Source organism: Strongylocentrotus purpuratus, unplaced genomic scaffold (assembly GCF_000002235.5).
Source record: "Strongylocentrotus purpuratus isolate Spur 01 unplaced genomic scaffold, Spur_5.0 spur5_scaffold_19, whole genome shotgun sequence".
NCBI lineage: Eukaryota > Metazoa > Echinodermata > Echinoidea > Camarodonta > Strongylocentrotidae > Strongylocentrotus > Strongylocentrotus purpuratus.
In genome coordinates this window covers 16,019,004-16,163,182 of record NW_022145604.1, presented here as the reverse complement: position 1 = coordinate 16,163,182, position 144,179 = coordinate 16,019,004, and the positions used below count along the sequence as shown (strand labels likewise).

Below are 144,179 nucleotides of genomic sequence, written 5' to 3'. Positions count from 1 at the left end.
TCTTTCGGAATGAAAAATGAAATAGATAGATTATATATTATCGGAAAGCATATGAGCCATAGATTACAATAATATATCTTACATGCCATTTTAGTTTCTTTCAGACGAGTAACAGCTCTCTGAAAACTCAAAATTTGTAATTCTATGTTCATTCAGCTTTACATTAATAAAAAAATTGTATTTTCATCGGATAGGGTCTTTAAGGGCAATGTCCACATATTTTGTGGACCCTTGGATAGAACCATATTTATTGTGGAATATGATGAAGAAGTGTTCACTGAAGAGTTATGTTGAATAGGATATGCAAGTGAGATTGGGTGGAGAGGTGACAGAAAGAGGGGGAGAGAGAGAGAGAGAGAGAGAGAGTAGTGGGAGAGAGATAGAGACAGATGGACAAACAGACAGACAGAGTGGAAACAACTCTCTCCTAGGATAGTATCAGATAGGCATAGTTTAATCCTCACCAATCATGGATTGCACATTACCTTTATGTGTCATAAGATGCATTAGAGAAAAAGCTGTCTGACTGAATTGGACGTTATGTTGAAAACTTTTGTTAGCTCAAAGCAAATATACAGTGTATTATTCATGTCCATCTCATCACATTTGTGTTCTGCGTAGCTACCATGGCAGGTAATTTATCTTTTTTATTTTGTTGGTGGAAATTTGCATTGGGTTCATAAAGGTCATTGAGAGGCTCTCTTCAAGGCTCAATAGGAAGTTCCCTCTTGACATCAATAGTGAAGGGCAAAGAAAAAAGGGTAACCAATTTCAACAATTCGCCAACAAGATTCTAAACAATTTCACAACTATGGATTGGATAAAGCAGAAGTTTTTCAAGAATTTAATGGAGATGTGACAAACTAAAATAACTTTGTCTCAATGGTTTTATTTTATTATACAGTGAAACCTGTTTATAAACACCACCCAGGTGAAACATGAAAAGTGGTTGATATGTCCAGGTCCCTATAGAGCAGGTTTCAATGAGAAACCATATTCAAGGGAAACAAAGAACGTGGTCTCTATAGATAGGTGGTCACTCAAGCAGGTTTGATTGTACTTGTATATCTATGGCCATTTTCGATTTCGTTCTAGAAATGCAGAATTTCTCAGTGCAAGAGAGCAGCACCTAAACTGTTTCTATGTGGCTATGGAGATTGCTAGACCTTACCTGGATCAGTTACATCTCGCATAAATGTCACGATCTTATTGTAGCCAAGTGTTCCATGTAATTAATTAAATACAAGAGGCTGCATGGAGAATGATAATGTCACAACAGTTTGATAGAAAAGAAAAAAATTCATGTATAGAGCGCAATTTCAATATTCTATTTATTCCAAACCTTACTCTCCAGGACCCCATTTCACAAAACTTGTCATCAGTGACAAATGACAGATTTTTGTCATTTGTCATTGCAAAAAGGCCCTGTGAAATGGGTCCCTGTTAGATGCCTTTGTAAACAATCTTGTCTATCTGCATTGCCAGTCCATCATTTTTTTTATTTTCTATGTTGACCATGTACATTGTAAATAAGTAATGTAATAAATGAATATGCAATCTCAGCAAACAGTCATATGAACTTCATGTGTTACTTCTTGTGTGGCTAAGCTGTATGAGAGTGAGAGTAATTTTTGCAATATTTTGGACAGATAAATTACAGGGATTATGTGATATATATGAAATGAAATTGTTGAGAGTACATGTATTATGAGAAGCAAGGTAGCCGAGATTGAAAATGAACATAAAGAAAAAATCTATAAAAGTGATGAAAACTTATTTCCAATATACTGTACATCAAGTATTTTCAATTTTCACTCTTAATATCAGGAGAAAAAGGGAGACTGACAATAAAGTTAGTATTGTGCTTTTGGGGCTTTTCTCATTCTGTGCTTGTTTTCTCCCCCTCCCCCCCCCCCCTGTCTTTCTTTCTCTTTTTTTTTGACAGATATATTACTGGTATTATTTCATGTATATGAAATGAAATTGTTGGAAGTACATGTATTATGAGAAGCAAGATAGCCGAGATCGAAAACAAACATCAAGAAAAAATATGTAAAGTGATGAAAACTTGTTTCATGTACATCAAGTGTTTCATTTTTTACTCTCAATAAGAGAAATGGAGACTGAAAATAATATTGGTATTGTGCTTTTGGGGCTTTGCTCATTCTGGGCTTGCTTTCTCCCCCCCCCCCCCCCTGTCCTTCTTTCTCCCCCCCCCCCCCCCTCCATCTCTCTTACGACCCGACCTACTTGTTTTTGAACATGAAAAATAACCCATCACCTCTTTCTCTCTCTCTCTCTCTCTCTCTCTCTCTCTCTCTCTCTCTCTCTCTAGAACACGTAGCCATTTCATACAAGTATATAACAATACATATGGAAAATGTAATACTCGCTACCGAAGAGATGCAGAGGTCAAATAACAATTGACAAAACGGATTATATTAATATGAATTGTATGCCATACAGCAGGCCAGACATACAGGTACATACAGGCGCGTACGCAGGGGGGGGTTTTGGGGGTTAAACCCCCCCTTTGGAAATTTTTTGTGTGTAAACCCCCCTAAAAAAAACCTAAAACCCCCCCCCCCCCCCCTTTTGGATTTTTTTTTTTTTTTTTTTTTTTTTTTTTTTTTTATTATTAAAAAAAAAAAAAAAAAAAAAAATTATTCCCATGGCCGACCTAAAAAAGGTGACCTTACCCCCCCCCCAACGGAGCAAAATGTCAAATTTCCAAATTTCGAGACCAAAAAAAAAAAAAAAAGTGTCCTCTTACCCCCCCCCCCCCCCCCCCCCCCCCCCCCCCCCCCCCCCCCCCCCCCCCCCGCTTATTCAGCGGTCGGCTGAGTCGTTGCGATTTTTTTGGGACCAAAAAAAAAAAAAAATGTGTCCTCTTACCCCCCCCCCGCTTATTCAGCGGCTGGCTGAGTCGTTGCGAAATTTTCGGACCGATTTATAAATGTTAAAACCCCCCCCTTGAAAAAATCCTGCGTACGCGCCTGGGTACATACGTGTACATCCGTAATTTATCCATCTCTATAAGGTATAACTTTTCAAGGATAGGTCGAAAGTAGACAATGTACAGGTGCATGAGGAAAGCAGACTGCGACATTGAAGGAGTCGAATTATATCAATGCCGAAAAGGTTTCTTGGCTTTACAAAAAGGAAGAAGTTTTTTCTCCTTGTAATCTAAACCCGGCATAATATATACGTGATTGATTCACGTCAGCTCCATACATGTGGTTTACGATCACGTTTAACGAGGAACAGAACTTCTGCATCAGTAATGCAAAACCTCCCTCCAATTATTGCAAACGAGAGGTACAATTTAAATCAAATAAAGTATACCAGTTATCAGAGATATCGTAAGTTAACGCCGACATTTATGTGATGTATAGGGTGACGGCAAGATAGCGCACGATCTCACGAACCACCAAGGGTTTGGGTACGAGAATAGATGAATCGTATATTATTAATCGAGTGAATTGTGTACCATGAATTTACTTGAATATATTGTATTAAATCACGATATAAATCTCGTCGGCCTAAAAGAATGCTCTTCTGCAAATCGAATATTAATACAAAGAAAAAACTACTTAAAGATGACATATACAGTGCGTCCCAGAAAAAACGAAACCGAGAATTATCGATGTTTTATCTTAACTTAATCACAATTATAATTGAGAAATGACACATATTTGTAAAGCTTAGATCCTCCTCTTTCATTTGATGTAACCCGTAAAATCTATATTTCACGCATGAGTGATTAAAATGAATTTGAAGAGAGGAAAACAAAAATTCATTTGGCGGACGGTATCTGAATTTCAAAGAGAAAATCATATTTCTAGAAAGTTGAGTTTCTGCCTTTTCTTATGACACCACAGTCAGGAAAAATGAGCTAGAAATGATAAAGTTCTGTTTGTTTAAAGTAGTGCTTACATTTCCATAATTTTATCAAACGAATTCGTTTTCACTGGTTGTCTGCTCTAGGAACAAACGGAATTAACAAAAGACTTAACTCCGTTTCGTTGACAATCAGCCGTAGACGAAAGACTTCATGCATGGCTGATTGTCAACGAAACGGAGTTAAGTCTTTAGTCAATTCAGCTTGTTGCTACGATAGGGAGCCAGTGAAAACTAATTCTTTTGATTAAATGGAAAGGCAAGCACTAGTTTAAACAAACAGAACTTTGTCATTCCTTGCTCATTTTTCATGATTGAGGTGTCATATGAAAGGGCAGAAACGTAGCTTTTTAGAAATGTGATTTTCAGTTGAAATTCAGATACTGCCCGCCAAATCACTTTTTGGTTTCCTCTCTTCATATTAATTTTAACCACTCATGCATGAAATATGCATCACATAAGTTGCATTAAATGAAAGAGGAGGATCTAAGCTTTCCAAATATGTGTCATTTACTAATTATAAATGTGACTAAGTTATGATAACCCATCGATAGTTCTCGGTTTCGTTTTTTCTGTGACGCACTGTATATAAAGGGAGAAAGTTAATACATAAAAAGGAATTACAAACATAAATATATATGATTTAAAGAGTGTCATATGAATGAAAAAGGAAAACAAAATTTAATCAAAAAGCTGACACATCAAATAAAAATAACAAAAATAGACATGTTTTAGTTATAAGTATGCAGTGGCGAAACCAGGATTGTCAAAAAGGAAGGGACCGCTAAAAAGAAATCACTCCTCAAAACACGACTTCGGGAATCCCAACGGTTGTCTCTAGTGGCAGTTCTGAAAGAGGGGTTCCCGGAATATACCGGTTTTTATGCCTCCGTTACGAAGTAGCCGGAGGCATTATGTTTTCGGGTTGTCCGTCCGTCCGTCCGTACGTCCCGTTCTCGTGATCGCGTTATCTGAAGAACCGATTGATGGATTCCTGCCAAACTTTGGTCATGTATGTATCTTGCAGAGCCGATGAACTGATTAGATTTTGGGGTCACGAGGTCAAAGGTCAAAGGTCACAGGGTTCATTATATATGCAAAAACAGCTCGTGATCGCGTTATCTCAAGAACCGATTGATGGATTCCTGCTAAACTTTGATCATGTATGTATCTTGCAGAGCCTATGAACTGATTAGATTTTGGGGTCACGAGGTCAAAGGTCACGGGGCTCATCATGTATGCAAAAACAGCTCGTGATCGCGTTATCTCAAGAGCCGATTTATGGATTCCTGCCAAACTTAGGTCATGTATAATTGCAGAGACGATGAACTGATTAGATTTTGGGGGTCATGAGGTCAAGGTCAAAGGTCATGCGGCTCATTATGTATGCAAAATAGCTTGTGATCGCATTTTCATTAGAACAGATTGATGGATTCCTGCTAAACTAAGATCATATATGTATCTTGCAGAGTCAATGAACTGAGTAGATTCTTGGGTCATGAGGTCAAAGGTCAAATGTCATGGGCTCATTATGTATGCAAAAATAGCTTGTGAACGCATTCTCATTAGAACTGACAGATGGATTACTATTTAACTCAGGACATCTTGCAGAGCCAATGAACTGAGTAGATTTTAGGGTCATGAGATCAAAGGTCAAAGGGTCATATATGTATATGAGAAATTGCTTGTAATCACGATATTCTGAGAACCTGTTAATGGATTACAATGAAACTTAAATTTGAAAAATTCCTTCTGTTTTGGTTTGTAAACTTGCTCTATGACGGAGGCATCATTTTCGACTGCGCGCAGTCGAAGTTCCATCTAGTTATTTTAAATCATGGGCATGGGGGCGTCAGCCGGTTAATTTCACCCTTTTGTGGATAAACCGCTTTTCTCACAATATTTTGACACTATTGTAATGCGACTTTAAAGCTTTTAGGCTGTCTATCGTGCCGCGTCGAGACAAAATCGACACGAACTTTCAACAACTCGTCAGCACTTTCTCTGAAGTTTATTATAAACAAATCACTCATGATGCGAAGGGGCAGGTTATCTTTGTTTAAAGATAGTAGCATTTATTGGGGTGAGTTTTATATTGTTTTGAAAACGTATAAGCTCGTAATGATATAATCTTTTTGATGGAATCCATCAATAAACTATTTTGTGATAATGCATAAATACTAACGTAATAATATACAACCGCAAATTATGTCTCCTGACCACCATGTTTCTGTTTTCAGCCTCTAATTTAATTGTCCTCTCATTGGTTTCAACTCTACTCCCTTTAACACATGTTGAATGCTTGTCTTGCTTTATGGGATAAGTAATGATTTTGATAAGAATGATTTACTAAATTCAAAATAAATAGAAATAGTGAAAAACGTTCACATGCCGACAAAAAGAACATAAATGACACGCAGAAAATATTTCAAATGATCTGAATGTCACTCACAGTGACAAAAACAATAAATATATGAAGTAAATGGGATCAAGAGCTGTCGGCGAAAGCAAAGGTAGAAATAGATATTATGGAGATAATTATGAAATGATGATATAATGCAGGACACTTTAATAGACAGAGATTGAATATAATAAAGTTTTAAATGCTGAAATCATGATAAACTCTGGCACTGTTTGAAAACAGATGCATAACTCATATTGAGAGGAAAAGGGTATAGCGGAGATTGATAATATTTATGGGTGTACATTTGTAAATTTTGGCTTTAATTGGTACCAAAACTTAAGATTGAGTGTTGCCGGAAAATGTTTTTTATACCGAGGGTAACGTTAATACAATGACTTACCTTTGGAGATTAAATTGTCAAATAACTTGAATAAATTTATCAAAAGTTTGAATATAAGAAATCAATCAGTTGCTCTGATCTCTAAAGGGAGTCTGTTTTGCCAATGTAGTTGTGGGAGAGGCGGGCAAATTGGTGGATGCAAGCGAGAACAAGGTCAATATAGACTAGGATTGGAAGGGGGTCCCATCACCCCATCTCCTCCCCTTCGCCCGTCTCCCTCAATTCCATTTTTTTTAAATTCACCATTCGATTTAAGGGCACATGCAACCTACATTGCCCTCAATACATTATACTGGTGCCACTGGAAACCTAGCGCAAGGACAGAGAGAGAAAATGAGAGCGGAGGGGGGGGGGGGGGTCCGTCAGGGGCGGATCCAGCTGGCGGCGAGGGAGGGGGCCCAATTCGTGAGCAAATATTTAGCGGCGATACAGCTATCCGGCCGAATAAGAGTGGGGGGAGGGGGGTAATGAGCACTATTTTTTGTGGGGGGGGGGGGGGGGGGTTACAGCTCTATTTGTTTACCCCCCCCCCCCTTTTTTTTAACATTAAAGAAAATCACCTTTGTTGGGTTTTTTTGGCAGGGGGGGGGGCGTCTTTTCTTCTTTTTGAAGGTAAAATTAACGTTACCATCTTCTTTGTTTACCTATTTTGGGGGCAGGGGAGGAGGCCCGGGGCCCCTCCCCTGGATTCGCCACTGGGGTCCGTATACTCATGTTGATCATGATTATCACATGGTGATGCATGTTTATGACACGAGGTGGGCGTGACAACAATTAAAGTCCCCGGGGTCGCAATTAAAAATCTCCATTACAATTGTTATGCTCCCTACCTAGCCTCACCTCTGACACACCTTTCGAATCGTACGTGAAGTTGTGCGAAGTGAAAAAACGGAGGAGAAACTTGACAAAGGCGCGCCATCAATATTATCCCGTTTAAAATAGCTGTTTGGGAATTTATGATATTTGATAAGGAGTATGTGAGTGTCATATCATGCGTCTTCACACAAATATAGGGGCTGGCCAATACATCGTCCTCTAAAAATCTACCTGGTCCGACATGTTTGAAGACTATTAAAGCGGAAGACGAAGAAAAAAAGAGGCCTACTAACTATGCTGAGCCTGATGGAAAAGATAGTCATAATGTTATGTTTCATTGTTAAAATGTGTCAAACGAAATGGATGATTACGAGGATTTGTGATGCTAAGGGAAAAACAGAAGACTAAATATAAGATGGAGATGAAGATGAAGGCAAATATGAAGAAGAAGAAGAAGAAGAAGAAGAAGGAGAATGCAAAAAAAGAAGAAGAGAAGAAGAAGGAGAAGAAGAAGGAAAAGGAGACGAAAAAGGCGAAACAAACAGGAGAAGAAAATACAGCAGCTACAATAAACTAGCACGAGATCTGACGGACGGTATTTCTACTGACCCTGGACCGCCCCCCCCCCCACCCCCACCCGCAAAAAAAAATCAAAGTTGATACAAATTACGACAATCTTGAACTTGAGGATGGATAAGGTCGAATTGGTATTATTATTCGTTATGATAATGCATTTTTTATTAAATTTTTGCAGGATTTGGTTTCATAGATTCCATTGCAACAAGTGGTTTCGCATTCACTGATAAACAACTAATTTAATTTGCATGAAACGGAACAGATGTACTTTCTAATGGTTCCTATATTTATCTCGAGTTACCAGTAAAAATTCTAAGACTCACGAACAAACCTTGGATGACTGTAGAGGGAAAAAAGGCCCACATTGAAATAAACACTAAGTAAAAAAAACGGAATGCCGTTTTCTCCCATCGTTATTTTTCTTCCATTTTTAAATATTGTATTCGGTTTATTTTTGTTCATTTCTTGCTGTGACATCCTCATTCATTTCCGTTTTGTGTTTCATTGTATTTATGTTATATAGTTTTGGTAGGCTTATACCTTTCCTAATTTCAAATTGGGTAAAATAATGATATCAGTCAGTGGAAACCACCTGAAAAAGGCTCCGTCATTTTCTCGCTCTCTAACTTCCAAGGACCACATTCTACAGGATTTTCAAAATTCTTATTTTTCTTTTCAAGCGCTATTTTTCCATATCCTTTCCTTTCCATGTTCTTACGAACTTCTCTTACTAGCTACCATGACAACCTTTTATGCTCTAACTATTTATCGACCTCTGACCTCATTATGATCAAGTGAGAAAATGTGAAATCGTAAACCAAGTACTTCGTAATAAAAAAAAACATGGAGGGAAATTTGATACCAATACACTTTTTGATAATCATCTTATACGCTCGATTAGCAGAAAACATGTTTACAGTTTTACGTGTCAATCAGGGAGCTATACGAGAGAAAAGAGGGTTAGGGTGAGGCAGATAGAGAGGGGGAGAGAGAGAGAGGGGGAGAGAGAGAGAGAGAGAGGGGGGATAGAGAGAGAGAGAGAGAGAGAGAGAGAGAGAGAGAGGGAGAGAGAGAGGGGGGAGGTGTATGTGTGTTGTGAAATGGCGAAAGCGAAAAAGAAAGGAAGGGGAAATAAAGACAGAAAAAAAGAAAGATACGAAGAAACAAAAAATAAACAGAAAGAAGGAAGGAAAGAAAGAAACAAAGAAAGAACAGGGGCATTTCAACTTAAAAATTCTTCTCGTTAACACGGATTGATAGTTTTTAACATGTTTATTTCTGCATCCCTGAGCGATAACATATCACGTGCTTATAAAAAAAAAAGTGCCGGTGGTTTTGGAAAGTGGGGCGAGGGTAAACTCACAGCCTTGCGATTGTCGACAGCTCAAAATTAAATGTAAAAAAGGAGTTAGAATGCCATTCCAGCGACTTTCGAATTGTAAACAACCGCGAGTCGCAAAACCTATGGTATTGTAATTGTATTGTGTCAGTTGTTATCACATGAATTGCAGACCTCTCTGAAAATTCGCTCACATTATTTCATGAACGGGAAAGTTTCTGATTTACCCCCCCCCCCCCCCCCCCCAAAAAAAAGAAGAAGGTACTCGATTGTGTAACCATGCACGCGAGCTCAGTCGATTATTTCCTTATGGTTAACCATTGTTTTCTATTTATGTTATATACTTAGGCCCAGTGGCGTACTAGGCAAAAACGTTTGGGGGGGGGGCAAAAAAAATCATCTTCACCACCAGGAGGTATAATGGGCAATTATTTTCTTTTTTTTTAAAGGGGGAAGCGGATATTGACGATAACGATAGGAAAAACCCGGAAAAATCATGTCATTTCAGCAACCTATTATCACTGGTATCGAATTGGAAATAAACCACGTTTGAATTGTATGGGGGGGGGGGGGGGCAACTGCCCCAAAGTTCCCCCCCCCCCCATCAGTTAGCCAGTGTATAGGTCTAATTCAATAGTACACTGCATGTACATTGGCAAATTCACTGCAGGTGGAGGGGTAGACGGTTTAGTGCAAGTTCTTTTGTGCCTTTAAACAATGGTGGGGCGGGGGGCTGGGGCGTATATGACTTGCTTCGAAATAATTATTATGCAACTGCTCTGTTCTAGCCGGGGGGCGGAATTAATGACTTTATATGTAGGTTCAAATTAGGTTGAAATCTATCTTACATCAGGAACCGGCAATGTCTGCTTACAGTGCTTTGCAATTTATAATCGAAAACACACACACAAGTTATATATTGTTGAATACAATGGGCGGATGAATTTTTGGAATAAAAATTAGGTATGTCTTTTCATATTTTCTACATTTTCGTACCTTTCTTCAGGAATGTATGCGTGGTATTTGGGTGTAAGAGCTATACATGATATCCAGTAAAGTCTGTACCAACAAAAAGTGTGGACCCACCCTACGATTATGATCCGAACTATTTCACGACCCTACCCCAAACTATAATTATGACCAGTAATTGCGACTCGGATCAATTGCTAGCACAAACATTTTGAGAAGTGAGGGACGAAAATGTCAAAATAATGACTAAGAAAGAAGACGCACCCACCTAAGAATTTTTTATATTTTTTCATATTTTATTTTTTTCATAAAGTACCCTTGGAATTTATCGTCAAGACCCAGACAATAGAGGAAATAGTATCTAGTGGTCGGTCTTTCAACAAATGTGGCGTTATTGTTTGTTAATGTCAATTGTATACTTGACCTTACTTCAAGCAATAAATCTTTCAGAGGAGTTGAGTTGGGTGTCATTGGTAAAGGGCGCCCTTCATTTCGAGTCAAAGAGACCAATTATCATTATTAATATTTTTTTTGTTATTATTTTGTCATCGCGAGATGTAAACGGGTATAGAGCCGCGCTGTTGAGAGATGGAGAGTTCATGTTCAGAGTTGGCAGACTGAAAGAAAAAGAATTGAACCTCATTTTCTTAGATAATAAATAAAATCGATGAGAGTTTCGCAGCTGCGGTCACAATGTCATTAGGAGAGAGAGAGAGAGAGAGAGAGAGAGAGAGAGAGAGAGAGAGAGAGAGAGAGAGGGGGAGGGGGAGGGGGGCGTCACGTTCCTAAATATTAACATTTACAGTTTCGGAGAACTGCGAACGAACGAAGCGAGCGGGGAAATTTTGTGCTGAATTCATGGAAAATGCTTTCTCAGTAACTCTTCAAAAAAATAATGAGATCTTGAAAACTAGGAGCGAGGCGAAATATGCCATCAATTTATTAGAACTGTCCAAACTGAGTTTAATTTGGTGGAAATTGTTTAGGAACTTGTCCTCGTAAAGGCCACTTGTGTGACATGGCCCTGTCTTCGAGCGAGAGGTCATTGAACGGAAAGGAAGGAGGGTATAGGTGTGGATGGGTAGTCTCGTGCCGGAGCATTTGGGAGGGGGGGGGGTACACCCATCAGACCTGCCCCACTGGTTTACGGGCAAAATTCATTTAAAACAAAAATGAAATCTGAGGGCCGATTTTTTATTTTTTTTAAATTTTTTTTTTTTAACCTTGTAAATTTGAAGAAGAAAAAATCAGATCTTTTCTTTTGATTCATTTCGACATATTTTTACTGTCCTACACCATTCATCAATGTTAAATCTGAGATGCATGGCTCTACGTGTTGATTTGATTTGATTTGATTAGATTTGCGTTATTGTCCACATAATGGACATTCTTTTTTCACATGGTGTAATATTGAAGCCCTAAAAAACGCTTCAAAATGATCATGAAGTGTCTCAAAAAAGTAAAAATATTTGAGTGACCGGTTTTACCATACTCATTTTCGCCGATAGACTGGAGTGTGATAAGACCCATTAGGAAAACGGTTTTAGTTCGATTTCCAATCAGGCAATCACAAATATCTAGATAATCAGACAGGCGATCATGGGGTTCCCGACTGACCTAAAGCAAAGGTTTATAATTATGATTGCAGCATGAGCTAAATCCAGGATTTTGTTTAGAATCTGAGGCAAATATACCTTATCCCTTTAATTTGTTTGCAGTTTTCTGACACCCAATCTAAAATGCCCGGGTAACGCCCTCCGTTCTCAAAAGTTCAATTGTACATGCTTATTGACAGAGACCGACCATTTCAGTCTCGTCGGCAACGTAGCAACTTTTCAACGGGTTCACGAGATGTTATTATCGAGGCTATTCACAAGAACGACGACCTATTGAGGCTGACAGTTTACGAGGCCGACATGTTACTAATTAAATGTATTGTGACTCTCATTATTTTTTTTATTCGAAAGAGGAATTACAAGGGGAGAGAGAATGTTCAAAATCCTAAATGTAAACCCGTTAAACCGGCTTTAACAGTTCAATGTCGGTCAGGCATTCCTGAGAGAGTTATAAAAAAACGTCGTAATTCTTAGTTTCTTTGATATTCCTTCTACATTTTTTTTTATTAAGGTCAAGGGGTTGCAAAAATAACATTTGTGGATATCATGATCATGTTCCCAAAACTATTGTTGACACATTGTCCCCCTTCGTCTCTACTGTCGATATACAGGAGTGGAATTTCACAAATTCAATAACATAATATTGAGGAAGTTAAGAAAGTATTAGAAATGTTAAAATGATCATTTTAAGATATTATGTTGATCTTGTATATAATTCATGTTTCATTTTACTTGTTTTGTAAATAATATATATGTATTTTGAAATGGAACAATAAAGTCCCTCTGAAGAGGTAAAGAGAGAAAAAAAATAACATAATATTAACCAAAGATACGACAAATAATTATACAATTATTCAAATAAATCTACAGTGGTGAAACATGTGTAGGAGTCTATCAAAAAAGCCTGGTTGTATTTTATAGACCCCTTGAGAATAAAAAAGTTACAAGCACTCTGTAATATAATTAGAAAATACATTGTATAATTATTATGTATAATTTTTTTATGTAATCCTACACCCCCCCCCCTACGCTACAAAACAAAGGTTATCTTTAACGTTGGTGTATACACAGAAGTTCTTACAGATAAGGCAATAATAATAGTTATATCAACGCAACATTAATGCAACCCAACTCCTTCCTTGGACTTAAATATGGTAAGTTGGCGATATCATCCATGAGATTGTTTTAATGATTATCAGCACATCGCCACATGACTCTGGAATACTCATGTTCAACTAGATTAGACTATTCATGTACTTGCACACAAAAACTATGCTGACTTTGGTTATTGATGTACGAATTCAATAAGTTTATCATGTTCTTTTTTCTGACTCGGTCCGTCTATCAAAAAGCTGCTGTATATTGTTTACCCCCATGCAACATGTGTGTTTATCGTTTCTTTCAGCACACCCAAGGTTAAAACACGGTGTTTATTCCCTCCCCCGTAAAAAAAATGTCTTTTAAAGATCATAATTCCCTTGACATGGTTATGAACATCGTTAGCAAAAAGCTCCAAAATGTTCTCAGCCAAACAGCAAAGTTCAAAATTTGGGCAGATTCGATAGCCCGTTTCAACAAGCCAAGGACAAGGACGGTTCATTTTTCCATTTTGGTTGGTTATACTACTCCAATTGTGCTCCACCTAAACACCTATATAAATATATATTTCGTTTCCTTTCTTTGTTGTTCGCGGAAAAGTTGGTTTCAATCACATCTATAATCTGTTTCATCTTTTTGTCTTTGTGTGCATGAACATAATTTGAAGCACTATGATGATTTGACTTTCGTTGACACTCAGAGAACAATTTTATGTTAGGTTTTCAAGAGAGCTATACCTAATACGTCAAATCAACGTATGGACTGTTTTAAAGTATCAGCTGAACTCAAGAAATAGTCCATTTTCTCCTGCCTGCTATGAAATATTACGGAAGTTCAAAATTATCTTTTTCATTATCTGTCGGAAAATCAACTGTCTCAAACTAAAGGCTTTAGAAATGTGAAACTACGCAACATATTTCTTGTCCCACCCAAATGAAAATATGGGGATGAATTTGATGCATACGTTCGCAAAGAGCAAGCATGCATAGACTTGAAGGGTGGGGTGGGGGTGGGGGCTGGGGGCTGGGGCTACGGAAAATATTCGGAAAACCACCATCTCATAATTATTTAGGTTAAACGCAATTTCATAATCGGGCAGTAAGTTCTTTTTCATGTAGTTTGTAATGTAACCTTGTTATTTTGAAGACAAAGTTATTATATACACGATCGCATAGACTTTCAAGAAATCATCCATTTCAATATCCTTAGTGTATTGCCTATATCAGTGTAAGGAAATCATTCTTCGGATTTCGTACCATAATTATAAATGTCGTGTTCGGAGATTACAATAGGTGACTCCAAAAGTTAAAGGCCCACTGCACTACTTGTAGCTACTTGCGCCCTCTATATAATGTTTTTAAGTGGCCCAAACATTGTCGAGCATGTGTGCAGCGCTTTGTAACTGCAAGGAAAAGGCGCTATATCAAATATCTTTTGGATTGGATTGGATTGGAAACAATGCCTAATCGGTGACCATTGGTCCCCCATGATCCTTTTTTTCTTATGTTGCCTGAGAGCTGAGTTGATGAGATTACCACCTGTCCAGTGACCTTGCAGGGCAGTCTAATCCCTCCTGTAAACTACGGCAGATAAGCTTTAAAGAAATTGCATGGGGTTGATTTATTTTGAAAGTTAATACGATTATGCTTTTAGAAAGTTTCAATTTGTCGCTCGCTCGCAAAAACTAAAAAAGTTGAAATTCGGGAGCCCCTTCCACTCCCTTCTCCTATCGCCAGTGCATCGTTCCTATACGCCTATGCGAGCATGACGAGAAGAGTTTGTTCTATGAAGAATTTCATGTATCAAATCTCACTCCTTACTGCTCCTCTCTCCTTCAGAATGCGAGCACAAAACCATGCGTTACTATGGTAACCAAAGTAAGGATCGTTGACGATTCGGAAGATTTAAAAAGATGATGGATTTCAATCATCACGATTTAAGGATGGACTATAAAATCCAACCTTGAAGGAGGTATTCTACCGCCTTGATGATAGATCGAGGTGCACGGAGGGCACCCCTAAAATGATTTTTGAAGCAAGAATACCTCGAGAAAAAGGGCCTGACTGCGAATGGTATATTAATAATTGAGAGTGTATTAAAGATTCAAAAGTGAAGAATCTATGAAAGAGGTGTAGCGTGAGTTTTGTCAGTGAGGGGTGGTGAGGGGGAGGGGGGGGGGGCTCAGGTATCAGAAGAATCCTTCTTTTTCTCTGAATATGAAATAACAATTTACAAGGTCGCCGATTGGGCGTGCAGGAGCTGTTTTTTCTTCGTCTTTTCTCATCTCTTTCCCCCCCCCCCCTCACTCTATCGCCATTCGATGAGGAGATGGTATACAGAGAGTGCCCCCGTATCTAGACTACTGCATGGCAAATGGCATAACTGATTTGATGCACTGCAAGAAAAGGAAAGAGGAATAGCATGATTAGGCACACAATCAACATTATATCCCATTACTTTCCTCATTCCCTCCTCACTTACCCATCCTCTTCTTCCCTCTCTTTCATTTAAGTCCACCCTCTCCCCTAGGCCAGCTCCCTCCAGCTCTCTCTCTCTCTCTCTCTCTTTATATATCTGTCTCTCTGTCTTTCTCTCACTGTCTTTTCTTTCTTTCTCTCTCCCCTTTCTCTCTCTTTCTCTCTCTCCCTCTCTCTCTCTCCCTCTCTCTCTCTCTTTCTCTCTCTCTCTCTCTCTCTCTCTCTATTCAGCTATCAACGATCGACGAATCTGTCCATTAATTCCATTTTGTTCTACAACAAAAACCGTGTCATTTGCTGAAGAGTGTGTAATTTGTTTTTCTCCGATATGATGAACAAACCTGTCGCGATCGGGGGTTATCGACAATCAATCGATGTGACACAAATTATTAGAAGTTCATTTTGTCACATCAACGAAATATCTCCTTGGTCATTATCACTCTTTGTGCTCCATATATCATTCCAGCCATCAAAACTTGAAAATGGACTTTAAGTCACATAATAGGCAAAGAAGATGAATCGTTTAAATTTATTTCTTGATTCTGCATCGTCTTTCTACAAATTTCAACGCCGTATTGGGAAGTGACTTGTGATGAGCTTGTAAATAAAAATTAAGCAGAAGTTTAACATTTGATTACAATGGAGGGAGCAACCCGAAATTCCGGGTCACTCATGAAACTGTGAAGAAAATGTATGAACAAAATGTAATCGTCATTATAACCGCAACATGGATAGTTGATCCCCCATGACTTGCCAAACAACCGATTTTAGACGCAAAGGCGTAAACTTCAGAAAAACGTGAGGATGTTGTTTTCCTTGTGTGTTTTTTTTTTCTTTTTTCTTTCCATCGTTCGGGTTTCTTTTGTTTGTTTGTTTGTTAGAATGTTCATGGAGTTACTAAAGCTTTAGTAACTCCATGGTATGTTTTTTTCCTTGTAAGAAGATGTTAAGATTCTGCCCTCTACCAAATATTCTGGCGCCACGCCCTAAAAAATACTGAAAACAATTCCAAATATTTTAATTTCAGTTTTTGGCCTTGGGCCCATACACATGAGTGTTCATCATCAATATCATCATAATCATCATCAGTTGTTTCATCGAAGACTAAATAAATATATGAATAAATAAATCACCATCGTCATTATCATCATCATCATCATCATCATCATCATCATCATCCTTGTCTCCGTGATCATCATCATCACGTACTACGTGTATCATTAGCATTACTGATGAGCGTCATCATAATCATCATCACTGGCACTATATAACGAGGATGGCCCATCATGGCTTTCGAGTTGGTCTCGGCAATGACAGATGAATAATGTTTATTGTATTCCAAGTGCAATCAAATTATCATCACGATCGAAAATCGGTACACATGCCATCACTCAACAAACTAAGAGGTAGTCACGCTTCATTTCAAATTTGTTTTGGGTTTTATTTTTGGTTAAAGTTAAAGTTGAGTATACTGGTCATTCGATTACACTGCTTAAAAAAAAGAAAGCAAAACAAAAAACTGCGAAAGATTGATTGCGAAGTACATAGGGATTTTCGTAAAGGCCAATTGTGAGGTTTTGGAATGTACAAAATGAAATAAAATACCCGAACAACTCATGTGACGTCATGTGACTTGAAAGTGTGGTCCAAACTTTTTAGCTATTTCTTGTAATATTTCGGACATGAGAGCATTTTCTATTCGAAGAGCAACCATTTTCTGGCGACATTAATTTTCTACTGGTATTTTTCAAATTGACCCGTAAAGAATGAGGAAGTTTTCATTTTTTGTTTCTTTACCAGAACTCAACCTCTCTCTATAAAGCTTCATTCTCATTTACAAAGATGGAAAATAAAATAATGGAGGACATTAGGCGGTGTCACACAGAGGCCAAAAATCCGGATTTTAGTTATTGCTGTCTGTCATCAATATTATCCCTTCAAAAATCCTCCAACGAAGCAAGGAAATTCTCTCTTGATAGGATTTTTCAAGGGATTTTTAAGGGATTTTTCTGTGTGACACCGCCGATTATTTAAAATGTGGATATCAATCAAAGTTAGAAATACAGATTTGAATTATAAAAAACAAAAGTTTTCCGAGGGTATTCCAAAGGTTCATGCTATCGAGGAAACGAATTTGATACGAGCTCGCTTGGGATTTATTGATCCGGGAATGAACTTTACTGTTTGTATTTTGTATGCACCGCTTGCTTGATTTTATTTTTGCCGAATAAATAAAGATCATAATGATCATAAAGCGTAAACTTCTAAACGGATTATTCGATAGTCCGAAATTTCACTTTATTTTATTTGAAATTCCGAAAATTTAGAAGAAGCCCCTTTTCAAAATCGACAAGAAAACAATAAAGAAACACTCGAAGTTTAACAGCTTTTTCTACATCCTGTTTTCTTCCCCAGTGGAGAGTTTCGAGAGCATGAAACTTGTGAAGAATTCTAACAACCTGTATGGTAAGGGTGGCATACCCGGAAATTGGTAGGGGTAGATTTTTGAAGGAGGGGGGGGGGGGTGGCTTAGCATGCGAACGAACATATTTTCTTGCAATGCCGCAGTATTGTACGAGTCTACTTTTGCAGCCGCTATCCTCCCTCCCCCCTCCACATTTCCTTGGCCCCTGAGTAGGGTCGGATGGAATCACCTCCATATAGGGGGAGGGGGAGGGGGGGGGGGGAGGGCGTGAAATGTACTCTCTGAAAAAAAATCGAGTGATCACGGACGTCACTCCTCTGGAGAGTGAATATGTAGTGAAAATAGAGTGACAATTCACTCTTTTTTTAAAAGAGAGTACATGCGTAGCCCCATGTGATTGAAGTAGATACATAACTCGCCTTATTTTAATGCTGGGCCATAAAAAGCGGGTGGGGTTAACGCTTTCTCACAAAACATCCACATGGGAAATTCATAACAAATATGGCCACGATAGAACTACATTATATTTACATTCGATCGACATGATGATCATGATTCTGCGAAATAATTATAACCCACACTCTAATTGGTACTTTGGTGGTTTCAACGAGTAAAGCACATGTGATAATTTAATATTATATTGACATGTTTACAAAATGTCAAGCGAGTTTGTACAATAAAATGGAGGGAATGTAATGTAATGTTTAGTGTGGAACCGCTATTCAACAACATATAAAATACTGCAAGTGTTAAACTGGTTGGTAATGATCGGATAATAATAAAATGTATCAAAGAAATGTTTATTCTTAGTGCAATGGTTTTTTATTAAAGGTTATACATCTTTTATTTTTCCTGTCTGAAGCAGGCTTGCTCCCAAGGAGAAAGCTTATAGAGGCTAAAATCCCACCCCCCCCCAAAAAAAGATCGATTTTATTAATTCATAATAAAATATTACCCTAAATTTTTTTCTTGCGTCTAACATTTTGTTTACCTCGGACATTTTACCTCTTACATTTATACCTCTGAAAGTTTTGCACCGAACGTTTCAAGACCCCCCCCCCCTAGAAACACAATCAATTTTGGAGTAATCTACCCGACAACCCTTCTAGTGTACAGGGAGGGGGGGGGGGGTCCGTCCCATTTGTGTTTAAATGTCTGGATACGTCATTATATTTCATTTGAAAGTTACTTTTTGATCTACGCCATTTTGCGGTATTATGTCTTTCGCTCTTTAATGTTTTATAAATAATAATATTCATCAAAACGTATGAAAACAAATAAAACAAACTGCATCTGTGATAAAATAGATAAGAGAGAGAGAAAAAAATATAAGCTTTCCGATAGAACCGCTACCGCTACCGGGGATCCACCCATGGACCTTCCTAACTTGATTAGACTTTTTCCCAACCGCCGACTGACTTTTCGCAGAAAGAGGAGAAAAGGGCACCGTGTACGTCAGGCCCATCGACGATGTCCCCAATTCACAATAAAAACTAATCTCCTTTACATCTGGGTAATGAACTTCACATGATGATAGGGGAGTTGACCACCGTTAGACGCAAGATACAACGTCATCCGATTAGTATTGGTAGACTCTCGGGACCACGGCAGCTTATGAAACAGAGTCATGGGAAATGGGTTACTATGGTGAATTAAATTGATATTATCATTTTATAGCCATGTCTCGTAGCTTTACAATATAAAATGCCCGTGTTTTCCATAACCTATATCTTGATACACTAAAGTAAAATATGAATGAATATCATAATCTCTTATTAATAAAGAAATAAGATATACACTATTGATAGTACTCTTAATTGGTTCAATGTGATAAGATTTAATTTGATTTGATTTGATTAAAGATTTCGATCAATCGTCGAGCATGAGACATTTTCAATAAACCCAAATTAGGTGTTAAATAAAAAAGAAAGCCTATTTTATTTTCTCTTATCCTCAAGCGAGGTTTTTATTTTCATAATTTCAATTCATATTTACATTAATAACTCAATGATTGAGTAACATATAACATAGGCTAAAAATTTAAGTATATTCAACAATTCTTCCAGCTTATTATTATTTTCTTTGCTAACACATTCATATCTTAAAAATAATCTTAGCAACGACTTGAATTACAAAAACAAAGTATGTGGGTAGTAAACAGAACCGTTAACAATGTACTTATATAACGTAACATTTATAAATGCATATTGCGCATAATTTAAAAGAAAGCCTATATAATTAAGGCTTATCCAAATTAGGCAGAACTTTTCATTCACATAAAGACTTTGAAAAAATAAATTCATCAGTCAATGATAAAACGTGGAATAATTCATACGACCTGGGAAGAAATAATGCTGTAAATGCAGAAACGGCCTTAAACTAAGAAATGATAGTTTTTAACGTCTCTAACCAACAAACTCCAGTGAAATAAACAAAAAATATAGGTTGAACGAACAATATTATTTAAAAAGGAGTATACTGAGATAACAGAAATGGGAACAGTACGGAACATAAAACCGAGATCCATATTTTCAAATATGTTTATAAAATGCACCTGTTCTGTTGGTTGACAAAGTGATCAGAAACACAAATCTGAAAGATCTAGTCATTCAAATAATTTAGATTTAAAATGCTTTTGTCCAAGATAGTCATATTCTTGTTTAGTTTTGTTCAGTTTTCTCTTACCTTATTCCTATACCGTTTAGTGTCAGGCATATTATGCTCTACTTTCGAGCAGTGGATTAAAAAGAGTTAAAAAATTGTATCACATTTTTATGTCCGCCCCAGTTATGGTATACAAAAAGTTATATTCGTTTCCCATACCGGTATAGTGTCAGGCATATGCTCTACTTTCGACCAGTGGATTAAAAAAAAAATTGTATCACATTTTTATGTCCGCCCCAGTTTTATACAAAAAGTTTGATATTTCATTTCCGAGTCGCCTGACCAGAAAGACTGACCCGCTTCCCTTATAGCGGTCAAGAATATAAATTGTCCGAAGCCAAGACAGGGGCGTCGCTGCAAGGGGGTGGGGGATAACGCCCCCTATATGTGGGAAACTACTTTTGGCATATTCAATTGTTTTGTTTATTGAAACAAAAAATATTTTCCAACTTCCTTTTGCTTATGTTTGTTGCCACAATTTGTATTGAAACTTTCGCCAGTGCTTGTTGGGAAAGGCCTGTAGACTAAGAGCGATTACCTCCCCCTTTCAAAATGCCCTTGCGACGCCCCCGCCCTATATACGAACAAGTGCATTGACATCAGATGCAATATTATAAATCACAATATAAATTATAAGGGTCAATTCAGAATTCGGATCGGATTATTTTACAAAATCAAACATAGCCATGTCATAAAAGTGTGCGATATAGTTTCATTGAGTTATTAATAATTATGATAGTCCTACGTGTACTTAGATGAGTGAATATAGGGCACATTAAGGAGGAGGAATAATACATTTGAGTAAAATACTTATTATACTTTTGAAGGAGATCTCGAGGGGGGGGGGGGGGTCAGTAGAGAAAAAGGGACGAAGAAACAAAGGGGCCGATAAAAGAAGTGGAAAGTTAAAAAAAAAAAAGGAACAGGCGGGAAAGAACGAGGGTGAGAAGGAGAGAAGTTTGAATGATGAAGGGGGAATTATAAATAAAACAAATTAATGAAAGATGAAGATGAAAACAACAGAAATATGAGATGGATGTTGCATTTATTAGGTTTAGACACACCAATTATTTCGTGCGTGAGGGGGAGATTTAAGTCAACACATATGAAGTATACGAAAAACAATGTACCTTGACATGTTATTTCATGAAAGCTGCCATAGCAGATTCATATAGAAAGATCAATAGAATGAAAAAGCTAGATCAAAATCATAGTGAGCATCAATAAGCTATTCATCGACTAACTTAAATCAACACGGCTAAATAAAATTGAAACAATAAGTGACATCAACAAAATGGAATTACATTGACTAAAACACGTTAAATAAAACTATGCACAGTTTTGTCTGGATTCATTAAATATTTTTCAAGAGGACAAGGACGTTTTTTTAGAAGAAACGCTAGAAAGATGTTTAGGAATGAACAGAAATGAGCATGCCACAGTCGTAGGTTACACAAGTTCATTTTAGGCCAAGTACGTACGGCCTCACAAGCTAGCCCAGACATCCATTCACAATTTCTGAAATTTGTGCATGCAATTAGAGCGTGACTTATGATTATTGCCCAATCCCCAGATAGTTCGATTTAATGCATCCACCCTTTCTCTGACCGGCGTTTGAACTCGAACCAGAGAACACCACCATGAGGGATGAATTAAGAGGACGAGAAATGGATTTATGATTAGTTAGTGTGTGGGTCGAGAAAGCTAACGTCTGAAATGATTAAATTGGCAAGGTATATTTCATCCTCTCTGTCTGGCAGACTTGCTCAGAACCTTCTCTCATCTTTCTGCTCAATGCTGTCTACATTTTAAGTTCTTTGAAATTAATGTTAACGAGCATCTGCCCCTCCCTTTTTAAATTATGCACCACCATTCGTATTTTACTTGGCATGCTTGTAGGTTTATACTGTCTTCTTTTCGCTGTCTATGAAGGATTTTTTTTTTTTGGGGGGGGGGGGGTGTTAAGAAATGCACACGAGGCTGTTCACTTTTCCAAGCTAGAGAAGGGCACATAGTTTTTTGACCATTTCTCCCTGAATGACGATTTTCAAAAACCTACAACCCTGCCCCCCCCCCCTGACTCCGATCGTGATGATTTTTTTTTCTCAAAGAGGGGGTCGTAGCTTACTAGCCTATTTCGGAATATGCTAAGGAATCTATTACTTTATTTTCTGACCCTCTCAAGTTCTAAAAACATTTTCTCTTCTCACTATTTGCCCCTTCCTCTCCCTCTCTCTCTCCCATTTTCAATTTGGTCCCTTTTTTCTTCAATTTGGTCCTTTTTAAAACTTGTGTGCAAATTCATTTAAAATGGTGATTTGGCCTTTGTACTTCAAGCCATATTAATCCTCTCTTACTTCTTGTAAATATAATTATACCAGAGCTTATCGATTTAACAGGGTAAGTTCCCGGGTAAGTTATGTTCTACTATAATTTGGAGCGGGGGATGGGCTTTGTAATGAGGAGGATGGGTGGGGCACTTATTGAAAATTCAGAGCAGACGAAATTTAAAAATGTGTAGCGCCATCACACGATTATTTACGGCAGCATGCAACAGCAAATTCAAGACGTGTAAAATTTGTATGCGATCCGCATATCGGGAAGGTATTGAGTTACGCAGTAGATGCGGTTAAAAATTTGTTTCCCATTTTCATTTGGACTTCTTAATTTCAGTGTTCAGTTTTTTTCAAGGTAAGTTTTAATTTTCCTAGAGCTCATTATCTGTTCATTTTTGTATTTTCATCGTCAGTAAAGCCAGTGACTGTGTCTTGTAAACAAACGGATATTTGATCGACGATTCGCGATCGACCCAGCCGAGATGGGCCGCCTTCGATTCTTCATCATTTCAATACAACATCGAATTTTATCGATTTATATGTGATACAATTTAAATTTCAACAAAGGACCGCCTCCGCTTGTACATTTAACAACAAAAGGACACCCTTTTAGTGATATTGTTTATTTCTGTAATACGTTAACCGTCTTCTTATTTGTGTTATCTTTGTCCGTTTTCCTTTAGGAAATCGTCCGGGACAGAAACACCTTCCGTCCGTGTATACAACACCTGTGTGCAGCTGCGCTGGGTTACGAATAGGAATGGCATGTTGCGCTGGATAAACACAGATGCAGCACCCACACATCGAGTAACGGGGAACTAGCGGCTCGATTTCCAGTCAGTCGCTGAATAGAGCGCTGTCGTGGGAGGGTGTGTGCTAAATGAGCTGCAAGGAATGACTCAGTGATGAAACACGCCCGGTGCTCACATCATCTAGACATCTCATCGCCACCTGTGAATTAAACTGCTTACAACAGTGGAAATCCATGAATATTTGACTACATGTGGAGATTTACTCTAGTGACATAGTGTCGTAGTGAGCAATTCTATAAATTCTGCATCGAAACTTGAGTTAGACTGTGCTGACTGAGTTAGAATAACGTCAACTGATTCTTTTCCACTCATTTAAATAATGGAAAGAAACCGGTGTAACTCTTAATCTCTTTTCAAGTTCAAGGATCTTCAGATGCACTGGCAAAACTATGATAAATCATACTGTAATGTGGAGGAAATGATCAGTGAGTGATCAAAGAAACAGATCTTTTGAAATAATTCAGGATTATCTTTTTTGTGACGGAATAATAGCCATCATGAAGGTGACAGTTTGTTTTGGAGCAATCAAAGTTATTGTCCCATGTGGAGAGGGAACATTGAGTGTCGGGGAACTGATTGACAAGTCTGTGCAGAGATACAAGAAGGCTACAGGACGAGTAAGTTTATATTCTTTGAATTTAACAAATGGTAACAACAATCTTTACCATCAAAAAATATTGAGTGCATGTTTATCAGGAAGTCTTCAAAGTCTACTAACCAACCCACATGTTTGCTTAAATTTACTAGCTATTGTAATTCTCATGTTTGGTTTAATTACATGTAAAATAAGAATTTTTGTGAGGTAAACATCATGGTCATGGGGCAGATTTTCCCCCTTATAACTGTGATGTAGATTTTCACTAAAAAAATTACATTGACCTAAAAAAAAATTATTTCTTGTTCATTTTTTGTTTTACTAGAGAAATATCTGATCTGCTCCTGTATGATTTTAACTTGGGTTTCTTCTGTTTTTACAGCATTTTTTTAATTAAAAAAAAACAAAAAAAATGTCAATAGATCTATGATGTGTTATTAAAAAAATATGAAAAAATAAATTGCTGTCATGCATGCGGCTCAAAGATCCATTCTGAGGTTTGTGGAATTTCTTGGGACTCTCCAATTGTTTGGACCAAGAGTCGTTACTCATGAATGCAAGCTTAAAAAGTTGGAATTTAAAGGAAGTTCTTCCTCATGGAAATAGAATACAATTGACAAGGAACAGGAAATATTATTGGAGACAAAGGTAAACCAGAATTGTCACATGTTTCAGACTGCAAAACAATAAAAAATCCCTGAAATTTTCCAAGATTTTCTGCCATGAATTTGGGCTTTTTAAAACAATAATTGGAAGATTCCGCTTTTTCATGTTCTTCAGTACCTGAAATGTACAGTGTATTACCTGTATATAATATTTTTATTGGGAAACAAATATTGATTGTCATTTACTGACATGACTGAAATAATGTTTAATGTAGTCTAACTTGGCTGTATTTAGTACCCAATTCAGCTTTAAAATATTTTTTTTTCCATCGATTTGGGTAGCAAGAATAAAAGAACTCATTACAATTTTTTGGAATTAACAACTTCCGAAATGAAAATTTGAACTATTTTACATACATGTATCTAAGCTGTAGGTAAGCAGATTAAATTTGATGGGATAGGACTGTCTAATTTTGTTAATGAATGTAAACAGTATGGCCTACATGTACAGTACATAATACTGCAGGCCTACATGTATATGCTACATGTAGGCCTGCAGTATTGAACCCATGCAAGAACATGGTTGTTGAAATTCCAAATGTACTTTTTACCTATTTTAAAGACTACCCAAGCCGCTGAGAAAATAGTTTAAAAACATTTAACACATTTTGCAGTAGGCCTTCATATAAAAAGTAAGTTGACATATTTGTAGGCCTAATGTACACATAGCAAAAGACAGTTTGTATAATTTGTATTCAGGGCAGGCAATTTTTGCCAGAACTTCAAAGTCAAACTGAAGCTGAAAGATGGTACCGGTATGTAAATTTAGCATGTAGTGAGTGTGTGGACTGACAGTCTGACATGTTGTGTAAGAGAATTCTCACTCAGTTTATTTTGTTAAAATCTAAACTGTACATTACCAGGCTGGTTGAACAGCTTGTATTGGAATTCTAGCTGATATGTAAATAACTGTGTACAGTGTACATAAAGGATGTTTGTTTTGGGGATGCTGTATATAAACCAGTAACACTATGTACAGTGCACATATGTACTGTATGTACTGAACTGTACACTGTGTGTGTGGGTGGGTGTACATATTTCTGTTATGGAAGTTATGCATTTCTATCGGGTATACTTGTCTAAAAGGTCTGTTCTCATCTATTCTAAACTGGGTCACACTGAGGTCAAATTCAAGTAAATACACCTGTTCTGTCCTTGACCCAAGACTAGACTATTCTTCAGACATCCAACTTTATCCAAGACTTTCTTGAATTATTATGATGGTAATCATGAGTGATAAACCCCTTTTGTTACAATTTATTTCCCCCAAGGTCCCACTGTAATGTTCATTTGTTCTCTTGATACAATTTCAAGATTGCACTGGAATGTTCATGTTCAATACTGCATGCACATAATAATAATAATCGGTTCTTGTATAGCGCTCATGTCAGTCAGATTTGACCCTCCTGGCGCTTATGCCGAGGGGGGAGGGGGGGGGGGTGGGGGAATGGAGAAGGGATGAAAGACTACTTGCCCTTAATACAAATGTACAAGTACATGTATGTACAAGTGTACAGTACATGTTACCAGGGACTTCTAGTTGAACAGATATCTTTGTATTCATTTTTTTGTATCACTTTACATTGAATTTTACTAGTTTTTATGTGAGGTTGTTAGTCTTTAACGGGTTAAACAACAATTCTGTATTTCCCCCAACCTTTCTAGACAGTAAGGAAACCACCTTACAGAATCATAAAAGATAATGCATTGATTTAAGTGTGTCACTTCGTGTTTATTTTTCCTAGCTATCAATTCTGTATGGCAATCCTGGTTTGTATTTTCATTGGATTTGATAATAAATCTACAACGGAGGCTGAGGATGAATCAAAATCTCCTTTTCACTTCGTATTTGTTCGATAAAGCCTACCAGAGAACTGATGGGATTTTACATTGTAAACATGGGAGCTCACCGAGTTGCATCACAAGGCCCATTCCCACTCCCCAAACACCATTTTGAAAAATCATCAATTTTTTTTGATTGCCATTTACACTACTAAAAAAAAACTCATAAAAAAGTGTTTGTTTTTAATCATACTGATTTTAAGTGCTCAAGGAGAGTCACATGACAAAGAACGGGAATTGTACTGAATTTTTAATTTACACTGCAATAATCATTGAAAAAAAAAAACAACTACTCACCAGAGGTTTTATTATTTTTGTTTTCAGCTGTGCATGCGCAGATTGCACACTTCTCACGAAACGATCAAAATATGCTGACCTCAATGTTTTTCTTAAAGGGTTTTTCCAGTTTTTTTGGTTTTTCCAAAACGATGATTTTTTGAAAATAATGTTTGGGCTGTGTAATGTAAATAGGTCTAATGAAAACCCTGCACGTGTAGCCTTCAACTGCAGATCGATCCATGGAAGTAGGTCCATGATTTATCCAAGCAGTCTACATGGAGGGCATGTTTGGAAATTAGAGTTATTTCAACAGGCTTTATACAGTGTGTTCACACAAAAACAAATATATCCCAAAACTCTCTAAAGAAACATCCTATAAAGAATCATCGTGTAGCGAACAGAGCGTCCACACACACAAGAACAAGTAATCCGAAACTAAACAGCGAAACGTTGGAAACATGTACTGTAGGTGCGCAGTTTGCTACTCTGGTCATGAATGAAAGCGGAAATGAGAGGTCAGGTCTCCTTTCGCGCACGGTCACGTTAAGCCCTGCCCAGTTATATCGTTCTAGATCGACCATACAGTACATCCACACACAACACATTCCGTGATTCTTTATACATACATAGTTATACCGTTTTGGGATAGTTACATGTATACAACGAATTTGTTGTGTGTGGACACGGGGTACATGTACATGTAAGTCGCTACTGAAGATAGACTCAGACTTGCCTCTGATGCTCCAGATAGAGTAACTCCTTGAGCATGCTAATGGGGAAAAGAACCTTCAAACTCTTGCTTTATTTCTTGAAAATAATTTCTAGAAACACAATGTACTGTACATGTAAAGCTACACATCAGTACTCTACATCTCAGTAAGTTGATGGTTTTAAGCAAGGCTGCAGGATACATGTGGGAAAGAGATCATGATTTGTGCAGGAATGAACCCTTTAACCTCAATTTCAAAGCTCTTTCTTCTTATAATGGGACCAGTTCTACACATACATGTACATGTACATGTATGTACGTAGGTTCATATGATAATCGACTTCTTCTGAGTAAAATGCTATTCTTTCCGGTCACTGGTTTTCTTGATATTTGGAAGCATTTAATTCCATCCGTCTGGTATACTGATCATGACAGTGCCACCTGGATTCATTGCGTTTGTGCATATAAAGTGACATTTGAGCATTGAGAGCTAACATCTGTTTACATTGTAAAACCCAATATGGTACTGTACATACGACTGAATAACTCTGCCATGTTCAACTTGTATAATTAAATATGAATATTAAGTATTTGATTGGTTTTACAGGTAGGTCTGAACCTGATAAAAAAAAGACCTACATGTACATGTACATGTACAAGGACATGAGGCAGAGGCAGGTTAAAGAAAACAGGAGACTAGTTGTCTTGTGCACCACCAGGTAGGTCATCAGGTGTTCTTCCACCGGTTGTCGGGAGTTTCTGCCCGTTATGAACAATACACCCTGTTGGTGGTGGGCCAGCAGTGCAATGCACCACCTCCCCCTGGTACCAAATGGAACGAAACAAAACGTTGTTCAACTGTAGAAATTCAGATGTCTGGTCCCCAGATAAGATCTATATATGGATGTACATTGTACATGATCACATGTACGTTTCTTAGCATCACGTTCTGGAGTCGCACAGCAAATTGGCCTGGCCATGACACTGAAAGAATAGCCCAGTGAATTAACCAAAATGACAGGTTTCAGACATGTTGGAATTTAGATCCTCCTTGGCTTGGGTCTCTCCTGAGGAATATTTCAAACCATTCAAACTACCGGGTAAATAGTTTGCAGGAACAAACCCTTGTCAGTCATAATGCGTAACTGAGTGTCTGAACCGTGAGACTACTGTACATGCAGACTACGTGGTCGAATGCACCCCTTAGACCCTGTATTTTAGCTGATCCTGATACAGGCAGAGACTGACAGAGCTAGGCTCTGCTCAAGACTTGATGGATTTATGTCCTGGTGTCCAATTAGAGCCTGTGTCTGCAGACTACAAACTTGAACCACCTGGTACTGGGAGCCGGGGCTGTTGACTATGGGACTTACTGCAGTTTCTAGTCAAGTGGATTCTGAAAAAGGCCGTTGAGATCAGCTCTGGGGCTTTCCCATGGATTTGGAGGCAAAATTACATCTCTCATGATCAGCATCATTTTACATGTAACCCAGTTTAACCACCCAACATGAGGGTCTCCATTCACTGTACATGTACATGTACGTATTAGTTGTTGTGCTTAAAGGTGAAATCTACCCTCATATCAAAACCAACTTTAATATCAGGGCGGACTTCCCTTAACTGTGTCTGCGCTCTGAGACTTTGCTGACGATGGCATGCTGCACAGCGATGTACACTGTACATGTACTTTAGCTGCTCTAGACAAAGTGTTTGACACACCAACATGTAGTTGTTGTATCAAAATGAGGCACAAATACTAAATCAAGATTGATTTTACTCCAGCAAGAAATTGATGTTGAAAACTTGGAATTTGAAATATACATTGTATGGGTAATGTTCATGGTACTACATACATGTATTTGTGAACGCAATACGGTACCGGAAGGCTGCATGTACATGTAATACACTGCAGTTTACTTGATCAAATATTTCTGTGGCTGAAATCTATGAAGCAAAGTTTTATTAGCTGAACAAATTGAGATGTATGGGAAGATTACAATGCCAGTCTTTATGTTGATATAAGTTCACCTTTTATTTGATTGGCATGCCAATAACAGTCTATAAATTTAAGATATTAATCTAGAAATCGGACCCCCCCCCCCCCTCTCAAGACAACGCTTGTCTCTTGTTCTTTGTATTCACTATAGCGTGAACACACAGTCATTGGTTGATTGTCAAAGCTTGGAATGTTGACAAAGGCAAAGGAATGTGTGGACTGTCGTTCACTGTCATGCACTCTGCATAATAACAATACACATAAAGAAAAGGTGAACTCTGAGAACGAAACCAACACGTAAACAACATTGGAAGTGCATTAGTCTCAAAGACTTGAACTTGCCCTCTATTTTTGTGCAATTGTAAAGTGTAGTATTGCCCTTGAATGTGAACAGTATATCTCGTTTAGTAAACTACATTAATAAATGAATATTATGTACATGTACAATACATCCGTGGTACCAGTGTACCACAGTGTAAAACATGGGAGAATGTACATGTACAAATGTATGCTGTCTTGAACTACATGTACATGTACATGTACATGTATATTGTAGGCCTCTTCTTGTACAGTGTACATGTACATTTTATACAACACCATTACCAGTACTGTATTAATCATGTCAACAATGCAATGTGTAATAATAATAATAATAATAATAATAATAGCCTAATAGTCCACTCCAAATTTTATGTAACCGAAACGGATTTTTTTTTTTCCCAATTGATCGTGAGCCCGGCAGCCACTGAGCAGCGCCAGGTCGACGTTGCTCTATCCCTTATTGTTGAACGCCAAACAAGGTAGCAACAACTCCCATCTTTTAACGTCTTTTGGTATGACGCGGCCGTAATGTATACATGTATGTGTACATGTACATCATGTAGATGTAAACATGGTGTACATGTACATGTACAATGTACATGTAAATGTAGTGCAACTGATACAGGTACATGTACTATGGACGTACAAATACATTCCCATGCCCATGTACAGTACATTGTGTATGTAAGAACATGAAAGCCAAGTACTTCTATCTCTGTTTTTTTGTATTGTGATTTGAGTCTGACTAATAGCAGTCAGCCCAATGAACATATCCATTATCCATGTACTTTAATATGCGCTATCCTTCTGCTTCTCTTTCCTTCAATTTTTCCTGTCGTTATCCTGTTTTCTGTGCCTTCTCTTCTCGTAATATATGCCCAACAAACTGAAGTTGTCCTTCCGTATGGTGTTATCATATGTACCACATTAGAATAACAATGGGTGGATCCTTCCAAGTACAGTGAGTCATTCTCTCTCTGGAAAGCCCTGTGAAAATAAAGAAACCCATTCATTACTCTTCATTTATACTAGGAGATCGGACAAAAGGGTTGGGAGGAGGGGTGAAAGAGTAATTGAGTGGACAGACCTATTGTTATGAGATGGGTTAGCTTGAGAAAGCAGTATGTGTGCACTACTGACATGTGTGCTAACAGGAGATGTACAGAGCATGTAATTTTTTTGTATGTATTGATGCAAAGCCATGAAGGACAGCTCTACAGTAATTTAGCCACTTCAGTTATTGATGAGCTTTAAATACTAATTAATTAAGCCTTCGTTGTCAAATACACGGCTCACAACACACTGCAGTAGTGTATATGGAGAGATTTTTTTGTATGTGGATGGTTTTACCTACATGTACAATGTAATTAATGACAACACAGGACGCTAAATACATGTATGTGAATTGTAAAATAATTGCTTAAAGGTAAAGACCAGTATTGGAAACGCCCCAATTTCAAAAAATGAAATGGAAGCTCTCATTACCAATCATGGGAAAGAATATGTTTTGACTAATACATGATGATAAAAAATTTGCCGGGAAACCGCCTACTAATTCATATATTTGGTAAATTTGTTTCTCTCATGGTCTGTGAGAGATATAGGGTATTCCCATAAACATCTTTCTGTGTATAGTGCTTGTAACTTTACGAAGAATGGGCCAAATTTCTTATCATTTTGATGATTCCAGAACCTTGCAGATGCTAGATGCTAGGTGATCAACCTTTTCTGATCGATTCCACAACGTTTCTTTCACAATGCAATCGCATGACCATAACTGGTCTTTACCTTTAATACATACATAGTTATACCATAAGCTAATAAATAAGCTTCATTTGTCAGTAATTACTTTATTAAAGGGACCTGATTCAACAGAATAAATGAAAAACAATAATATCCCCCCAAACAAGCTTTTTGATTCAATTTAAGCACAGAATGATAATGATATGTAATTAATAAATAATAATAAAATAATGCTAGCGAGTCGTTATAATTCAATTGCCCTGAATGGGCAAATCGATGTACATCATTTCAAATTTTATACCCACTTGATAATTTAATTCATACAGGCTACAGGTACATGTAGATGTGTTCATAATCTTTGTAGTGCATGGGCAGTGTACATACATGTACCAATGTTATTAACATTTCTTATAAGTTATAAATACACTGTATATTATTAAACTTACTGTATATATCATATTATAGATGATAAACTTGGATGACTTCGTGTACATGTAGGTGGTCTTCATAATCATGCGTGTCTGTAGCTTTAATTGGGAAGGGAATATTGTAATTTTGGGGATCTGGTCGTAAACCTGCAAGCTGCCAATATCATGTCTGACAATCCCTAAATCATACGGTCATACTCAGTCACACAACTTGGCATACATGTAGATGGCAAGGATGATACAATAAACAGATCGTCCACTTCAATATTAACAATGTGTAGAGAATAGATGCATGCATTGTGCATGTACATTGTACATGAACTTGTAAGCTTGCAGAGTTCTGAACCAGTCTGCCTAGTTCAGTGTCTTTTCTTTCTATTCTCTAGGTCTTAATTAAACATGTAACAACATTCCAATAGGAATATGAATTGAATATGAAATGTGATTGTGAATATGAATATGAATGCGATTGTGAATGTGATTGTGATTGTGATTGTGAATATGAATGTAAATATGAATGTGAATATGAATGTGAATGTGAATATGAATATGAATGTAAATATGAATGTGAATATGAATATGAATGTGAATATGAATATGAATGTGAATATGGATATGAATACATGATTAATAATGACGCAATGTTGTCTTGAACATGACACAGTAAATATTAATCTTCATAATATTTGATGTTCTGTAATTTACTGTTCTGTTATACCAATGGGCTACATGTACAATGTACAGTACATTGTACAATGTAGTATGTACATAACATTTCTGAAATTAATGATAATAAATGACATTACTCTATACTAAGGCTGCGACGGGTAGTCGAATGCTCGAGTACCCGCACGGTTGACAACTACTCGGGTACGATTTCCCGTACCCGAATATTCGGCCGCAAAAAAAAAAAAAAAAATGTCCAGGCCAGCGCTTACCCGTGCCAGGGAGAGCGGCAGCCGCTGGCATGGTACCATCAGTAAAAATGTTTCCCAACTCAAGCACTGTCAAACTCACCTTTCAGAAACTGGGACCAAATGTCCAGATTTCTGTTTGGACTTGGAGGAAAATGGATTATTCTGCCATCTTTGGTTTTTAAAACAGCATTGTTTTTAAAACAGCATTGTTTACTGTTATTATTCTTATTAAATCGGCGCCTTCAACTGCAACTCAAAGTAAAATTGCATGTGTTTTATGTGAGGGACCTGGGAAACTGCCGAGTGGTATGGTAGTGGCAAAAAAAGAAAAAAAAGAAAAAAAAAGTCAAAAAATAAAAAAAAATAAAAAAAAATAAAAAAAAATAAAAAAAAGTAAAAAAAAAAGTAAAAAAATTATAAAAAAACATGGCGTCCGAATATTCAAGTATTCGCTTGTGAGCCTGGGAGTGTACTCGGGTACCTCATTACACTGTTGTGCACAGCCTTACTCTATACACTGAAAGCCTACAGATTAAAAATAAAAATACGAAATGTACATACAATGTACATACATACATGTATATATGCCTACACATGGACAGAGATTGTAAACTTTCCCTGTACATGTACATCTTTAACAGGACAATGCCTTTGGATCAGGAGCTATTTTCCTTTTTAGAAAAAGAAACATAAGGAAGACAGTCATGCACCTGGAAATTGAAATTAATCCAAGCGCCATCATATTTCATATTCTTGACATGCAATGATCCAAATGCAGTATCATCTTTGTTATTTGATCTGCGCATATCAAAACAAATGTCAAAGTGTGGACAGAAAAATGGGAATCTAATCCAAATAATATGCATTAAATGTGTCATCAACTCATCGTACAGATGGTAATGACATGCTTCTAAATTGTTACTGATACTGAATCGTCGTCATTTATTAATGACCTTTTAGAAAAGAGGATATAAATTAACCAATGTGATGATAAATAAAGCATTATGAACATATTATGACATACCTGAACGTGTAGTTTTATTTCTATTTTGATCCATGAAAGATTTATGTTTGTTATTACCCATTATTAAGGTACATTTACAAGAGATGATATAAAATTGACATTAGACACATACCCTCCTGTGTTAAAAAAATAATCAAAATCAAATAAAGAAGAAAGGAAGAATAAAAACAAACTTGTAGAAATACAGATCATACAAATACAGTGTTCTTGTTCATGTAAGGCTTAAAGGGCCAGTCAACTCCAAAAATTACTTACTTTCAATAGAAGCAGAAAAATATTAAAGACAAACCAATCAAAAAAGTTTGAGCTAAATCGGATAACTAATAACTAACTACATGTAGTGACATGAAAAACTTTGAAAATCACTAGACAAATTGGCAACTCACTCATGAGTCTGTGACGTCATGTCCTCACTATCCACTTGTTCACAGAGCCAAATAATTCATTCTGGATCCCTCCAACCCAACCCCCCCCCCAACACAAAATATTTTTAATTGTGTTTTTATATATATGAAATAAAACCAAAAAAATAAAACAAAATTAAGTAAATAGAAAAAAAAAATAAAACAAAATTATGTACCGGTACATCAAAACAAGATATGAAAAATAATGTTAAAAAAGAAAGAAAGAAAAAAAAGTGACTGTGGAGTGTGGAGCTTTGCATTGATTATATATATATTTAAAAGTTGGTTGATGATCCAATTTTTTTCCTTCTTCTTAAAAGCGATTTTACTACAAAGAAATGAACACATGTAGGCCTATTATTCACAGGTTAAAGATGAAGTTGAGTTCTGGTCATGCGATTGCATTGTGAAAGAAACGTTGTGGAATCGATCAGAAAAGGTTGATCATTTAGCATATAAGAATTTGTGTGTATTGCAAGGTTCTGGAATCATCAAAATGATAAGAAATTTGGCCAATTCTTGGTAAAGTTACAAACACTGTACACAGAAAGATGTATATGGGACTACACGAACACGTGGCGTAAAAAACCTACCCCCCGAGTTTTACGATGAACACGACATATTTAGAATATGAAGGCATTCAAAGAGCCATGCTTTTCAGGGAACATGTCTTATCTGATGTTCTTCCACACTTGCATAATAGCAATGATAAAGTTCACAAATTATTTTTCACCGCTTCCCAGAACTCAACCTTCTTTTTAAACATGCACTTTTAATGCTAAATGGAATGGATTTTAGGGCCATTGGATTTGTAATTCAATAGTTGTAACAGAACCATCTGTGTAAAGGTGAACTTATTAAAATATTAATAATTTTAGATTATGCAACTTGTAGTTCAGAAGTAAATTTTATTTTATTTCTACCAGTCCCTCCAGGATGGAAGATTGAAGTAAGCCGGTATCAGTGGAATAGGTCAAAGTTCTTGAAAGAATCCTGGACAGTAAAATGCTTCATTTCATAGTCACTGGACATGAAATAGAAGCGCGATATTTGAGCTTTGATTTCAGAGAATGCCGAAAGCCTCATGAGAGGGACCAAATTTTACAGCATACATATGGTTAGAACTGTATTAAGTAAAAGATTTTACCAAGTTCTAGAAATCGCAAGGCTGTTACAAATGAATTAAGTTTTCTTGTTCAGAGTTTATACTTGCAAGTTGACAAAGTATGTTAAATGTTAATGTACAATGTACATGTACATGTAGATAAATATGTGAATTCAAATATATTCATGAATTTTTTTTTTTCATCATGGAGATTATTTCAGAAGTAATATATTAGCATTTTTTCTTGTAAGAAAGTAAGAAATAGTTTCACCAAGTGAAGAAGCTGCTGGATAAGCTACTGTCCAAAACTAGCTGGAAATAGTTGAGAGGGTTAGAGAGATAAAGTTGGGAAATTATGAAAAGAGAGAAATGAAGAAAGAGAAGGGGGGGGGGGATAAATGAGGAGAGAGTTGAGACATTCCAATCCTCAGTTCAAAGTTCGTAGGTCATATTTCATGGGTTGAAGTTGCAGCAGCATTCAATGCATTGGTGAGGTCAGCAGCAAGCAGATAGACCACTGAGAATAAAGCAGAGGCGAGAAGGGAGAGAAAGAGACAGGAAAGAAAGAGAGAGAGAGAGAAAGAGAGAGAGAGAGAGAACAGACCATTTTTATTTGAGTGACTTGTTTTGGAAGCTTGTACAGTGGCGACTGCATAGTTTCACTTTCTGCCCACACTATTGTATTGTATAGCTCAGGTACATACACTGTATGTCGCAGAACTACGAAATCCTCAAAAGAGATGGTGATTGTTCAGTAAACAAGTTGTTAGGAGGTTTCATCTGTGCATATATATTTTGTAGTTTGATGGTTGAGTGGTCTGTTGTTGATTTTAAAAGCCTTGCTTTGAACAGCGTCAGTGGTTGGCAGATGAATACAGGTAGGAATATACTGATTACTGTGCATGTCATACTATTAAAGAGTGGAATTGCTCCTTGATGTACATGTACATGTCTTGTGAGTTACAATGGATGAGCTGTGTCCACCATAACGCATGGAGAAAGTTTTGGAACTACAGTACATTGAAGTCATGTGCAGTTCAAGAAATGGTGAAAGTTTACAGAAACTTTTTGACGACTGTCAGGCCAGGTTTGTACATGTACCATCGCACATTTGGGACATTGTGCAAACATACTGTACTTGTTATTGTAGCCATTTTGTTGTTGAATACTATTCAGTGATAAAGACGAGAAGAGAAAGTGAGAGTGGTACTGAATGATGAATCATCGACTGAATGAATGATCATGTTGTACATGTTACTATTAACTTGTACATGTACAGGTGTACATGTACAATGTACATGTATGTTGTCAACTTGTCAACAAAACCTTGCTGAAAAGTTTCAAACATTTAGGCTGTTGTCCATGTACATGTACAGTTGTTGGCCTACATTATAGTTTGGTATACAATGTAGTTACAGAAAATTTGTTTTCATTTTAACACCACCCAAATTTACCATTTTACATTGTTTTCTATCACATTTACAACGTACATGTACAGTACATTTAATTTGTATTATACAAGTAGCAGGAAATGGAACCATTGGGGCCTTGTAGAGGAGAAAGATAATCTGGCTGAGCGGAGATTAGAGAGTAAAAGGAATGTTTTGTTCCATTTTGTAATGACATCTTGGCTTTTGAGATTAGGGGGTCAACTTTCCCTGGAATGCTTGAAATGGTTGTAAAAATACATCACATAAATGTACGTTGTACATGTACATGTACTCAATTTAGTGATGTTGATGTTGTATGTTGTTGGTGTTTTTTACACTTCAGACTTGGAATTTGTACTTTGTTCTATTAAAAAGCAAAATGTACATTGCGTTGTTTTTTTTCCAAGACAGTCAAACTTTGCAGCTTGCATTTTTTTTGTCCGGGATTTTCTGTGGTGTGTTCGCTATAAATTAAGTGTTACCAAAAAAAAAGAGACAATTATAGCCACACAAGATAGCCTAGTACCCACATGTAGTTAGCACCATGCTTTACACTTTTACACTACACAACAAATCCCTTTAATTCTTTGACAGAAAACAGCTGATTAACCGCGAAAACTACCTTGAATAAACTGGAAATGCAAATTGTATTTTTGAGAATTCTTTTTATCCTACATGTAGCATTTAATTTAGACCGTAAACAGAGTCAGTGAATGATAAAACCAAACCATCCTGATTTCAAACAGCACTTGACAGAGATCTATCCCACCTGTGTCTTTCTATCCCACAAGAGAGGCCTCACAAAAAGGTTGCACGGTTTTCCTTTCTTATTTGTTCGTCTACTTGTTGAGATTATCTGTCAGTATTAAAGACAAGGGTGTCCATGTTGTCAGGGTCCAGACAAGAACGCTTTTTGTTTACAGTGTTTCCAGCCCAGGAAAAAATCCTCTCTGCCGGGACCGATGTCACAGGAATTGTCAGGTACTTCTTTGCTAGGAGAGACACCTGAGGAAAACTGTCCGCATTTTCTGCCCACCAAATAGTGGGGTCGGTTGAGCCAGGTATTATGATCGTGTTGGTTATTTTACCTGACTGCTATAAAGAAAGCATAAAATGCTTGTAAGTACTGTAAGCAACCATACGGCCGACGGTTTGGGTCCTCTCCAAGGGACCTGGTAATGAGGAATAATGCCATACCAAAGGGCACTAGCGCATCGCCTTGGTTTCGAACCCGGGTTACCGGATTACGAGACCACTGCTCTACCAACTGAGCTATTGCGCCTCCTCGAATGGCATTTTTAGGTGGTGCAGCGTGCTGCAGATACATGTAAGCATCAATTTTAACTGGATCCTTTGATGTCTTTGATGTCTTTGACATCGGCTTCATCATCTGGACCTTGTCTTGTTCCGGTTAGGAGGAAATCCATGGCCGACAAGGTAGATGGTCGATCTTCATCTGCATCTTCAGCAAGCCTTCGCTGTTTTGGCGGTCGCGGTGGGAGTTTGTCACGCAGCTCAGCGATAACTGCTTCTCGCGTAGCCCGTGGTACAAATGCCATGCTCTTGTGTCGAGGATCCAAAGCAGAAGCCTTCTAGGTCGAAGTCACTGGTACTGCATCAGATGTATCACGGACTGCTGCTGGACATAGCTGAAATCTATTTTAAGCAAATGAGACAAAATAAAGTACAGTTAATCCAAAGAAAGAGGAGGATCTAAGCTTTTCAAATATGTGTCATTTATTGATTATAAATGTGACTAAGTAATGATAAAACATCGATAATTCTCGGTTTCGTTTTTTCTGAGACGCACTGTATAACCGTAACTTTCTGGAAAGTTATTTTAAAAAGTTAAATATTTGTTACTTTTAGAGTTGGGCTCTGTAGTAGATTTGATTTTACTATAAAATATATATAATATTATTAGTTACTAGTAGTAGTGGTAATTATTGTCCTCTAAATTTTACATTGAATATATAATATCTACTTTCATGCAGTGATATAATTATAGGATTAATTTATTCACCTTGAAAGGCTCAAGGGCAACGATGAGACTGCCAAGCAGACGCCATTGCTCGTCTTTCAGTCAGCTTCAGGGTGCGGGCATCCCCCAAGTTGGTGTGTCTACTGTCGCTAAGAACACAGCAGACTGCCCATCTTTGCTCCTTCAGTCTCTGAAACATGTGGAACGTGGAATTCCACCTAGTCTTCACCGACTGAACAAGCTTGTGCTCCGCGATCCCCATCTGCGTCTGCTCCACCTCCAGTGCCTTCGTAGCAACAACAGAGTACTTGAAGTGGCCTACAAGCCGTGATGCCACTGCCGAAAGGGTTCAAATCGCTGGTGCGCTATCAAGGGATGTGTTTACACACAGCTGCAAGGTGTGTGCAGCGCATCCTACATCTGCCGCATCGATCTCCTATCCGATCCAAAGGACGTTGGCGCCATTGTCGTGGACTACTGCTACGCTCTTCCTCCGAAGGCCCCAGTCTTCGACAACCCTCTCTAGTTGTTTTTGAAGCGCGTCGGTGGTGTGGTGCTGTGGTTCGCCTGCTTCCTCTTAAACTTCCACCATGGGTTTGGTCTCCAGGACGAAGTTGGTCCTTCTCCAATCCTCGTCGATTGTGTGCACCGTCACAGTCATGTAATCTCGAGTACCAAGACTCGTCCAACAGTCTGTAGTGAACGATATGTGCTGGACTCTGTCAAGGAACTCTCTTACCTCCTCCTTTTTCTGATACTGTACTCTGATCCTATCGGAAATGGTCTTCCTTGTCAGAGTCACATAGCCTGGCACAAGACATTTCAGCAATGCCTTGAAGGCGCCTGCTTCTACCAGACTTGCAGGCAAACCTTCACGAGCGATCAGCTCGACGATCTTATCCGTCATCATTTCACTCCTCATGGGCGTCGGCGGTGCTTTGACGAAATCGCTCATGGTCTTCTGTGCTCCGTCCTTTTCATAAGCTGCAGAGTGGTTCTTCGCAAGAGGTGAGCAACACTCCCGTGGACGAGCCGCTGTACGCATAGTTCTTTTCACAGAGTTTACATTGTCCACATTGTAAACTCTCCAGACTTTGCTTGTCTTGCCCATGATGTCGAAGAATCAATGGCGTATGCAAGAGCGAGAGAATAAACGTGCGAGGACGATAAAGACAACCGAGAAAGAGTCTGTGAAGTAATACCAAGACGAAGAATATAAATCTTACAAAGCTGAGGAAGTTGTTCAAGTAAACCCCAAATTCTCATTGGTTTGCTGGAAATTAAACTAATTTTAAACTAGGCCGGAGTCATGTCTGGTTTTTAATAAACCAGGTCCCGACGGCCTTGTGCCGATCGGGAACTGGTGTCCCGATATCAGCTAGCAGGATCTGCCACTTGCCTCTATAAATAACGCATATCATCAGCGTTCATACAGAGTGATACCCGTTAGTCCACATTCAGTCTGTTTCTGTTTGTGTTGAGCTAAACTGCTCGGCCAAACTAGTCACCAACATTGTCAATTTAGTCCTATTATTTTGTCCCTTTTTAACATATTTTTCCTCATGCTTTTGAGCCGAAATGTCTGCCCCCTGCACTAACTGCTGTTCGTTCTTTAGCGTGTACCGAGACCCAGTAGCTAGCTTGCTTGCTACGTTGTAGCTGCACTGGCAACAACACCCCCTTTGCAGTGAACAGAGAACTTCTGTGCATCCCATATTTATAACGGCAGTTGGGATCGATACAGGATGAGCTATAATATGAAATACAAATTAGGAAAAATCAAATACTAAAGAGTTTTAAGGTGGATGAATGTTTGTGGTGTGCAATACACCAATACTGCAAGTTCTTATATATTTCTTTATTTTTATCAGAGCGTAGGTTTCCAAAAAATGGAACCGGGACCCAATGGCGACGGTCGTGATTCTGTGTGACCTACCATTCCGACTCGGGCTTTAATAGCTACCACCCTTCTGCATTTCAGCAGATGATGTTTTCACATCATATCATTTTTTGCAGGTTATCCAGTGACTCACTGTCTACTTCACATCTGTTTTCCAAGAGTGATAAATTAAAGATACATTTCAGCGTACATGTACCTCGTGGTTGAGTTACATGTACAGGACATGATGTTAAAGTGTAGATGTCTTCTTGTAATCTTGACAAAATTCAAAGGGCATTCACTATGAACATGACTGACAATGAAAGCGGACAAAATATACAGTTCCTCAGGTAAACAAAGGAACATCCCTGCGTAGAACAGGTGTCACATGCATATTCACCTGTTCTACACATTTTTACATAATAGCTGTGAAGGGATGTTCCTTTGTCTACCTGAGGAACTGTATATTTTGTCCGCTTTCATTGTCAGTCATGTTCATAGTGATTGCAGTATGCAGCAGTGAAGCACACCACAAAAGGTATTCACTATTAAGTACACCGTTAGCCTACAGTGTACATATAATTTCTGGGGGGGGGGGGGGGAGGGGGGTTGAAAAGAAGGAATTCCACTACCGGTAGGCTTTTTTGGTAATGTAACCAAATTTAATGCATGTCATGTGTACCTCTTTGTGAAGTGCCTCGAAACAAACTATTTCATTCATTTGATAAGAATAATAGTTTTTCAATAGACAGAATCTGAACTGCATACGTTAGTTGTTGCCAAGTTGGACAAACATAATGGCTTGCCATGCCTACATGTAGCAACACTTAATTTATGCAGTTTGCATTCTGACTATTGAAATACAGGTAGATCAAATAATTTGTATTGAGGCACTTCACAAAGACCTATTTCGAGAGGGGGGGGGGGGGGGTTGTAAAGAAGGAATTACTTTTTCATTCCCGAGCAATAAGCCAGTTTCGTAATGTAACCAAATTTAATGCATACGTCTTTGTGAAGTGCCTCAATACAAATTATTTCATTCACCTGATAAGAATAATAGTATTTCAATAGTCAGAATGCAACTGCATATATTAAGTTGTTGCCAGGTTGGACAAACATTATGGCTTGACCTACCTAGCAACACTTAATATATGCAGTTGCATTCTGACTATTGAAATACTATTATTCTTATCAGGTGAATGAAATAATTTGTATTGAGGCACTTCACAAAGACGTATGCATTAAATTTGGTTACATTACGAAACTGGCTTATTAATGTTATTCTGCATTGTACTGTTCTTTTCTCTGTGTACAGTACATGTACATTACAATAATCTCCTCTCTCAGTGTAAATCTTGACTAAGATGTACATGTATTTAGGAATAAGACACTTTCCTGGAGTACCCCCCCCCCCTTGCCTGACTCTTCTCATCATACTGTTCCCGTACCGATATTGGCGATACATTAAATAACATGCAAATCAAACTTTAAAATTACCCCGTACATGGGGACAGTTAGAAAGTGTATTGACCGGGCTTTGAGTCATTCACTGTCCAAATTTTCTAGTAAATTTGCTAGTGAATCTTCCTAGATTGAGCAACGGTCTCCTAAAATGCCATAGCACACATCATAATGTCCTACATGTTGTGTATCACAGGTCCCCTCCCTTTCCGTTCATACCAGATGAGCATGCGTGTACCTTTCACGATAGACCCACATGCGCCAGTTTAATGTGGTACAACAAGAAGCAGAATGTTATGACAGTAAACATACGTTCGTGGCCCGATAGGGCCTGGTGACATTTTCACTGCCACTGAACCCAGACATCTCCTGTCAACGTGTTCCATGATGATTGATTCCCCATTCCCCAACCTCAATGGCATATAGTGTGCCTTGAGAAATAAGGCAGTAGCGCCATTCTCACTGCCACTGGAGTTATTTTTGAGAAAAAACAATTTAAGGAGAAAATACAGTTTGAGGAGAAAATAGTGAAGAGAATATGAGGAGATTATCTGAGCCCAGATATCTCTTTCGTGACCACCTGTCTACGGAGACCCCTTTTTGTGTTTCCCTTGGGCGGTCGCTTTAGCCAGGTTTGACTGTGTATTTCATATTAATTTCCACTCTCCAACTTCAATGGCATAGTGCACCTTCAAAAATAAGGAACAAAAATCAATCACACAGGAGTTATTTTCGAGAAAATTAAGTTCGAGAAGAATATAGTGCAGTCAAACTATGGGTTTATCATTCATAGTGTGTTTGTTACGGTTGAGAACGAAAAGAAAACGACGAGAGGAAATTTCATGTTCTGTGAATATTCCTGTATTCTAGGTGGTTACCCACTTGTATGCCATCATTGCGCACTTGTTAATTTATCTTGATGAAAATAAAATACAAGAGAAATGGTGGTTACAGAAATGTAATGGGAATTTCCCGGTGAATTTGTGTACGAGTATTCTCGAAAGCAGGTGGTTACTAGTATGGACGACTGGACGTACATACATTAGGCAGTGGCAATTGTAGCGTGAACAGAGCAGGAAGATGTTGGTCAAAATGGCACGGCCTTAGTCAGGTCTCCCAGCTGCTGCTATGTACTGTAGGCCCCTACATGTACACATGTATGTATATCCCAGTTACATTATGTGCCATACACTTTGTAGTTTGTACATACATTGTACATGTAGAGTACTCCTATGAGGTTCATAAATGTAGCACACTGAACAAAAGAAACTGAAGGCATCTTGCACATGAGCATCCGTTTCTTTCTTGAAGATTTGCTAATTATGTTATGTAGGAATTCTCTGACATGTGGTCTCTTTTCCTGGACAGAGGTAAATGCGGTCATTTGGGCTTGCCCTCCTAATTCCAAATATTTTGAACTTGGAATTCATTCTGAAAGTTTGTTGACAACAACGTTCATATGTACATGTACATGTTGTATAACCAATGAATATGACAATCTCATGTTTTATGCATCACAGTAAAAATTTGAAACAAAGAGGTTTATAATTTCACCGGTTTGGAGCCAGAAGGGTGTATAGACTCTATATAAAATGAGAGCACTTTACTGAACACCTTTCCTTCTGGCTCCAAGCAGATGATTTCATCCATTGTGTGCAGTGAGAGTAGGCCTGTCTTCACTAGCTCGAGATAGCCAAATATCCCGCTAGTTGAACTATCCCGATCGCAAACTATCCAGCTAATTTGCGTCTTCATCAGCCCGAAGTTGCAATTAGCAGGATATTTGGTCGGGATTGTCATCCCAAGATATCTTGGGATAGTTTGCAAAATACCCCACTATTTGGCAAAATATCCAGCTATTTGTCCGGTGCGTCTCCACCAGACCGAAGACTTGTACTATGCGGCGAATGCTGAGCAAAATATCTCTAGCTAATTTCTCAAGGTCGAGTTTCAAGTTTCGAGGTCCAGTCTCGAGCTGATGAAGTCGCAATTTGTAACTTCGGGATTATTTCCCAAATCAGAAAAAGCGGGCTATTTGGCAATCTCGAGATGATGAAGACGCGCCTAGTGAGACAGAGGTGTGGCAAGATCAAGTTCCCCTTAAAGGTGAAGAAAACAGACCCCACCTCAACCCTAACGGTCGTAAATCTCGAGATTAATAGGCCAATGAAAGTGAACATACATGTACATGCTGAAAGTTTGCTGACTCTGTTTGGCCCCTGCCATGGCCTCATGCTATGGCCTCATGTGATGGCCTCATGTTAGATGATATACGGATTACAACGAGGTAACGAAAAATGAGCACTTCAGTGAAACATTATGTGTCTAAAATTGTTATTTGTTATAGCTTTGACTCTATTTTTATAGCAAAGAGATAAAGCAGACCTATAAATAAAGATGGTAGATTAATCCTCCTCTGATATCTTTGTGTTTTGGTATTAACACAACAATTTGTCATGTACAGTATGTACCTGTACATGTCGACTGTATTACTTAAAGATTTCCCTTGCTATTGACCGGTCGGTCCTTTTTGATCACCTGTATAGAAAGACCACCGGTCCACAAAGACCACATTTTGTGTTTCCCCTGAAAATGCTTTCTTATTTAATGAAACGTGTAATAAATTATTAACTTGTACATTTATATAAAGACTACCTGTCTAAATGTCTATCAAGACCACTTTTCTTGTCTCCCTTGAGTGGTCTTTATAGACAGGCTTATGTGATGTGATTATTCAAAGATTAGCAGCTTACGAAGAGCAAAACTTTAATAAAGAGATGAAAGACAGAAAGGTCTGGAACAGAGCTCTGTAGAGACTAGTCAAGTAGCACAGAAGGGTAATAGAGTTCAAAGCAATTAGCGTGGATCAGTTGTGAATTAAATGCTGACATATATGGAGCACACTATGAACATGACTGACAATGAGAGCGGACAAAATATACAGTTCCTCAGGTAGACAAAGGAACATCCCTTCACAGCTATTATGTAAAAAGGTGAATATGCATGTGACACCTGTTCTACACATTTTTACATAATAGCAGTAAGGGATGTTCCTTTGTCTACCTGAGGAACTGTATATTTTGTCCGCTCTCATTGTCAGTCATGTTCATAGTGGCAGTTTATGGTGGTACTGAATGAGTTTTCACTTAGGCCTTATGGTCATTACTGACTGTTCAAAATGTGTTATACTGTAGGTAGGCCTATACAGTACGCTATTGCTCATGTACCTTTAAAATACAGTGACGGCATTTACAATTGGCCATCATGAAATTAATATTTAGGGGGGGGGGCAGGGAGGGCTGTTTGATTTTGTTCATGTGAATGTGCAAATGTACACAATTAGCCTTCATGCTGCATTGAAATTAATATTGGGTTGGGGGGGGGGGACCCTTCTTCAATTTTTATTGAGATTGTGTAGTGAAGACCCAAGAAGACGTCACAGTGATATCTCCTTGGTAGCCCTATGTTGTACTTGCAGCCTACAGGGCTAATATACACTACCTTTAATATGTTGGCATTACTTGTACTTGCACTTCATGTGTAGTGTAGAGTAGACCTACTGTGTGTTCTACTTGCCTACATGTTCACTGTATATATGTACACTGTATAACAGAAATATTGTACATTTGGGTAAAATGTACAATTCTGTAGGTTAGGTCCAAGATGTAAACATTACAATAGACGTACATGTAGGCCTACACTTTACAAAGAGGCATTTACACGAGTGGGCTTTACATGTACATCACCTTTACTGCTACACATATTAATGTAGTTCTATCATTAGCCTGGACTTGAGGCTAGAAGCGTGATTAATCACAGTCATTAGGGCACAATTTACATCAATATTGCTGATGCGCATACCAAACATGATATTCAGTAACCTATGCCATCGCTTGTGTTCAATCATACTCGCCATGTGGGTTATTCTATGCTGTCAGACTATGGAACATGAAAACCTATACGAATGCTCATCAATCAATGGTCTTGATCGACGGCATGAAAGATACCCTCTCTCATTCCATACATTAAATTGGCAACCTACAATGTACATGTACATGATGGCAATTACATGTCTGATACGATTAAAGCTATACCAATTGAAGTAAAGGAATTGTTTGGCAGTACAATCAATCAAAGTTGTCGTCGGCTCATGCCAAGTTGTCTGAATGATTTTATATATAAAGCTGATACATGTACACAGTGTATAGGCCTACCAGTATGTGTTTTATTGTGTATATAGGGATTTGGCTTGTCACTCAAATATGTATTAAATTAAGCAGATTATTGATTAAAGTCAAGTGAATGCCACAGTGAGTAAGGTTCATTTGAGTGCATAATAAACAACCAAATTCCACTCGTTTCAGTGCACGCCCATGGTACACAGCAATGGACTACCAAAATTAAAAGTGCCAATACAAAAAAAAAATACACCCAAGTGGACAACAATTTTTCTCTGGGATGCTTGAAAAGACTGTCAAAGTACTTGTATGAAGAAATAATTGTACAATGTAAGATTAATTTTGTCAATATTTCAATAGAACATAAATTAAAAAAGATACGATGAGCATCAAGTCTAGTTTTGTATTGGTGGAGATTTGTTCATACTAAACTGTACATGTACACTGTACCTCTTGTACTCTTTATTTCTATATCATGGGGGGGGGGGGGGGGTGAGGACAGTACACATAAAAGCTACACTATACATGTAAAATAAGGACAATAGTAAACACATACACTGTATTTCCTTCAGAAAATATTACTGTACATGTAATGTACATGTAGGCCAGGCATACTGATGAATTATTCACTGTCTGGATCTTAAAAAGAATAAATAATTGAGAGCCTCGCATCCTTTGAACAACCCCTTTATTAAATATTCATCATTCGGCATCAATGTTTTCTTCTGTGGAAAACCCCTTTATTAAATATTCATCATTTGGCATCCATGTTTTCTTCTGTGGAAAACCCCTTTATTAAATATTCATCATTCGGCATCAATGTTTTCTTCTGTGGAAAACCCCTTTATTAAATATTCATCATTTGGCATCAATGTTTCTCTTCTGAATAGTTCATGTGAATCCAAATAGAGAAGTACCTTTTCATTCATGAATGTACAGTTGCAGCAATCTGCAAGGATGGAGGAACTCTTCTTGTGCATCAAACAAGCTGATTGCTAAACACAAGGCCTGTCCTTCATCAGCTCGAGTTTGTCAAATAGCCCACTATTTTAACTATCTCGATTGCAAATTATCCAGCTCATATCTTCAAGAGCCCGCAGTTGCAATTAGTGGGATATTTGGTCGAGAAAATATCCTGCCATTTGGGAAAGAGCGGGCTAGTTTACGCCCGTCTGAGCTAGTTTGTGATGAGCGTATTGGTCTGGTGAAGACGCAATTTCAAGCTTCGGGATAATATCCTGAGTCTTTAAAGTAAAAACAGCAGGTTATTTGGCAAACTCGAGCTGATGAAGACAGGCCTACAGTGTCTTGCAATTGTCTACAATCAAACTCATATATCTTCCCCTCGTCTCTCCCGAATTGGAATATATTTGATTGGAGATGATTTCTCAAATTTCATTTTAATTCATAACTAAGTGGCCTGGCTTGTCCTTCATCCATTCGTATCCATGCTGCCCCCTTCTTTTCTTTGTGTCCAAAATGAGTGACTCACCGTGAAACCTGTACTGAACAAAAACCACAAGGTCTGTGTTTTTTTTGTAGAGTTTCAATAAACTTAACGGGTCAATTTGATGTTGACTTAGACCTCATAACGCGTCTCATTTGAGTTTATCTTTGTAGAGCGTGTAGCTGTAATTGTAATTGTAAAAAGCTTTCAGGAGGTTTGATCTTTGTGTGGAGGCCTATTAGATGTGCATCTTGCTTGTATACAGAGCTGTAGAACTAGAAGTTATATTTACATTTTTGTAAGTCTTACATGTATCTGTCATGCACTTTTTTTTCTTCTTATAGTTTTGTAAAATTTGTAGCAAGCATTTCTTTCATCGACTTTGGCACTTTGCACACACACATTTTTGTACATGTAGCTCACACATTATGTATAAGGTGTAAAGCACAATCAGTTTGTGCAACAACACCGATGGACCATTTTATTGCTGAGAGAGACATAAAAGACTGTGGAAAAGGGTTTAAAGACTTCCCCATAGTTTATATTATTTATGGGATTTAGCTTGATAATCTTCCATGTCAAAGATTAGTTTATTCCTGTATATATGTACAAATACCTCAATGCATTTCCTTGGTCCATGCATGACTGAATCTGAATGACCATTGATAACCTACACACTGTACTACTAGGCCAGCATTTTTTATTGTTGTACTGATAAGCTTTTAAAAAGGTTTGTGCACTGATGCCATTCAAGAAAAGATTTCCTTGTATTTTAATACTGATGTCTGTTGTAAATTTGTTTTCTATAACATTAATTTATTCCAACCATTAGAGCAAAAATGCTGAGAAAAGATATATAGAGCCTACTTTAGCAGAGTATATGCACCATCATTGTGAGGGGGGGGGGGGGCATCAATAGGAGGGGGAGGGTTACCAGTACTACATTCATGTACATTTGTAAGAGCATTAATTGTTTTTGAGAAAAGTGAAAGTAAGTGAGAGGAGTTTGTTGGAGGAACCTCTTTTTTTAATCTTTTTTTTTACTCTTGCTCTTTTCCCCTCCTTTTTCCCATTCGATTTATGTTTATATGCCCCTAAAGCTTCACGTACGCCACTATATCTTTACAGATTATATTGAAAATGATCATATGTGATTAAGATTCACGAGAAGCTACATGAACATGTAAGCATAAAGATTTGAAAATTCATAATATTCTTTACGTATCTTAACATTTGTCAAATAATTAAAAAACCATTGTTCTTTTCTTTTTCAGAGTCCTGACTACTGGGTGCACGTTCACAGCTTAGCGAGTCAGAGCGAAGGCGGTATACTGGACGTTGATGATGTTGTCTCCGATGTAGCCGACGACCGTGAGAAGGTAACAATCTAATATGGAAAAATAATTAATTTTAATCATCTATCATCTATCTGAGGTGTTGTGGTCTAGCGGATACAGCACTGGACCATGGATTAATGATCGAGTCCCGAGTGGCTACACACCAGAAATTTCCCATGCATCAAACTTTCACAAATTTTACGAGTCCCTTGCTGAAAAAAATGACTGAATTATGCTGTTGAATTTCCACAATTTGCAAAGGAACTAATAATATTGGTAATGAGTATAATTAATGAGATTTTTAAGACGCTAAATCGACTTGAAATCAAATGCTCAAGGCGCACTTGTGAAAGAAAAGAAAATCACATAAAAGCATCTGCATTATAAAAAAAAAAAGGATTACAAAATTCCCAATACATACAATTTTTATGAGGACATTCAAATTTGGTGAATTTTAGTTAGCGTTTTGGGGTAAATCATAATTTTTACGACATACAACATTTCATCTTCATATGAAAATGAAATGAACAAAAATGCAAGGTGTTTCTACCCCATTAATATACTCATTCAACTTGGAACAATGCTGTACATTACCTTTAAGTTGACATTGTTACCACTGTTTTGACATGTTCTTTCTTTGTGGGCTAAGCCCTCATGCCTAACCCCCAAACATAGGCGCATTTATACTGTCAAATACCTCATTTTGAAAAGTCGCGATGTTTCGTGCACCCGGTTACACTTGTGCTGAAACATCACCGACGGAGCTGTTCAGCGATGTTTTGGCGTGTTTCGGTTGGTAATGCGCATGTGCAGTCTTCCCGACCTTTGACCCCGGCCTGCTATAAGATTTTTAGCGCGCGCAATTTCCAGCTAGCGCTATAGCTAGCTAAATAGCGATACATCCCATGCGCATGCATGCGATATGTTTTGTTTATCTGGCGTGTAGTATTTGAGGCAAGAGTGGATAAGTTACGAAGTACGGACTACGGCTGCTGATTCAGTTTTCCCAAATTCAATCGAAATCTAGTAGTAAAAACGATATGGGAAGGTTAAGAAAATCATCGTTGTTAATTGTTAATTTCATGCTTTCACTCATTTCTCTGAAGCCCTTTTCCCCACGTTTGCAGGGACGCTTGGAAGTCTGGTGGAGGAGCTCTCCCTGCCTCCACATCGAAATCAAGAACTTCATCTCATCATCAGTCCAATGGGAATTGTTCACTTCCATATTAATTAATCTAACAAAACACTCAAATACTACTACTAGACAGATATGGCCAGACGGGAATAACGAAGATTGAATAAAGGATGAGTTAACGGAATTGGAACAAACGGAGCTGAATGAACGGATAACACGCGACGATGGAAATGCTATAAATATCACACGGGAAGAACGTGGTTTAAAAGAGCGCGGGTAACAATCCGGAAGTGCCGGAAGTCACGTGCCTAACATCGCGATGTTACAACTGCGAGCGGTTATACTTGCCAAACACGCCAAAACACGCCAAAACACGCCAAAAGATCACACTTCGTTTTGGAATGTTTGGGGCTTGGCATGTCTGCCGGTAAAGCGTAGTTGCCCTTGGTAACATCGCGGCCAGGCTCCGGTTTGGCATTTTTTGGCGTGTTTGGATGACAGTGTAACTGCCCCTTTTGTTTCAACTTTCAATTTGTAGCCCAAGATTCGGCCTTGAAATCAATCCCCAAAGAATGCAATGACCTTTCATATTCGGGCCGTAAATTGCCGATTGTGATTTTTCTCTCCTCATTTTCTAGTCAAAGATCACTGCCAAGTATGTAGTATTAATGGATGATTTAGATCTTGATGAATTAGAGCAATCAACATAGGATATCATTCTGTCTTCGGCTGCGCTCCTTTTTATAGGTTACTGTGCCGTCTACGCCAGTAAAGCGGGGTAATTGGCAAAATATCTGCAATAACTCTTTTCAAATTCACCTTTTTTTCAGTATGAGAGCCTATCCAGTGAAAGAAAAATCTGATACAGGTTCCTACAGACATCATAAATTCTATGTTATGATAACGAACCTAAAATATGTAGGGCAGAAGAAAACAGGGTCGACTTGATATGATTATAAGTGCTCCAAAAAGCCCACAGTAAGAAGGTGAAATAAAGCCATTTAAATAAATTTCTAAATTTTCTATTCCAATTTTGGTAAATATGAAGAAAATAGAGAGGGAAAAAAAAAAGGTGTGTCAGAAATATATGTGGGTTAGGTCCATGGGTGGAATTTAACACCCACGTTATCATCTGCGTTGAAACACTTCAAAATCACAGCACTTGACAATTTTCAAGATTTAGTCAGTATCTTGCCTGCAGTGTATAGATATATGATCCTTCGAGGTGTGACCTTATGTTTAATTCCTTTGACCTTTAACCCAACATGACCTCCAACCAATCAGCATCAAACTGTGACCAATTAGTGTTTTAGCTGATCTGTTGATTGGCACTGGGTGGAGCTGGCAGTAATCATGGATAAGTTGAGTTATTTGACATTGCTTGGGATTGTTTGCTGAACTTTTTGTAGATGGAGCAGGAGTTCTGCAACAAACTAGTCTTGCGTAATGTGTTTGGGTATGTCAATCAAGAACTTCTCATAGACCAACTCAAACTGGAGTCTCATATTGCCTTGGGCGACAGTTGGAAAAAAAAGATTGCAAACTAGAAATTGGAATAGAACATAAAGATTGTTTTCTTTGTTTATAAAATTGACTTGTTTCTTTGCTTCACAAAGATATCGGAATTGTAACACACTAACACTTTGAGTTTGTGTGTAGGGGGGGGGGGGGGGGGAGACTGTTATTCCACTCTCTTACATGTATAATTATGTACATGGACCAGATGAATGCAGGAGGGCCCCTTCAGGAAGTTCTGGCCCAACTTAAAACAAATGTAGGTTAACACAAGATGTCCCTTTTCCTTCTGATATCATGGACCGAAACCAGTAGTAGGTCAATGATAATACTATTCATTTTCTTTTTCAGTCAGAAGGGGGGGGGGGGGGGGGCTGAGAAGGATAAACTGCTTATGTGTGCATCTTGTACAAATACCAGAGAACTCTCTTTCTGGGTAATCGGTAGAGGTAATCCTCTGTTTATCCTGGACAGGCGACAGCCAGTGATGAACTTCACCTGGCCATTTACCTGCCATTCTTCCTTAATTTATATTTTCCGTAGGTGTCACATTCCTGTTTTCCCATCCTCTAAAACCTTGTTCACCTATTTTATGAATGGTTAGAGAGTTGCTTTACCCTGCCTGTTGCAGGCACACACTCTAATTTGACACTTAATTAGTATTCTATAAAGTCTTGAGCCAAGCCTAACTTTGTCATCCTCTATCTGTGTCAAATCAGAAGTACATAGGGTATATAGACTGTGGTCTGTGTAAAGTATACATGTAAAGTCTCCTAGCTCAGACCCTTTACTATGCATTACAATTGGTTTGTGCCTTCAAACTTGCTTTGCTTCATCATTTTCTGTGTCTGTCTTGTCAAAGAGGATGCCCTTTCTATTGCACATCAACCAACCTACATTTTAAAAGGCCACATGTACATGCCAGTTTACACTTCATATTGTCCTTTTTGCCATTCACTTTGGTATGAATAATAATTCAAAGCATAGAGTCCACCCACTGAACAAATATCAAGGAGCTTGTATCCAAAATATTTGGACACACATTGTTGCAGTTCTGTCATCACCTCGAGAAATAGCAGGAGAGGCCTGCCTGTGACCCATAGGAGACCCTCTTCTCCACCCCTGTCCAGGGATGGCAGCCTTGTCCCGTTTGTAAACAAATACTTCAAGATTCTGACAAGTTGTTTCACTTCATTACACCTTCTTGACTCCTGCCAAGACTACACACCCTCATAGCTCGAAGCCGTGTCAACTTTTTAAACTCCTTTTCATTGGCTATTAGTTTGGTTCACACAACAGTCGGTTAACTTTAAGTTTAGGTCATGGTTTTAGACTTTGGATGATATCTTCTAGTTATAGACAGGTGAGACGTACATGTAAATGTAGTTACGAAACTTAAAGTTTACTCAGAACCTACAAGCCATGTTACGCAATAAGAGACATAACTTTGTGCAGTTGGTGGGGGGATCATTGTTATTACTTCAAGGTTTCACAAACTTGAAATTTAAAACAGTGATGGTCCTGTGTAAACATAGCTATTGAATACTTGGGTAGGTGTCCTACTTTCCATGTTCCAAGTTTTGTTTATCATTGGTCACATCCCCGCTCTAGTTTCTACATCTTCTTGAAGACCACAGAAAATGTCCGCACCTTCCGTGCTCATCAAAACTATCGAGAGCCTCCATACCGCAGAATTTCACCACAACGTGGACATTAAAGTGCATGTTTGCTTCTGATTACTAAAAAAACAGAAACGTTTGAAACATGGAATTCTATACTTGTGCAAATAGCAGAAATTTGTTGTTGTATAGGTTGTGATAAGATTTTTGGACCGCCTGAATTGTCACAAATCTGAATCTCTAATTTGCGAAGATTTCATGCTCCAAAGGTTTAGGATAAATTAAAAAAAATATCTAAAGAAAATATATACTGGTATTTCAGTTGATCTGTTCATTGTCATTAGATGTGTTTTCATTTGAAAAATAAAGTATACTGTAGCTTTTGAAGGGTTTGTCATGAAAGTGAGTTTGTGAAATTGCATCATTCTCTGAAAATCGTTGAAACAAAAAATTGAGGATACCTTGAAAGTAGCAAGCCATGTCAGCAATTTAATTTTTAAGGTTACATGTCATGCAGTTCTCAAGAGAAAATAAATTCTCTAGAAAATGTACTACATTATTACCACGTGGGTGTTTTTTGTACAAAAAAAAGATAAGGTTGCCTAACAGAAATAACAAAACAGATGCCCATTAACATAGCACAACTTGAGGTACAGCCCAGTCATTTGTAAACACATTAAATTGTAAACAGTGCAGTGTGCATGGATGCTTTCCCCAAACAAGCATGGCTTATGCCTTGGAGGGTAGTCCTGTCTCCACGGCCAACATCAACACTAGGAGCATTCACACTGCAAGCAGAAACCCAAGTTTTTGTCACATTCTAGAGTTTTTTTCGGAAGTTGCTAGGTAACAACACTTAATTAAACACACAAAAAAAAAATTATGGCTGGAGTGTTGTTTTTGTAAATGCTGGTCGAAACTCTGCCAGTTTTTGTTGTGTAAAAGCTCACTCTAAAAGCACTGAAGAATTATTCCAGTGTCTCGTGTGACTCTCCTCGCTTCTGCGCTTTCCAGTGCAGATCAACAAAAAATTAGCAAACGCTGATGGTTTTTATGTTTTGCTTTTTCTTCTACAGTGTAAATGAACCTATTGTGGTCTGAATGATACATACTTGGAATTCTTATACTTGGGTATTACTTTAGGTGGAAATCTATTATTTCAGCATTTCCTCCTGCAAGAGGGAGAATTGTCTAGGATTTTCATTGAAATGATCATCATTTGTCATTGGGGAAATTAGGATGCGTTGTTGTTGTTGTTGTTGTTTCATTAGACATGTAGGGGGGAGGGATGTTGTAGATATCAGATCCTCATGGGAACAAGCTGCAGATAGTGGCTTTCCTGGTGTTTATAATATATCCTTATGGGGATTGGAATAGTTGCAAGCTTCTGCCTGTTCTTGGAAGTTCATGATATGATCAAAGAATCGTTTTTTATTACCCCCCCCCCCCCCCCATGTAAGCCTAAAAATGAAGACCTTTCCGCTTTCCGTAAAATGTACCCTCCCTAAAAAAAAAAAAAACAGACAAAATCTTGGAAGATAATGTTAAGAAGGATGTGATGGTAACTGTACTTTCAGTATTGTTTAGTGTTTACAGAATACTGTTTATATATTATGAGGAGTGTTTACAGTGTATGCCCTTTTAAAATGCCTGTCTACCTTGCTTGGCAAGGTTGATGTTCTCAGTGGGTGAGGTACCTGCATGGGCCTAGACCAGTCTCAAGAGATAACACAAATATTTTATGAAAATCTTGGAAGTACATGTAGATCTTCCATTCAAGCGTTAAAGTTGGTTGAATTACTTACAAGCTTACGCTAGATACAGGTTGCAGATTAATGCTGAACCTATGAATCAATCATGATATATAAGGGGGAAGATATATATAGAGGCAGCGTGCATGAATGCTATGAATATTACATCCTCCTATACTGCAAGTCATCCCTTCATACCCAACACTCTTGAAAGGACACACGCACATAAGGCCTGTCCTCATCAGCTCGAGATTGCCAAATATCCCACTATTTTCAGACTCCAGAGTCCGGATATTATCCCGATGCTCGATATCACGTCTTCACCAGACCGATACGCTCATCACAAACGAGCTCGAAAAATAATCTTGAGATTGACGCATGCGCACTTCAGAGACCGACTGTACGACCAGCGTGCGGATTTAAGATATTACCTGCGCTGTAAAACATGAACAAGTACCGGTACTGTCTGTGCATATGCATGCAGCGCAGGTTAGAGCACGTGCTACAAGGTAGTTTATTTACAAACATAGAAAACCGGAAATCGGTGTGCATGACGGGATCGGGATATTTGACTCCGTACTTTGGTCTGTAGAATACAGGCGCAAACTATCCAGCTATTTAGGAAATAGCGGGATATTTTGCAAACTAGACCAAGATATGTTGGGATGATTATCTCGACCAAATATCCAGTTAATTGCAACTTCGGGCTGATGAAGACGCAAATTAACTGGATAATTTGCAATTGGAATAGTTGAAATAGTGGGATATTTGGCAATCTCGAGCTGATGAAAACAGGCCTACCGATATACCGGAGGGTAACTCGGCGGCGATCCACCTGCGCTGGAAGGCAATTGACTTAGTGCTTGAATAATTGGAATAATTCAAATGACCACAGAGCAAATTACCGCAGTGTGCTCTATGTGGGTCGGGAAGGCTTGGAAACGCTTATAAATATGCAACTTGTAACTGTAGTTCATCTCGATCCTATTATGTGCTTTCCATGTAAGAATTGTTATTTGGAGTATGAAGAGGGAAAAGGATATTAAGAATGTATTACGGAAGGAGGTATTAGCTCTATTTTGCATTATTTAATGAATTTCTTATCCAAAGGGCTTTCTTATAATCTATACTGGTATTGAAGTCCGATTACGCTCTATAGCGTTAACATCCTGTCTTGCTTGCTATTCCAGTTCTAATCAAAAACAAAATTCACAGGAGTGAAGGATAAATTAACTGATAAGTTCAAGAAGAGCCCTGGTTTAACCTATTGGCTGCAGGAATCTGGGGGTTCCTGTAGTAAACCAATGAAAATAACAGAATTCAGTAACCATTGCGTTAAATATCGTTCAACGAACCAAATAATAATTCAGAATATCTCTCTTTTGAAAAGAAATTTTCATGCAAGATAATAATAATACTCAGTTTTTTACATAGCGCTGATTACAATCACTAGCGCTTCCAAACTTGGAGATTATTACCTTGGCTTTAGCTGTGCTGCCATTGTGGCGCTCTAGCATTTCATAGAATTAATTCCTGCCAGGTACCCATTTACATCACCTGGGTTGAGATGTCTTGTTAAAAAAAAAAGTCTGCCACATCCAATGTTTTTGGAAGAGTTGGTGGAAGAACTGTACACTGCATACCACCATGACCCTCTGAGGATCATTTAAGATATAGATAATGCTCCTAGGTAAATACTTGAGATTTGAATGAATAAGGCTATCTTTCAATCTTCCTAGTTCCTACTAAAGTATATACACACCCAAAAAGTGCAAACATGATGTTATCTTTAAAAATGGTTATAATAACCTCTTGCAGATTTAAGAAGGGGTGAGGGCACTAGACCAGCCTGCATTGGCCTACAATACCAGATTTGAGTTAAAAAGGGCGCACAGGCTGTTTTTTAAATTTATATATGACCCCCTTCAGGGTTCGTACGGGTCATGGAAAACCTGGAAAGTCATGGAATTTTACTTTATTGCTTTTAAGGCCTTGAAAGTCATGGAAAATTATTTTTTCCATTGGAAAGTCATGGAAAGTCATGGAATATCAAAATTATGGACAACTATAGTATTTTCTCACTATACAAGTGAATAAATGGAGATATTTCAACCATTTTCTTCTCGTATTTTCTTTCATTCGTAACATACCGACTGATTGTACTTGTGAATGTGTTCACTATGATCGATGGATAAGCGCTGTGTACGTGGGTGTGTACGTGTACGATACGAACTACGTGTGTATGGTCAGTGTATGGCGGTACGGTCCACATCGTGCGCACATGGCTAGCTTGCGAGCGAGCTCGCTAGCGCTAGCTCAGTTCAGCAAGCTAGCGCACGTGTACGTGTGCAGTGTGTGTGTGCATATGATGATGGTGCCAACGCGACATGTGACACTCCAAGAACGAATGTAATGCCTCGATTGCACTTTGGCTTTGCATTAAATTGCGACCACTTAGACTACTACAATTTTTACACTTCTCCAATAAATGAGGAAAAAGTAAATTAGTAATATTTGTTTTTTAATTTTCATTATTTAAATAAAAAAGGAACAATACTGACGTGTCAACAAGGCAAATTGGCAGCGCTAGCTCGTTGACGATGTATATATCGACGCGACGGCATGTGTTTTGAAACTTTTGTGCATGTGTTGATTCTTCATGAAACGGAGTTGTTTATTTTCACAGACCTTGGAACTCGTCACGTGGATATTTTCACCATTACAAATTTTGTGGAAGTGATATTCAAAATGCCTGGAAATTGTCATTTTAAGGATGCTTGGTTAGAACACCCGGATTACCGTGGCTGGATTTTGAAAGAAAGTTCCGATCTGGGGACTGCTAGATGTGCTGTTTGTATGTGTAAATTCAGTGTCCGTAATATGGGCGAAGCAGCCGTCAAGAGCCACAAGAAGAGTGAAAAACACACAGCAAACCTCCAACAGCAACAACGTCGTAAGTGAGCATTTTTAATGTGAATTTTACCGATCCTTTATTGAGCATGAATCCAAATAATGACTGATAATAATTATATAAAAATGAAAGATTTGAGATTATTTAGCGATGCGATGTCACCTCGCAGGCATTGGTTACTGCTTACTGCGACCAGCCCGTTCGGGAGCGTCCCCGGCCCCGGGCCGGGCCGGCTAGGTTACTGCATGCAACAGCCCGAACGCTAACCCAGGGGGCTCCGCACTCACACGCCAGTGTTGTACCGGGCACTGTATGTGGACTGCAGAAAAAAAAAATAATAATAATTTACCTTAAAATTGACCCCAAAAATCATAAAACTAAATTTTGTACTTACAATTGGGTCCAACAGTTTGCTTGCCTTGAGAAGTATTTCCTCCTTTCTATTTCTTTAAAATATGTTTTTAAGGAATGAGTCAAAAATTAGTCCACTTGTCTTAGTGACTTACATCAATTGGCCAAAAGTTGCCGTGAATTTTTTTTTTTTTTCCTTCCCCATACTGTCAAACGGTTGTCAAAATAGGAAAACGTTTATGCTTTTAATGGTCGTTTGAACGGCAGTTAAACGTTTTGACTCGGCCCTAAATCTTACCAAATGATGATATTTATATTTTATTTATTTTAATAGACATTTTTTTCTTTTCTCCTAGATTCTACTCTCTCACTCAAGAGCTTCTTCAAGGCAAAAGGTGCAGAAAGTTCATCAGTATCTATCACGTCTACAGATGCAACAACCAGTACTTGTGCGCCATCAACCTCTAAAGTGACAACTCCCATTCCTGTTGCTGCAAGAGAGGAAACTTTAAAAGCTGAAATACTCTGGTGTCTGAAAGTGGTGGAGGATCATTTATCATTTCATTCTTGCCAGCACAACAGTGAGCTCTTTCAAAGAATGTTTCCGGACTCAGCTATTGCTAAGGGTTTCACGTTGTCAGAAACAAAATGTCGGTATATGACGGTGTTTGGTTTGGGCCCATATGTGCAAGACCTCCTTTATGACAACATAAAACAATCAAACCACTATGTGATACTGTTTGATGAAAGCCTCAACAAGAAGCTCCAGAAAAAGCAGATGGACTTCCTCATAAGAACATGGCAACACAATGAAGTTTGCACTCGCTACTTGACGTCTGTGTTCATCGGACATGGTTCAGCTGTTCACCTCAAGGAAGAACTGAATAAAGTTCTGCACACAGTTGGCTTGGAAAAATTACTGCAAATATCAATGGATGGTCCCAACGTTAATTGGAAGATGTATGATGACTTTACGCGAGAGTACACTGCTGACCTGACCAAATCCATACTGAATATAGGCTCATGCGGGCTCCATATAGTTAATGGTGCTTTTCTGACAGGTGCCAAGGCTGCTGACTGGGAGGTGGAAAGCTTTCTATCATCCTTGTATTACCTGTTTTCTGATTCCCCTGCCAGAAGAGAGGATTATCAGAAGATAACTGGAGATCATACCATGCCACTTAAGTTTTGCAAGACCCGATGGCTGGAAAACCTTCCTGTTGCAGAGAGAGCAATCAGCATCTGGGAGAGTGTATGTGCGTATGTTAAAGCAGTAGAAGAGAAGAAAATCCCTCACCCAAAGAACAAGTCCTTTGAAACTGTTTCAAAATGTACTCATATAACTGATTTCTTAGCAAGACTGTACTTCTTCATATCTGTTGCAAAGCTGGTCAATCCTTTCCTAACAGACTATCAGACTGATGCACCAATGCTGCCCTTTTTAGCTGAAGACCTTACTAGAATGCTTGCATCCCTTATGCAGCGATTTTTAAAGCTGGACAGGAGTACCATTACTTCTCCTTACAAGATAATGCAGGTAGATGTTAGCAGTGAGGCCATTCAGCTGCCCTTGGCCAAGTTGGACATTGGATTCTACACTGAGAAGAAGCTGAAAGATCTGAAGGCGAAAAATATCATCAGTGAGCTGAAAGTTCTGGAATTTCGCACTCAAGCAAAGAAGTTTCTTGCTGCAATGACCCGGAAGCTCATTGAGCGATGTCCGCTTAAGTATGCACTTGTGAGAAATATAGGATGCTTGAGTCCAAAGAACATGGCAAAAGACAAAGAAAACTCCACTGCAAAGCTGAAGAGGGTGCTTAACACCCTTAGTGATGCCCACAGACTTAAGGATTCATGTGACGATATCCTAAGAGAATACTCAGAAGCATGTGATGAGGCATCAAGAAGTGCAGAGATGAGAGACTTTGATCCAAAGAAAGAGAGATTGGACTCTGTAATGTGCAAATTTCTGTCCGAGTCTCGCTATTCGACCCTCTTAAAGTTGGTCCGCATGTTGCTTGTCTTGTCCCATGGACAAGCCTCCATTGAGAGAGGTTTCTCAATCAACAACGAAGTTGAAGAGGACAATCTCCTGGGACACTCACTGATATCATTGAGGGCCATTTATGACCATATCAAGTATGTTGGAGGAATCAAGAATGTGACTATTGACAAATCAATCATGTTGGCTGCGTCTGCAGGCAGGCAGAAATACCACATCTATCTCGATGAACAGAGGCGTAAAAAGGAAAAGGAAAAGAAAGAAGGAAAGAGAAAAGGACTGATGGATGGTTTGGAAGAACTAAAGGCCAAACAAATGAGACTGCAAGCAGATGTGAAAAGTCTTCACACCTCAGCAGACAAGTATGCTGAGGAAGCAGAGTCACAAGGAAGATTGACTTGTATTTCCAAATCAAACAGCCTCCGACGTACAGCAAAGGAGAAGGCATCCCAGTTACAAGTAATTCAGAAACAGATTGATGAACAGCTGAATGCCATTAAGAATTATTAAAGAACTTGGACAGTTTGTTACCAATGCCACCAAATATTCAGACAGGTGCAATGTGTAGAGGGATTTCTTTCAAACAGCTACATGAAGATGTCTCAAGAAAAAACTCATTCAGAAATTATTGACCAGCTTAATGCTAGCGAAACAAGAATTCATCAGCTGATGTGAGTAGGCCTACTGTGTTTTGTTGGTGAAATCAAAATTGGTGATGGTATGTGTGTGAGTTTGTGTGTTGGTGTTGTTTTGTTTTCTTTTTTTTTGGGGGGGGGGGGGGGTAGTTACCTTGTACATGCAAAGGAGAGCTATTGAAGGAATCATGGTGGTCCATGAAACCAGGAACAGGCAATTTGTATTCTTTAGAAGTGAAAATTGCCATTAAAAAATGGACAATTGTTGATATGAATACATGTATGTGTAATTGTAAGAATATTATATAGCAGTGCATATCGAATATGATGAAAAAATAACATGTAATTGTAACAGATGAAATAACTAGATAACAAAAGCTGCCTTTCTATTAGTAGACTTGAAACATGCACTTTGCTTCGCTTTGATTTGAGATCAAATTTTCAGTCTACCGTGTAAAAAAAATGTGTAAAAGTCATGGAAAGGTCATGGAATTCTGGCTAGAAAAGTCATGGAAAGTCATGGAATTAAATTTATGAGAAAGAGTATGAACCCTGCCCTTTAAAACTCAATAATATATGGGATTGTAGGCCTACACCGTTTTCTTTCCTTGTCATAGAGAAGTTTGTCCCCACAACCAATAATGGGGGGGGGGGGGGACCCCTTTTGATTACATCGATTAAAAATGATGAGGTCTTGTAGGCTAACACAGTTTTATTTCCATGTTGGAGAATTTTGAAGAAGTTTTTCCCCACAACCAAAAATGGGGAAAAAACAAACAAACCCTTTTGATTACGTTGATTAAACATGAGGTCATGGGGTCAAGACCAACACTGAGACATCAAAAACTTGAGACAGGTCTCACCACATCGCTGATAACATCACCTGTTTGCGGAGTTCAGGGAAACGTGATGTATATGATTTTGAAAATTGTTTTTGTCTCAAATAAACTTCAACCATAGAAGAAAGCTTTTGCATACAATATTCATAAATATCCATCTCCGATTGGCACTCCAAAGTAGAGGTTGATATTAGAATCACACTGTTATTTGAATAAGAAAAAGATGTTCCTTTAGATCACTCTTTAGAAATATTATCATCTAAACATTATTCTTTTACCTGACACTAATGTCGTTTGGCAAGACATTGATCTACCTTTACCTTTGTTAATGGGTACTTGGCAGGAATTAATTCTTTGAAATGCTAGAGCACCGTAATGGCAGCAGAGCTAAAGCCAGGGTAATAATCAGGAGCGCCAGGAGTGTCAAGTCTGACAGATATGAGCACCATACAAGAACCCACTATTGTTATTATTTATTATGAAAGAAGCTGATCTTTAAAATTGAGAATCAACCACCAGCCCCTGTACCTCCTGCACAGTTTGGCACAAATTCTCAGCCAAACTTTCCATCATCACAACCTTTTTTTATGATAAGTTTGCAAATAAAATTCCATTGGAATTCTTAATACCATTTGATACCAGTTCCCTAAAGACATCCAGCGTAGAGGCTTGATGAGTGAGGGCATTGTTTTGATAATTTGCTCCACGTAAGGAGATTCTTTTTAAAGATACGCTCCACGTAAGGAGATTTTTGTTAAAGATGCACCTATCAACTTTATAAATGAGAAGCAAATGATCTTACAGAAGATTAGGCATTTCAACTATTCTTTCACCTAAATCAGGAGATTAGATATTAGAAAACAAATACTGGTAGTTTTCAAGGTGCGAAATGACGCTCGTTTTATAGAAATAAATACAAAGTGGTGTGCTGCAAATGTATGCAATATTTAGTGAGCACTTATAGGAAGAATGTTTACTAAATTATAATGAAAGCATTTATATGCTGCGTAGATCTACATGTATCACTAAAAGTGCTCAAGGCACGTATTGTCTTCAACTACAATCTCAATGAGAAGGCTACAGAATAGATGAGAAGGATGGAGATACGAAACAAATTATCATCTTGTGTAGATACAATGTACATCCTAGATAAACAGTCAATTTAGTTTTGAACTGTGGATGGTTAGAAGCATATTGTCTAATTTTTCATATGTGAACAGGTTCATTTTTATCTGCATTGTACATGTATGCAAGTGTGGACAGGTTCATTTTTATCTGCATTGTACATGTATGCAAGTGTGAACAGGTTCATTTTATCTGCATTGTACATGTATGCAAGTGTGAACAGGTTCATTTTATCTGCATTGTACATGTATGCAAGTGTGAACAGGTTAGTTTTATCTGCATTGTAGATGTATGCAAGTATGAACAGCCCTGATCAACCTACTTGATAAGGTTATTATTTGGAGAGGCAATGAATAGAAAGCGATGCCAGAAATAGCTCAGAGCGTCTTTCAACTCGGCAGTAATTTACTGTGTCATCGCGTCATTCTCCTGCAGCCCGCTAGCCTAGAAATAGGAACATGTTGACATTATTTCAATTTATTTTGGCAAATAGGAGGTAGAGGTTACACACAGGCCTCGATATAGATTAAGATATCACTTCTCAGGACTTATTTGTACACCACCTTTACACATTTCAAGATAATTTGATTTCAGGGAAAAATATCTAACAAATTTCGGGGCTACTTTTCAAGCTTGCTTGCATTAAAATAACACTCTTTAATTTGTTATGCATTGGAATCTATGCAAATTTTGGGGGGCTCTTTTCCTCGTTACTTTTGGGGGCTCTTTTTGACATTTCGGGGCTAATTCGGCCCGAGCTCCTGTGTATTTTTTCCTTGTTTGATTTGTATTTTTGTATTCATTTTTATTCAAGGCAGTTTGTTTGCTTACATATTTCTGTAAGTGATGCTATTGTTGCATCTATAGATCGGTCCAAATTTGTTTTCTTTTGTTGGTCGGTTTATGATGTTTACTCGTCTTTTTGTGGTCATTTTCATTACAAAGCAGAGAGACAACATATCCTAGAGCATAGCAGATAGTTTACAAACAATGTTTGTACATGTAATTAGTTTGACATTTGAGTGTCTTCTGTATTGCTGTATAAGGGTTATGCCACTATGCCCCATATTTTCGTAAGTAAATATATATTTTTGGTACAAACTAATGGTCAGTGTTCACTTTGCAAATTTACACCAAAACATTAACTCCAAAACATTGAGCATAAAGCAGTAATAGTTCAACTGTCCATGCACAGTACAGTGACACCTGTCTATAAAGACCACCCAAGGGAGACAAGAAAAGTGGTCTTTATACATGTAGGCAGGTGGTCTTTATGTACAGTTGCCTATAGTACATGTTTCAATGAGAAACAATTTTCAAGGAAAACAAAAAAATGTGGTCTTTGTAGACAGTTGGTCACTAAAGCAGGATTGACTGTATTTTGAAGAAATATTTAGAGTCACGTTTTTCTTGGAGATTAGACCTGTCACTGTCTGATCCTTCGTTAACCAGGCCCCCCTCCCCTAGACTAAACAAATTATTATATGTATATTAACCCTGAATTTGTTGATGAGATTATCAACAGTCCTTTTCAGGCCTCCCCAATCCCTCTCTCACATGGTGCAACCGTAATCATTTTGTATAATATAAGTTCTATTTTTTTTTCTTTCTTTGCAGCTTACAGCTCATTTTGAGGAGCAGGATCCTAACAGAGCGCATGTCGTCAGCAACCATCTACTCGGCGATGGGACCAGTACCTGTGCCAGCTCTGTAGGGACCGCCAGCCCCATCAACTTCTCGGATATGAACCACGTCAACAACAGCAACAACAAGACCCACCACATGCACCACAGCCACCACAGCCCTCACATGAATGGTACATTGGAGGAGGACAATGAGATGGATGTCGTGGTAACGGGGGAGGAGTCAAGTAAGTTACAAGGCTGTCATGTCGTCTCTATGGAGACAGAAAGCATTGAATACTTGAACAAAGAGGGAGTGGCCTTCTGGCTCCGAACAGAGCCATTTACAGAGTTTTGCCAAATTGGTTTCACTGGGTCATTACATGGCGTATATTCTTTTGTTTTATGCTTGCCCAACAAAGCAGTAGTCGCCATATTGTGTCCAACTCGAACCGGGTTGGCCAAACTCTGTGTATAGGTGGCTCTGGCTTTGTACAGATTATACAATGTCAAACTAGAAACTATCAAGTACATGAGCTTTTAGGGGAATATTGTGAGTGGTCTACATTCACCATAGGTTTTACACTGCGGTCATTCCAACGAGAGTGACATAATTACAGGTGGACTGACAAAGGATCAAAAAGAGATTTCATACCTGACAATAAGATGGGTGTGGTGGTAAGAGGGAAGAAGTCAGGTATATTAGGGAATTCTCTTTAATTAAAATACGTGACTAGATTTGATATACATGTACGTATAGGTATACTGTTCCAAATATTGGGGCCCATTATAAATGATGGAGTTCTATAGCTACCAGTTTAATAGTGGAACTACATGTATGTGGATCAATCAAGATATGCATACCGGTACCTGTAGGTTTTCTCACGTCAGACTTGATTATAGAGTCCAAGTACGATGCAATAAAGCCAGGTAGATTTGACAAGCATTACCAGGGCTTACATTACCTTTCATGGAGGAGCGTGCAGCTATCCTGTACTTTAAGAAATACTATAGCCACGTTGGTCAGGGTATAGTGAGCCAGCTCAGCCAGGTAAAGCTTGCAACCTGCGAACTTCATCTCTTCCATCTTTCATGTGGTAGCCATTGTCTTTAAAGGGAACCAAATGGCTAACCCTATACAGCTACATGTACTAGAACAGATCTGGGCTCCGTCTTACAACGAGTTGATATCAATCGCAACTATGTACACTGCAAACTTGCGATTGATTGGAGGACTTGTGATTGATTTGGATCAATCGTATTACGATTGGGGTCCAGATGGGGTCCAGTTCTTAAAAGTTAAAATTCTTCTTCATTTCATATGTTTCCGGCCCAAAGTAACTCAATTCAATTCAATTTGTTATTCTTTCCACAATTCAATTAAAATGACAATGAGAACATCCAAACCAACCTATAAACATAGCATCGCATTAAAGGTATAAAGTTACCAAAAAATAGTTACCGTAAATAGGGGTGCGCCTTATACACAGAGATTTACGGTAGTAAAAAATTATAACAGCTAGAAATTACATAAAATGTTGTTAGATGCCATTTTTGTGTCCCCCCCCCCCCCCCCCAATTTTTTTTTTTTTTTTTTTTTTTTTTTTTTTTTTACTGCTCACTATCACCCCTGAAAATAGAAATAATCAGGAGGGGATGTGCTCGTTGATATACCTCAATAGACAAATACATGTACATGTATCTCTTGCCTTTTTATGCTCATGGTCGTACTCCTGCAAAACACATGCATGTACATTTAGGGCCTACAAATGTATATATGGGCGTTCACGTTGGTTGTAGAACAAGCAATGGGAGTCACTAGTTTCATATTACCAAAAGAATTAATTGAACCAACCACTTTGAGCTAATGATATGTAAACATAATTCAGGAGTCTAAACCAGGATATGAGTATTTATATGCTTGTTTGTTTGGTATTTTGGCAGAATATGTGATTAACTAATTATCATCTGACATCATTTTTTCATCTTGAATTTCCCCAGAAAAATCCCTCACTTTTTGATCTGATGATCACCCTGTAAAATCTGATAATCACCATTTTTATGGTAGTTACTGATTTGAATGGTATTATGCTTGTGTATATTGGTGTTAACTAGTTTTCCCTATGATTTCTGTTTCTAACTTGATGATCTACAATAAACACTCTTTGTTCTTTCTTTTGTATTCTTTTGCACGTTACTCTCAATTTGTTGTTGTTGGTATAAAATCTTACATTTTTAGGCAAAACATGAATTCTTCCTAGATTTGCATACATGCCCTCATGAAAGTGGTGTATAATTAATTCAATTGCATTATTCACTTTTATGGAACATTTTCTCTTTCTCTTTTCGTGAAATGCAGATTCCAAGTTGTTAGTGAGGAGAGGGAGTGACCCTGTCATCACTAGCATGTTAACTAAATCAGATGTGAACGGTGAAAACACAGTCATGGACAAGAATGCCAATACTTTGCCTGCAAAGGTAAGTCCTGTTTAACCCTTGTTTAACATGGGACAGTTTAAACTGCCTAAAAAGAAATAAACAAAGCAGCAAAATAAAAGCGAACTTGGCAAAAGGAGCTCTTTGCATTTCTGTTTATTATAATAAAGCTAAAGTTGTACATACCTGTACCCGAGTAGAACAACATGCAGAACAAAAAAGTGCATTTACCCCAACTGGCAAAAACATCTGTAAGTTTTTTTCTTTGTATGTGTTTATGGGAATTTGTTTTTAGGCAGTTGTGTAATTGGGTTTTTACAGACGTGGATCAATCAGACATTTATAACCATTTATGTCTGGGGACCAACCTTAAACGTCACCATCCAAAAAAATTACTCAGTATCAAACCGGGGTCCATTGTAGCCAGTTTGTAGGTGAAGACAGAGAGCTGACCAAGTAAATGTACCGCTAGACCAACTCACATCTCCATTTAATTGAGTCATGTCTATAGGATGCTGCAGGTGTTCTTCTAGCGCAAATATCGTGATTATGCATGAGCAAATAGGCAATTTGGGCCAAAAATCATCTCTACAGACTATTTTATACAGATTAAGCATGCATTCCAGTTGATCCAAATTTGGCGTTTCCACTTCCCCAGCTTTAATCTAAAAGAAATCTCTCAGGATTAAAAATTTCCCATTTATAACTTCTACCAATTGTTCCGGATCTTAAACTATTGGTAATATACATAATTATGTAAATGTATCTGCATGGGCATTCATTAAGTTGGTGAATGGGAGATCCAATAAACCGCCACAATAATGGGTAAAACTTGGTCGTTTTCCGTTAATATTTGGCTGTTTTGGATGATTGTGTGTTGTGTGAGATGTAAGGGGGTGAATATTATTGAATAATGTAGAACCCTCTCATTGAAATTCAATAGACATGATTCTCCAATAATATAAAGGTGTAAAGGTGCACTTGAAACCGTACACAATTTTATATGCTTCATTGGCATACATGTACATCATGGCAGCTTTCTTGTAGCTTGGTTCGGACTTGAGAAATTAATATTATAAATTACAACTAGCAAACAACAGCAGTTGATTTAAGAATTCTCTTGTGGCCTGAGGCATTGATAAATTACATTTTAATATCTCTTAATAATCTGTGAGACAACTGGAAGTGACCTCGTTGCCTGACTGTAAAAGGCAGAGTGCCGTAATGTATGCTAGTGTTATCACCTTGTGTTATTATGGGGTACACACATTTTAAACTGGAGGCTGATGGAATATCTTTTCTCTACCATTTTTTGTGGGTAATCCTCAGAAACAATGGTTTCCACTCTTTGACTTCTACAAGTAAGTTTTCTGGAATATAAATGTACATGAATGGGACTACTACCAATTCAGTTTGATTGTATCTCTGTATTTTAGTATACATACAGTGCAGCTCTAATGATCAATAATCAGTGTTTGACATAACATAATACTATCCTTAGAAACTAATCGTTCACAGAAACAACTTGCCACTTTAACTTCCCTATAAAGACTGCCTTTTTGGTCTTCCTCAAAGAGTCTTTATAATGTAGTGGCCTACAGGTATCTATCGCTGTAAATTGTAATTGGAACTTTAGTGTAACTCATTCGAGAATACAGGTTGCCGTTTATTTTTAAGGAGCTTCCCAGGTCGAGATCGAGGGAGAGAGAGAGAGAGAATTTGAAATGGGAACTGTGATGAACATTTGATAACAGTACCTTGCTTTAGTGTAGGTGTACCTGTACTTTTTTATTGTCATGGAAACTCACCCTCTAGTACTGTACATGCTGTAATAAAATTTGATGAGCATGGACCCAGGCAAATGGGTTTAGACTACAATAGTATAGTACTAGCTTGCTTTAAGAGCTCGCTTTCTATTCATTTGCCTACTACTCAACCAGATTTTTCCCTATTCATTTGTCACGTACAGGTACATGTACATGTAGTCATGTATCATATGTTGTCTTGAACATTTAGAGTAAAGCTTTCTTCCATTCTGTGAGAATGTATTTTCCATCATTACCAAACATCCAAATTACATTGTAGCCTGAACTAGTCATTTTTTTCAGGCAATGTGAATGGACATGCTGAAAGACTGTAGAGGTGTTGGAGACCTAGCAGGTTTAGTGCAATGGAAGCATGTGCATCAGTTTATCCTCACTCCTTCCCTTGCCCCTCAGGAATTTAGATAGACAGGTGGGAATGAGGGGTGTGATGATATCTCGCTTGTCTTCATTCAAGGCACATACATTTATTTCTCAAGCTGATTGCCATCAGGGTTCGACAATTCAGTAATCCTTATACAGGTGTCAGCCCTATACCAGGGCTTAAATTAATCCAAGGCCACCAAGGCCATGGACGTGGATCCCTTTTTTGATTGGCCTCAATGCCTCTCTCATTGGCCTTGGAGATTTTTGTGCCCTTTCCATTTGTGCTGTAATATAGGAATGTGCCCTACAGAAAAGTGGCCTTGCCCTAAAAATATTGAAATTTAAGGCCTGCTATACACTTACACAAATACATTTAGCGAATCCAAGTTATACATTACCATACTTTCCTGGTTTTATCTAATATTTTAGCACACTTACGTTAATCATTCTAAAAGACGGGGAAGCATTTGTGTATGAATCCATGACCCCCGACCCTCAGTCGTGAGGATGGGAGAAAAAGGAACAAATTATTCTACAAGTTTATTGCCCAATAGGCCAGTTTCGGCGGTTACGTAACGCGCGGTTACTGTAACCAAGCCCGGCAAGCTTTGTCAAACCGCCATTTTGAATGTGTGCGTTGTGTATTAGACTGTCGGTTATTGCCGTTAAATTTCATTCATATCTTTCTATCAAAACTGCGTGTATATATATGAATTTCTGTTTTGGCCAGAAAAGTCTTCCAACTTGACATTCATCAAGCTGAGTTTCAGGCAGCTGCAATATTTTCTTAGCAAAAGAGGAGTTTCGAGCACGGTATACACCCGAGAACAGACTCGTTAAATTAGCGTCCGCAGTAGCGGACTAGCCTGCCCGTAGCCCCTGACCTACGGCTACGGGGCCCGTGTCACTCGGTAGACGTGACTGTGTGGGGGGAATTACAACGGGCAGGAGTTTCGTTAAGTGAACTAGTTACATACCTCCCTTAAGTTTGACGATATTCCTGACTTTGGGACCTATGACGTATTCAATTATCTAGTAGAGAATATATGGCGGACTATGCATTTATGATCGTCGAAAACTGAAGGCTTTTACGAGTTTTGAAGACATTCGATTAATATTTTCCGATGGCCATGTGGAGCTGAAGCTCGAGTACACTCCCCCCCCCCTCCAGCTAGCTCTCAGCAGCTCATGATAGCGACTCGTGTGGTTCTAGACAACAGGCCACACCGACGCAAAAAGACAGAACATACCAACTTCAACAAAAAGAAGAAAAAAATATAAACAAAAAGTAATAGAAAATGTAATAACAAATTATTTTTAAAATGTTTTTTTATAAATAATAATAATTGCTTCTTGAATAACGAAGGTCCGGCATAATTATAATACTGTTAACTTTGTTATGATAATCAAACTTAATTCCTAATCTTATTTTAAACAATAAAATTATTCATCATCCTGATTCTTCTTCCTTGCCACCATAAGTGTTTTTTATATTACTTTTAGGGATCTATTCCTTTTTTCCATTATTGCTCTCATTATTTATTAATCTTTGCTTCACACATTCTTCTTCCTTGTTCATTGTTTTTCTTCATTTTTTCTGTTCAAAATTATTTGTTTATCAATATTCAACGTTCTTATTCTAGCTCTCTGTCATGGCCATGGGGCGACATTATTTTATAAATATTATTTTATTAATTATATAGTGCCATCATTATTACCTTTATTATCATTATTTCTCGTTACTTTTGTTAATACTATTGATTCTGTAGTCACTGTGCTTGCTTCTCGTTAGCCATTTCTCGTCCGCCTTGAAATAGTTCGTATCGAGGCGTTTCACAAACATTTTTTAATCCGTAAATTTGTTTTTATTATGAAAATGTGAATCGCGCCTACACGAACACAAACGCGTGGTACGCGCGCACGCACGTTCCTCCGCCAGCATAGAAGTGACTGTGTGTGCGAACGAGTGGAAAATAGTTCATCACTTATCTTTCATTTCTACGTCCAAATTTGTACTCAGTTTCAAGCTAAGGTAAATGCAACATTGAATGGGAATTGCCAATATCGGCTAACTGATATTTTGGTTCCTTTCTTTCTGTTTCATTACTCACTTTCGAGCCAATGTCGCATGTATCATCGACCTTGTTTTTCTTCTTTTTGAGGGGGTGTCGTGCGCTGCCTGGCCGAACAGGTTTGACTGCAAGATGTGAATCGCTAGTTCTGTAACAGCAATGCTTTCCCATTATTCTTGCCTAAGACTCAGCGATTTTAAAGATCAAATGTATGAAGAACAAAATCACATCTCAAAGCTATTTATTATTCAAGTTTGAATCTGCCTCCTTTTTCTTTTCTCTCTCTCAAAATAGCGAAAACAAACGATGCAATCACACCAAGCGAACAGTCATGTATTGTATGCACACAAAGTGTAGGCTGCTACGCACTGCGAGTTCATTGTTTGTCCGACCCTCCGATTACGTAATGCGATTTAAAGGTCTCTGAATACATTACGAAACTGGCCTATTAGCAGATAAAATATCTAGGATAATAATACATGTACATGTACTTTTAATGCCAATGATCTTAATTTCCTAATACTAGTACCAAAATATCTTAGAACTGCCCAAGTACATATGTACACAAAAGAAGGGACTTTTCTATTACATGAAAGTCATTACTGAGTCGCAAATGATTTTTTCAAATCAGTTATCACCACATCAAAATGTGAATGATTCACGTAAAAATGAAAATGAAATTTTGGATACAAATTTCTCTTATATTTCCTAAAAATCATTAATTGCAGGAGCTACATGTAGGTTTTCATTTCATTTTGATTATTCAAAAATAAAAATCATATTGATTGCACAAACAAGGCTTTTCTAGGAAGAACTCTTTACACTTGTATACATGTGAGTGTGGTCAATTTTAATGGGGGCGAAATGATCCAAAAATAGCGTTACTTTCTTTGTACCTACACCTCCACTTATCAACGTTCAATAACAAAAGTAGCGTTATTTTCTTTGTATCTACACTGCCGCTTATTGATGCTCAATTGGCTGTGAAACCACTAACGAGTGACATTGGGCAACTATTGTCAGTAATGTAGGCGAAGAATGTTAGAAATGCCACAATGAGTTTTCGATGAATGCTTATTTAAATCAGATCATCCTTGCGGTAATGTTGAATCAAAAGTTGAGCACTTTTATGTGAATGTATTGAACCACATACTGGTAGTTGCGTGAATGAGCTGTGGAAACCTAGAAGGTAGAGACGATTACATTTTCATGAATTGTCGCATTAAAGTGATCAATTCATAATATTATGAACCCTCTCCATATGAATACCGGTACATGTGATAAAATATTCTGATGTGATTTGTATTTCTATCAATCACTCTACCGCATGCAGAAGAAAATTTTCTGATACAATTTTCATTTCTATAGATGATGAATAAACCTCTATGTACATGTACTGTATATGTATACTGTATATCGTGCCGAATAAGATATTCTGAAGTCTGAACTTCTGATACAAGTTTTCATTTTGATTGATAATTACGCAAGCACCTGCATGACCCAAGAAAATTACAAAATTCCTATTTTTGTAAATCAAATCTAGGAAAAGCTCTTCAAGCAATTTGCACAATGATACAATTTCATTGTCAAAAGTAAGTTGACAATCCAACCATTTATCAAGGCACTTCTAAAAACTAAGAAGTTACTTGTTTCCTTGAATATGAATGTGTTTCAAAAAAGAAATGTTGAGATCTATTGTTTATTTTAATAAGATAGATAGTATAAGATTGGAACTTAGATGGATGCTTGAAATTAGGGTCCAACTCAGACAAATTGAATCTAAAGTAACCCCAAAACTTCAGAATCTGTTTCTATGGCATTAAATCACAAATCGTGTGTACTTTTTCTATTAAAAAATCAACCTTACCAATATCTTGAATGCCTTTGTGTTGAGCTTAAAATTGGCTGAAGCTGTAGGGGAGATGAATTGAAGACCATGTTAATGTCTGATTAAACGGCTATTGATGAGAATATTAATCAGCAAGTGAGTATTTTTTAAGTGGATAGGCATGTGCTTAGCTGAAGGTCATTGTCATTAGTAAGTGACTTGCTAGTCTTTAAAGAAGGGTAAGAAGAGTGGAAGTGATGTGGTGGAGCTCAAAATTACCTGTACTGATGTAGCTGTTGCACAGGTGCTGCAGACCGTCTGAAATCCTGTCTTAGCTTTGTTGCCCATAATACAGTCAAACCTGTCTATAAGGGCCACCCAAGCAAAACAGAAAAATGGGTACTGTAGACAGGTTGCCTTTCTAGACAGGTTCTACAACACACATTTCTCTCTCAAAGGAAAAAAAATGCATGGCCACTATAAAGAGGTGGCCACTTATACAAGTTTTACTGTACTATTACCATTTTGTGTGTGCAATTCATTGTAAATGACCACAAAAAGTTGAATTTGCAAACCTAAGAAAAGTGAAATTTGTGATTCTAATGGTAAGCAATCATCTACATAAAACAAAAAAGTAAGTGAGAGCCCTTTGAACACTTTGAGAAAAGGTTCACTACTCTCCTAGTCTCCTTAACTTATAAATTGAAAGTACAGTCAAACGTGTCTATAGAGACCGCCCAAGGGAAACACCAAAAGTGGTCTTTGTAGACAGGTTCCTTAAGTACATGTTTCAATGAGAAATCATTATCAAGGGAAACAAAGAATGTGGTCTTTGTAGACAGGTTGTCACTAAAGCAGGTTTGACTGTAGTATCATGGACTCCTAATGATGAGAGACTGGGATGGGAAGACTAGGAGGGGGAGACTAGCTATCTACGCTTCTTTGACTAGTCTTCATGTGGCTAATAATAGTATAATGAAGTGTCATCGCTTCCAATTAAAGCTCTCAGGAGATAGCTTCCGAAGGTCCCTCGGAGCATTTTAAGATAACCTTCGTTCCAGACAAGTTCTATCTTCTGCTATTAAACATCTACGTATTGAGTATCTTGATATTGAACATGATGATGAGTGAGACTGTAGTGCAGAATATTCTATCTCCTACCCCTTTCATATTTCATTTCATTTTCATTTCATTTATTTATTTCTTTGTCAAGATAAAAACAGAATTATGCAATCTTCAATACAAACATATAAGTGGGAGGACCGTGATCAGCACATACCGTAATGGCTCATTCAAGGGCAATACAACCCTTGTAATTATTCAATTTGTTTGATAGCCGAAAACTAAGAGAAACAGAAAACTTAGGAATAGAATGTTGAAAGTTTGTAATCAATCGGACCAATATTAAGAAAATTATGAGTGTTTGAAAGATGAGATCACTAAATTTATTAGAATCGCAAATGGTCACTGGATTGTGACGTATTCACTGAGAACTCTCTGTTTGTCATGTACGCACAGTATCATAAATTTAGAAAAGGAGGCATGTATGAATTTGTGACCTTGTGCACAAACCATGGAAACCAATGCGTAGGCCTACAGCATGAATATGATGTGATGTAGTATTTCTGCATCCAAGAATGAAGGTGCTACATCATGTTTCTTTCATGCAGTTCAAGTCAAAAGTGGGCAATGCAGAATCAACTATTACTATGAAATGCTGTCAGCCCCTTCTCTCAATTACTTTTAATTTATTTTTTAGTCTGCCTTCCCGCAGATTACTGGTAGTACTTTGAGGGACATAAAATGGTCTTGATTGATGTATTAGCAACTTCATAAATAAAAAAGAAAAAATAGTTCATTTTTTACCATCACAGATACCCTATGTCTATTAATTTCATTAATTTTGATAGCGTGGGTGAAGCTGAACTATCTCTTTAAATGGGGAAGAGCTAGCTCAAGCTCACTCAGTCCACTGGCAAACCATGCTACGCTTGACAAGACACAAATTCATTGCATGGACTGTAGTCTGTGCAGCTAATTGGGACATAAACACAAATACCTTAATTACTTGACCCAAGCGTAAACCAGCCCATTAATATTATTGATGTTGACATGAATGGTCACAGTACAGAGCTCCTATAGCTGTAGTCAAACGTTAAAGCCTACACATAGCTTATTGACACACTATATTTATAGCTGAAAAGGGTTTGTGCTTGGAAACTACGTCAGAGATAGGTGGTGTTCAAAATTGAACATGACAGTGAAGGGGAGGATTTCCAGCTGCAATGAAGGGAAAGGTTATCCAATGTACGTTACGTGTACATTAAATTATGATATATGTGAATTACATTTGTGTTTTTATGGGGAGGGGCTGATTGTTTGTACCATTGAGGTGAAAGGAGGAGGAGGGTGAGAGGTCAGGGTGACAGGGGAAGAGGTCAAGTGCAAAAAAACGGATTAAGGGAGGGTGGGGTGAGATGGGAGGGGGGGGGTGGATGTTGGGAAAGTTGAGAGGAATATGGTTGAAACATGTAGGGTGAAACATGATAGATTAGGTTCTGGAATTATGGATTTATTTATTGTTTTGTCTGAATTTCAACATTGATGTATTTTAGTTACAAATCAGATACAATGGTGCGTAAATATGCTTGATATCAATATTAAGTAGATGGAAATTTGAGAGGAATATGGTAGAAACTTGTAGGGTGAAATATGATAGATTAGGTTCCGGAATATGCTACATGTACTGGTATGTATATTTGGTATTAGGGATTTATTTATTGTTTTGTCTGAATTTCAACATTAATGTAATTCAGTTACAAATCAGATAAAATGGTGCGTAAATAACCAAATATGCTTGACAACAATAAATTAGAGTATACAGTAGTTGTGCAACATTACTCAACTGGAATGAAGTCATATGCTGGGACTATTTTAATGAATATAGCAATATACTTGCTTTTTAACAAATAAAATATCACAAACTTAGACATAATGGCCCGAATTCACAAAGGAGGTTTGTTGACAAACCTTGGTTTTCGTACGTCATATGACGCGTTTTACGCGTTTTTTTACAAACCTGGTTTGTAAAGAACAAAAGGAGGTTTGGCAAAACAAAAGGAGGTTTGAGCTCAAACCTTGCTTTGTGAATTCGGGCAACAGATATTGGAACACTATAGGCTGCAATGGAAAACAACCTGCATGATCTACCATTTAGAATTAGGCAGTCTCCATCAGTTATTACCATCAGAAAGGCGTTAAAACACATCTTTTTTGCAGTTTGTAGATGTAAGACTATTTTTCTTATTACATGTATTTATGTTATTTTCATTTTCATTCACTGTAAGCGCTTTGGGCCTTATGGGAAAAGCGCGGTATAAGTAATAATATATAAGAAGGCATAAGATCTTGAAAAACAACACATACTGTAAGCAATATGTTCCTACATGTAAATACGATTGCCAGATAACTATGACGATTCTTGAAGTGCGATCTGAAGGTGCACATCATTCAGAATCATATTGGCATGCATAGATGCACATAATGCATATAGATACTGACTGAGCAGACATTGAAATCTTCATCATCACGGGGCAATATTGTGTGCCTGGTGGTAGGTAATTTGTGCATGAAGTGTATGACAACATTCGGCAGTGGTCGGATCGTGTTGATGGGTGCGAATCGCCCCAGCGGCAGTCGAGAAGGGCAATTTGCAGAGCTAGCTTCATATGATGATGACTTCAATTATGTGGTTATGGGCAGTGTTTTTATTGATGAAAATTGCTTTAAAGGGGCATATCACACTGGCTGCACTCACCAGTAATTCATGGTCTAGTGGAGAAGGCTGTGGATCAATTGGTTCACGGTTCAAGTCCCTGCCTTAGCTCCAAATGTAACATCTTTTTTGTTGTTGCGAGATCTATCAGAAGAATCCTTTCAGGTTTCATTTCTCAGAGGTGCGATGGTATAGTCTCTGGGCTTTGGATCAAATGGTTCATGGATCAAGTTCCTGCCTTAGCTTCAAATGTAACATCTTTTTTGTTGTTGCAAGATCTATCAGTAGAATCCTTTCAGGTTTCATTTCTCAGAGGTGCGATGGTATAGTCTCTGGGCTGTTGATCAAATGGTTCATGGATCAAGTCCCTGCCTTAGCTCCAAATGTAACATCTTTTTGTTGTTGCAAGATCTATCAGAAGAATCCTTTTAGGTTTCTTTTCTCAGAGGTCCCATGGTCTAGTGGTGACGTCTCAGGGCTGTGGATCAAATGGTTCACGGTTCAAGTCCCTGACTCAATAGCTCCAAATGTAACATCTTTTTTGTTGTGCAAGATCTATCAGAAGAATCCTTTTAGGTATCATCTCTCAGAGGTGCCATGGTCTAGTGGTGAAGTTTCAGGTCTGTGGAACAAATGGTTCATGGTTCAAGTCCCTGCCTTAACTCAAAATGTAACATATTGTTTGCAAGATCTATCAAAAGAATCCTTGTAATTTTCATTGGTCATTGCTACATGTACTTCAAATATTCTCCCATGTAGGAATTTAAAAAAAGAGCGAGGAAGCTCACCAATTAGTACTTCATTTTATTTAACAAGGACTCAACCTGTTTTTCTCTTTGATGACGTGAAGACTTTAACGGCACATATTTATTTAGAAGCTACATGTACATGTATATGGTACGAACAGCCAATTTCTAATACATGGGGAAAGCCAGACTGTAGCATCTTCTTAATAACATTAGCAAGCCTAAACATATATAGAGTATGTTTATATGTCGGTAGATTGGGCAGAAATTCTTGAGTAATATGTTTTAGATGATTGTTGTTGAACACCACATTGCAAAGCTCAGTTTGATTAAATCCTTGGCCATACATGCAGCTGCATCTTGGACATTCGATGCTGCATGACGGTCAGGGTACGATGAGCCGATGTATGCGCAGTTCAGTGATCGATGACCATCCTCATCGGGTCATCCTGTCCGGTCTGGTGGCCACGTTACATGACCTTTCGTGAAGCAAAAGCGGAAGATCACATGAAGATGCATGTTAAGGACGTAGATTTGAAGTTGTGTTTTCACGAAGTGTCAGGTATATTGGACCAGACCATTTGTAGATGAGAGGTGTTTATTTCACAAACATTATCTGTGATGTTTCGTGAATGAAGGGGCTTGTTTTCTCAAAAGATTTGGTAAGGCGACCACTTGACCAGATGCGATGGCCCGATGATTCAAAGTATTAAAGCCCTTTGAAATGCTTTAAAATGCTAGATCTCATCATTCTTATGAGTCACAGTGTGACTGTCCCTTTAAAACATCAAGTCCAGCACTGCACAGCTCTGCAAAGTTTCCTTTCCAAGTATCTGACCTGGCTTTAATCTCGTAGCTCTGTGACTTTCCCTTTAAAAACACAGGACTTCTTGTAGCTCTATGACCATTGCTGTCTAAAAGCATAAGGCCCAGACACAGTGCACAGCTCTGCGTCTGTGCTTATCATCAGGCACGGCCACAGCGCAAACAAGCAGCTCTGTCACTGCCCCTTTAAAGGTAAAGACCAGTATTGGAAACGCCCCAATTTCAAAAAATGAAATGGAAGCTCTTATTACCAATCATGTGAAAGAGTATGTTTTGACTAATGCATGATGATGAAAAATTTGCCGGGAAACCGCCTACTAATTGATATATTTGGTAAATTAGTTTATCTATTGGTGTGTGAGAGATAAACGCATGTGTCGCGCATGTGTGTGTAGTCCCATATACATCTTTCTGTGTACAGTGCTTGTAACGAAGACTGGGCCAAATTTCTTATCATTTTGATGATTGCAGTACACACCAATACTTATATGCTAGATGATCAACCTTTTCTGATCGATTCCACGACGTTTCTTTCACAATGCAATTGCATGACCATAACTGGTCTTTATCTTTAACATCAAGCTGTGACAACCATGATGAGTCGCATGCACAGTTCAGCGGTCTGTGACCATCCCTTTAAAATGCCTGGGCCCAGCCGCCGCCTGCATCTCTTGGCTCTGTGACTATTAGAGCTGTCTTCCATTGAGATAATGAGATGAGATAAGCCTTGAAATATTAATTTCTAAACTAACTCCAGGCTAGAGCATGTACTTTGGCTGATTGTTTGTTTGCTAGCTGGTTCGTGAGGGAGGGGGGAAAGGGAGATGCGATCGTGTTAAAGTAGCTGGAGCAGGGGAAAGGGAAGGACGTTGGAATCGTGAGAAAATTCTCAAAATAACAACAGAAAAATTGTAGGCAAATTCATATAGAAAAGAAAAGGTATCAAGAAGAGGGTTCCATTTAGAATAGTGAGTGGTTTATTTTGTATACCAAACATGATATCAAAAAGATAAAATTATTTATGATAATTATTTTCATGGCACATCCCCAAACCTTCTCTACACCATGTATCTACATGAATATTGAAATCGCTTTAATCTTGTGTATAACGCATACCAGGTACATCATATTACAAAGTGCTTATAGAGGAATTTTTTCTCTTAACATCCTCCTTAAAAAAAAGGAAGGAATTAAATATATTCCATTTTAGGTAAATACCCTCATGTCATTGCAAGTGATACCGAGAGTATGATTGTTTTTGTATGGATGACAAAGGAAGCCGGATACTTGATGGGATACATTTTACAACTGAAAAATCTATACCCCCCCCCCCATAAATAAATAAATTTCCAACTCCATGTTTTATCATCGGGAGTTTGATTTTTTAATCGGGTTGTCTACTTGTCCAAAAGTGGGCTCGGAAACGATTTGTCACATCTATTTTTTTACTGATTTGTTTATACCTGCTAAGAATGAGCAGTTGAATATATTATAAGGGCTAAATTTTAGAAATGTACATCAAGTGAGAACAAGCCTCGATACTGTATAAAGTAGCAATGAATTATTCTCATATATTTTTCTGGATTCTTTTTTTACAGACGTCTTCTAGCGACAAGCCACGGTCTCGTCGGGGAAGTCGCGATGAGCTGCTCAATAGTGCCTTCTCACGTTTTGGTCGTGACTCCGCTGGATCTGCCCGTCAGTCGCTCTCCAGCGCTCATCCAAGCATGAACAAGTGGACCGATGCACAGCAGAAGGCGGAGAGTCAAGTGAGTAGTCTTAAAGCCCCATCGCACTAGTTTGGCCAGGAGGGATTAGACCTCCCTCCATGGTCACTGACAGGTGGTTATCTCATCAAATCAGCTCTCAATTAACATAAGAAAAAGAGGATCATGGGGACCAATGGTCACCGATTTGGCATTGCTTGCTTTATAGAGGGCGCAAGTAGCTATAAGTAGTGCAGTGGGGCTTTAAAAGGGAAATCCTATCTTGGTGGCAAACTTCTCTATTATTAAAAAATTAAAGCAGAAAAATCAAAGAAGCTGACTGTGGAAAGTTTGAATGAAACTGGCCCAAATATAAGAAAGTTGTGAATTTTTGCAAGTTTTAATCACTCTACGTATGGCACTTTGTCTGAATATGTAATGTCATTGTGAGAAGTGCCAGACTACTTTCCCTTACAGTATGTTTGTACACACAAAATGATTAAAACCTTTTTTTTTACTTCAAAACGCAAGATTCATGTGGGTCTTTTCTTTTTAGAGGACCTACAATAATATGCTATCCAGAAGGCACTAACAAGAATAATAGAAATTTATTTTTGTACTCGACAGGAGAGTTGTCCCATGACTGCGTCACAATCCACTGACCAAATTGCCAATTTGAGATTCACATGGATTTAGTGATCTCACATTTCAAACATTCACAATTCCCCCATCATTGGCCTGATTTATTTCAAACTTTTGTTACTCCATTTCTCTTAATTTTCTGCTTCCATACCACTAGTTATTACAAGGGTGGCCCTTTAACGATTGTCATGTTTAATTTTGCAGGGAGGTTCTGAGAGAGGTCCCGATGTTATGATAGAAGGCGACCAAGATGCAGAGACTGACAGTATTGTACTTACGAATGATGGGACACCACTGGGTGTTCATATCATCAGCAAGATAGAGCAAGAAGATGGAAGGTAATACTGATAATACTCAAGACAAAGTATGATGGTAATTATGATATTAATATAGTGAGAATGTGGGGAAGCTCTGTGATGGGCCCAGTTGGTAAACAGAGGCAGAGGCAGACAGTATTGTACTTACAAATGATGGGACGCCTCTAAGTGTTCACATCATCAGTAAGATAGAGCAAGAAGGTGGAAGGTAATAATGATAATACTAACGAAAAGTATGATGGTAATTATGATATTAATATAGTGAGAATGGGGGTAAGCTCTGTAATGGGTTCAGTTGGTAAACAGAGGCAGTGACAGACAGTATTGTACTCATTGAGAGGTGTTCATATCATCAGTAAGATAGAGCAAGAAGGTGGAAGGTATTCATAATATTAAAGGTAAAGACCAGTATTGGAAACGCCCCAATTTCAAAAAATGAAATGGAAGCTCTCATTACCAATCACGTGAAAGAATATGTTTTGACTAATACATGATGATAAAAAAATTGCCGGGAAACCGCCAACTAATTCATATATTTGGTAAATTTGTTTCTCTCATGGTCTGTGAGAGATATAGGGTAGTCCCATATACATCTTTCTGTGTATAGTGCTTGTAACTTTACGAAGAATGGGCCAAATTTCTTATCATTTTGATGATTCCAGAACCTTGCAGATGCTAGATGCTAGATGATCAACCTTTTCTGATCGATTCCACAACGTTTCTTTCACAATGCAATCACATGACCATAACTGGTCTTTACCTTTAATATAGTGAGAATGTGGGTAAGCTCTGTAATGGGCCTAGTTGGTGAACAGAGGCAGAGGCAGACAATATTGTACTTACAAATGATGGGACGCCTCTAAGTGTTCATATCATCAGTAAGATAGGGCAAGAAGATGGAAGGTAATATTGATAATACTCAAGACACAGTATGATGGTAATTATGATATTAATGTAGTGAGAATGGAGGTAAGCTCTGTAATGGGCCTAGTTGGTGAACAGAGGCAGAGACAGACAGTATTGTACTTACAAATGATGGGACGCCTCTAAGTGTTCATATCATCAGTAAGATAGAGCAAGAAGATCGAAGGTAATAATGATAATACTCGAGACAAAGTATGATGGTAATTATGATATTAATGTAGTGAGAATGTGGGTAAGCTCTGTGATGGGTTCAGTTGGTAAACAGAGGCAGAGACAGACAGTATTGTACTTATTGGGAGGTGTTCATATCATCAGTAAGATAGAGCAAGAAGGTGGAAGGTATTCATAATATTAATAGTTCTTGCATCCATGGAAAGAGTGTTATCACCCTATCTCAAAACATTTTGAAGGCATTTTAAATAATAGATACAGAGAGAAATTTACTACCACTATTAGCAAACATGAACGTTATTTGTCTCAAATAATTAAACATACTTGTAAATATGTTTTAGCAAGATTTGAAAACGCTTCAATAATGAATATCAATAATATTGTATACTAGAAGCCCTCTTGTTGCAATAAGCCTCACATATCATTGATTTTAATAAATATTTCATCTGCCAGAAGTACTCATATCTCTAACTCAAACAACCTCCAAGTGGCACAGCCCACATCATGGCAGCCATTGAATTAATCATTAAACTCTCTACCAACAGGAAAGGACTAATTTTCTCCATACAGTCAGTTTGGTATTAAAAAACCCTGGGGTAGTTCCTCGAAATGGTCATAAGTCTAACTCCTTAGGCATCCCATTGAAACGTGTGTCATAGATCTAACACACTTTGCTGGGATGTCCATGAACTTAGACTTATGACGGTTTCGTGAAACTGGCCCCAGGTGACTACATTGTATAGATAAGTGGCAGTGATACAGTATATCACTTTATTCAATCACCATATTTTTCTGCACCTCTCTCAATATATAATTATCTTGGCATTTTGTCTCATATTTCTTTTTATTTCTCTGTTTTCTTTTCTCCTCCCCAGTGCGTTTGGTATAGTGGTACACAGCATTGAGGCTGGTGGTAGGGCTGCCCGTGATGGTCGTCTCAGGCCTGGTGATTACATTGTACAGATCAATGGCAGTGATATATCACTGCACTCTTTCAATCGGTGAGTACAAATTTATTTATCCTAATCTTAGTCTTAATGGGGAAGTCTACCATGATATTAAGTTGGTTTTAATTAAAGCAAAAAAATTAGAGAATTAAATTAGTGAAAGCTGGAGCAATATCCGATAAAAAGTAGGAAAGTTATGATTTTTAAAGTTGTCATCAGTGAAACCCAAATTTGCAACAAAAAACTGGGATGTATCTTGTGAGCTCCTCTCCAATTTAATCGAAATTTTTTCTTAAGGGCAATTTGGAGGGGACCTCGCAAGATACGTCACAGAGTTGCCAATATGTGTGTGATTGAACGCACCTTCAAAATTTCATAACTTTCTTATTTTGTATCCGTTCTCGGAACTTCACGCTCAAGGTTTCATTGACCCGTTCCTCTCATTGTTCTGCTTCTATTAAAAGCAACTTAGTATTTGGGTGGACTTCCTCTTTAATCAAATACTATACCTTCTCAGAATGAGCTAAGTCGATTTGAGACAATTTGGAAAAGGCCAAGGGGTGTCATTTATTAACCAATGACAATTCCAAGATATCTTGCTAAATGAAAATTATTTTGACAAGTAACCCTGAGGTTATTCAAAAGCAGCAGTGATACGTGTTAACACTTGTTTCATATTTCATATTTGAGAATCTTTCACATTGCTGTGACCGATGATATCAATAGGCATCATATTGGAATTCATTATTGTCCAACTCTATACAGAGCACAAGAGATGCTGCGAGATGCGATGCGCAACCCCACTGTCAAGCTGACCTTACAACGAGATACCTTCTTCAGCTCTGAGGCAGCCGTCGGCGGCACAACACCGAGAGAGAACGGCCATCTTCACATCACCATTCCACCAAAGTCCCCAGACGGGAAAGTCCCTCCAGTCATCCCAGTGCGATCTCCTACCACGGCACTCTCGTCCCCTACAGACCCTAAGAGCCCCAACGCCAAGCTTATAGCACCCATGAGCACCAGGAGAATTGGTCGCAAACTATATATTCAACTCATGAAAGGTAACAGAATTCACATGATATTTTTTTTGCTGGGATTATACAAAACGAAACACAATATTACTAAAAAGTACATGCAGTAGTAGATGTCAGAGTCACTAAATTCTTTAATGTTTCTAGTTTCACAATAGCCTGTTTGAATAGGCCTTTAATTTTTTTTTGTGTAGTTCCCATTTTCCCCCCATTTCCTCTTCCTTTGTGATACACAGTATCTTTTCTCCTTTATCCTTTGTTACCATGTTAGTGGTGGGTATTTCACCTGACTGCTATTAAGAAAGGATAAATGCTTGTTAGTATTAAGCAACCAGCCTTTTAGCTAAACTATGCTGTCTGTATACTCCTGAAACAAACAAAAAATGATACAAAAGTTTGCCACAAGAGGCAGGATGAAGTTCTTTAAGTTCACAGACTTGTATTTATGTGTGCTGTGTTGTTGATTCCCTTTTACTACGATCTTTGTTTCGCTAGGTCCTCAAGGGTTAGGCTTCAGTGTGACATCTCGGGACAACCCCACTGGTGGAAAGAACCCCATCTTCATCAAGAACATCCTGCCTAAAGGAGCTGCTATATGTGATGGCAGGCTCAAACCAGGAGACAGGGTGATGGAGGTACTAGAAAGATACATTTGTTTGTCTTTTCATATAGAGTACGAAGTTGTGACATCATAAAAGTCTATTTTTAGAATTTCTCAATTTGAACTTAATTTTCAGAAATCACTGTTATGAACCAGAGCAAAATAACAGTGATTTTCTATTGAACTCTATTTATTCAATGGTCATATCTCAACCAATAACTAACATATATTAAATTGGTTCTCGACATTTGGACATTATTTTTTAATGCTCTTTTGGAAAATGAAGTTCAAATTTGGAAACTCTAAAAATAGTTATTTGATGACATCACACACTTGACCATTCTATTAGGTAAGGTTACACTAGCATGAAAGTAGAAGGAAGGTCGAATCTACAAGTTTGTTTATAGTGTTGTCGAGTGTGATTGCAAATCTTCTGATAACCTACTAGGAAACTTCTAGATATTCCCAACTGAACTATGAAAGATTTGATCCCTTTAAGTTTTGCCATTGCGACCGGCTGACCGCATACTGTAGAAAGTTCTGAGCAAGAATACATTCTTGAAACTAGAAACTGAAAAGTCAAATTCTGAAAATTCAATTCTCTTTGTTCAGATTACATTCAAAATGACAATTAGAAGCAATATGTTGTGATAAGATCATGCATCCGTTGTGATTTAGAGACTTCTTCAGTAACTCTTTAAGAATAAGTTAATTTATTCATTTCTGTTATTTTCAATATCTGTTTCCAGGTGAATGGTATCGAGATGACTGGTAAGAGCCAGAGTGAAGCTGTATCCATCCTGCGTAGTGTGAAGCTAGGAGGTGTGGTCAACCTCGTAGTGTCCAGACAGGACTCACCAGTCAAGATGGTCCCAAGACAACTGGTCAGTATATCCCTTTGGGTACAGCAAGGGCAAGCATTTTCAGTTACCGATAACTCAGAATGTTGAGAAGTTAACATGGGTATGAAGAAGTGGAAGCCCAAAAGTATGCTAAGTAAAAATATAAAAGTGTGAACGTGCTTAAAACAATTTTTCTTCTATTTTTATGCCTCTGAGACATAATTATAATAATCATAGTAATGGGAAAGTGGAGGAGGATTATGGTTGTGATTCTGATGATTATGATTCTGATGACGACGGTGACGATGATGATGATGGTCATGGTAATGATGATGATGATGGTGACGATGATGATGATGGTCATGGTAATGATGATGATGATGGTGATGGTGACGATGATGATGATGGTCATGGTAATGATGATGATGATGATGGTGATGGTGGCTGACAGGAAATATTATGAGACATGGTAATTGTAGACAATACAGTAGACATCACTCCGTACATCTGAATCTGAAATATTTACACCAAAATTGAAATCGGAATCAATCAAATTATTGAAGTTAAAATGGTAGCCTAAAATGGCAATGTGTGGGTGGGGGGGGGGGGATGTCTTTGAATAAAATTGAGGGGCACATTCACATTGTAAATAATTATCCATATACATGTATGTGTACATCGTTTTCTATTGTTGAATTTTGTATTGTATTTCCTATCGTTCGTATGTTGGAAGCAAAATTTCTAGTAATGTTTGCATGCATGGACCAATAAAATAATCTTGAATCTTGAATATAAATCTATCCCTGATTCGATCTTTAAGCAGCCTGAGGATGCTGCTCCTGTGGAAGACCCGGTCACCTCTCCCCAGAACAGGGCAGTGATGACCTTTGACATCCCCCTGAATGACACAGGGTCAGCGGGGTTAGGGGTCAGCGTCAAGGGCAAGACCAGTGGAGCTACAGAGGATCATAGCAGTAAGGATCTAGGAATCTTCATCAAGTCTGTTATCCATGGCGGAGCAGCGTCTAAGGTACTCTCAACTTTCGAGTAGTCAGGTTTTCTCTCCGTTCTGTAATTTTCATTCCTAACTTTTCAAAACAGACTAGGCAGGTTGTGGAAATACTGATGTGTTTTGGTAGAGCATAGAACAGAAACATCCTTGTATGTTTTGTCAATCAAGTTTTGCTTTCTTCATAAAACTTGAATTGAATTGAATTGAAGACATTGGAGATGAATAAAATTGAGATTCATCAACATCTGTATGAATTATGTCATTCCTTTGTCAAATAACATTTTTGCATATAGGAGCTTATACATGTACATTCATATGTCAAAATAATAGATGTATGAAACTCAAGGAAAATACATTACTTGTGGAGATTGTTTGATATTTTTCTAATACACTTCTGTTTTCAAGATAATTGTCATGTCAACTACAGTGCTTTTTTGCTGCCAACGTTTCCTGTGTAAGACAATATAAAAGATAGTTCTATTTCATGAAGTTAAGTGATTTCATGCATGTGCATTGGCAGTGTTAAGATGTTTTTGATATTAAACATGTAGTTGTTTGCTTGTAGGATTGTCGTCTACGCCCAAACGACCAGCTTCTGTGCATCAACGATACCTCCCTGGCCAACATGTCTAACAGCGAAGCCATGGAGACGCTTCGCCTGGCAATGTCTCACGAGAAGTCCCCCCGCTCCACCATCTCACTGGTGATCGCCCGGCGACTCGACCAGCAGGAACCCACCTTCCACACCAACAACCTCAACAAGGGTGCTACGAGTCCCGCGACGGATCGCAACGTAGACAGCGGTCTCCTGTCTCCGCTCCCTCAAAAGGACGGCAACTTTGGGATGCCTAACAGCCTCTCGGACGGAGTCCTCAGCTCCCGGACCATGAACGGTGGTGGCATGCATCGTGGAAACGAGATCGTAGTGCAGGCGTCGGTGGAACCGCATCATGCCACGTCACCGAGGCACCAGGGGGCTAAGGTCACCTATCCCGGCAGCGATGGAGAGCCTATCTACAGTAGAGGGGCAAGGAAGTCTTCGAGTGGACAGACGCTTCCGTCATCAGGTTCAGGGGAGACAGCGATGCAGGCTGATGCTAGCCCACCACCTATGCACCTGTCCATCCACAGCTCACCTTCCGCTAGGGCGCCCTCACCCCCTCAATGGCTCCTGGACTGGGAGAACGGTGCTAAAGATGGGTAAGTTCAAATTGCAGTCAAACCTGCTTTAATTACCACCTGTCTACAAAGACCACATTTTTGGTTTCCCTTGAAAATGGATTCTCATTGAAACATGTACTAAACAAACATGTCTTCACTTTTTGTGTTTCCCTTGGGTGGTCGCTACAGACAGTTTTGACTGTACTTCTTGCTTTGGATGAAAATTCTGTATTTCTCAAGTGTGTACCTTTAGAGCATTGTTCAAGTTGGTTGGTTGGTTGGTTGAGGTAAATACATAGAAACCTATGTTGAAAGACCACTCACTAGAAACAAGAGAATTTATTATTTATTGTTATTGGGCAAGTTTTCGTCATGTACAAGTACCTTTCTTATCTGTTTCGATGATATACTTTGTTTAAAGAATAAACTTGAGTTACATGTATGGTTAATATAGAAAATGAATTATCACAGAATCCAACGAAACTTACGCTGAACATTCAAGATTACAAATAAATGACATGTGCCGAACAATTTTCATAGAAAATGTATAGTGGCTGAGTAATGAGCATAGAAAGATAAGGAAATCCAGGTAAGTAGGCCCGACACCATGCTTAACACAGTTCACTATGTGCAAAGTGGAGTAGTGGTTTTTATCGAAGATGATGCCCAGTAAATTTTGTGTGCGTTTGTTTCTATTTGAGTGGTTCAAACAACCAATCTACTGCAGGATAAACAATCCAGAATAAATCATAGCTATTTCTCTCAAAATACGATTCCCAAACCAGAGCTTAAGACTAGCTCAAAGGGAATAAAAAGGTGTTCTTTTCTATGTAGATGGATTTGCATGCATATCTTTCTTTGTAAGAGTTAATATAGATGTGACCTGAAAGTTTCTAAATCAACCCCACAGTTTTGAAATCATAGTCGTATCAAAGAAAATCTGTAACGCTCTGCTCTCTCTTTATCACTACAGGGAGCTGAGTCCATTACCAGATCCTGACAATTTTGCTCGAGACAACTATGCCAGGGCCAGCTTTTCAGAGAGGCGTCAAGGGGGCTCACTGGATGCTAAACAGGTAAATAATCTAAATGTACAGTCAACCTGGCACAAATCATGTCCCATTTGTCAAATAATCTATTAAGTCGATGATAATAAAAAGTCAAACATTTTCTCCATGGACTTACCTGTGTTGGTCCTATGTATTAGTCGGTTTTGAAGGTTGATCAAATTCCCAGAACAGTTTCAAAGAAAAAGCACTAAATTCTCATCGCAAAAGTCAAACGAAGGCAATGTGTAATCACTCACTGTCAAAGCAAGCGCTACACACTGATTTTTTAAATACCATACAACTCTGTACTCCAGACTTGCTGGCGTGCCCTCCTCTGTTCTCCTCTCCCCCTCTGTATCTTACCTGCCTCTCTATCCCTCTCTCTCATACCCACCTCTCTCTTTCCCTCCCTCTCATACCAGCATCTCTCCACCTCTCTCTCTTGTACTAGCCTCTCGCCCTCCTCTCTCTTTCCCTCCTCCTCTCCCTCCCTCCTCCTCTCCCTCCCATACCCCTCTCCATTCCCTTTCTCTCTCACTACTCCACAGAGCATCTCTCATAATACAATGATTGTTCATTATTTTATTCCTTTCAGATGGCTTGGTACAAGAAAACAAAAGGCGAGGCACCAAATAAACAAATAACCTCAGCACAAAAAGGTGAGACCATAATAGATATTATTGGAGTCAACACACAGCAACTGGAAAAGTTTATCTGGTGCTATTAACTATTGCTGTGCCAATGTTACATATATGTGACAAACAGACAAGATCATTTCAATCAACCATTTCTCCACTAAAAAACATGTATATGAGGATCAAATATATGAATGTTTGGAGCATGAATCAAGCTTTTTAAATAACTAATAATTATTACACATGTATATGCTACTAGAAAAAAAATTGTGAGAAAATTGAAGATTTTGTTTAGGATCTTTTCTCATTTAAGCATTATTTGTAGTAAATGAATAAAGAACAGAAACATGAAGCATGAAAAGAAAACTCACTTTTATCTCAAAAAGGGTACTAAATTCCACATATTTCGCCTGGATGTCATGGTTTGAGAGGTTCAGGTGTAAGACAAAAGAGGACATCGTTCAGGTTTTGGTATAATCTTTCAAACATGCAATACCCCTTGGCACACAGTAAGAGTATAAATGGCAAGAATTTTTTTTTTTTTTTTTTTTTTTTTTTTTTTTTTTTTTTTTTTTTATTTTTTTATTATAGTCGCTCAAATGTTTTTGTAGTACAAATTTGCTACAATTGCTGTACTTTGGGGTGTTAAAAGTAATTATTGGCATTACAAATGGATTTTTATTAAGTTTTGAATTTCATTGTTTGCCCTTCATCATAGCTGTAAGCTTTGCAGTTGAGTGAAATGCAAAAGCTTTCTATTTTAATTCTTGAGTTGTGTTAACGTTTAAAGATTTGCATATTTATGTATACTGTTTTTATCCCGACACAATACTTGCAAGCTGCACACTTATTTTTATTGCATATACACTGTTTGTTGAAAAACTTCTTATGTTTTTAGCTTTTAGCATGGTGTTTTGTTTAAACCTTTGATATCAGATTTAAACTGTACTTGTAAACCTTATTTTTGAGTTATTCATCATCATTATCCATGTTTGTTTATATATTCAGCATTCCTCTATCAGTGTACATGTTGATGAAGCCAATGTGATCTTTCCCTTTGATATGCCAATCGTAATTTTGAATATTTAGTTACCGTATCTATACATTTACATGTATGTTTTGTCTGTGAGCCCCCTTGTTTATCATTTGATATATAAAAAAAATAGTAAATGGGTCCTTTCTACATTAAAATCTATGGTATGTGTACACAGAAATTTAGCTGTGTTTATTTATTTATTTATTTATTTATTTATTGTAAATGTCATATGCCCCCATAGATATTTGGTTCATAGATATACAGATACTTTGCTGCTATTAGAAATTCTCAATTCTGAATTGTTTAAATTCATGAATTGTAATTTTAAACCAAAATAAAGATATTATTTTGGTAGTGGAAATCAGATATATACTTACTTGTAATAACCATAAATCACTAATTCATGAGGTGAATATTCAATACAATATACTTCAGGGTAGTGAGTTAGGATTTCATTAATCTGAAAACTTGTAGGAAAATACACTTACTGAGTATGCCCTCCCCACACCCCTCGTCTTTACACAGATGTCGCCGCCAGTACGAGTAGTCTGCTCCGATCGAGCTCGATGGATTCCCTCCTCGACTCTAAACCTAGCACTAGCCGGGTTGAAGAGAGTAAGTAGCGCCCTCCTGTGTTGAAAAGAAAACACACCTAATCCAACCGGAGGGACTCTTTTTGCTTTGTTTTCCATGCTTCAAATCATTTTCTTTTTGCATAAAAAAAAAAATTTGCAGTGCACTAATCAGATAACTTTATTTCCTCTCATCTTTCATTTCTGTAGTCATTCTGTGTTTTTGGTGGAAAGGGACTTTTCTGGGAATTAATTGTGTTGGATGTGTGTCAGTGTTGGATTGTAGTGTTAACTCTTTTTTTCTTTAATAGGTAAATATTTGCAGTGAAATGGCTTGACAGTGATTTACCTGCCGATATGAAAGATTGTGTTTGAAGTATATAGAAACTTGTGTGATGTTTTGTTAGTAATCATGTGTACATGAAAGTTTGCAGACAAAATGAAATATCCATTACAAAAAATGTTTGAAAGAGCACGTTTTGGTCAAACATTTATCCTGTAGATAAATAACATTTAATTAGGAGGAGGAAGAAAAAAGTGTCTAGTAGAGGCCATAACTCAACTTACAACCTGACCATGGCAACATTTTGGTATAATCGTAAATAGCATTAGTTATTTTGGAAACATAGGTCATTTATATGACAATTAATATCAAAATTGGGATTTGAAGCCTCCTACTGAGAGAAAAATGAAATCAGCAACCAGTTGGGGCGCAATACTGGTCTTGTGACTAGTATGCTGTCATTATGGTTTGGTTTGGTTTGGTTTGATGGTTTGTTTTACCTGACTGCTAAGAAAGCATGTGTGTGCTTATAATTAAGCAACCAGGGGACTGACAGCTTTAGGTACTCTTATCTCTGAGGGACTTGGTAATGAGTATATCACAGGGCACTAGCGCATTGACTTGGTTTTGAACCCGGGACCTCCCGTTTACGAAACCACCGCTCTACCACTGAGCCATCGTGTCACTGTCAATCATTGTTATCTCTGACTAAAATTTCCCAACATCTTGCATTTTTTATATTAATTTTCATACAATAATTCAAGGCCCAAGTCAAGAAGAATTTCTTATTTTCAAATTGCCACTTTCCAGCTCTTATTCATGACCAAATGCTATAACTATTCTGCTAATCTTTCTTCAAAAATATCCTTTGATATGCTTGTGAATAGAAATCCTTGAGTACTGTAAAATACTGCTGTAAAAAAGCTTGTGTCTTGTGGAACTATTTGCATGTTATTGTGGTGTGCATTATATTTTATTTGTTTTGTATTTTCAATTTATATTCTGCAATATTCTTTTTCAGCTTCTCTTATTTATTGCGCTACATCAGCAAACTCTGTCTACGCAGTATTAGTGTCTTTCTGTGTGGTGTGATTTTACTCTTTCACCTTTGCACATGAATTTATTTTTTCTGCAATACATTATATTCCTTTAAATTATTTTATTATCTTTCATGTTTGGCTCTGTCTTTGCTGGTCTGTTGTGCAACAGTAATCTTGCATTTTATTTTAATAGCTTTTGTATCAATATGCACTGGATTTAAATTGCACATCATTTGTATGATAACCTTCCCCAATAAATGATTTTTGTGTTGTCTCAGGTATGGTAATGGGTAGCAGTTATGTCATCATATTTCATTCTCACTTACTGTATTAATTTTTCTAAACCATTAATAGAGGTACATGTCGAGTAACTAAAAACCAGGAGTGCTATTTGACATCGTAATGTGCAATTGTGTTTCCTGAGTTTACAACTCGTAGTGTTAAAGTATTCTTTTACTTTATGGCACAATTCATTTTACTTTTATTTATTTAATTGAACAAAAGATGAGAATGTAAGATTCATGACATAAAGTAGCAAAAATGAATAAGTTGTGAGCAAACAAGTAAATACTTCTCCCTTATCTATGTTCTTAAGCCTGCTTTCACGGTGAAGTGATCAATCAGTCAATCAATGAATCAAGCTTCTAATTTACAGTCAACACCTCAATTATTCATACCCCTTGTAAATTTTATGTTTTTCATGCTTTTATATGTCACATTCTTGAGAAACATAAATTGCAACAAATCAATTATATACTTAACAAATTACAAAACTTGGTATTTAGGGGGTAAATAATGTTGTTGTTAATTGTATGAAATCTACAAGTACAAAGTGATCAACTGGCATAATTCTGTCAACTAAACAATGTATCAAGATTGAATTGATCATTCAATTAATATCAATGACTGTAAACCCTTTATTCTGTTCTTATTACCAGGTTCTTCCAAAACCATGGGGCCCGGTTTGGGTATGGAAAAGTCTAGCTCACTTGAGAGCCTTCAGGTGGCAGTTGCCAATGTTCATCAACAGAGGGAGGACTTCCCTGGTCGACCCCGAGCGAAGGTCAGGAGAGGTCGCGTCTGTAACGACAGCTTCAGAGCAGCGGTGGACAGGTCTTACGGTGACCAATCACCCAATGGAGATATGCCACCAATGTATACAGGTGAGGAGGAGGATATGAAGAGAGGAAAGGGAGAAGACATCGGGTTAGGTCGTTTACCGGTATATGCTTTTCACACTTGTGTTGCTTAGCCCCATACTTAGGTTAGCCCCATACTTTCCTTAGCCCAGGGCTAACTTTTTTTGCATTTCCCACACGCTGTTTTAGTCCCGGGATAAGAAAATTCATGTTAGCACTGCTCTTTTGCAGGGCCTACTAACCCTGTACTTTCAGTGAGTCTAGCCCACGTTGGTGTGTGAACAGAAAGTGGGCTAAGCTTAGCCCAGGACTATAGTTTGGGCTAAGACCACCCTTTAGCCCCACCTATTGCCCGGGGCTAAGCAAAGTTTTACCAGTGTGAAAAGCATATTAGACACTCCTATACATCCAATTCCCATTAGACATTTCAAATATCTGCTCTTTTTTGGACAATATATTTTCTATGACCCTAACATACCAATTTGTGTTGAACTTTGTATAAGATATTCAGATTACAAAATCATTTATGTTTGTGTTGAACTCTGTACAGTGTATAGGGTGTGCAAATAACAAGTTAATTAAAGCCCCTTCATTATTCAGTGATCTGATACTCATCTAAGAATAAATGAGAAATTTTCCCTTGTATGCATGTGAGCCAGATGAATGTTACATCCATCAAATATTAAAGCGTTTTGCTTTGCATTTAGCTATTAGAAAGATCCTTTAATCATGAAGACATCTACCAATAAATCAATTATTATCAATTAGTTGTACTGGTATCACTTTTGAGAAAAAGGAGTTGGGATCCTTACCAAAATTGATTACCAACTGTTATAATTCATCTTCCCTAGTGATGGAGGCTGACGAGAATGGAGGATACATTCTATGATTATGATTATGATTTATCGTTTTACTGGTATCACTTTTGAAGAAAAAGAAGAGGTTGGGATCCCTTACCCAAATTGATCACAAACTTTAATAATTCATCTTCCTTAGTGATGGAGGCTGAGGAGAATGGAGGCTACGGCATCTCAAGGTCCAGTGGAGGAGGTGGAGGAGGAGACGGTAGCATCCAGTCTGCAGGGAGTATGAAGAAGAAGAAAGATAAGAAAGAAGATAAGAGCAAAGCAAAGAGCTCTGGTACGGGATTCAAAGGACTCTTTAGGTCAGTATTAAAAATCACATAAAAATTATTGTTTTCTGTGCTATACAAGATCTTTCTGATCACTCATCAAATTCAATTGTTGATAATTGTGTTTTAAGCTGTGTATCCTTTCTGAATGTGAATAAGCGAGACTTAAATTCTAAACTTACTTGCTCAAGCCTCATTGGCAACTTGTATACTATGTAACAGATTTGTTATGACGAGTACCCTTCCAAATGCATAGTGAATTTGTCCTAAATGTTACAAAAAGATAGAAAAAAGCTACTTAACATCTTATGATTTTCTAGTCATGATTTCAATTTTGACTTCAAGTTCTTGATTCATTTTGTGCATTCATACTGTCATATGCAAGTTACATGTAGGAAGAAAAGTCCAAACATCCTGAACAATACATGTATCTCTTTGTTGCATAGATTTGGGAAGAACCGCAAATCCATTGGGTCCGAGAATGCGCTGAAAGGAAAGGACAAAGACAGCAATAAGAGTCAAATATCCGCGACCGAGCGACTTGAACAGGAAGAGGTGGAGAGGAGGAAAGCAAGACAACAGGCCAAACAGGAACACGAAAAGTAAGAACATTAAGTAGCATTGAGTGTCGTAGTTGAGTGGTTTAAGCACATGACTTAAAATTCAAAGGTCGTGGTTCGATCCCCGACATGGCACTGTTATGAATAACTGCATTTAAAAAGTCGGAAGCATACTGCATACATTATGTTTTGCTAGTTAGGACGAGTCATAATGTTCATTCGATCTGAACAACAATTAATGTATGCAATTCTCATTCTGACTATGGAAACACAATTAGTCGTAACAGATGAATGGAATAATTTGTAACCAGGCACTTTACAAAGAATTATTCATTAAACTTGACTACATGACAAAAATGTTCCATTGCACCGAAATGTAAACATTTTAATTTGCACAAAAAGTCATAAATTCAACCAAACATGAATTGTTTTTCACCTATCCTTTTCAGTCTTCGCTCCTGTACTCTGGAATTCTCTACCTTTAGAAATAAGAAAAATCAAGTCACTTGCAATGTTTAAGACTGCTGTCAAAACTTATCTATTTCCAAGAGTAATTATTATTTGTTGTAGTGGAATATCATTTGATGTAATTTAATTTGTATGTAATAATGCAATTATCTATAATTTGTATGTAATAATATAGGTCTAATATGTAATTTATTTGTGATAATGTAAATTGTATGAATGTAATAATGTAAAGCGCATAGAGGATTGTCTTTGATGATTATTATGTGCTATTTAAATCACAATTATTATTATTATTATTATTATTATTATTATCTCAATAGAATCCAAGAGGAAATTCAGAAGCTGAGAGAAGCCAAGATCAAGGAAGAGAACCAAGAAGCCCTGAGCAAGGCCGAGAAAATGATGCAACTCAGACAACAATACCAGCAACGCCATCTTGATAACCAGGGTCAATACATCGATGACGGAGAGGAAGATGAGGACGATTATACAAGAGTTGATCCCAACAGTCATCAAGAGACGATGGTATGTTCACAAATAATAATAATAATAATAATAATATCGGATATTGATATGTAGGGCACATATCCACCATGCAAGATGCTCAAGGAGCTCCAATAATACCCGGCTCTGCTAGGCTGCCGATTTCGGCGCTCACAGCATTCAAGGAATTCTTTCCTACCGGTACCCATTTAACACCTTGGTGGAGAGTGGCAAGTGTAGATCAATGTCTTGCCAAAGGACATTAGTGCCGCGGCGGGACTCGAACCGCGGATCCTGTGATCCACAATCCGACGACTTATCTGCTAGACCACAATTGTCATTTTAGTCATATTTGTCTATTTGTTTGTGGTCATCTATTTATGCATTTGTGATTCTCAGACTGAAAAAGTCATTTCATATTGGGGTAACAAAAATCAGTAACAAATGGAGATAAGAGAGAATTTGAAGAGGAACAGCTTTTAGTACTTTAAATCTAGCCCCCCCCCCCCAACACAAACAAAAAGAGTAATGTGTGTCGAGTCCTCACCTCTTCTGGACACCATCACGTGTCTTGCTATTAGTGCTCTACTTATTTTTCATCTGTTGTTATTTTCTTAACTTGGGTGAAACAAAAAAGTTTTGGAGATATGAGCACAAGATTTGCAGTTTCTGTGCATAATCATCTCTTCCTTTATTTTGTGTGTAATCATCTCTTTCTTTGTTTGTTGTGTATCTGTATTTCAGAGTCAAACAGCAAGGTTAGAAGCCGCCAGGGCAGAGCAACGAGAAAGAGAGCGTCAGAACAGCAGGGTACCAGAACGAGACAGGTACGAACGGCTCCCTCAGGAAGCTGAAGACAGGAGGAAAGAGCGAAGAGACGATATCTATTCAGAACCCAAGGACAGACGTGATGATAGGACATCGAACAATAGATACTCTGATGATCCTTACGCGGATCCCCGCACCCTGAGGAACGGTCAGGACCAAGGGCGGAACTACGACGATAGGTACAGTCGTAGGAATGACAGAGACGTGGAAGAGAATCCATATGTAAGGTACAATGGGAAGAAGGATCACGGTGCCCAGGAACCAAGGGACGGGCGCCACGATAGAAACCGGGACAATCGATCCTCGGAACCTCCGAAGCAGGAGCGAAGGAGGAGCCTGAAGCGCACAGATCGCATTGAAAATGCAAAGAACAGAGCTGATGCGAGAGCGCAAGGGAAGGAGAACGTTGATTTGGATAAGCAGGAGAAACGGGAGGGCGATGAGAAGGAGAGGGAAAGGAGGCCAAACGAAAGACGAGCAGAGTATGCATCTCGCAGCGATAGATCGACGGAGCGTAAGAATCCGAAACGAGATGAGCAACGCCAAGATGCGAGACGAGACGACCGCTATAAAGACAGTCGGTATGATGGAAGGAAGGATGAAAGGCATCCTGATAGAGAGGGAGAGCGAGATGAGCGCTTTGATGCTAGGAGGGATGATCGGTATTATGACCAAGATGGTGGTAGAAGGCAGGAGGACAGTAGGAGAGATCGTCAGCCTCCGCGTGAGGAACGTCATGATAAATACCCTGATCAACGAGATAGGTATCGTACTGCCCCACAAGAGGATCGACATGGATATGGTAGTTTAGACAAGTGAGTAATGGAAAAAAATTAATTGTCAAAAAACAAATATTGTAATAAAAGCCAGTAGATGATTTTTTACTATTGTTAATTCCAAGGTCTATGATTGGCTCCCTACCACCTCAAAACAGCAGAAACCTTGTAGATCTATGTTTAAAATCATAAAATGTTGGTCAAAAAAAAAAATAGGTCCTACACTTTTCATGCTCATGCTTTCTCTTCAGCCAAATTATTTGTGCAGTATTCAACAATCCTTGTTCCTGAACCTTTAGCGTGGTAGCAGTTAATAATGATAATATGAAGATCAGGTATAAAGACATTCCGTTGTGTGCCTGCCAGGAAGGGGCAAACATGATTTTTCACTAAGTATTGATTAACAATATGGATAATATACAGATTGAAGTGTGTTGTGAAGATGTAGTAAAAATCAAAAACTGTAGATTGCATTTCTCTTGAAATATACATCTGTTGTATTGTATCCTTTCACACTTTTTTTCCAGGCACACTACGATATGTTAAGAACTCTATGAAGCCACCCTTTATTATGTTTATTTATATTTTGTTATAGACCGAGCAGGAGGCCTCGCGGTAAGGACCCAAACTACTACTCCATGTCTGAGAATAGTCGACCCGAGGACGATTATGCAAGGACGCAGAACTACTCCCGCCACAACAACTACACGGGCGAGCACCAGCAGGCTCCAAGGCGCACCTCGTACCCCAACGGCCCCGTCCCCAACCATACGTCTTACCCCTCCTCCTCTGGGCCAGGTGGGGATCGTGCCAGGCGAGCCAACTCCACCTCCGACTACCTGGAGTACAAGGACATGCCGCCGAGGTCAAAGTCGGTTTCGGACCAACTCATGGATGAATACCAGTACGATTCAAGGCGGGCTCCGGCCGGGCCAAGGAAAGGAAATCAGCAGCGACCCAATGACATGGGCGAAGGGCGGATGTATAATGATTATGATGACGCCGCTCGTGTCTGAACCCTGAACTTGACAGAGAGCCATTGCTTCACAGCCACGGCGTGATGTTGCTTTGAGTGAACAGTTTCACTGCCATCAATAAATTGCCTTAAATTTCCAGAGAGGCCGGCGTACCAGCTTTTTTACATCTTCCAGTTTTCTTTGAAGATTATTAACCATTAATGCCTACGTTGCGTGTTATGGCAAAGGAGATCATTTTTATGGGGGCATCAGATGATCTGCTTGGTGAATTTGATTTGAATGATATGGACATTCCGGTTTAAACATTAACTTGTTTATCAGTCTACTAAGCAGCATTTTAGCTTCTGATTTATAGAGTGCTGGTTTCACTACATATTGTGAAAATACATTGGTCAAAAAAGTGTAGAGATCTACACTTTTACGTAGAAACTATAGGGCCAATTAGGCTTCTATATTAAACATAAACATCTCAGTGTTGAAAAGATATTCTTCGCAGTACTCCATATGTTGTACCTGCAGCTTGGAAAATATAAAATATAAAGTACTGTAATGATAATGACTTGGAGGAGTACTGTTATCCAAGTACTATTTTTTATTGACAGTATATCTGCATACTACCATCGACTATGAGATCTTGCTTTTGAGTCAAGACAATCAGTTGATTTGTCATTCCTGATATATAGTTTTACGTTGTAAATAAGAATGTGTTTCAGGAAAACAGGTTCCTATATCTCGTCTTGTGAACTTGTTGCAGCATGTATGTGGCGGTCATGGGAAAAAAGTCCTGCTATACTGTTCGATTTTCCTGTCGCTTGGTATTGGGGTAACGTTCTATTAACACTTTTACGTTCTTTTAATACAAATGTGCTTCCCAATCCCCAATCATTATGTCTACAACATAAAGCAAAATTTTTGCATTCCATGGATTGTGCTATCGAAATATTAAAGCGGGACTGCACTACTTGTAGCTTCTTGCGCCCTCTATATATTGAACAATGCCTGAGTGAGTGGTACCCGTTGGTCCCCATGGTTCCCTTTTTCTTTCTTAACACAGGTTTGCAGGAGCTTTATTATGTAAAAACTGTGAGAATGAATGAAAATAGATAAATAAGACCAAATAAAATAAAATTGAATGAAATGGAATAATAATAATTAATTAATAAATTAGTTAATAAACAGATATATGATCACAATAGGAAATTAGTAGTGAATTTCAGAATGGGAAATATATTTGGTTACATTATAAGATAAATTCTTCTAACTTTTCTTTTTAAGATGTTACATTAGAATATGCCTTTATAAAAACTTCAATACTGATTCAAAATATTTACAATGTACTTTTGCAAAACTTTCAATTCGATAACTAATATGTCAACATACCCCCCCCCCCCCTACTAAGCCTTTGAGAGGATATCTTGTCCCCCTTCCCCTGTTCCTAAATTTCCCCAAGAAATCTGTTGTGAATATCAGGTACATGCTAAGTGCCAATACTGAAGGTTAATCGTATGTTGTATCAAATCAAGCTCTGTGAGAATGTACGTCAAACTTATCATTAAAAATACCAATCTTTTTTAATGCGCGTGTAAATAAATGTATTCAGAACATGAGTATGAATTTTTGTATTAACAATTGTATTCCTACCCTTTTTTACTCTTGTTCAAATTCCTTTTTTTGTAAATAGAATTAGGTACATTCCCGTTTCAACCTTTTCCAAACCCATCAGTGTATTCTTGCTAATGCTTTAAATTGAATATTTGTATCTATCTTGTTACTGCAAATACATTGTAGATATGTATTAGTCAAACTCATTGTTCAAGTCTATGCAAAGTTATTTACAGATATAGTACAGCAGTATAAATTCAATATGAATTTCATATTTATGATGTAGATGATGTACCAGTATGATTTCTTTTCTTCAAATAGCACAAGCGAGAAGATTTCATTTTTACCTTTTTTGTGTGTTTTGTGATCAATATTATTATATTTAGTATTATTACTGTAAATTTACATGAAAGGCCAGATAATGTATTAGATTACTTACGTTTACTATGGTACAGTTACACAAATTTCTGCAACTCAGTGTAATAAAATAGATTCTACTTGTGGTATAACATGTATCCTGCCTGTGGTGATCTAGATATGAATCTTTGATTTTACATACAGTAGGCCTGTTTTCATCAGCTCTGGTTTGCCAAATAACCCGCTATTTTAACTATCCCGATTGCAAACTAACCAGTTAATTTCTGTTTTCATCAGCCCGCAGTTGCAATTAGCGGGATATTTGGTCAAGAAAATATCCAGAGAAATCTTGGTCTTGTTTCCAAAATATCCCGCTATTTGCGCCCGTCCGAGCTAGTTTGTGATGAGTGTATCAGTCTGGTAAAGCTTCAACTTTGAGCTTCGGGATAATATCCCGAGTCTGAATATGGGGGTTATTTGGCAAATTCAAGCAGATGAAGGCAGGCCTATTGACAACCAGAGGGGTGCAACTCGAAGGAGATATTCGCAACGTCTGCAACAAGAAGAGGATAAAAATCACTTCCAATGCCATCAGTAGTTAGACAAACTACAGAGTATCTTTTGTATGGCAGTTCTAGCAATAGTTTTTCATGAAGTCTATTCATAATGCACCTCGGATGTTCAAAATGTAGTAGTCACTTATCTGTTTCTGTATGGGATATACATCTATCGGTATGAAAATATAAACCTTTCTCATCTTTTTTCATGTTTGTGATGTCCACCATTATACCAGAAGACGCCAAAACCCTTTCAAGTTAAAGAATAAACATTTGTTCTAACCTCATACACTTTCCTGTAATACCATCAGAATTTGTGATAAAACTTTCTCAAAATAAGCGCACAGATTATTTCAAGTGCATCAGTTTCTACTTGCTCTCTCTCAGACCAATTTTCTTTTGAAATACAGTCAAAATTTTCTCTCAGACTAATTTTCTTTTAAAATTCTTTTAAAATACAGTCAAAATTTCCCCTGAACTTCTTAAATATCCCAATATTTTCTTGTTCCTTTATTTCTCTGAAATATTCACAATAATTGCATCCAGCATACATCTTCAGTAACCAAGGTTACCGCCATCTATCATTGAATACAAGGAATAAAACCTCTACAGTTTGTCTGCATGGGTTCTTTACATTCAACACTGCTTAACTTGCGCTTCCGTTCTATCTCTTCATCGTCTTTAGATAATCTTAACATCCATAAAGTGCCTTGACTGCATTTTTAGATTCAATATTATACATCTGATGTTGGATAATTCTTCCTTTCATCAATTATGGCAGAATCACTAGCAAAGTGATTTAAAAGCAGAATCTGTAACTGTCAAATGCATGTCGTTGTGGTCATTATAGAGTTTTGTTTTTTGTTTTACATGAGATGCTAAAAACTGCTGTTTTGTCTAGATATTAATTAAAGAATAATTTTGTTGGCACAAATCCTGAAAAGTCATAGTTTTCAAATAGCTTGAATGATTTCCTCAGTAACCCTTGTTGTGCCAAATACTCCCACATTGAATAAGGTAATCGCTTTATCTGTCATGCATTTTTCCCCCCTGCATTTTCCCTTATTCATACAATTTGTTTTCTAACAAGATTTATAATCATAAATTATTGCTGCATCTATGGTGCTCAATTCCTACCAATTTTTGTATTTTCTTTGCTCTATGAAAATTGATTGTAGAGTCATTAAAATAAAATAAATTATCAAAGTCAAGTGTTTTTTTTTTCCATCGGGTTTCTACACTTCTGTAAATCTGCTGGCAGCATGAGGGAAAGTTTAAACAAAAAAAGAATTGTCAGGAAAATATGCATTTCTTGCCGTAGTTGTTTAATATTTGTTTGTTTATCCATAATAGCATTCACGTATGTTACATCTGGCTCTTGTAATGTATATTTGGGATGAAGTTACAGCCATCAAAGCAGGAAATGAAAAAAATCTTAAGGATACAGTTTCTGAAAGCTGATAATTATACCTCATTCACACCAACAAGACCGAAACCGGACCGACAACGGGTCGAACCAACAATTACATTACCAGGAATAGCCAAGAATGGGTCGGTTTGGGTTCGGTCTGGCAGTGTGACAGAGGTATTAGGATGATGATGTTAAAAAAATGATCGTCATGTATCGACTCTCATTATTAAGTATAAGCAAATTCACAATTTGGAAGCATGTACATAGGTCCACTGTGCTTCCTCTTGTTAAGATGCAGGACTGTACAGCAGATCACAATATTTTGTTTTTCCTCTATTCCTATTACACATCAATAATTTCTCGATACATGTTTCGAAAAATCATTTTTTTGTTTGTTTATAGTCTGTACATTTTATGATAACCTATCTCTGCGTATGCCACATATTTGTTGTAAAGAAGTTCACGAAAGGACGATTGGAAGCCGGAATAGACCTATATTTTGTTTTTACATTTTACTGCTTTATGTTACATTTTCTAGCTTTTTTTATTCTTGGAAATACCATGCAGAACTACAAAGAAATCATTGAACTATATAAAGCAATTATCAGCTACATGATTTATGTTGGTTTTATTTTCATTTATTTATGTATTTGATAGTGTTAAAAAGGCTTGATTTTGTGTTGTATATCGACAATGTTTTCATATTTCTCGCTGAAAAGTAGTAGCCCCATTTTAAATGCATTGTGATGCCATTTCATGATGTTTATAAATTTCATTTAATTCATATATTTCATTGCCTAGTGGACGTTGATTGCCATATTTCAAACAAAATGTGATTTAATATTTGAGAGATATTTATCAGCAGTATTGATTATAACCCACTTTGTAGAAGCCAAGATAATTCATGTGAAAATGCAAACATACTGCCTACCCTCCACAGTTGTTTTCATAAGTCATGTGTGGACAGCTGCCATGCACATAATTGCTCTTCAAGATAAAGTTGAGTTCTGGTCATGCGATTGCATTGTGAAAGAGACAGTGTGGAATCGATCAGAAAAGGTTGGTCATCTAGCATATAAGTATTGGTGTGTACTGCAAGGTTCTGGAATCATCAAAATGATAAGAAATTTGGCACAGTCTTGGTAAAGTTACAAGCAATGTATTCAGAAATATGTGGGACTACATGAACATGTGGCATTAAAATCTGTCCCAACTTTTATGCTGCTACATGCCATATTTAAAATATAAAGGCATCTGAAGAGTCATGCTTTTCAGGGAACACTTTTAGTCTGATGTTCTTCCACACTTGCATAATAACAATGATAATGCTCACAAATTATTTTTCACCTCTCCCCAGAACTCATCCTTCTCTTTAAAAGTGCATATTTTCCAGTCTCTTGAATCGATACGGTACTGAAGATACAAACACTTCAGTAATTACTATTTTGTAAAGTATTCCCATTTTCTTTCTCCTCTAAATAAACAGTATTGGGGAAAGTTAACCATATTCAATCTTGATTAACAAGGATATCTTTTCCAACACGATATGAAAGAAGCAGCATTCCATGTTGATTTGAACTTCACACTGGGTTGAAGCCGGTGTGAACAGAGCAAGGTACAAATTGATGAAACAACCCTCCACAAAATTAGTGAACCTTTCACATAATGTATTCAAACTTACTACTTACCTCTTGTACTTTTACAAATTATTCATCCGTCACAATATGCCCCATATATGGTTGTATACAAACGGCATATAATGCAATGGAAATGTTCAGTTTTACTAGTACTACAATGAGATGATATTTTGTCATTGCATCGAAATTACACTCTGTATGAAATCTTTACATAACAGTACATTATGTGTTTACTATTTCATTTCTCAGTAAATTTAAAGTGTATTATTGGGCATTATTAGAAAGAAGAAAAAAATTGTATTTTTCTTTTTCTTATTTTTTTCTGCTCTTCAAGAACAACATAATTGCCAAGAAACGTCTTCAAATAATTAGAAACACAATCCTAAGAAACTGACTATCAGAAGAGAAAACAAAAACATAACAGCCTCTGTCTGCGCATGCTCCAAATTTTCGTTTGTTTAGAAAAATAACATTATAATCATGGCATAATATATTTGTATATAATATGCGTTATTCCTATATACTATGTTTCTTTCCTGAAACCGTTTTGGGCTAGAGGCAGTTTGCCAAGAAAGAGTTAGCACATAGACATATTTTGTGAAAGGGATATCTTTTCCCTGGTATTCTATGTACATGCTATGTTTACACATTCCCAGTGAGGACTTTGAATTACTGCGGCCATACGAAGATCGATTTCAACTCCCATTTGGGAAAATTGATATCAAACTAGGAAGTATTTCAGTCTAAATTTAGCCAAGATTGAAACTCTAGAATAAAGCATTTTATCACCATTATCTGCAATAAGCTAATAATGCACAAATTGTAGTCAGTAGGGTGTACTCGTTTTTGCATGAATCTCTAAAGTGTTTTGGGAATTTGATGTTGTAGGATTTCCGAAACTGCTACTTGGTATTTCTAGGTGTAATTGTGTTTTGGCAAGGAAGGCATCTGGAATCGGTCTATTTTTGTTCTTTCCTGGAAATTTGATCCTGTACATTTTTAATGACATTATTCTTGTTAAGTCCTAGTTATCAAGCCAGTCTTGAACAGACTAGTTCTTCTTTCTTTGTGTCCTTATCTCTTGCTCTCTTCCGATTTCACTTGAACTTATCTTAAAAACATTCCTGTTAATCAGTATCACATTCTTCTCTCCCCTCCTCTCTCACCCCCCCCCCCTCTCTCTCTCTCTCTCTCTCTCTCTCTCTTTCTCTCTCCCTCTCTCTCTCTCTTTCTCTCTCTCTCTCTTTGTATCTATCTTTCTATCTCTCTCTCTCTCCCGTCCTTCTCTTTTCATACTCCCATTTTATTCCATCTTTCCTACAACGGTTCATAATTCACACTCGTTATTAGAAGAACTCACTTCTCACTAATGTTGTAGCCATAGAGTTTTCCCCTCTAAAATCCTGCTTGATTCCACTTTTGTAAGTTATCCGTAATACCCCCCTTCAAACTCGCATTATTTTCATCATACATAACATGTACTTGTGATATTTTTGTTTATGCTCACAATGTTTACACTGGCTTGAAAAAATAGCATATTTATTTCTCATTTGTTTTGCTAAATCATATTTGTTTCCTTTTTTAATGTATGTATTTTTATTTTCCCTTATCTTATGTATACTGTTGTAGGAGACTTGGTGCTGGATAGAGTTTGCTAGTTCATCTAGTAATTAATTACTGACGTTTATAGTTTGTTCATTGTTTTCTTTGACAATAATGTCCTCGAAATAATTATGTGTTTTCATGTGCTTACTACCATAAGAAGCTTAGCAACACGTATGTTTTTTTCCCATATACATTATGTTACTCAAAATATTTCATGTACAGTTTATGCTGTTTTATACTATATTATCAATAAAATGATAAGCATGATTATCATTGTAAATTTTGTTTTTGTCCAGATTTTCTTTTCTGTAGAACCAAGAAAATGTATTTAAGTTAAACATGTCGTAGTGGCCGCTTTCTGTATAGGACACTTTTCTATAGTGGACATAACAGAACCAGGGATCCCTTAAAAAGTAATCCATCGTGACAAAATGTGTGTTGTAAAACCTGTCTAGAAAGGTAACTTGCCTGTAATTACCATTTTCTACTGGGGCCTTTTACATATGCCTTTGGTGTCCTTTAGAGAGAGGTGTCATGGTGTATCTCAATGAGATGCTAAACTGGTAGGAAGAGGGAGAAGTATGTGTGTGTGTGTGTGTGTGTGTGTAGGTGAGAGAGAGAGAGAGAGAGAGAGAGAGAGAGAGTGGTGTGATAAAAGGAAGCATGCATGTGATGACGTGGATGATAAAGATAGAAAACACAAACGAAAAGGGGGCACATGAAAAAAGCAAGTTAAAGGAGAAAGAAAGAGACGGAGAGACAGAAAGAGACACAGACGGAGCTTTTTTTTATTCGATGGATGCTACTTGATGGACTTTAGATTACCGAATGTTATGTTTCCAATTCTTTGAAATCCGTGTTTGTGATTTCAAGTGCATGTACAGTCTTTAAATCATTTCTGGAACAGGACGCCTCTGTTTTCTTCTTCCTTTTTTGTTTAGAGAAAAGAAAATTGCATTGCACTTCATACTGTATACACATCAAGAGGAGACAACAAACATTTAATTTGCCAGATGGGACCATATCTTCATTTTGAAAGTTTTCGAGTACTTGGGCGGAAAAGTGAAGAGGCTAGCAAAAGGGAATATCGGACTGTTACTTTAGAAACGGATCTCGGGCGTGCGTGGCGAAAAGAATAACAGAATACATGTATCCTGTATACACTTCATAAAGTGTAGTCGGAATTACTTGGTAAACATAATTTTCTCGAGTAAGACGTTTTTTCAAGAATACAATTTTAACGCCGTGCAAACATACGCTTACAAACGTAACTGCGTAGGGGAAATACGGAGAGAGAAAGAGAGAGAGAGGGAGAGAGATAGAGAGAGAGGTGGGGAGAGGGAGAAAGAGAGAGAGAGAAAGGGATGGGAAGAGGGAGAAAGAGAGAGAGAGAGAGAGATACAGAGAGAGAGAGAGAGAGATGGAGAATGTTGTTTGAATTGAACAATGTTCTTTTAAATCCTGAAAATGAAATATGAGTATGAGAGGAAAGAAAAAGCACTGAGTTCTCAGATTTCATGTTTTTCATCTTCTTTAGCTAAAGAACGCATGCCAACAAAAGAAGAGAGAAACCAGCGTAAATCGGGGAATGTAAAAGATGTATTAGCACTCGCTGCAAGATGGAGAAAAAAATAAATCTTCCCTCCCCATTTTTCCCCTCTTTAACAATCTTTTGATTACTTCCTTTCTGACTTTCCTTTCCTTCTCTTTCTCCCCCAATTTTCCCTGTCTGCATTTTTTGTCCTTGCTCAGAAATGCCTTTAATTGAATCAACTCTAAAATGGGGCTCTAAAAATAGTGGGGAATTGAATGAGTGCGTTTTATTGGACTAACGGGCGTCTAGAAACAACATGGCTTGCTCGGACAATCAGTGTGGTGTGGTGGAAAATTGCAGGGGGCGAAATGAAAATGGGTCTGGAGGCGATCGAGTGGCGAGGGAAATGCGAGCGAAACATTTAGACACGGAAGAAAGGTTAATTATTGAGAGGGCGAAATAGAATTGTGAGAAAGGTAGAAAGACGTGAGAAGAAAATAATACGATAGGGGGACCTGGTTAAGAGTGTGGGTTTGTGGGTGGGTGTGTTGCTTGCGGGTGTGCGCGGTTGTGGGTGAATGTGCGTGATGGAAGGGCCTGGAACAAACCGATCTTCCGAACATACTTCTTTGGAGGAGCTGAATCTGGGGCACTAATAATCATTAGCTCAAATCCTTATTTCCTTCGAGATTTTATTCTTTATATTCAAAACTTTGTTGGTAATCTCGTTTATTACTGATCATTTTGATTACTTTAATGATTTGTTTTCTATTCAATATTCAGTTAGTGTTTGAAGTGGGTTTGTTATCAGCGATTCTACCCTCATTTGGTATTTTGATAAAAAAGGATTCTTTCTCCGATAAATCCGAAAATCATACCATGAAAAGTTGAAGTTTTGTATAGAGTTGCGTAGGGATAACGCTATACTTTATAGGCCGACAATAGAGAGGCACAACTAGAGTACCATGACCTTATAGTTTAACCATTCATAATTCATTTTTCAGACCGACAAAGCCCTTAGTAAATATATTACTTAGAATGACTTAGAACGACGCTTCTAAATTCATATTGGCGAGACTCGGCATGAAACGAATTTCAGTAATTTTGAAGAATAGCAAAAAGCGTTTCTGAGAAACTACAAGTGCATTAATTTTGTCCGACCCGGTCGATAATACGGACTCGTCATTATAGGGCTCAGTGCAAAAAAATGACCATGGTCGGGACGTAGATGGAATTTATTATTGTTGCCATCGATTATTTTCATCTAATTTGAAAAATAAACCAACATATATTTGTTTTTTATGCAGTTTGTGGATTCACGCTACACGCAGATGTATAGGAAAGACATTGGTGCAGAACTTGAAAGACTTGAACGCGACAGAGTAGGATTCCATTATGAAATTTTACAGTAAAATATGATATATTCGTCTTGTTTATAAACAGAATACAGACTACGACTTCAAATTTATTTCAGTTATAGACTGTATTATGATGATGAAGATGAAAGTTTTGCGACGTTTTGGTTAGAAATAAAAACAAAGTGACTGAAATAAGTTCGAACAGACTATACGAGGAGTAACCAAACCGTTGGCCGAAAAAGGTAGAGAACGAGAGGAAAGACATGGAAGGAGAAGGTAGAGGAAGAGGAAGAGGAGGAGGAGGAGGAGGAGGAGGAGGAGGAGGAGGAGGAGGAGGAGGAGGAGGAGGAGGAGGAAGAGACATAGCGAGAAAGAAAAAGATGGAGAGAGAGAGAGAGAGAGAGAGAGAGAGAGGGGGGATGTACAAAGGACAGACAGGAAAAAAAGAAAGAAAATGAAAGAGTGTAAGAAAGATGACAACAAATAAAAGAGTCAGATGAATAAAGGACCATAAAAAGAGAGAGAAATAAGAAAGAGAGAGAGAGAGAGAGAGACAAAAGGAGATAGAGAGAGAGAAAAAACAAGAGAGAGAGAGAGAGGAAGCGAGGGTGAGAAGGAGAAAATACAAAGCATGAAGTGTAAGTAAAACATTAGTCATTATCAGGATGTTAGCTTAACGTGCCGATACTCATTTGCTAATGTACCGTCCGATGTCGGCGTTGTCAAGTTTGAGCGTAAACAGGAAGAAAGAGGGATGGGCACTGAGATGGACATAGTAACAGAACGGCTGCAAGAATAGAATCTTGAAAAGGAAAGGAAAGGGAGAAATAAGAGGAAGAAGGAGAAGCAGAAGAAGAAAAGAAAAAAGAAAGAAAAACAAGTATGAGTTGAAAAAGAAGAAGAAGAAGAAGAAGAAGAAGAAGAAGACGGAGAAGAAGAGGAAGAAGAAGAGGAAGTAATAAAAGAAAAAGGAAAATAATAAGACAACAGAAGGAGGAGGAGATGGAAAAGAAGAAAAAGAGGAGGAAGTTTAATACTATTTATTATTATTATCATTATTAAAATCATTATAATGGATTGGTTATAGTTTGGGGAGATGTCGGCAACCTGTTGTCGTCGCTTCGATGTGGCATGTTTGGCGGTATTGAAAATTGTAATCCCCGGGAACGGTAGTTTACAAATACAGTAAATGGATGTATTTCTGGTGTACGTGTCAGGAATAAAGGCGCGCCGATTGGAAGAGCTTCGGGATGGCATCACGCGGGAGAATGAGAAGATGGAGTAGATTATTTACTCTCAACTCCAAGGGTGATTGGTGGGATGGCGCGCTGGGTATTTACCTAGTCCCAGTGAGCAAACCGAGATAGCACTTCTCCGCTAACAGGAGCAACGGACACAGTGGCGGATACAGGGTGGGGAAATCGAGAAGGCGCAGTCGTGCCAGAAGCCGACACGCCAACATGCACACGTGGTACTATGACACGTGCTCCTGCGATAAAAATTATTTCTCAGCGATTTTTTTTTTTCTTTCTTCAATAACTGAATTTCTATTTTTTTTAAAATTGTTACTCGGAACAGCCCTAGATGAGTATGGGGTGACGGAACTTTAATCTTGATGCTGCTGAACCCCGACTTTTAAAATCTCTTCCAAAGAAACTTGAAAACCCATTTTGATATGTCAAAATCTTTCAATTAATTGCCATATTTTTCTTATTGTTAACCATAATTTATTATGTATTAAGTTTACTTTATGTAATTTGTATAACTGTTTGTTATATTCAAATTTGTTAGGGACCTTAAGCATCCTTTGGGAAAGCTATGCGCGCATGCAAAATAATTATACACGAGGCGTTATTTATTGACGTAGGATTGCGTCAGTGATAAACGCTGCATTTGAAGCACCTTTCTGAGTGTGACATCGTACAGAGAGTGAACGTAAGCTGGGCAGTACAACCATAGTTCTCAATTTTCAGACGTATGCCCACCACAGCTTTGATTACCGCAGATAATAACGCAACCAAGATGGCGCCCCGATTGTGTGCATTAGCCTTACTTATTATCTTTGACAAAATATAGCACAGGGCAAAAGTCGCCGGACAGGAGCGAATGTCGCGCCACCGTATCTTAACTTCGACTCTTCGAGTTGAAGTTAAATATGATAACAAAACGAAAACATGGGCAATCTTGAATGATCTTAAGGGAGTTAACCAAAAGTAAATGCTGCATGCGTCTTCTGCGCCCCCATGTACTTGATATACGACATGTAGGCGTAACCACACAAGAGAGGGGAGCAAGACCTGAATGATGACCAAAATTACGAAGAAATGGCGGGAAGGTGACTTTCAAGCTGTTAATTTCTTGCTCTTGTCTGTCCCGCCTTTCATGATTTTAATGCATTCATTCACTAATTTCATCTTTCATGTTTCACTGCGCGAAACCCTAAAGATTTTGCCCCTTCCTTCATGCGTACAAGCTTATATTTGTGTTGGTGAGTTGACATTTCAATTATTATTTACTCTTTCCCTCCATCACTGCGGGTCGAAGCGTATAGGCCTTAGGTTGGTTTCTATATTGGTTATTGAATTACTTTTCCTTACGATCTACGTCAGTAAATATGTCGTCATAGCATACTGACTCTTGTCCTACACCAATGTAATTATGGTACATCGAACGATATTTCGCAAACGTGAGCCCCCTCCCCTCCCTATTTAAAATGGCGCATCCAGACCTCGATCTCAGGAGGGGGACATCATTTCAGGCTACTGTAAATCGTTCATTCATAATAAAAATCATTAGTGCTCTTACAATACAGACATTCTCTCGAAAGACTTCCATTTCTTTTATAGTTGACCATTTTTGGGTGACCCCCTCCCCCGTAATGCAAATTAAACCCGTATTTTGAGAGCAGTAATTTGCGTTACGAAGGTGGGGGGGGGGGGGGGGGGGTCGACAAAAAAGTCGACTTAAAACAGAAGAAGAAAGTCTTTCGAGAGCATGTCTGTACAATCTCACAATCACAGACTTGCAAATTATTGTCTTGCTAACTACTAGTAAAGATTATAAACATGGCTACATCGTTTTTCAACTTGGCTTAATGTGTCAGGAGGGGCAAATTTGCCATCTATCTTGCCCTCCATCAAATATTAGCTAGTGCCTATCTTTACCAGTACTTTTTTATCTCCATCTTCCTTTTCTCGGTAAATAACGTTGGCTGACTCGACGCGAATGTCAAGAAGGTTTTAACTCAGACTGACTTGATTATACACAATGTGAAGGAAGGGGTCTCAAATGGAATAGGTATACGAGAAAGCAATTCCAAACATCATTCATTCTTTACAGAACCAGAGGTGTATCCAGAAAAAAGGCGGAGGCTCCATTGCATTTGAAGGCGCGATGAAGAATAAAAACAACTTGTAATGAGACTGCAGCACGGGTCGCTGCCCCAAAGTCTGGGGGGGGGGGGGGATTCCTACGTTCTCATGTTTGCATATACACGCATGATACGCTTCTGTAAATGAAGCCCGGCTCCACCTCCCTCTCCTCCTCCCCCTCTCCCTTCCCTTCTCTCTCTCTCTCTCTTTATCTCTCTCTCTCTCTCTCTCTCTCTCTCTCTCTCTCTCTCTCTCTCTCTCTCTCTCTCTCTCTCTCTATCTCTTGTTCCCTCTGATTCACTGCCTCGCCCATCTTTATCTCTCTCCATTACTCTCGACCTTTTTCCCCACCTCCTCATTATCACACTCTCTTCTCCATCTCTTATACTATACCTCCTTTCTGACCTTGCTCTCCTTTGTCTCTCTTCTAGCTACCCAAAGAGCAAACGAATCAAAATGAATGATATTACTCTTCCGTTTATAACTTTTTAATTATTTTCTAATATGGAATAAATATGGTTAGTTTACGTTTTGAAAATGCAAGTTTACACAACTCTTGTAAGAATTAACGACAGGACATGTTTATTTTCTTATGACTCAACACGCTTGAAGCTCACTATAATGATAAAATTCAAATGCAGAAGATGAATAATGAATAAAAAAAAACATCTATAAATGAAGGAAAACAAAAAATGCTCCCCCCCTCCCCAAGGGGGAAAATAGGAATAGGCCTAAGCCTATAATGTTATAAGGCTAGTGAACTCGAGGCCGTACATATCAGTTTCTATCATATGCCCCAACATGGCACTGTAACATACTATACGGTAGTTGATTATGATAAATACTTGGGTTCAATCGGATAATTAAATCAATCCATGAAATAGCAATGAATACCGTATGATATAAAAGATTTAAAAAATAAATAACTTCAACTAATCACGCAGACAGCGTATACACCATTGTATACCGAAATAGGGATTTGCTTCCTAATAATAATACAGATGATGCTACGCTAAACTACAAAATTTTGCCTGCATCTCTGAAAAATGTCAACAACCCCGACCAGTTAGTACTTCCATAATAAATGGGGCAAATTTAATCAAGGACGTTATAACAAAAAATAGCAATACCCAGTAAATGAGGCACATTAATTAAAACAAATACAGTGTTCATATAATTGCTCTAAATGGGAACGGTAAAGGTACACGCATGGCTATCGATGCTTCAAATTTGAGTTTTAAAAAAAGCATGATAAATTATTAATAGACGGTTCTTTAGATATCGACAAACTACGCCTGTTTTCAAGATTATAGGCTTAACGAACATTTTTATTGCTGACAATATATTTGAAAATCTTTTGAAAAGGTTGGGGGAGAGAGAGAGAGAGAGAGAGAGGAGGGGGGGGGGGAGATAGAATGTGCTGTACTTACTATTCTTCGATGAAGTAGATTACAAGCCACACATCCATTCCTGGTTTAAAACCGAGCTTTAATAAAATAATGCATCTGTCACTTTGTCCATGACTCCACAAAACGGTTCACGTTAAAATTGCTCTCATGTACGAATATACATGTACATAAGATTATGTCTATTTTTTTCTATTTGCAATAAGGCCATGTTTCATTGTCAAGGGTAGCAATCAAAGTCGTCTGATGAAGCAAACAGAGGGGTGAAGAAAAGGGCAGGGACAGTAGAAAGGGAGAGGGCGGAAGAGAGAGAGAGAGAAAGAGAAAGAGGGAGAGAGAGAGAGAGAGAGAGAGGGGGGAGGGAGGGGGGGGGGTAGAGAAGAGTGAGAATACAGAAGAAAAAGAAGAGTAAGAGAGAGAAGAGTACCTTATTATAATTAATGAAGGTTGAAAAGATATAATAAAGAGAGATAGGTAGATTAGATAGATAGAGAGAGAGAGAGAGAGAGAGAGAGAGAGAGAGAGAGAGAGAGAGAGGGGGGGGGGGGGTCGGAATGGGGAAGAGTGGGTGGAAGGATGATATATATAATGGTTGGTTGGTTGGTTTTATTTTCCGTATAAAAATTCAAATACATACACGAATACAATTTACAAATATAATACAAATCAAGAATTAAAAACGGCTGGAATGCTCTATTCAGAGCCTTTACCAAAAATAATGGCTCTGTTCTTCCTAGAGGTCCAGATGGAGATAGATAAATAGAGAGAGAGAGAGAGAGAGAGAGAGAGAGAGAGAGAACGACAGAAATGAGATGTAGGAAAAAGAAACCATGGAAACGGACATGGGCTTGAGGGAAACAGATCGGAAGGAAGATGGAATTGCAGTAGAGAGAGGCAATAAGATTGAGTATCGAAATCAATAGAACATGGGGATCCCTCGGAATTACGGAAGTGAAAAGAGAATAAGACGAATGTAAAATGAGAAAGTGCAAAATTCAGATTATGTTAGCACGGGACTGTATTGCGTTTGGTTTTTTTGCATAAGGAAGCGAATAACAGTTTTAAAAAAACGAATCGTAGAGATATAGACAAATAAACAGAAAGAAAGTAACAATGGATGGGGCTGCTTGCCGGTAGTTTACGATTTATCTGAGAGTGAAAGGGAGAGAGGGAGAGAGAGAGAGAGAGAGAGAGAGAGAGAGAGAGAGAGAGTTAGAAGGAGGAAAAAAGGGGGAGGGGAGGGGTGGGCTTGATTACAAGAAGAACAACTTTCCTTCTTTGGGAGATTTTTAAAATCTTAATTATAATGCACATTCATTCGTTATAAACTTAAACAAGACTTCACGTTTTACAATTCGAACATGATTATTATGCATGTATAGATTAATTTTCAATATTCAGGAAATTTGTTGAATCATTACTTATTGGTATATTATTCCCTTGCTTTATTTACTCATGATATGTGCATCCCACTATGCTATAGTTTAACCATAACACCCCCTTTCCATATGCTATCTGATAGAACCATTGGCGTAGCGTAGGACCAGCATTATTTTGAAGAAGGGAGGGGTGGTCGATCTTACTCGGTCAATGAAATGCGAATGAAAAATAAAATACCGTTGAGGATAAAAAGGGATCCTATCATCTTCCCACTCATTCGTTCTTTTTCTCGAACTTTGTCCCCCTGCCCTTTCACCGTTCGATAGGGGTGGGGCACGTGCCCCCTTGCTAGGCTTACCCCCCCCCATCCGTAGCTATTTCAATGTATATTGCAGGTTTGTCATTGCATGCCGGACAGTGATTACCAAGAAATCAGTCTGATACCCTAACCAATATACACCTTCAAGATCCACAACATTAAGTCAACGCCGAGTCCTCGCCTTAATTAAGCCAGCGAGGATATGAAAAGAGAAGATCATTATTTTCTTCAATGTTCAATAAAGGGAGCCCTAAATCAGCTTCGAGACAGGTTTTGACATTTGGGTGTCAATTTGGGATACCTTAATAAATATCACTACTCTTATTTTGCTAAGTCCTTCAATCCTTTCAATCTCGCACACATTTGTATCTCATTTTATATCCACTACAAATATAATACTGCAGATCAAAAGACACATCTCTCCAGAAGGTAAAGAAAACAGCAGTTCTTGTTGAGTGATAAAAAAGGGTCCAACAGACTGCGAAGAATGTAGAAATGATAACAATTTTATATGGGTTCGAAGGACTGCATTTCTTTTTTTTAATTGTTTTTGATTATTTTGACAATGACGATTATTTAAAAAAAAAAGGTGCTCTCAGGCAGGGAACAGAACTCGAAAACAAACATCATTTCCATCACCTCTGAAATAATGTCAATTTCCTTTTTGATTCGTGGGTATCAACTCTAATTTGTACAGAAATCAAAATGAAACTAACGAACGAACCAACTAGCGAAATAAAAAAGAAGAATCTTTTAATTTGGTCGAATGCCTCCGTTGTTATATTTTATCCCCATATATATTAGTTACCTGTTGATCTTCAGCTTATGCCACCAAGCCATGCTACAATTTTTTTTTAAGAAAGCAAAAGCAAAAGCCAAAAGCCAAAGGCCCCCCCCCCCCCCAAAAAAAAAAAGATACCCCGAGAATGGTAAAATGTAAATTTAAGTTCTGGAATACAGTGTGTCATACGTCCATACGAAACACTACATCAACTGCCGCATAAAGTGAAAAATGAATATAGATAGGATAATTATACAATCCCAGAATTCCCAGTACATCTACTAAAATACTTTCCACGTAAATAATACTTCCCACTGGAGCCACCGCATGTCATTCTCTGAATTTTCTCAAAAAGGATGTGGGAACCCGGCTGACATTTGAAAAAACTTGGTTTCTTGAAACCCACGGGTATCTTTCATGTAGAACCAAAAGAAACCTAAATAAATTTACTGAATTTTCATGTAAAACGACACGAAAACGAAACGTCCATAATTATGTCCCCAGTTACATTACATGGTTCGATTGCCTAAAGGTAATACAAAGTTTTGGTATGGGTTCATGAATTTCATAAAAATCCGTCCCGATTTGTATGCTGTTACATGCCATATTTAGAATATTAAATCATTTGAAGAACTATGCTTTTCAGGAAACATTTTTTATCTGATTTCCTTTCTATACACTTTGCATAATAAGAATGAGTAATGCTCACAAATTATTTTTCACCTCTTCCCAGAACTCAACCTTCTCTTTAAATGTACTACCACTTGAAAATGAATATGTTGAAAATGTTTCTGAATGTCAGGGTATAGGCCTATAGCATATCAGTGAATTGATTTAAAGCTTGAAGTTCTACATGAGTATTATTTACCTCAGATCAAGGAGTTACTATGTACAACGCTAAGAAAATTCCGAGCGATGTATCTACCATAAAGAAGCAGGGGTATACGCCCCTGTTTGAAGGGCTTGATAAAGATTTAAAGACGCATAGAAGTGGGCTCTTATGGGAATTCGACACCATTCGGGTATTGACCCTATAGCAGGTGTTGTCAATCACCAGGATTATCCTTCAGTTTTATGACCAACAGGCCTATTGTCATGCTTCGCAATTTCCAACAATCGCCCCAGATGGAAAAGTTATTACCTTACATTCCCCTCACCCGAAGACTCTCCGAGAGACTAGGGAGTATTTCTTGATGGGACTACGGGTTTGCTGTGTGCGAGACTTGTACTCCCATTAATGGTGGTTTCACCGAGGCTGGTGTCAGCGAATTATGACCTACTACATTACCATCTCCCTTTCAGAAATTCAATTTTTGGGTGTATTTCATTTGTATTTATCAGTTTATGGTTCCGACTACTGATTTGATTCCGCTCATTTTTGTTCTTCGTTAGTAGACTAAAGAAATCATTTGTGTGCTGAAATAAAGTAAAAAGGCTGGGATTCTGGATTGCTCAACAAAAAGACCAGATGCGTTTATTTGTGGTTGTCTTCAACTGCTTCATAAGCCGTGTTCTGACACAAAAACATTTATCATACACAAGCCCTGCTGCTATGTGAACTATTGCAGGGTTGCCCTTTTTGAAGAGTTGCCTTTGGGTTAAGCTTTTATGATAAATATTCATGGTCATGAACAGATGAACGTGCTGAACACTGTAAGGGATGCTTGAACAAATTATAGTTATTTCTTTCCCCTACTGTCTCTTACCGTTTATCCCTCTTTCTTTCATATTCCATTCTTTGTCAATTTTGTGGATTGTGAGGAGTAGCAAGTTCCCTCGGCGCTTAATCGTCTACTCCAAATTGTTATGGAAAGATGTGCCCAGAAAGAACACTGATGTATTGAGATTCAACAGCAAATTAAACTTTGTTCTCGTCGACGTACGTTTGTGGAACGGGTGTAGACAAAGTAGAGGGGCTATTGTACGACATTTTGTTCCTGTGAAACATGCCCCCGCGACAATTGCTCCGCGGTAAATTAATACACTCACAGTATTCCTAACTTCAACCATGGACTTAACACTATACCTAACCCTTACCAAAACCTAATCTTAAACCCAAACTGCAACCCTGATCCTAACCTTACACTTTTGACTAAATCAAGCTCGGAGCATTATTGTTGCAGGCGTAACCTTGGTAAAAGTTGGATCACCAGTAAAAGATGAAGATCGTCGTTCCTTCCTAGATATAAATAAATGAATGCATAATCAAGGTGGTTCATTTTAAAGCCTGTCTGCACTACTTGTATCTACTTGCGCCCTCTATATAGCAAACAATGCATAGTAGGTGCTCGTTGGTCCCCATGATCCCCTTTTTCTTATGTTAATTTGATGAGATAACCACCTGTCCGAGTGACCATGCAGGAAGGTCTAATCCATCCTGGCCAAACTAGTGCAGATAGACTTTAAAGGAAATAGGACCTACGAACTGTCGACAGAGGTCAACACTGGAGAAAAGAAGTTTTCTCACGATCAACACATCGGGGGCGCTCAACCCAAAATAGATGATTAAATCAAATTTGGTCTGACCTTTCTCATGTTCTGCAAGACGTGTCCCCTCTCACCCGGTCGGTGTAATTACCCCGGTGCGATTTTCTAATAAGGTCTCGGTCCCAGCTATTGCCACATGATGTGAGAAATTGGCCCTCTTTTCCCCATTAGATGAGTAGTATTAATTCCCCATGTACCCAACTCCTCTACGCAATGAAATTTCAAGATGGTTGCGTCGAGGTTTGAAATGAAGCAAGTTTTTTCCCTTCTAATTCAATGTTACGACCGCTTGCTTGGAAGCGTTATGACCGCAAGGGCGGCGGGTGAGTCTGCGTCTCTGGACTTTATAGATTTAAATGACAATATTGCTGCATCCTTATTCCTGAGTCTCTAGAATGTTTGACCAAGGAGAGATAATCGTTTCAGGTTGGCATTGCAAGAACAATGTTTGCGAAGTTATTCATGTTACTTCAACTTCGAGATGTTTAAATAATCAGAATTCCAGGCTTGAATTGGAAAGTACTGAAATCTGCCCTTTCCTATAAATGCTACCTGGAAATAGAGCTTAAAGTTATCAAATGATATTGATTTAAGCTATCTAAAAAAAAAGAACACACTGTAGGTATTTTTATGGACTTATCGAAGGCATTCGATACCATGGACCATAGTATATTAATACGTAAGTTAAAAACATATGGAGTTAGAGGGATTGTGCTTTCTTGGTTTGAAGACTATTTGCGTGATAGACATCAATATGTTATTTTTAAATCTACAACGTCTAATATTTCCACCGTAGAATTTGGAGTACCAAGGCTCTACTTTATGTCCCCTATTGTTTTTAGTATATATGAATGATATTGTTAATGCATCGCCACTTCTAACATACGTTTTATTCGCAGACGATACCAACGTATTTTATTCACATAAAGACTTAAGCATTCTTATTACAACCCTCAATTTAGAATTAAATAAATTATCATCTTGGTTCAAATTCAATAAACTTTCTCTAAATATTAATAAGACTAATTGTATTTATTTAAAAACATACACTCTAAACATGTACTTAATTATGATATTTATTATAGATGACATGCCCATAATTGAAAAAGAAGTTACAAAATTCTTAGGTGTAATGATTGATTCGAATCTAGCTTGGAAAAATCATATTAACAACATTTGCATGCTAGTCTCGAGAGGCATAGGCATTTTATATAAATTAAAATATTATCTATCACAAAAGTCACTATTTATGCTCTACAATTCCTTCATTTTGTCATACATATCTTATTGTAACATAGTGTGGGGCAATAGTAATAAGATGAAAATTATGTTAATATATCGTCTTCAAAAGAAAGCACTCCGTCTTTGTACACATTCACATTATTTAGCCCATACCGATCCAATATTTCATAAACTAAAAAAAATAAAAATCGATGATATTCAGAGTTTTCAAACTGCAATCTTTATGTATAAATTTTGGATAAATACTATACCTTTGGCATTTCAAAATATTTTTGTTTACAATAGTGATATACATTCTTATCCTACACGACACTCATCCAATTTCCATTTAACCAACCCAAAAATTGTTATGGCCTATAAATCAATAAGACACCATGGCCCTAATATTTGGAATGCTTTACCTGACAATATTAAACACTCTGCATCTCTTTTTTCATTCAAAGCCTCGATGAAGAAATATTTAATATCTCAATATTCACAAACATTATAAGAGTCTCAGCGATTTGGATTGTTTATTCATTTAAATTAATTTTAGACGACCAGTTCATTAACAAAACAAATCGAACACTTGCTTCACCTGCACACACCCACTTGCAATTTTTTCTTTCTTTCTTTACTTTCTTTCCACTTTTTATTTAGATATTTTCTGAACAAAAACTTTATACGTGACACTCTATTCTCCTATTTGACAGCGCCATGTACCCCCTCCTCTTTCCCGGCTGCTATCGACCCAAGCATTCATGCTTATGATAGTTGGCCTCTGCATTTATCTTGATTATTTTACTTACCTCCATACTTTTAAGTTTTCAATCATATATATATGCATTTTTATATATGTGTATTTAAGTTGTCACTCTTTATGTAAATCAATTATTATATATACTATTATTGTTATTTGAATGTTTTATTTTTGATTTATCAATAAATGCAGAAACATCTGCTAAAAAAAAAAAAAAATTCACGGCAACTTGCAATTTTGTTAATGCTACATCAAGTTCATAATTGTCTCTTAAGCAGTAATAGTTTGTACGGACCCCAGTGGTACAATTTAAGTTGTGATTAAAAAATTTGAGCTTGCGAGCATTCATAACTATGTCGCATGACTACTTGTCTGATTTGTCTCATTTAATGTTTTATAAATATGCCGTTTCAACAGAGTTCTACTTTTGTCATTTCTTCTTCATGTTTGTGAACAAAATTTATCAAATTTGATTTGAACCTTGAACATCTGATAAAGGATCATGAAATTTCATTCCTACGTCGTAAGACTTGAATTTCACAATTTCAGTATGTTTCGTCGTTCCAAAGATATATTTATGAGAAAAAAATTGAACGGAAACGAAACAAAAGATTGGCGAAACGTGGGGTCATCGTATATTTGACCTAAATATTGACAATTTGGAGTCGATATATGTGAATGCCTGAGGTGAAAGTAAAATGAATACTCGCGGGTTTGAGATGAAGAAGTCACATCAGAAAAGAAGCAGGCGATCCTGTAGCGTTTTGAAAATCGATTCAGGGCTCGATAGCACGAAACGTGTTGAGAGGGAAATCGATAGCAGAGAAAAATACCAAAATGGAAGGCTTTCTCCCCTCCTCTATTTATTTTTATTTGTGTCTCGTTGACGTCTTCATGACTTCATTCGGTCTAATTTCTCAAATATAGCAGCAAAGCGTGTGATGTAGTTACTCAATTACGCTATCAAGAAAATGAAAGCGATAGCGATCGTGACCATTTTAATTTGGTGTGACGATCGTAACTAATTTTTATATATATTCTCAAAATTTGTAACACAGCGAGAACATAATTAATGTGCTGAGACTTTGTTTTGTTCTCCTGGATCAACATCACGTAGGCGGAGCTGTAAGATTACATGTCTACCAAAGATTTAGTTAAATTTGCCATTGCCATTCAAACGTCAACAATTTTGTCCCCGAAATTTGACATTTTAACACGAGACCATTAATGTAATCCTTTGAGGCTCTTGAAAACCTTTTACTGCTATTGAAACACATTTGAAGAAGGGACGGGTTTGGCGCTCTGCAATATCTGGCGGCATTGAACTGCCACTTGAAGAAGACATTGTAATGTTAATAACATTTTATTAAATTTTGTGACATTCTTGGTTCTTCATTTTCTACTCTTTTTGACACTCTGCCGGCTGCAAAAATTGCACAATTTGATAATCTTTATAACCTGTATAATATGCAATGTATGATTTTCTAAAACGGTTTGTAACTTCTTTATGTATCACACAAGTCATGTCTTACACTATTCTGTTTTTATCTTTCTCTCCCTGCTCTCTCAGTCTTCCCAATGATCGCTCCCTCTCTCTCCTTCTCCCCTCTAGCTTCCACTCTCTCACCCTCTCTGTCTCTGTTCCTCTCCCCATCTCACATCTCTTCCACACCCCCTCTCTATTCCTCCTCTCCTCCTCAATATCACTCTTACGTATACCTGCTACCCCTCTCTAACTCAATCTTCATCTTCCGAACCTTCTGCCCCCTCTTTCCCGATCTCCCGCGCGTCACTCTCTACATCTGTTTCCTCTTTCCCCTCTTTCCCAATCTATTCATTTTGTTATTCATCTTCATATCTTTCTCTCTACCTCAATCTCTTCTATATCTCTACCTTCCTTTCTCCCACTCTCTCACCCTCTCTCTTTCTGTTCTTCTCCCCATCTCACATCTCTTCATCCTCGCCCCTCCTTAGCCCTCCTCTCTTCCTCAATATCCCTCTTCCGTACCTTCTCTCTCCCTCTTTCTCGAGCTCCCGCGCCTCACTCTCTACATCTCTCCATCTGCTTCCTCTCTCCCGTCTCTTCAAGTCCATTCATTCTGTTATTCATCTTCATATCTTTCTCTCTATCCCATCTCTTCTATCTCTCTAGCTTCCTTTTTCCAACTCTCTCACATCCTCTCACACCCCCTCACTCTCTCACACTCAGCTCATCCTTGCTACTTCCCCATCTGCCACTTCTTATAGTAAACGTTTTGTAAAATGCAAGCAGTAATTTCCTTAACTTCCCATGCAATACTTTTCAAGAAATGTATATTTAGCAGTGACAATCTATGCTGAGTTATATATATATAGACCTGCTGGTAATTATTCGGAAGTTGTCTCTCTTACCAATTTCCGAAGGCTTTGACATCCACAAACAGTGTATGCCAAACAATCAACTCTAAGAGTGATTTTGAAGTTTATAAGATTGAATATGCTCTAGCCGCACGCACAAGGAATGAAAACAATGACCGCGGAAGGAAACCTATCCTTACAAACCCTCTCCAAGGGTTGACAAAATATGCAATTACTTCCTTATAAATAATTTAACGTCAGTGATCAACTGCAATATATCATAAGAGCCATCTTTACTTGTATGCTTTGGCCAAAGTCGTTTGCAGTTAGTAATCGTAAATACATGTGCATCAAAATATTGGTTAATTTTGTGTGCATGCCCGACAAAGCAACGAGTGCGTTTGTGATATACCTCTTGAAACTGAAACGCCGTGGATCTTAATTTTAACCGTAAACGCGCTAGCTGTATCAATCAGGGTATCAACAAGCTGCAACATCGGACAGTATCCAAGTGGTTCCACTAAGGAGATTCATACCGACCGGACAGACGCGGGAGAAATTACAGGTACGTGAGGGGTTCCTGTAGAGCATCGTTTATGCAGGGGTGTCATGCGGGATATTGTTTTTTAAAACATTTATTGGGTGGATGAAATACGAGTGAACAAAGCCACTGAGAGAGAGGAAAAGGGCGAAGGGCATCATCTACTTTTAACGCTGCCTCTCCCCTCTCCTTCTTTCAATTTGTTCTTTCTCTCTCTTCATTTACCATCACTCGATTAGTAGGAATTGAATAACCCCACACCCTCCAATAACTATGCTATTTTTAGAACTTCACCTATTAATCTTAGATATTCAGAAAACCTCTTAAACGAATTTAAGTTGTTAAAGATGTTGCTCTTTGAAACGGCAACGTCGACTTGATACCATTGATAAAGGTATCATTATTTGTGTTTTGAAATGTGCGGTCGATCACTCGTATTTCAGAAACAGACATTTCACAAATGAATTGAAATTGTTTGCATGCGTCTACAGCCATGGTTTAAAGCCAATGGATAACCATAAACAGTACAGGTATTTGCCCTACATAGCAACAACTGATTAAATCAACTTTATGCAAACCGCATTCCAGTTATTGACATCCAATGAGATAGGATCATTGCTTGGTTCTATTTCAGAAGAATCTACATACATTTGTTGTGGACAGATCTCTTAACTCTTAATAATATTAATAATATAGAGTATTTGTAATGCGCCAACTCCGCAATGACTAATGCGTTCGAGGCGCATGGAGAAGAAAATCTATAACTACACAAAAATACACACAAAAATACACACAAAAATGAACAACGACAATGTGAAAGTAAATCTAAGTCTACTGCATGTACTGGAAAGCCGCTTTGAACAAATGAGTTTTGAGGGCATGTTTAAAGCAATCTACACTTGAAAAACAACAAAAATGTTGTGGCAATTGATTCCATAGGTGAGGTCCAGTGTGTGCAAATGACCGATCCCCCATGATTTCTTAGTTTTCAATACAGTCTTGGTAACATAGCTACGTAATATTTTAATTTTTATTACCCCCATTCAACCATTTCGTGTCACTTTATAGACCACTTCACTTGTAAGAATGGTTACAACAGAATGGTGGTGGTGGTTAATTTACCTGACTGCTAAGAAAGCGTAACTGCTTGTAAGTAAGCAACCAGGCGACCGACGGATTTAGGTCGTCTCCGAGGGACCTGGTAATGAGGATTAATGCCTTACCAAAGGGCACTATAGCGCATCGCCTTGGTTTCGAACCCGGGTCACCGGATTACAAGACCACTGCTCTACCGACTGAGCTATCGCGCCCAAACAATTTGTCAGGGGCTGGCCGACATGTTCTTAGCAACAATCCTTATAAAGGGATTCCAGTCACGGAGTACTGTATCCTGATTTAATGGCTGGTTTCTCGGTATTTAGTCATGTCAGACATTTCAGATGGTTTACAAGACTAAAAAATAATAACAATAATAGTGGGTTATTGTATAGCGCTCATATCTGTCAGACTTGACACTCCTGGCGTAAACAATTATTACCCCGGCTTTAGCATGGTTGCGCGGAATGGCTCTCTAGCATTGCTAGAAATTACTTCCTGCCAGGTACCCATTTACCTCACTTGTTGAGTGTGGTAAATGAAGATTAATACCATGTCAAAGGACAGTAGTGCCCCTGCGGGACTCGAACCGCGATCCATGAGATTCACAGTCCGGTGACACCTTTTCAAAGTGCTGTCAGGATAGGGTTACGTAAAAGAGTCTTTCATTGTGAACTGTTAAATTGTCGCACATGATATTAGTGTGGGTCTGTTTTCTTCTGAAGTGGATCGTTTTGTTTTGTCTTTGGAATATATTATCGGCGTTGTTTATCATAAGTTGATCGTGAATTGTCATTGTCATAAATATTGAAGTCAATAAAGATAATAGCTACAGTTTGAATTGCACGCATGCCCGCCCGCCCCAAAGGACGATCAAGTCGTCTACAAAATACTATACTTGCCCTGTCTTTAGCCCATCTGGGCCGTGTTTCATAACACTATTTACCAATAGCATGAGTCTCATCTCTTTCACAACTTCACTAACAGCCAATCAAATTCAAAATGTTTCCAGGAATAATATGCTACCATGTAGCCATTTCTATTCCCAGGTGGAGAGAGGCAAATGTAGAATGACGTCTTGCCAAAGGACATAATTCACAAACAGATTCCAATCCGAATGTGCACCTCTCAGAAATCTTGGTCAAAATGATGTAACTTGCATGGTTCACCTTTAAATTTCACTTGCACTTCATTTTACCTGTTGCCATTATAATCAAACATTTCTACTTCGACCCAATTTCAATTTACAAGAATTGGGTCACTTTCCTTTAACGCGTTATTCTCAGAGTTGCACACGCTCCCATTATATTGGCATAATATGACCAAGAATGACGCCCATCTTGAAACCAAACAATAATAACCCATTTCGATTAACCGAGAGCAATTGGGCATGAAATATATGATTTCACGTCCGAAAGTAGAGAGTGTTCTGCACGCTCTTATGTTTCGAATGAAAACATTTTTAGTTGCTTCTGCATGACATGTGTTTAGCTCGTGCTTAGCATACCCCTTCGTGCTGCCATCATACCAAAATATATAGTCCTTGAAATATTAATGATCGTTCATTTTCTGTTGTACCGAGATTGATTCATTTCTCCCAGTAATCTATATAGAGTAATCAAGATATGTAGAGACAAATCAATTTTGTGGTAAAAATAGCACAATTTAGGATCTTAAAATAGCAGAAAGATAAACGATACAGTGGTTGGGATAAACATGAAAATGTTGAGGGCGTGGGGATTGAAATGGCGAAACTGTCCTTCGAACAGTATGAAAATTGGTAGCGCAACGATTAATTACAAAACGTTTAATTAAATGTAAAGAGAGATGAAAGAGTTATAACAGAGAAATAGAGGGGGAGGGAGAGATGGAGAGAGAGTGGAGAGAGGAGAGAGAGCAGAGAGGGGAGAGAGTGGAGTAAAAGAGAAACGGAGCGAGAAAAAGAGGTGAGGAGAGTAACATGTAGTAGAGGAGAGATAGAGATAGAGAAAGATAGATAGGTCATGTAGATAGATAGATATATACAGATAGATACAGAGGAAGAGAGAGAGAGAGAGGGAGGGAGGGAGAGAGAGAGAGAGAGAGAGAGAGAGAGACCAGGACAGTGGTAGAGTAAGACTATTACCAGCAAGGATACAATAATACCGAAGTGGACGGCTAGATGACAAACAGAAATAGAAAGATAAAGTTAAAACAGAGAGAGAGAGAGAGAGAGAGAGAGAGAGAGAGAGAGAGAGAGAGAGTGAGAGATAGAGAGAGAGAGAGAGAGAGAGAGCGAACGAGAGAAGGGGAGGGAGGGGGGGGGGGTAAGGAGGAAGCAAATACGTTGCCTATAGTATTGCTTTCTAATTATCAGCTTCTATTTCAGTTAAATGAAGTGTCATGTGTCAAGCGTCCAAATGTTGGATCAGCGCGAGGACCTGGTTAACGTTGCAAATCGCTTAGCTACCAGAGAAGGAGTTCCACCTCAGACCTCAGACGTAATTAATTTAGGAGCGAACTTCCCATCGACGCGATGATGCGTCGTCATAGCGACCCCACATCCAGCTTTGACAACCCGTCTTCTTTACTTCTCTCCTAGTCAGTCAATCTCTCTTATGGACCAATGGTCATGTATGCACAGAAGTGATTCTCATGCCATTCATGTGATTTTCTCTTTACAAAAAGCGTCTTCACATGGATGTACCGCGGAGAGAGAATACTTGTCAGGTTACCATAGCAACCGTAATGAGGATCGTGTCGGTGTAACTGACATTTTGATCACCTTATAAAAAGTGAATTCTAAATGCAATCTAATATCGGAAGGTTGATAGGCAGAAATAGAAATTTATAGATGAAATCGGCACCTTTCTGCCGTTTAGTGGCGTTTATAGGAAATATGAATTATAGCTAACACTGTCATTGTATTGCCTATAAAATGAAGTTGCCGTATTCAATTGCAATCATGATGCGCTATACACGTATAAAACAAACGTCATCGTTATCGTTATTAAAACAGAATGAATATCATAAAGCGCTTACGAAAAGGGGATAACGCAAAAAGAAACATGGACATTTAAATTGCCTTTTAGTTACAGAGGAAGAGAGAGAGAGAGGGAGAGAGAGAGAGAGAGAGAGAGAGACCAGGACAGTGGTACCAGCAAGGATACAAAAATACCAAAGTGGACGGCTAGATGACAAACAGAAATAGAAAGATAAAGTTAAAACAGAGAGAGAGAGAGAGAGAGAGAGAGAAGGGGGCGTCCCAAACATAAGCCTTTATTTTCTGAGGTTTTGCCTCTTCCTATTTTCTAAATATTAGTGTACTAATATCTATGTTTTCGTTATTGTACTGTTACGTTATTGTAATGCTTAAAAATAAACAAAACACACAAATAACGCCCGTCTAACTTAGTTCTGATCACTATCTGTGACAGGGAAGATCACGACAGAGCCTATACAGTTTTCTCTAGAATTGCAACAGGAACAGATTCCGGGGTCTTGATTTCGGTCTTTAAGAATTGCTTCAAGTAATAGCATACAGAAAGTCACGGTGCCCCTTCTTAATGATAAAATATAACGAAAAGAGCAAATATGGTAGTCGTGTCTTTCCCACACACGCTCGCGTAATCAAGCCCTTCGTTTGATCGCCATCAGACATGGATAGAATGCTACGGGCGTGCGTGCGCATAATCACTTACATAACGCCGGTGAGTTGAATCTTCAATATCAGACGCCACTCCTTCATTCGTTGGGGGAAACTGTAACTGGAAAAGTGGACCTGAATTTGGCAACAATCCAGTCGAACTAGAAGATGATTATTAACCTAAAGTGATAATCTTCTCAATCGCGTCGTATTATGTAAAAGGCCAAATCCAAGATTGTGAAAAGAAGAGAGAGAGACAGAGAAAGGGGGCGGGGAGGAGGAGGATATTTTCTTTACATTACATTCGTTTAATGGAAATGTGAACTTGAACTTGGCAAAAAATACATTCGAACGAGAAAATGATTATTAACCTACAGTGATAATCTTCTCAATTGCGTCGTATTATGTACAAAATTTAATGTCAAACCCAAGATTGTCAAAAGAAAGGGGGGGGGGGCGACAGGATGATTTTCCTTAAATGATCTTCTTTTTATGTAAAACGTGAACTTAAATTTGGCACAAATCCAGTCGAACTAGAAGATGATTACTAACCTAAAGTGATAATCTTCTCAATGGCATCTTATTATGTATACATTGCAAACCCAAGATTGTCAAAAGAATGGGGGGGGGGGGGGGGAGGAGGAGGATATTTTCCTTACATGATCTTCTTTTATGTCTCTACTCATCACTTTGAAGATGGGATGAGAGATGGGATGACCGAGAGCAATCTATTATCCGACATGACAACCACGGATCTGCCTTTGTGAATGGAAATAAAAATGAACAAAAATGATGGAACTTTCACGACTCAATCTTCGTAAATCCATAGGACCGTGTCGATGGTTATTCATGATAGGATGTTAGTACCGCTTTGGAAAGGCACGGTTCCTTTTCTAACAGGACACCATAGTATATGACGGGAGCTAAAATGAGCAATGAACTTTTTATGTATCAGTCTTTTAAGTTTCGTAGACCCATGTAGATATTTATTTGTGACAGAATTTTAGTAATGCTTTGAAGAGGAAGAAGAAAAAAAGATTCCCTCCGTAGTTTCTTAGCTGGTTAAAGTTCTAGATTATGGCACAAAACTATCACAAAAAACATTTTATCTGACTCAACAATTTCTTTTGGATAATTTTAATTTCATTTATCTTCCAGCTAGCCACACATTTCTTTGTTTTATGACACACAGTTAAACAAAAATGAACGACAGTCTCGGGTAACATCACTGAGTCCATTCGAAAACAAGTCAACGTATACATTTTTGTTAGAGGGTGGACACTTAAAGCCTAGTTTTGCCAGGCTGGATTAGACCTCCCTGCATGGTCACTGACAGATGGTTATCTCATCAAATCAGCTCTCAATTAACATTAAAAAAGGGGGCCATAGGGGACCAACGGTCACCGATTAGTCATTGTTAGAGGGCGCAAGTAGCTATAAGTAGTGCAGATAGGCTTTAAGTCTTGGTCATAAAATTATGACGCGAAGAAGAAAAAGAAGAGGGAGAAGGAGAAAACAGGTAGCAAAAAGAAAATGAAGAAGAAGAAGAAGAAGAAGAAGAAGAAGAAGAAAAAAAAAGAAGAAGAAAAAGAAAAAAAATGATAAACAAGAAGAAAAACGAAATAGAAAAGAAGAAAAAAATAATAATGAGAAGAAAAATGCAGAAGAAGCAAAAGTTCTGAAGAAGCAAAACGTGTCTGAGGCTAGGTTTCTGAAAAGGAAAATAACTTTAGAATTGTTTTATTGCCATAGTGTTAAAAAGGTCATAGTCACTGTTTTTTATTTACATGATGTCAGTTTTTAAGCTATTCGACATAGTTTCCGTCACTGCTTCCATATCTAAGGTAGATTTCTTACAGGTGTGTGTAAAAGGGGACTAACATAAGCGACATTATACGGGCACAATTCTAGTACCGACGTCCGGAGGGGCGTGGCACATATAAACAAAACATGGACAATAAAAAGATAAAAATCGAGATAAATAGGTAGTTGAGAGAGAGAGAGAGAGAGAGAGAGAGAGAGAGAGCGAGAGAGAGAGAGAGAGAGAGAGAGAGATACGTACATTAGAAGGGAAGGGGGTGCGTTTGATACGAAAATATGCACATTATCGTTCAAGACAAGTAAATTAGGTAACAAAGTGTTGTAATACTTTACAAGCGTTGAATTTGGCAAACATAGGACCTCAATTACATTTTGGTCTGATAACAAAAAAAATCATCAATGCTCACCCAACACCGTAACTCTTTGGGTCTTCAAGTTTTAGTTACAAGAAAGAATTCATTTAATCTGAAAGAGGAAGGGAGAACGCGATATTTCCCTTTATTGCTTAGAAACTAAACGCTCACTTGATTTTTAAGGGAATCCATTAAGTACTAATCACTATGATAGATCACACGTCATCCTATTAAAAGGTCTTGATGTTTTAGTGGCATAAAAATACCTCTTTTATTTGGCACAGGGAGTGAGTAGGCTGTATTCATTTATACTGTATGAAAGATTATCATTGCGTTGGTTTTTATAGGAATCCCTTTAGTGCCCTTCAGGTCGGCTTCCAGAAAATAGTTTGCCCTTGTGAAAACGTGGAACGAATCCCAATTTTAAGTGTTACAACAGATACTTATTCTGATAAAAACCGCATTCTGTTGAATTGTTCTAGATGTTGTGTTTACATAGTCAAAGTGAGTTTCAGGAAAGGTGAAAATTAATTCATAAGCTTTTTCATTATTTTGTTTTACTTTGAAAGAAATGAGAATTAAAGATATGTTCCATGAAAAGGATGGCTCTTCAAATGAACTCATATTCAAAGTATTACAAGAAAAAAGCTTAGGGTTGTGGACCGAAGTCACATGACTCATGCTTGTGTAGTCCCGTCTACATATTTATGTGTACAGTGCATGTGGCTTTCAAGCTTTTGATTTCAAAACCTTACTGTATAAAGCAATATTTCAGTGCTACATTATTAACCTATTTCAATCGCTTTATTAAAGACAGTTTTTGTCACAATACAACCGCACGATCAGAACTGAACTTTATATTTCAACCACATTTTACCTCCTGAGTATGTCCTGTGGTAAAGGGATGGAAATGCAATTTGTATTACCAAAAATAAACACGGACAGGATTTTTATAGAACATTTTCGTTTACCTAAGGCTAATTTACTTTCGCTGTCAACAACACAATTTCGGGAGATGGGCTGTAACTTTCAAATTTAAAATCTACCCGTGCGTTTTGATCGCGATAACGATCGCCACATTCATCGCCAACTTGCCCAGAAAGTGAAAAGCGCGGAGTTATCCCCAGTCTTGTTGTCATGGTAATGGAATTATAATGTTCTGAAAGATAAGGGGCCGGCACGAAGACATTCTGCGTTCATAACAAAGCCCTTCATCTCAAGTGAAAATGCAGGGTACTTGAGCCAAAATGGCGAACTTTATTCCCGTTTCAAAAACGAAATCGGTGCCGAGAAGATTTGAGACTTCGATTACTTCGATAAAATAACTAGAACGGTCACATAGTACGAGTGTTCCATTTACGACATTTACGACTGTACGAATTCATAAATATATGTATGCGTATTACAAAGTGTTTTGTTATTTTTAAGTACACTTATACAGTTAATATTTGAAGTTTCCTGGGGTACAAAAAAAAGAAAGAGTGTCGCGATAAAGTGGTTCATTTTACTTGACTCTCAATCCAAACAAAATTGTTTTTGTTATCATCGTTACTTGTTAGTTGTATCATTATTACATTTAATGGACGTGAATTACAAGCTTCGCTTTAGTAAGGTTTCCTCCATAATATTGCTAGCTGTCTTAACTTACCATTGAAATGATAAAATATTTTTTAAAACTGAATCCACGTCCAGCTTTTATATCATTCTTAACTGACTGTTTTGTTATGCTTATTATACTCATTTTATGATTTTGTAAAGTGAAAGTTCTTGTACATTCATTTGCTGTGATTGTGGAAGACATTAGACAAAATTAAAAAAAAATATCAATCAAGAACATTATGTTGTCGGATTTTGTTAATGGTTTCGTTTTTAGACTCGCTAAAGCTTCTACTCAAAATTGTCTGTATAATTATATATACACCAGGCACAATCATGACAATTAACGACCAATTTTCGATTCCCTAAAATGACATCAAAGTACCTTGATTATTTTCACAAGCTCAATATATCACAGTCTATCTTTCCTTTCAACGGAAAATGAGAGTGATTAGATTTTAACAGAGTCCATGGAAATGATTTATGGTTTAGATGAAGTCATTAATATACTTTGTTTTTAAAATGTGAAATATGATGAGACAAAATTGACAGTAATCGCGTAACTTAGTGTCTGTTTTTCTTGTTTGTGTGTTTTGTTTTTTTATTACAAGAGCTTTGACTGTCACTCTTAACATAATTAATTGCATTTCCAAATCTTCAGACTGAGCTCTATCCTAAGCAGTGCCTAGCAGACACTGTTTTCACTTTTGATTCAAACCAAGCGTTAATTTTCTTGTTAATGATGCTATTTTACAAAAAGCCAAAGAGAATAATATCAAGAATTTCCCTTTTTTCTCGACATGAACCAACAGAGCATTTAACATAATCATTTGCAATATCCGATATTTAAAGGTCAAGTCTGACAATGTGTCTAGTCGACACCGCTTTTCCCTTTTAAAGGTTATTAGATGCAATGTCTGGTTAAAAATACATCTACGATAATAAATAATACGAATCAATAAACAGTGACTGGGTCTTAATTTACCCAGGGCAGCCGCATTAGTATTAAAGCTGCTCTTGCTGCGGCCCCAGTGGTTATCACCACCCCAGACAAAATATATATTATTATTGAATATTCAGCAGGCTAGTAAGTAGTAGGATCTTGAATATGTCACGTCTCGTAGCAGGCAGACAGCTGGTGAGCTGGTTAATGGTAAACTGCTATTGGTAAGTTAGGTCACTTATACCAGCCCTCTGTCTATTAGCTAATGGCTACGTGATGAATTGTGAAAATAGCACGCTAGAATAACCCACTTTCTTTTGCTTGAGAGTTTATTTATAGCATTTTTATATGCGGAACTTAAATTTAATACATGGTATAGATATCGGAACTTGCATGCATATCAATTTTTCTGTCATCCTTCTTTCGTGCAACAGATTACGCCCCATAATGTCAAATTTGTGAATAATTTTCTTACAAGGGAGATATTCTGGTAAACTATATTAACTTTTGTTTCAGTAAAACAATGTGGTTTAATAATTGGCATTGTTTATTTTTTCTTATACGCTTGCAATTTTGAGAGGCATCTGCGCAAGCGCCAGTCAAAGGTGTTTATTCCGCGCAATCTTAATTTGTAATGAAAGTTAACAAACATAATATCTAACATAGTTTTCAGAATACGGTCAAAGGGATTGTAATCAAGAGAAGTACAAAGGTATTTAGATGGTGTTGAACAACAAGATGATGATAATGATGATGATTATGATGATCCACAGCACTTGTATGGCGCCATTTATCTGTTTAAAACATTCAAAGGCGCCCGCTCCTCCAATAGTCATTCGACTACAAATTTGCTTGAAAAGATGGGTTTTTAGGCCTGATTTAAAGCTTTCTAGCTTGTCGGTGTCGCTGAGAATACACTCTATTCACGGAAAACTGTGACAGGATCAGAATAAGTCGATGATATCTGTTTAGACTTATACATAATTTAGTCTCTTCCTCATGGAATATAGTGATCTGGGTTATTTAGATTTTTGGTTGATGTTTCAGTTTTGAGATTTATCAACCTGAGTAGAGCCAAAAATCCGAAATGTTAGCCAAGGAATACGGTTATTGTATTATATAGCGCCCATTATCTGCCAGACTTGTCACTCCTGCAGCTTTATTAATACAATTACTAACCCGGCTTTAGGATGGCTGCCATCATGGCGCTTTAGCATTTCAAGGAATTAATTCCTACCAGGTACCCATTTACATCACCTGGTTACATGATAAAACCGTAGCTTTTGCGAACCTGAAAAGAATTGAACTTTGAATTGGAATTCACATTTATTTTCCTCTCATCAACGTCACTATTGGTACATTTTGGTAAAAAAAAAGATCAATATAGTAAATTATTCAGAATATAGAAGGAAGCAAAAAATCAGAAAAGCAAGGCTTGTGTTGGGAACGCCTATAACAAATAAAAACAAGTTACTGTCAGAACCTCATTTATTTATGAATACGTTTCTTGCATCTAAATGAAGAAGAAGAAAAAAGAAAAAACGAATACAATTGTATTAATATGGTTGTTCCAAACCAAAGGGTTATGGGGGTTGTACGCTTTTAGAAGAAAAAAAACGAACAAAATAGGTTTCCAAAATTAGGAAATTAGTCATATTCCTATTCGACTTTTGTCAACTCATCTGCTTGTATTTCAATTAATCTCACTTGAAGGAAACAACCCTTTTCCTAACAATGCAGGTGCAATGAATAAATTAACATGCAATTACAAAGCAAAAATGACAATTCTTTTATATCTGTGACAAAAACTGTTTTATAATTTCCTAGAAGTAAACGACGACGTTTATGAAACGGCGACATACCCTCGACACTGTCTAAAATGGCTGTTTATTTAATGAATATGAAATGAAAATCTAGCACTCATGTCATTCTGTATCAGGCTATAAACATTTGAAATGTTGTACTAGGCATATTGAAATACTATCCTCTCAGCATAGAGTCTCCTATTAATAAGAAAACCAAATTACGAGATCTAAATCTGCATGTCTATTCATCTGTTTTGCTCCCTGCATTTCCTTTTATTTTTACTCTCTCTGGAAATGTTGTCCTAAATCATTTTTTTTTCACCAGTCGCCCCAAACGTGTGTTAAAGTGGGCATCAATAATGTGAAAATGCACCCGTCCCCGTATTGAGTTAGTCAAGGGGGGGGGGGGGGGAGGGGGTTGGGGTTGATGGATCTAATGCAGATGAGACAATTATATTGCGATGGAAGAATGTTGGGTAGACCAATGATTCTTTTTACTACGAAGTGTCACGACGATATTCTCTCGCAGATTTTTCTCCATCAATGAACTTTCGCGCTTTATTTCGGGGTTTTCCCCTCTCTCATAGCCCTTCATCCGCTTCACCGAATCCCAATGATTGCTTTTAAAAGTCAAAGTAAATCCCATTCTTCCTTTAATTTTCCAGTGAAAGGTTTTGTTAATATTTGGCCATTATCGCGCTTGTCTGCTTCTAAGTCTTTCGCACACCAACCGTACTGACATTGAAACCTTTTAAAATGCATCTGTTTTGAGACAAAAGGGCGTTAATTCTGTGTTACAGTACATAAGTTAACGCCCTTTTGCATGGCTCCAAACGGACGAATGTTATGGAAAACAGTGCTAAAATGGAAATTCATGTTTGATTCGCAAATAATTAGAATTTCGGGATATTTTTTTCGACCCTTGGCAAATTACTGTACTTGGTTTGTTGAGGTTTATTTGTTTGTGGGTTTATTGGCTATTCTTTCTAGAACCTCTTTTAGGAAGCTCTGAGAGAACAAAATGAGAGCGAAATAGTTACTCTAGCTTTATCACTATGGAATAGACTTATAGCTTATTTTGTTTGACATATTTTAAGCGCTCCTCCCGCTTCCTTTTCCTTCGGTTTTCTCTGCATAGTCTGTATGTTTTCATGACTTCGTTTGTCTTTACTGGCGCATCTATCTAATTCATCGTTCCCCCTCTCCATTTCTCCGTTTCGCTTCCTCTTCCTGTTCTTCTGTTGGCTTCTTTCTCTCTTTCTCTCCCTCTCTCTTTCTCATATCGACCAATTTAATCCTCCCTCGTTCAATAAAACATTATGTAGGTCCATGATTCAAAATTGATTTGATGTATCATATAGCGGGGGCGTAAAGTCTGTATCGCGTAAATGTATTTCTCGATAAGGAGGAAAGTAGGCTGCATCGAATCTGCCTATAGATTGTATTCTGGAAACTAAACACGAAGCAAATCAAGTACGATTACGTTTTTCCGAAACATTTATCTCGAATTTGAAGGTTATTCCGTCCACTTAATATTTTTCACTTTATTGTGTCTTACTAAATATACTTTTTCTGTACATTTCTATTAAGTTCACTCTCCCTCCCTCTTCCCCCGCTCTTTCTTTTCCCTTTTCCTTTTTATCACACCCCTCTCACTATTTCTATTTAAATGTAGCCTATTATTTCTCTAGCATTCTATCTTTTCAATTAGATGTACCGGCATAATTTCCTGACATGTAATATCAAGCGAGCTGTGACACAGAACGATATAAAAATAAAATTTCCAAAGGGTCCAAGGAAAATCCAGGGGCCATAAATGGAACAGATTAGATCGAAATCAATAGAACGGAATGAATGTAATCTTAGAGGTATACAAATGAGAGTTAGACAAATTGCATCATTCGTATCTATATATGAGATGCGATTCCGAACGTTTGCGCGGTATGCGGAGCCACGCAGTGTCAGCCTGTTAACTCCTAGAGTCAATACCAGTCCAAAGAACACAATTTCCTCTTAACTCGAATCCTTTTCAAGGGTTTCATAAATACACGCGAATCACTCCTTTTCATCGACAACGGATCAAAATGTCTGAAAGACGTCTTATGAGCGAAGAAAACCAAATAAAAGAACATCAACGTCACGTCTTTGTAGAGATATATTCGCCTCGAGTTTTTCCGGAGAAGAAAAAAAAACTCGACAGAAATCGAATCCGTCAGACTAAAAATAGGCACCGCTCGGTCTTGCTGTTCCTTTTAAAGAAGACGTAGAGATATGTACATAAGGAGTAATTCTTTTTCTAGTGAGAAGGGCTAAATATAGAGGCATTAATTGAAGACCTGCTATAGTTGGTGATAGAACACGAAAAGGGTAAACTAAAATGGTATCAATATTAGTAAGAGTATTACATCACGTCTCACTGATGACGTACCTACCTCCTTTCGATACACATGAATTACAATTTAAGTTCTAAAAGCTCTTTTAAATTGCCTTTCCTGTTCCTCGCATTTTGTTATAAGACCATGATTTCCTTATAATTTTTCCGTTATTGTATTATAAAACTCATATTTTCATGTCGTTGGTCATTGGTTTGTGTTTTTTGTGACACTTTCGCGGCCGATGTCTACATCTAGGGACTCTGTTTCCGGGAGAGAAGGTTGAGTTGAAGTTTGAAGGCGAAACTGCAACAGGTGCTACTTTCATACAATAATATTATCCTCTAGATTTGTCATGACCAATATGAAATAAACAATATAATTAAAACAAGATGAAATGACACATTTTTGTGCTAGGCTATATTATTCCAAAGGACATATTCATCTGTTTTTGAACTCATACAGTCATTCTTATCAATGCCAAAAGCTAGTTTGCATCCTAAAAGATTAAACAAAAAATAACAATATATCTTTCGGTTTATTGAAATGTAATTGCCTCCCTCAAACTCGCATTTTTGTATGTCTACTGTTACTATGACTATATTATCATCGTCATCTACACCGAGAACGAGCTCTCTATTCTAATGATTTCTGCATGAGTTTTCTCATCTCTCTTTGTTTGTTTGTTTGTTTGTTTGTTTCTGTCATTTATTCATTCATTCATTCATTATTTCTTTCTTTCTGTCTGTCTCCCTTTCTGTCTTTCTTACTCTCGCCGTATCTCTCTTTGTATCTCTCTGTCTGTCTCTCTATCTGTCTCTCATTTTGTTCCCACATCTGTCTCTTTCAGTCAGCCATTCTCTGTCTCTCTCTCTCTTTCTCTTGAAAAGTAGCGTACCCCTGATCAAACCTATAGAGGGGTAAATGTGTCGTGAGGGAGGGGGGGGGGGGGGCAGCGGTCTAAGAAGGCGGATGGAATTCGCGAGAACTAGGCCATCGAGTAGGAGAAGGATGCGAAATCCATTCATGCCATCATCTTTATCTCTCTCCCCTTTTCTTTACCTTCACTTTTCTTTTTTTTTCTTCGAAATTCAGTCGTAGTGGTGCCTTCCGTGACCCTCCGTAGCTAGGCCACTGCTTCTGGATGCTGTTTCCGATGGAGCAAATTTTGATTCTCTGGGATGCATATAATTATTATATACGTGATTGTTGTACAAATCATTGTGGTGTAGATATGGGGGCACTAGAGGACATGTCCTCCCTAATCAATTTTGCGAAACAAATAACAAGAAAAAGGTAGAGAGAAAGGGAGAGATAGGGAGAGAGAGGGAGAGAGAGAGAGGGAGAGAGAGGGAGAGAGGGAAAGAGAGGAGATAAAGGTGGTAAGGAAGAGGGGTAAATATACGACCCCTCTCAATCTCCTCATTACTCAATGACCTTATATCGCATTGTATCTACCCAGTTAGACCAAACTCCTCATACCCATACCTCTAAGAGATGAGCACCCGCTACGCCTCAAGATTGTCGATTTGGTGCTTGAATTGTACACTTTTTTGAGATAAGTGCCCGAAGCGGACTCTTTTCAGGTTCTTTCCCAGATCCTTGTGATCGTTGTGACACCCTTTAGTTTCTAAAAACTTTTTATATACTATACTTGAGAGGACTCCGTAGTTCCTCCACTTGGCGTTCGGTCGTGAGGTTGAAGGTTTTGATTCTTTCTAATGCAGGCGGGGTTTTGTCCTTAATGCATTTTTTTCTTTAAAGCCTGTCTGCGCTAGTTTGTCCAGGAGGGATAAGACCTCCTTGCGTGGTGACTGGCAGGTTGTTGTCTCATCGAATCAGCTCTCAGTTAAAAGAAAAAGAAAAAGGGAATCATGGGGGACCAACGGGTACCGCTTAGGCATCGTTTGCTATATAGAGGGTGCAAGCAGCTACAAGTAGTACAGTCCCGCTTTTAATCTAGCTGTAATATTCTCTAGAATATTATATATGGTTATATTGATCATATTTTTGTTATCAGTGGTCAGGACCACACTGGTATCTTTACAAATTATATCAATAGCATCGACCAGTGCATAAAGTTCACTGTTGAAGAAGAGGTGGAGAGGTCACTCAATTTTCTGGACACCAAGGTCCAAGTAAATGATGACCTTACACTATCCATCTCTGTGTTCAGGAAGCCCCTGTACGCACCTATTCATATCTGAACTTCCGGTCAAACTATCCCCTAATTAAATTTTGGCTGGTAAGCATTGAACTGTGATAATAATGTACATATGATATACATTTTTTATATTAGATAGCTTTGACAGATACCGAGATGTGATTTGTCCAGAGCTCATGACGTAACAGTACTTGCGAGGATCGTAATTGTTATATTGACCGGCCGTGAAAATTAGTATATTTTGTATGTCGCGCTTAAAGCCCATTCACTACCAATATTTGCTGATTCTTGTTTGAATAAGGAATTACTGAGTGATATAAATATTTTTCTACACCGAAATCTCCTTTGAATAGTGTAGGGAAAACAAAAATTTCCCATCTCAACGTGCTCAACATAGTGCATTCCTAGTGTGTTTTTTTCTCACTTAGTACTATATCATCGTCTGATATCGGCTCTATTCTTACGACCCATATATATATATATATATATATATATATATTCCTCCCTCTTTTATTTTACTCGTCTTCTCTCCTTTCCACTAGTTGTCTCTCTCTCTCTATCACACATACAAACAACACACACAGCTAAGCCCTATATTATGTTCCTTCGTGTACGCCTGCTCTGCTTTCATGGCAACATAGTTTTTCCATGGCAACCTCTAACAATAAGGACAACCAATAAATGATACGGCATCTAATTCTCTCTCTCTCACTCTCCCCTCTCCCACCCTCTCCCTCTCACTCTCTATCTCTCTCTCTCATTTTCTCTCACATACGCACGCACACTTTCTCTTTCACTCTCTCTTTCTCTCATCCCATTTATCTCTTTTACTCACCCTGTCTCTCCATCTCCCCCGCTCCCCCTTCCCATCTGTCCTCCCATCTCTCCCTTTCTCTCTCACTCTCTCTCTCTCCCCTCTCTTCCTTTCCCCCTCTCTCCCTCTCTCTCTCTCTCTCTCTCTCTCTCTCTCTCACACACACTAATGTCAACCGATGATAACATCAGCGGTACACATGTCAGGATTTTGATCGGAGTTATCGAATATATTTAGACTACAGAACGTGACTTGTAATTTACCTCCGACTTAAATTTCAACCGTGAAGCGCACTCATAGAATAAGCCTGACATGCAACTTTGGAAGTGACATTTATAGGACAGTCTATGTCAATAGCAGCCAATAACAATTTATTCATGTAATTTGAGGCACCATGCAGAGGTTCATCTCCGGGGTAAGCTGAAAGTATCCATAGTTTCGTTTGATTGCGATTTAACGTTGTAATTTAACATTATGAACTGTCAATGATCGTAACGTCAAGTTTCAGTACCAACAAATGTGTCTTTTGGGCTAAAACCACCAGATCTGACACACAGGCAATTTAAAATGGTTTTTGGCTAAATTGGAGGTTGAGCCACCTCAAATTCGGCCCGTTGTGCCCATTTCACTGAATAGCCCATTCAGGGAACTTATTCCCAATGATTTGCCCACATTAAAAACCAACAAAGGCCTGTTTAATAATCACACGCATGATAAAGTCATTTTAATGTAGAATATTTTGTAAAATGATTCTAATTACGATCAGCGAAATATTATTTGATCTATAAATTACAAAATAGATTTCACGTGTGCCCATGATGCTAAAAGGGCCCAGAACGTTCGTATGTATAAACAAGTATTTTGTATTATAGTTTATTAACTTTATCATGTGCCCCTGAAGCCAGCTGGGCCCCAGTTTTTAATATAGCCACCATATGGTACAATGTCCTTTATAGTACTTTAAAACAATCAATATATTAGAACAAAATTATGGTTCAATGAAATAGGGTCTCAGAAGTCCGAAAAAGGTAATTAGTTACCCATTTTTCTAGAAAGGCCCATTTTTACAGCCGCTTATCATAAAGGCTTCCCATTGTAGAATATGGGTAAAGTGATTCTAATAGTGACCAGGCAAATGATACACCTGTAAATTAAATTGAGTACTTGACATAGGTGACCGTTACGAAAACAGGCTCGGCAATGGTAGCTGAAGCGGGATGCAAAATATGTCTTTGCAAGAGATTGCTTGCTCTACAATATTAGCACCTCAATATCAAGATGGATCCTCTAGAAATTGCTAGCGGCATCTGGTTCTTAAAAGGAGTTCTAATATACTTATTTGCATCCATTGAACACTCGGTCAAGGCCCATTTTTTATGATCAATACGTGCATCTTGGAAATCGATTATTTTGTTGCTCTAGTTATATTACATGCAAAATTAATAAAGCTGAATATATTTTACAAAGCGATAACGTTTTTTTTAAAAAGTAATATGTTAATAAATTATCCTGAATCATAGTAAACAATAACATGACAGAATGTTCTGCAACTAATTAAATACGGAAATGAAATGTGAACCTACTTAAAAGCTAGGCTTGTTGCGTATAGGTTCACTGAATTAAACTACTGACTTAATATACAGCAATAACAGAGTACACACACACACTATAGACTGAGGCAGAAAGAGAAATGTGGCAAAAAGAACTCTTCTGTCAACTTGAATTCAAATATAATGAGGGAAGCTATCAAATTCTAATTCGAGTTTTAGAGTTATTAGGACGGAGTCCAGTCGATTCTCTAGATAATTCTTTAACTAAAGAGTTTACTTTCTTTTCCATGTAAACTGTGATATTGTGTTCTACCCATATTGAACATAATTTTGTGACCCCGTATTTACTATGCTTCTGGCAGGGCAAACTTGTGCTTTTATTTGTGATTTTGATATAATAAGATTTGAACATTTTATTTTACACAAGTCATGCCCGTATTTTTTAGCCCTTTTCTACATTATTTTCTGACCATATCAATTTTTGTTTACCCATATTCTGCCATAAAAGATCTTTATTAATTGTTGAAATATAAAATGGGCCATTTGGAGTTTACAGATATGATTTCAATCTATTTGATTTAAGTTATTTTTTACTGAAATATATCGATTTTGCCTAAAGCTGATAGGAATTGTACCCAAAGACGGTCCATTAAAAAATATATCACAAAATGTACTTTTTTTGCTATGCCGCACCACTATGAGGGTTATTTCGAAAGGTAAAGAATTAGTAAGTCCTGACTCTTTCATAATTATTAAGATCCCTTGAAACAAACCTCTTTCCTGAGTAACATAATGTGATTAACCTTTTTGATGAGTCTATGTTTTTCATGTTTTTCTTTGACACTGGGTATTACAGTTTGTAAGGGCTGTGGTACTTTTTGTTTATAGCGCTCCTAAATACTCAAAATTGTTCTAAGATATTCAATAAACTGACGCATGTGAAATGTGATCAATTACTTAAGGTTGATATTTCAGCCTTGTCAAGGGGTCTTAACCCGATAAGTGTTAAATTTGATACTGTTTTTTCCCTTTTATATCATGTAGTTCACGACGTGGAGTTAAAAACATACATAATGATAACAGGCCCTTGTGTTCATGGAAGGGAAAAATACGGGTATTACTGAACAGTGGCGTAGCGCGTGTACATCCATTCAGGGGCACTCTACCGACAAGGGGGGGGGGGGGAGGTCTAATTGGGAAAATAAAATGCGAATTTAGAACGCTACTGGTTAGGTGGAGGTGCGGGAGGTGATGGCTTATGCGTCTTTTTTGCCCGTTTCCCCTTCCTTCTTCTTTCCCTTAATATATATTCTCACTATTAAAAAAAAACACTTGATGGGGGTGGGGGGGGGGGGGGAAGGGCACCTGTCCCCTTGCCTCCTCCTTAAGCCATCGTTACTAAAAGCTCACACCTCGTGTGTTTCTTCCTCCAAAACTTTTCCCTTGGGTAGAAATGTACGCTGACGAAAAGCCAAGCCTCTAACCATCCCTGATTCAAATCCCGTCCCGTCGCGGGGCGAATTATAAAAAGTGACAAATAGTGACGGATATCGAATGATCTTTAACCTTATTTTCGCGCCAATTTTATTTTGCTACATCATCCTACTGTGATGCATGGCCCGATGGGATAAGATGGGTTGCATATACCTAATTTTCCAGATGCAAAGACAGACCATGACAAAAATGAAGAAATTTATCAGATTGATCGCGAAAGTAGGCTAACCACCCACAGGGTGAGCTTAGTCGAGAAACAAAATTTGAAGACAGCACTTTAAACACATATCGCTGACATTGTTAAGCCACGCACACATCATCCCAATTTTTCTCTCCAACATTCCCCCCAAATTGTAACTTTTCACGATTGATAAAGCATACCTCGAAGAAAGATTATAAAAAAGAGAAAAGTTTTAGTGTTTAACATAATCTGTAAGAATTCTGTCAGCTTCGTTTGATTAGAAAATAATTTCGGTCATTGTCGTCTGCTTTTGAATTCAAATTCAGTAAGTAATCAAATTAAAAAAACCTGTTTAGATAAAACTCTTTCAAATATTATATTCTCTTCTATGCATTCTTTGAAAAGTCACAAACTATTA

The 144,179-nt window shown here is 37.8% G+C and overlaps 3 protein-coding genes across 3 annotated transcripts in view; all 3 read left to right on the top strand.

Moving 5' to 3' along the window:
* Positions 1 to 1,575, top strand: part of LOC100889995 (mediator of RNA polymerase II transcription subunit 24) — a 35,236-nt gene extending 33,661 nt beyond the window's left edge. Inside the window, exon 24 of the mRNA XM_030989808.1 lies at positions 1 to 1,575. This exon is cut by the window's left edge and continues 661 nt beyond it. The gene's annotated coding sequence lies outside the window, so the exon portion shown is untranslated.
* Positions 1,576 to 23,256: 21,681 nt separating this feature from the next.
* Positions 23,257 to 100,920, top strand: LOC100893392 (partitioning defective 3 homolog). The gene is made up of 22 exons (XM_030989807.1): positions 23,257 to 23,375; positions 23,704 to 24,449; positions 49,511 to 49,615; positions 65,074 to 65,326; positions 67,438 to 67,556; positions 80,548 to 80,733; positions 81,502 to 81,635; positions 83,585 to 83,710; positions 84,422 to 84,720; positions 85,186 to 85,325; positions 86,041 to 86,175; positions 86,954 to 87,163; positions 87,711 to 88,345; positions 89,280 to 89,382; positions 89,951 to 90,014; positions 91,552 to 91,641; positions 93,860 to 94,084; positions 95,057 to 95,225; positions 95,639 to 95,794; positions 96,541 to 96,745; positions 97,448 to 98,346; positions 98,903 to 100,920. Exons 2-22 carry the CDS (start codon positions 24,330 to 24,332, stop codon positions 99,321 to 99,323), a joined length of 4,794 nt encoding a protein of 1,597 aa, XP_030845667.1. The 5' UTR covers positions 23,257 to 23,375; positions 23,704 to 24,329; the 3' UTR covers positions 99,324 to 100,920.
* On the top strand, positions 58,203 to 62,042 carry LOC115926064. The gene is made up of 2 exons (XM_030990414.1): positions 58,203 to 58,546; positions 59,212 to 62,042. Exons 1-2 carry the CDS (start codon positions 58,216 to 58,218, stop codon positions 61,365 to 61,367), a joined length of 2,487 nt encoding a protein of 828 aa, XP_030846274.1. The 5' UTR covers positions 58,203 to 58,215; the 3' UTR covers positions 61,368 to 62,042.
* Positions 100,921 to 144,179: the final 43,259 nt, after the last annotated feature.

What these genes read in the sequence shown, in the direction of transcription:
- LOC100893392 (XM_030989807.1), top strand. Translation starts at nt 24,330, where the DNA reads ATGAAGGTGACAGTTTGTTTTGGAGCAATCAAAGTTATTGTCCCATGT. An exon ending in ACAAGAAGGCTACAGGACGA is followed by an intron (nt 24,450 to 49,510) that starts GTAAGTTTATAT and finishes TTTCTTTTTCAG; the next exon opens with AGTCCTGACTACTGGGTGCA. An exon ending in GTCAAGTGAGTAGTCTTAAA is followed by an intron (nt 80,734 to 81,501) that starts GCCCCATCGCAC and finishes TTAATTTTGCAG; the next exon opens with GGAGGTTCTGAGAGAGGTCC.
- LOC115926064 (XM_030990414.1), top strand. Translation starts at nt 58,216, where the DNA reads ATGTGTTTTGAAACTTTTGTGCATGTGTTGATTCTTCATGAAACGGAG. An exon ending in CCTCCAACAGCAACAACGTC is followed by an intron (nt 58,547 to 59,211) that starts GTAAGTGAGCAT and finishes CTTTTCTCCTAG; the next exon opens with ATTCTACTCTCTCACTCAAG.